A 144,179-nucleotide genomic window follows, 5' to 3' on the forward strand; every position below is an offset into this window, starting at 1 on the left:
CAAACAGATCAGCCATTCATGGAAAAGAAGCATTACTGTGTAGCATATTATTTCATAAAATATGACCTAACACTTTAAAAGTATATTTACCATGTAGTACCAAACTGCTGCCAGTAGGAAATATCTCTCATGCTTTCTGCTTTGTTGAACACGAATAAATATACTGTATATGCTTTTTTTTTTACACTAATTTGTGTTTATTCTTCCAGAAAGTACCATAGCTTCAGTTGAAGATGAGGCTGAGAAAGAATTTTTATTTCAACATGTTGAATTGCTGACGGACCGAACTAACACCTTTTGGATTGGTTTATACAGGAATGTAGCAGGTACAGTAGCCAATGGAAAAAAATGACTTGTACAATTGTAGAAGAAGGGTAGCTGGCACTACAGCGTGGGATAGCTGATGCTGGGGGGACAGGCAGGGTTCAAACACTTTCCTCACTAGGATGCAGCTTGCGTGCTCAGATCCAGGCAAAAGGTCACACATGGATAGATGAGGAGGAGGAAAGGATCGGCCATGCAGATTTCCAAAAAGTGAGGCACAGTATACAATGCACACAATGGGCTTGATTCACTAAACCGTGATAACTCAAATATCACACCTTATCAAAGTTAACACGCCTTATCAGAGTAGCATAGCGAGCGCTACGAACTTATGCCTGCTAATTGGCAATGACACTCAGCCCTGAGCCCCTGTGGGTTCGTAGCGCTCGCTATGCTACTCTGATAAGACGTGTTAACTTTGATAAGGCGTGACATCTTTGATAAGGTGTGATATTTGAGTTATCACGGTTTAGTGAATCAAGCCCAGTAGGTGATCAAATTAAACATACCAGTGCTGCGTAGTGTTGTTATGCGGTGGGTGGTGGGCACTTATTGCCTGACGGCTGTTTCACGCTGAAATGCGCTTCCACAGCGCGAAACGGGGGGTCCTCCATCCCTGCTCCCCTCCCAGCTATTTGCACAAATATTGTAATGTAAAGTATGCAGCAACCGGGGACACTTACCTTCCTCTCTTGCGTTCCACCACTCGCAGCTTGACTTCCTGCAATGCCGCCCTCTATACTTCGCAGGGCGGCATTGCAGGAAATGACGCGGTGAGCGGAGGAAGTAAGGAGAGAAGGTAGGCTTCCCTGCTCCCTGCATATATTATATTTACAACAATTTGCGCAAATAGCTGGAGGGGGAGCGGGACGGGGGACCCAGGTGAGGCAGGGGGGGGGGCGACCCCCTTCCTGCCACCCTCTGTCATCCCCGTCCTGGCTGCTACCCCCACCAGCATGGCGGCCCCCTCCCCACCCACAAGCTGGGACACAGAAAATTGATTAGTTTCTGTGCAAAGCTGCCCGTGTAGAGGGAGATCCGTTTTCCCATTGACATTCACTACCCCTCCATGTATCCTTCGTGTAGAGTCAGTGAAAATCATGCAAATCCGGACCGTCCGTTCAGATTTTCAACATGGATCCCCCTGGGCGCAGACGGATCCGTTTTTAGTTTGAGTGAAAAGGGCTGCTATCTTTAACATTGGTATCCATGGCTCTGTTTTTGATCCGGGCCAAAAAACTGAGCCACGGATACGTTTTTAAAATAAGTGTGAACCCACTCTTGCATAGTCTTGGCATCAAATATGTCAGAAGCGACCTTGACTGAGGTTTATATCAGTGATTTCCTGTGTCTTTCAGGAAGATGGCTGTGGTTTGACGGCACCCCTATGGACTATGTAAACTGGAACGCTGGGGAACCATCTGACAATTCAGAAGAGGAATGTGTGGAGATGTACGCAAACAAAGGGACATGGAACAACGTGTACTGCTCCTCCTACAAAGGATACATCTGTAAAAGACCTAAAAGTAAGTCATTAAGCTAAATATCTATGGGCAGATCATGGCTAGGTGGATCTGGGATCTCTGCCAACAAATGATCATTTCCCGATCCATCTGGCCGAATCTGTAAGCATCATTTATTTGTGCCATTGTCAACAAACTATTGTGTTAATGATTGTTTACATGAAGTGTTTACATGAAGTGGCAAAACTTGCGAAAGTTAATGAGGATCAGAAAGATCCTCCACGATTTAAACCAGCATGGCAGTCGTTCAAAAAAAAAAAGGATTGCCGTGGGAGGCGTTTGTTGTGAAATATAGTTAAAATGTTTAAACAATGTTGCACGATATCGTTTGCCATGAAAAATCATTCTGAAATATCGCGTAGTGGGTGTGGGCCTTTGGCCTTTTGATTGATGGATACAAACTGTGCATTTGGTCTCAAGGAGAATCTATTAATGGGAATACAGCAGAAAAACAAGAAGCCCAAGTCCAAACCAGGAGTAAACAAACATCTTCTTTATTGTTCGGTGTCTTCTTTGGCTGATACAAATTTTAATAATTATTTTAACAAGGTTTAGGCTACTTTCCCACCAAGACGTTGCATTTTAGGGGACGTTATGGTTGCATAACGTGCCCCTAACGCAACACTTGGTGGTGTTGAAGTTGGACGTCAGATTGATCTGCGTTATGCAGCTCTCAAAGCAGTCACTCCAGGTTAGTGATAGGAAGTCCGGATCTTTTTAAGGATTCGGATCATTCGAATCGCATCATTGAAAAGATTTGGATCTTTGAACCGAATCATTTGAATCATTTTACTAGGGAAGCAGACTGGGGGTGAAATGACTAGCAGGACAGGACTTTCCCTACACTGTACATTCTGTATATTCCTGTTTTTTCCAGACAGACATCCACTGTGAACCGAATCTTTCATTGTGATGATCCTAAAGATTCGACTCACAAAAAAGATCCGGATCAAATGAACGATTCGTTCATGATCCGGACAACACTACGAGTCCCACCACGAGTCACCACAGTGCAGTGAATATTAATTAGCCATGTGGCTAGTCACTGAGCATGTGCAAACAATCTAACACAGCTCTATAGGGGTATAACGCACAGCATGCAGCACTTTCATTTCATGTGCAGCTTTATACCCTAACGCAACGTGGGCAACTTCGAACAGCACATTGATTTATCATTGCTGTGAGTTGGGCTGCGTTACTGGCTGCTGTAACGTGGGACTTTAACATCCCACTGTGAAACCAGCCTTAACCAGTGTGTTAATTATTGTTACCTAAGTGAACATAATTCTCTGTTCACCAATATGCTTCTCCATTTACTGGTATGCTTCTTCATTTTTGTGGTCCAGTGGGGAATATCATCATTATTACTGGTGAGGAAAGATAATACATTAACAAAGCTTCAGCTGTCCATCCAGGGCCAGATTTACCATGAGGCACTACAGGCACATGCCTACAGGTGTCTGATGATGGAAAGGCGGCTCACTCCCCTCCCCCATTTCCTCTCTCTCACCTTCCCTGTGCAAAGTCTTGAGAAGAGAGTATATGAGAGGTTACTCATCTAGCTCTTGACATTCCACTTCAGACAGGGCACCGATAGCTACTTAACATTGAGGGTACTTCTGGCCACCTAATACTAAGGCCACCTAATACCTGTTCATACCTATGAGGGAACTTCTGGCCACCTAATACTAAAGAGGCACCTGTTCATATCTATGATAGGCGGAGAAGTGACAGCTGGGCCAGCCAGCACACTTGTGGTGCAGTTAGGCGGGGGTTTGGAGGTTTTTGGAGGGAGAAGTCTAAGGTGCCAGGACCTGTGCCTATAGGCACCTGTGATGTAAATCCAGGCCTGTCTTCATCAGTTTGCGGAGAGTGCCTAACACGCTGTACCAGATCCACCTCATTGGCGAAACCACAGGCTGAGGATACACAGCAGGCAGCAGTAATCCTGTACCTACTCATTTCAGTGTCAGGTAGTTTTAGTGCATACTTTGGGTGATTCTGACTCCACCGATTTTCATACTGAAGCTTGTGGTGTCAACTGATAATTTTAGGCTAATTGGGGGGTTGGGGAGATTATCGAAGGTAAAAATAAGATTATAGACGGTTATAGAAGGTAAAATAGAAATAGTTTTTTTGAATCTGCATTGGGATTAGTTTGGAAAGGAGTGTACATTAGAGGAAATATTGCTGGGACATACAAGGAGTACAGGGTTTTACACTAGGACTAAGGACATTAGCGAATTCTTGCCAAAGTCATTTTTGCATTAAAAATGCTATTTTTAGTTTTGCGAAAATATTATTATACATTACAATTATACAAAAGTATAATTATAGATTGTATTTTGGCAATATGGGAAAAAATTGCAAAAACATTAAAAAAAAAATCTGTTTTTTACTGTGAAAATCCCCCAAAAGTGTGAAATCATTACTTTTTTTTTGTGCAAAAATTTGTGAAACATAATCACAAACTTACTACAAAATTATTTGTGATGGCATTTTTTGCGGTCGAAATTTGAATTTAACTTTGTTTTCACGAAAATTAATGCAAAAAGATTATTGGCATTTTCACTCATCGGTGTTCAGGTATTGGGTGGGAATAGTATCTTATTTTTGTTGTTGTGATCATTGCTGAGATAGCTGTGATGGGAGGGGAGGGAGCAGGCGTTTCATAGATCTTTGCTTCTCAGCACTACTGGATAGTGTAGTGGATAGCACTTTTACCTTACAGCACTGGGGTACTTGGTTCAGATCTGGTCTAGGACACATCCTGCTTGTGACACATGCATCACTAGCCTACAGGCAAGATGTAACAGGCACTCCTAAGTTTCTTCTTTGTGAATAATATGAATGTTAATGATCACACAGTAACAAATTACAAATACATGCAGGATACAGTTAGCTAAATATACTGTACTGAAAAAGCAAACATTTAAAGAGAGTCTCAAGCCTTCTAAAATTCCTATTTTATCTTCAGCAATATCAGCATTGCTAAAACGCTGCATCCATGCGGCAGAATGCTGTATTTAAAGAGACACTGAAGCGAAAAAAAATTATGATATTATGATTTGTATGTGTAGTACAGCTAAGAAATAAAACATTAAGATCAGATACATCAGCCTAATTGTTTCCAGTATAGGAAGTCATGGCGAGGGCTGTTATCTAACTTTTATTATCTCAACTGTAAGTGAACAGTTTTCTTTTTCTCTGCTAGAGGAGAGGTCATTACTTCACAGACTGCTCTGAAAGAATCATTTTGAATGCTGAGTGTTGTGTAATCTGCACATATTAGAGAATGATGCAATGTTAGAAAAACACTATATACCTGAAAATAAAAATATGAGGATATTTTCTTTGCTGCTAATCTTCTAGTAATTATTCATAGTACACAACCAATTCATTATATCATATATTTTTTTTTCACTTCAGTGTCTCTTTAAACAGCCCAAATCCCGGGGCAACAATCCATAACTTTCTAGGTCGTGGATTTTGCTGCCCGGGGAGGCAGAGCTTAGCGCTGTAGCTCTGCCTCCATTAGCGTCAATCTCCGCACGGATCTCCGTCTTTCACCGCCGCTCTCAGTGAAAGAAAACTGAAAGGCGGTGATCAGCGGTGACTGACGCGAGAAGAGGCAGAGCTACTGCACAAAGCTCTGCCTCTATCGGGAAGCGATCCTCGCACTTTGCCCGGGGAGATTTGGGGGGATTAATTACATCGTTTTGACACAGGGATGCAGTGTTTTAGCTATGCTGATATTGCTGAAGATAAATGTTAAATAAAAAGAGGGATTTTAGAAGGCTTCAGACTCTCTTTAATTACTATTGCTTTTAGGCCTACAAGTTCCTATTCTCATTTTATTTTTCCATTTTATATTTACAGTTCCGGTGCCTACAGAGAAGCCAACAAAACCAGGTACAGAGAAACCTGTGCAGTATTGTCTCAATTAATGAATTCACACAATATGGCTGATTTATGATGTTTTTATCTGAAGTTTTGTCGTCTCTCTCATTCCTTGTAATTTGTTTTGTTTGTTACATTTTTTAATTGCGTGTGTTTCCATGCACTTAAAGGACTTACGAGGCCCCCCAAAAAGTTAAGTACCTGCATGAAATTTGAATGCACGGAAGGACGCCATCCGCGCCCTCTGTGCAGTTCCGCCGGGTCCCCGCAGTTCAATCGTCCCTGTCTCCTGTAGTGTGGATCGGGGGGGAGGCCCTAGAGCTGCGCATCCGCACTCGCATCTGTGCAGACTGCGCAGCTGCGGCCAGCTCCGGCAGCCATTTTACAAGAGGCAGGAGAGCCCGACCCGGCCTGTGGGGTCGGGAGAGGCTCGTGGGGGGGGGCTATCTGAACTGCGGGGACCCGGCGGAATTGCACGGAGGGCGCGGATGGCGTCCTCTGTGAATTCAAATTTCCTGCAGGTACTTAACTTTTTTTTTTTTTTATTTGGCCTCGTAAGTCCTTTAACTTTATCTCTTTATTCAAGTCTTTTATATTTAACCTTGCGTCCAATCACCGATGATATTTATCAATGTGTGAAATTTATATTTTCCGCTCACATTCGGATTTTTTTTTTCTCCTACCGGCTGGTGGTATAAAATGGTGTTTAAAAAACAAAAACAAAAGCATCGTGGCCACTTGTATGGCAAACATCCCATCACCAATGCGGTTGGTCAGTAGGGAAAGAGTGGGCAGCCCGTCTCCTATTAATCCAACCATATACAGCGCCTGCCTACATTGGGGAGGTGCCTTGTTCAGAGTGAATTGAAAATCTCGCCCTCCCCCTTCCCCAATCGACAAACACAAGGCATCTATCCCTTGAATTTTAAAGGGACTCCAAGCATTGCCTCTGGATATGCCTTTAAGCATACCCACAACTAATTAATTATATCCTCACACCTACCAGCATGATATTTGTAATTATATCCCCCTGGGTTCCTTGTATATTATTGCATTGTGCTGAATGGAGCTGCCGACTTTGGGGAAAAGTCACCCTGTGTAACACAAGTAACTACGGAAAGATGCATACCGCCGATATTTCGATCGCGAAAATAGCGAAAATTAAAAGGCGTAGAGTGGCAGTTTATATATCGTTGGAAAGAGGAGAAAGAGAGCTTCAAAATGGTATGCATCTTTCCATAGTTACTGCATTGCTCGGAGTCCCTTTAACCATGCCCCCCCCCCCCCTTATTACTGTCTATGAACGACTGCCTCTTTTACGTATCCTGTTTCTGATTCATAAAAACTTATAATGACTTGTCAGGTTATTTTTTCTTCAACTTGCCTCCTATGGCGTACATTCAAAAGTGCCACAAGCTAATTTGGGTGCGGGGTTTACCCAAGAAGAATTTCAGTTTAAAGGGCACAGGAAATTGCAGTAGTAGAATATTGGTAAATTTTCTGATATTCTACTACTCAATTCATATATTAAAATATTGGTAATACTTACCAATATTTTACTATGACCTAACCTCTCCCTACTCTTACACAGAACCCCTGGTGGTGCCTTACATTGCTCCCCCTCCCCCCTGTGGTGCCTAACTTTAACCCTCCCCCCGGTGGTACCTTAACCTAACCCCCCTGGGGTAAATAACCTTCACCCTCCTGGTAGTAGCTAACCTTAACTGTCCCTATAGGATTGGTCCACATCTCTGAAAGTCCCTTCACAATGGGAGTGGAGATCCTTCGGCCTGTAGAAAGGGGAAGAGACCGGGAGCCCAATAGTGCAGTAATGTCTGGTATTAAACGTTGGGGGATTGTGAGTAATTTATACTCACAAAGATGGGTTGCAGTCCTGCAACCACAATATAGGCATGTGAAAAAAAAACGTTCCCGCTCGGTATCCCGGAACCTTTTGGAACAGGGCGGTCGCTCTCATCCTGTCGGCTTTTCCACTGGTATAACGGATATACAGGTGGGAAGTGCTGGCACCCCTTTTGAGGGTGTAGGTAACAACTGTTAAAAAGGTAACCTTAAATAGAAGTCGTGTGGGCACAGGTGCCTTCTAGATCTAAGAGGCGCCCTTGCGCCACACGACTTCTATTTAAGGTTACTTGTTTGTACAGACCTGAGGAAGCAGGCTGAGACCCATTAAACGCGTTGTCTACAATTAACCACTTGATAATAAAGACTCCTTACGTTATATTCGAGTGAGTCTTCTTTGGAGGTAAGACACCTCTTCCTATAATACCGTACAGTAATTGTACTCAGACCCATTAGTAGAGAATCTGGGCACCTCCCCAAACCTTTTTAACAATTCTTAACTGTCCCTGGTGGGGGACTTTCCTTTAAACCCCCCTGGTGGGTGCATACCCTTAACCCATCCCAGTAGGTGCCTAACGTTAACCCTAACCCTAAGCCATTGGTCAACCTCAACTCCATGGCAGTCTAAGCTTAACCCCTCCAACCCCCCCAACCTTAACCCCCATGCTAATTTGTGCACAAGATAAATTCCCCATCGATCGCTTGCTGCTACACTGTTGCCAAGCAGAGAAAGGCAGCAGTGTCCAAGCCAGTATGTATCAGTGGCCGCTGGATGCAGGAAGTGACATCACAGCTCACTTCCTGCATACAGCGGCCACTGATACATACTGGCCTAGACACCACTGCCTGTCTCTGCTTCATTACGGATCGCCACTCATCTGAGTTGTGAGTAACAACTATGGCGACCGCGTAGTGGCATGCGATCAAAGGGGGACTCAAACTTTGGGGAGGGGGAGAGGCAGTGAAGCGGCAGCAGGGCATTAGTGAGCAGTGGGCAGGCACATGATGAACAGGTGACTTTTCCTACCCAGGGCGACCCCTGACAACTAGCGCCCCAGCTTTCCAGGCTCCCTAGGCACTGGCCTATGAGGTCTTTGCACAAATTCGGCCCTGGATTAATTATTGTACAACATAGAGTGAAAATAGTTGTGCGTATCCTGTAAGGCCAGGATTATTCTGGTTTCTTTAGAGTTTTGGATAATTGAGAGTCTACTCTGTGTCTATTACTTCATCCTTTTATACAATGCTTCATAGTCATTTGGGCAGTTCTGTCCTGTTTGAAGAAAAAATGTTATACTGAAGCTCCTCTTTAATATTACTATATTACCATTTATAAAACATTTTTCCCCCTGCTTTCACAGAGGAGTCAAAGGGAGTGAAGGAGAAGTCATCACATGGTGTCACTGGGGGCGTGGTTATACTCGTCATAGTCGTGATTGCTGGAGGCACCATAGCAACCTATTACTTGTACAAGAGGAAACAGAACAAGCCCTCTCCTCCTCCAGAGGAAAGCTTTGACAACACATTGTATTTTAACGGCAGCCGCCAGCCCCCAACACATGATACTAACATTTTGGTGGAAAACATAGAACAAAATGAACGAGCTATTTCATAGTGCCTCGACTGTGCAAATCATTTGTGAAAGACTCTAAATCAGCTCAGAGATTTTCATTCATTATTTAGTGAAAACTCTTGTTCCATCTACAATTCTTTTGCTACAATTAAAGTGTAATTTGACCTTTGGTGCCTTTTTTGGTCTATTTCCTATGTAAAGAACATGGTCGCCTTTAAGAAAAAACATGGAGGAGCATTTGATCTGTATGATGGTGTGAAAGATGTGAAAATGTAACCACACTATTTGATTTTCAACTTTGTAGGATATTTTAGGTTAAACAGCAATTTTTTTGAATCGATTCATCAAATGAAATTTTCTGCCCTGCCCAATTGGGCATTTGCTGAATATTTTTACCAAATGAATTGAGCTCAATCAGTTGAAAGAAAAGTTTGCTTAGTTTTCTCTATACCCTTGATCATTTTATTAAGTAAACATAAACTTCAGGCGATATGATTTGTGTCTTGTGTGTGGCCACCTTAAAGATAGCCCTAAGTGGGCTCATATACAGTACATCAAAAAAATCGAGGCTACCTGATCCAGGGGGCTGGGTGGATCAAGTAGCCTCCATCCCCGCCACTCCGTTGGCCTGCAGCAAATTGTTTTCGCTTTTGTGACCTCTGGGTCACGGCACTGGAAGGAGAGATATCTCTCTCCCAGCGTGCAGGGAGGTGGGGAAGCGGCAGGGGGCGCGGCAGGGGGCGCGGCCAGGGAGAGAGAGATGCCCAATGGCAGCTCTGGAAAGCCTGCAGGAATGCCCCCAATGGGCGTTTTGAGCAGGGAATCCCTCTCCTCCCATTACCCTCCTAGATAGCAACAAATATAGTTGTTCATTTTGGGGCTATACCGCGGTGGAGGAGGGGGCTGCAGAGAGTGGTGGTGGGGGGACACAGAGGCATGGCATGAGGCAGGGAACATGCCTCTGTGTCCCATCTGCCACCCCCTCTCCCCTCTCACACGCCTCCGGTTCTCTTTAAGTCTTTGATTGGCTCATTATGACTACGCTTTTGTAGGCCAGCAAATCAGTGACATCCTCATCTGTCAAACGGTCAAATATATCACAGGCTTGTTCATCTCTACAAATGACCAATTCATATTCGCAAACACTAAAATAAGTAGGTGCCCAGTTGATCTAAAATAATTAAAACCTCAAAAAGGAAAGTACTATATAAACTTATAGTTAAGGAAGTCTTTTTTAACTCTTGCCCATTTTTGTTTTGTTTGTTTCAGTGGTCATTTCTAGAGAAAACATAGTCCCCAGTTAACAAACAAGAAAAGAACTGTAGGTTTGTTCAGGGCCGGTTTAAGCAACAATGGGTCCCCAGGGCAAAATAAACCTGGAGGGCCCCCCCAACATATACCTCGGAACAAAAATCAGCATTAGGGGACCTTTTTTGCAGCTGGTATAGTCAGGGTGTGAAGTCCCAATCGGCCGGAGCTCCACAATCTGGCTACCCCAGCCTGCATGGGAGACAAGGGTTAAAAAGTTTCAGGAGGGGGGACTCCACATAATTTTAAAAAAAAATCCCACACTCTAAACATAAAAAAAAAATGGGAAAATAGTAAAAAATGCCAGGGATCTTCATACAGCCATATTGCGGCTGTATAGCGATCCCTGGCCAAAGCGCTGCGGCTGCGTATAGACCCCCTGGAAACCCCGTCAGGAAATGTATTGCTCTTTCTTTTGATGCATGTAAAATTACACTACCGTTAGGTTTGCTACTAAAAGTGACATTTACCGCAATTAAAAGTATACTTTTTTCCTTCAAAACTTTAAAATCGATTTTCTCAAAAACTATAAGGTCTTTTTGAAAAATTGTTTTTTCCTCTTATTCCTAATGATCTCCTTAACATATCCTGCAAATTTAGGGTTTCTAGCATTTAAGGTGGATTTGCTATTAACCATTAAATTCGGCAGGTTTTTAAATGTGTATTTTTTTTCCTTTGAAATTTTAAAATCGATTTTATCAAAAACTATAAGGCCGATTTGAAAAATTGTTTTTTCCTCTTGTAGCCACTGGGGGCCCCTACAAGCTCTGGGGCCCTGGGGCAGCTGCCTCCTTTGCCTCTATGGTAGCGCCGGCCCTGGGTTTGTTCTTACCTGAATTCATTCTTAAGTCAAAACACTGTGCCATCTCTGTCCCCTGAAACCTCCTCTATGCCCCCCTGTGCCTCCAGTGCCCCCCTCTGTGTCACCTATGTTACCTTGTGCCTTAAGTGCCCCCCTCTGCCCCCTAAAAGTGTCACCTCGGTCCCTCTGTGCCCTCATTGTACTACAGCAAAATGTAATTTTACCGGTTTAAAAAAAAAACCAAAAAACCTTTTCTTTGAATGTTTTTATTTTCCACCAGCAATGGGCTGGGCATTGCTCTTCACACATACCTTTTTCAGGTTGTCCAGCTGTACAGGATTTCCTCCTAGAGGCTGGATCTATGTATATAATGCTTTGGTCATAGAGCCAGCCACTTGGAAGAGCATACATGTCTCCTAATATGCACCTGAAAGAGATCTGGGTGGAGATCATGGTAGATGGTTTTGGAGTAAGTGGGAAGCCACACAGCACTTAAGGTGGTCACAGACATAGATATACCTGTGCTTCCTTTTTTTAATACACTATGGTTGATTGGATGCACAGGTGACTAGTAATATTTCACCAGACAGTAAAATATAATTTTAAGCTATACAAAGACATTACATTTCTGCCACTCATAACGATAGTTTAGGAGCAAGAATTGGGCAGATATACTGCTGGACTTTCTGCCAATTTCTCTGTTCTATTTTATAAAGAGGGATTTGGGAGAATGAGCAGGAGGTGCCTTAAAGAGAAACTCCAACCAAGAATTGAACTTTATCCCAATCAGTAGCTGATACCCCCTTTTACATGAGAAATAGAATGATTTTCACAAACAGACCATCAGGGGGCGCTGTGTGACTAATTTTGTGCTGAAACCCCTCCTACAAGAGGCTCTGAATACCGCGGTACTCCTGGCAAACTGCCACAATGTAACAATGTTCACAGACAGGAAATGGCTGTTTACAGCTGTCTAACAGCTAGAAACAGCTAAATAACCTGCCCACAGTAACAATGTCACCATGTAATAAATGTCAGAATGTGAATCTGGGAGAGGAAAGATTTTACAATGAGCAAACACTGACTAAATCATTTATACATAATTATTGTAAAAATGAAGCACTTTTTTATGACATTATTTTCACTGAAGTTCCTCTTTAAGAGGCCTATACACTGGCCGATTTCAGCCATCGATCGACGGCCGATTCAACCGTTCTGATCGAATCAGCTAGAAATTGATGGAGCAGGAAGCATGATTGATTGGCCGATCTATCGATTTGCTTGATCGGTCCGGATAGAAATTCTAGATTGATCGACTACTGGCAGCAGATTGTTGGCCCATAGAATTTCATTCTGAAATCTATTGGAAATCTGTTCCTGGTGTGTGGCACACATCAGATAGATTCCTGTCAGATTCCACCTGACAGGCATCTGACAGGAATCTATCTGATGGTTGAATCTCTTGTGAATCTATAAGTGTATGGCCACCTTTACTATGGGCACAACAATAGAATTGCCCTCAAAAATTATAGTGGTAAGCAATCATGATGGATCAGTAATGATTACTTCATCAACATTGAAGGTCACCTCTACAAACTCTAGATATTTGCATAGAAATTTTGCATTCCCTTCGCTGGCTACCTATAAAATGGAGGGTCCTATTCAAGATCGGCCTACTGACATTTAAATCACTACATAATCTGGGCCCTGGATACATGAAAGATATGTTACAGCTGCGTAGCAATCCCTGCATTCTCAAATCCACAGGTTCTAATAATCTAGTCATACCCAGAGTCCACCTGGAAACTTTTGGTCCCAGAGCCTTCTGTCATGCTGCTCCTACATTATGGAACTCCTTACCTCAGCAGATTAGGACAGCTCCATCTCTAGACGTGTTTAAATCCAGACTGAAAACCCACCTGTTCAGTTTGGCATTTGAAGAAATTTAATTTTTGTTGTTGTGTGAATAGAATACATTATCCTACTACCAAACTACTGGATCTGAGATGGCCTAAGCGCTTTGAGTCCTATGGGAGAAAAGGGCTATAGAAATTGTATTGTATTGTATAGCGAGCGATACGCACTTATGCCTGCTAATTGGCAATGGCACTCGTCCGCCCCTTGAGCCCCTACAAGTTCGCCGCGCTCGCTATGCTACTCTGATAAGGTGTGTTAACTTTGATAAGGTGTGATAACTTTAATAAGGTGTGATATATTTTCATAAGGTGTGATGATAACTTTGATAAGGTGTGATATATTTTCATAAGGTGTGATCTCTTTTCATAAGGTGTGAAATTTGAGTTATCACGGTTTAGTGAATCAAGCCCCTTGTGTAAGTAATCCTCTGACTCCATGAGGTCCTTATATATGTTTTATAATTTTTTTTTTAAAAAAGGATTAACCAACGCCCTATCAACAGCTCTATGGGTCAGTTTTAGTCTGGACTTAAATGTTACCTGGAAGTGGGATGATGAAAGTCCCTTTAGATACCTGAACTGGCTTCCAGGTAAAGTTCTTAACTTATGTTTTATTTCAATTCACTAATCAGTCACTTCCCTTTCAAAGGGGGCTCAATTCACAAAGAATTACCACATGCGGTAAAGCAAAAAAACATTGATTTTACCAATCATTTTGTTAACTGTCAATTCACACACACTCATAAGAGTCAATTCTAAAAGGATAACACATGAGGTAAAACAAAACAAAAACAAGTGAGATGTTCATTATTTTATCTCCAACCTGGAGCTGTTGATAACAAACAGCCATTTGTGAGGGTACACATTTGGGCACCCAGTGCTCAGTGCCGAGCGCCAAAGCTGGGCACCACCATAGCACTAGCGATATTCTATGTGTGCAAGGGTAATTTGAGGATCCGGTGATCGCCAGACTAAGAATTAGATCTCCCTCCGACTTACTACAATTTGGAGTAGGAATCGTATTTAACGCCACGCTTTAAGAAGGAGAGGGAAGCAAAAACAGAAACAGACAAAAGAGGAAAGTTAATTAAACTATTCAGGCACGTTTGCTTCTGTTTTGAGAAGGAAAATTTCAGCTATTCAGGAGAGTTACCGTAATACAATTTTCCCCCCTAATTTTTACATTTGTTGTAAAACATATTTATTTATTGGCCCATATGCAATTAACTTTTTTTCCTGAGTTGTCTTCTGGGAACTATTTTTCATATTCTCTTAAAAATAATTTTTCACCATTTTCTAAATGGAAAACAGTAACCAAAAGTTGGCGAAAAACTACTATCAAAATGATTTTCTGTTTTATCTTACTTGCTGGTGGTTTAACCCTCCTGGCGGTCTATTAGAATCCGCCAGGGGGCAGCGCAACACTGTTTTTAAAAAAAAAAAATTAAATCATGTAGCGAGCCTGTACAGCGGCATCCCCCCGCCCGCTTCGATCGCATCCGGCGATCTTTGATCAGGAAATCCCCCGTCGCCAGGCTTCCCCTGTCGCCATGGCGACGGGGCGAGATGATGTCACCGACGTCATTGACGTCGTGACATCTAAGGGAGTCCCGATCCACCCCTAAGAGCTGCCTGGCATTGATTGGCCAGGCAGCGCACAGGGTCTGGGGGGGGGGGCGGTGCGGCACGGCGATCGGCGGCTAATCGGCGGGTGGCGGCGGCGTTCGGGCAGTACACGCAGCTAGCAAAGTGCTAGCTTCGTGTCCCAAAAAAAAATTATGCAAATCGGCCCACCAGGGCCTGAGAAATCCTCCTGTGCGGCATAGCCCGAGCTCAGCTCGGGCTTACCGCCAGGAAGGTTAAAGGTAATTTTATGACAAGGTGTAAACATTTTATGTAGGAGAAAACTCAGGAGAAAAAGTTAATTGCAAATGGGCCATTGTGTAGTAATTAAAAATGATTAATAAGATGCTAATGATTTTGAGCTGGTACACATTTTATTCAGCTTGAACTTTACTTGCCAGTCTAAAGGTGGCCACACACCATACAATAATATTATCTAATTTTACAGCAAATAGATAAAAAACAATCAGGGTTTTTTTCACAAAATTGGGAGTGTTTGGATTTTTCTGATCAAATTTTATGAAAACGTAATGGTGTGTGTGGTAGATATCAATTGCTTCATATACAGACCCAAGCAAATTTTTTATGCATTTTCAATCATTTCTTTCATAATTGGGGAAAAATTGAACACGTTTGTGTGTGTGCTACATTGATCAGATTTTTTAAATGTTATAAGCCCAATCTACACGATACGATTCTTTATACGATTCGATTACGATTCTATTTACGATCCGATTAAATCCAACATGTCCGATTGGGATTCGATTCGATTCAATTCAATTTGCCATTTCTGGTCCCTGGGCTCCTCATTTCAGGTTATGCCTTCATCTCATCTTCTGTCCACTGCTGTCACACTGTATATTCCACTCTGACATTGGGTCCCTTTTGGTATTGCTAATGCAGAGCAAGACTGGAGTGCAACAGCTACAAACAGCCAGAGATGGAGGAAGAGGAGGGAAGGTATTAGCTGAAAAGAGGAGCCCGTTGTATTGGAACACAGGAAGGGAAGTTAGATACTTCCTGTCCAGCAAACTCATTGGCTCATCATTATAGGAGGGCACACTATAAGGGGAATCAATGATTTAAATTACAGGAGAGAGACAGAATGTGGTCTGGTGCAGGGTTTCTCGTAAACAACGCCAGTGCGAATCTACGCGTCGTAGTCCGTAACTACGCATCGTAGTTCATAGACGAAGTTTAAAAACATTGAGTACGTATTTCTGCATAGTCGTATTACCGCTATTCGAAGCTTCGCCCGCTACGCGTAGTTGATGTATGTATTGCAAAGTCAACTACGCGTGCGGTAACTGCGTCTATAAGGATCATTGCGCATGCGCAGAAATATTGTTGCCCTTCTATACGTATACAATTCCGCATTGGAAGGCGGAATGTACACATATATTAGTTTACCCATGCGTATATTTAGTGGATTATTGCGGAATTTTTTTTTATTTTTTCGCATAAGGGCATAAGCGTCCGCATACACTATGCTTCGCACTACGCGAAGCTTCCATATTTTAACGCATAGTCTATGAAATGCAAACATAGCGAAGCTTCTGATTTCGAAACCATAGTGTAACGATTGACCATGCAGATTGTGGTCGTGACAAGACCCAGACTGACAGATCCATGACTTCTGCATGGTCAACCCTTAGGTTTAAACAAAACCAGAAGATCACACTGAAATACAAACGTCTGTACAACGGAGTAGAAATGATAAATGTGTTTATTAACAATTATGCAGTGTGTACTAACACAGATCACCAAACACATACAATCTATATACAACCTACACGTGGTGCACCACAACTAACTGAACCTATTAGTCTATCTAAACAGAATATATACAAAACGAAAATGATGCATATCACACACTATATACAGGACAGGAGCATATAACCAAATCAGCATACCAGAGAATAGTCAGACAGGCAGTAATCAAACCAGGCAATCAGAATGAATGAGAAGTACCAAGACAGAAGGCAAGAGAATAGTTGGACAAGCAAGGGTCAATATACCAGGAGTGCAAAATACAGGAGTGATGGCCAGAGTCACAACACTGCAGGGAACCAAACAAAATGATCTAGCAATGTGCTGCTAGGAAGTCCGGCCTTAAAGGGACACTTAAGTCAAACAAAAAAAATGAGTTTTACTCACCTAGGGCTTCCAATAGCCCCCTGCAGCTGTCCGGTGCTCTCGCCGTCTCCCTCCGATCCTCCTGGCCCCGCCAGCAGCCACTTCCTGTTTCGGTGACAGGAGCTGACAGGTTGGGGACGCGAGTGATTCTTCGCGTTCCCAGACACATTTAGCACCTTCTATGCTGCTATATGGTATATGATATATGCTATAGCAGCATAGATGGTGCTATTGTGGCCAGGAACGCGAAGAATCACTCGCGTCCCCAGCCTGTCAGCTCCTGTCACCGAAACAGGAAGTGGCTGTCGGCGGGGTCAGGAGGATCGGAGGGAGATGGCGAGGGCACCGGACAGCTGCAGCGGGCTATTGGAAGCCCCAGGTGAGTAAAACTCATTTTTTTTGTTTGACTTAAGTGTCCCTTTAAGTAGCAGCACATTGATCAGGTGATCTTTCAGGAAGTTCCTATAGTTCCATCTGCTGGTGATCCGGGAAACTGCAAAGTTCTCAGCAACACGGGAGACACCTGCTGGCTGATCGTGGAAGTCCACAGCACAGTTCATCAGAAAAGCCACCAGCAGGATAACACAGACACCGATCATAACACATAGTTTGCGAAGCGTAATTGCATAGAACTACGCGTAGTTCCAGCGTAGCGAAGTTGGCTGACTACGACCATCCCTGGTCTGGTGGTCCCAATATAATTACAGGCAAGGTTTAAGCAGAAATATGGGGAGTAATAACAGGGCGCTCTACAGATACAGAAGAATCATAAAACAATGTCCCTTAATACATAAACATTCCCAAAGTCCATATAAAATTCCTCCCAGAGTCCTTGGGTGTAAGGAACTTTTCCCACTCTTCCTGTGGTAAATGGTTACGCTATACGCTCACCAGATATTTGGGCTGCCCTTCTCAGGATCAGCAAACAGCGCCCCTGGCCCAGCCAGTATGCAGGATCTTTTCAATGTGGTCTTTTCTCGAGTACTCCAAGCATAGAAAACAGAAAGGCACTGCAATAGTGAGATACTGTATGACTGGGGCATAAATAACTTCACCAGTGCTCCCAGTGAGAATTTGAGAAGGTCCATAGTAAAATCTATTTGATTCCCTTCTAATGCCAAACCATTACTCAATGCTTCCTGTACTGCCTGCATCCCCTTATTATGGGGAATGACGGTGTACAAAGACGAAACATCGGCTGTAATAAGCCAATCCTCATCCTCAACATCCACATTCCCCACGATCTGTAAGACATGTTTTGTATCCCTCAGTAGCGCTGGAAGTTTCTTTACCTCATCCTGTAAGAACCAGTCAATATACGCACCTACACGCTGGGTTAGGGAATCTACTCCACTAACAATAGGACGTCCAGGGGGGTTTTGTATATCTTTATGAATTTTGGGGTTAAAATATATCACTGGTGTTCTAGGCGTGGTGGAAAGGAGGTACTTAAACTCATGGGTGTTAATAATGATACCTTCCCTCTCATCAACCAACAGTATATTTTTCAAGGTATTCCTGTATGCACAAATAGGGTTGCCCCTCAATTTCTCATACGTGTGTTCATCTCCCAGCAATCTCTTCATCTCAGCCTGATATTGTCCCCTATTCATCACACAGATAAGGAATCATACACACTTTGGAATTTGTACACTGTCCCTGCTCCCTAGGGTTCGTAAAAAACATCTGTCTCACACTGCAGCAAAGATCTGATGACTTAATGTGCAATGTTACAAACACAGGAGTCACATGTTGAAAAAAAGTTGTAGACTGGCCCTAATTCAGCAATCCCTCAGAAGAGATTCCTAGATTCTAATCACACACAGGCTAGTGACCTTAAGGTGTCTGATTACTGACACCGTGGAGTGGGTAAGATTGATGTCTGACTGTCGCTGCCTCATTGAGAGCTTGTTGTCTCATACTGAGTCCAAGACATTCTGAATGTTTGAATGTGTGAAAGTGGAATACTATATCTTATGTTCAGCATGTCATTGTTGTTCCTCCATATAGCATGTGCTCTCATGTAGTAAAATAATACGGCTGTGTGTGTATATATGTACTGGGGGTGGAGTTGCGACGAGGGACTTGTTGGCTGCAAGGGGCTGGAGGAAGCTCCGGGTTTAACATAGATTGCCTGACGTTTCCTTTATGTCTAATAAGTGTTTTTATCTACATGAGCAAAACACATTAGTCCTCAGTTTTCCTGTGCAGGAAGCGAGGGGGCCCGGGTGGGGAGGCCCATCCAAAGTTTTGCAGTGGGACCCAGTGATGTCCAGTTACGTCCCTGCACAAGGGTCATACAATGAGTGTGGCCCACATAACTTTCACGTGACGCCCATAACAAGTGTAGCCACAAAAAAAAAAAAAAAAACACCGGATCTGAAATATAGTCCACTGTGCCGGAGGATGGGAAGGTTAGTAGTTGGTACCGCCAACAGCTCTGGGCCCTCCTGCAGTCTCAGGGGCTGCTCCCCTCTAGTTACGCCCCTGTAGTGAACATATAAGCCGTGATCCTGCAAGTTGAATCCCAATGCTAGCAATTCTTTTCTAACTAACTCAGCACGCCTAAAAGCTTTGGGCGCGCTAACTACGGTGCTAAGCACTTAGTACGACCAAAGATTTTATCAATCGTGCACAAAGTTTAGCGATGCGTGGTTCACGTGAATCGTCGCACCAGGTGCGATCAAAACGTTGCACCGGGTGCGGCTAAAACGGCGCACCCGTTTGTCCCACCGTGCGACGTTTCGCGCGCATCGCTTAAAAACTAAGTTAGCACCCTTTTGTGTCTCAAGCCCCACGTGTTTCTGACAATGTTGTCAGATCTGACAAGATTAGCTGCATGCTTGTTTCTGGCGTTATTCGGACACTACTGCAGCCAAATAGATCAGCAGGGCTGCCAGGCAACTCGTATTGTTTAAAAGATCTATTTTAATTTTTTTAAAAATGTACTTTATTTATTTAAGTTTGTTTGAGGGAAGTACAAAAAAAAACTTTAAGGCATCCCAAAGTTCAGGGAAATATTTTATATAAAGTTTTATTAAATTATATATATTTTTTTCCATTCTAAGAAGGGAAAACATATATCTTGAGAAATTTTAATTTCAAGAGCTCCCCCTCCCCAAAAAGAAAGGATTGCTGCATTTCATGTGCCCTGATCTGGAGTCAGGCTAATTCATGCTGCAAACTGTGCACAGACCCCTGTTGTCTAGAAGCAGCTTGTCACTGCAAATCAGCTTAGTGAACCAATTAATAAATTCCTTCAAAACACATTGCAGCCATTCTACTTAGCAGGTTGCTTTTTTGTTTGTATTAACCTTTATAGATTTTTAATCTATAAGTCTGTGCTATAGACGGAGCTGTATATGTTTACGTTGGTGATAAAGGAACAGAGCAGTTATGTGGAGCTGGAAGAAGCATCCTTTTTGGATAGCTGTTTTTTTCTCGGCCTTTGAGGTAATCCTCATGAAAGAGCATGCTGCTGAATCCCGCCATGAGCTCGCCAACCAGACCTCCATCCATAAAGGACTGCTTCAAACTCTTCATACTTTCCTGCCTGGGAATGAAACTGAACTCCGCAGAAACAGCTCAAAGGAGATTTTAACTTTGTTGTTGGAAAAGGTGGAGTGCCCCAGCTTTATAAATGACAGACAGCAAACTTGTAATCGGGTCAGTATTGATTTCTTTGAGTGTTGCTATATTTATTATATCTCAATTCTCAACTTATTTATTTATTTATGTTTTGTTTTGACATCTTGCTTTATATTAGAATTGGATATTTCTTTTTGCTGGTCAATTAATATTTTTATATATTTTTTTTAATTGAATTTTAAAAGTTACAAGGATTTATGCAGTTTGTTTTTTAAGTTATTTGTTTAAAAGAGAGGCAGAGAGGAAATAGTACAGCTATGCTTTTATTTATTTATTTTTATATGCTTTTTTAACATCTTTCTTTATATTAGAAATAGAAATTTCTTTTTGCTAGTCAATTAATATTTTTAGATATTTTTTAATTGAATTTTAAACGTTACAGGGATTTATACGGTTTGCTTTGTTAAAAGCAGCATGCTTGCTACATTGTGATTTTCTACATTCCATTAGTCTAGATGTATGTCTGTTATTCTTTTATGTGTTCTAAATTCATAATAAAAAAAAATCTGTTTCTATCCTATTTTTTAATGTACAGAATGCTGGAAGGAGTGAGGATTATGTTAAAAAGTGTTACCTTTGACAAGAAATGAGTTGGAAGAAGTGTGTTTGGCATAGAAGATTGGTATTCCAACGAGGTTCCCCTGGCTGCACCAAAACTAATTGTGCTGGCGTACGTGCTTTGAATGTTTTAACAGTGGGAAAGCATACTGTTGGACTTGCCTTTTAGAAGTGGGCAAGCAGCATGCTGAAAGCGGGTTACATTAACAAGTTTAAGCCCTGTAAAAATATAATGGCACATTAGGTTGTAATGGCACAAAAAGTAAATAACTATTTTAGAATTATGTAAACAACAGAACACTTTACTTATTGGGCTATGAAAACCAAATAAAACAAAGACAACTTTTTAAATAAATATAAATTATGCTGAGCTTATTTTCTTATTTATTTTTTTATTACATTTTCAATGCAACAATACAAAAGACAGCTTATGCAAAACACAATGGAATGTATACAACATACAAAAAGGCAAAATGTCCAAAAAGGACATAAATGCCCTACGTTAAAAGGTACCAAACAATTATTTAGTATTTATCACTCTGTACAACATCTCCCACATTATATATCTAGACCTATACTGGGGGCACCTACAGTATACTGTGCTACCTATACTGGGAGCACCTACACATGGCTAACCTATACTGGGGCACCTATAGCTGGCTACCTATACTGGGGCACCTATAGCTGGCTACCTATACTGGGGCACCTATAGCTGGCTACCTATACTGGGGCACCTATAGCTGGCTACCTATACTGGGGCACCTATAGCTGGCTACCTATACTGGGGCTAGTATTACAGAGGGTTCCTAAAAACACTAAAGCACTGCTAGCACTGCCTAATTATTAGAAGACGAGAAATGCTTCCTGAAGAAGGTATTTTGGTTCCCCCTGTTAAGGTTTCATATTTGTCATCATACAGTGACTAACACTACAAATTTGTTTCTTAAAATTTTTTTTTGCACATGGACCAACAGATACAGTATAGATTTTTGTTAAAGTTTAGTGACGGACCACTACTTGTGACGCCCACTTACTGGTTATGGAATAATGTGAAAGTGTTTATGAACTTGTTCTGGTAACAAGTTCTGGTCCTCCCTTGTGACAATACTCTGTATCCCTGTGATGGATAAATTAGGTTAGCTACTGTAAAGGGGGACATTTGGCAGCATATCGTCATGCCAGCATAGGGTGAGCTGTGGAGGATGAAGTGCGATTGACGTATGACTGAGTGAGTAGATGTCACAGCTGGCTGTGCTACTCACTCTATGTGCAATCTGAGCTGATTTATTGATTTTATGGTGTATTGTAAATAGTTAATGCATGTTTGATTTTATGTTCAACGTTTTGCAGTAACCCTGGTTAGAATAAAGTTGCACATTTCAAATTTTGATTTAGAATTGACAGGGATTGATTGAGAGGAGGCACCCAACTATTTTTGTATTTGGTTTTCAATGGCTGTGCCTGGAACACAAAATTCTGGCAAGGCTATCAGGTCCTAGGAGCTTCCAAGAGCTACACAAACAACTTGGCTATGTGAACTAAATGAACAGTTTTGGGCGTACGTTAAAAAGGGGCGCTGGGAAAAAAGGGCGCCGGGTTTTTAACGATAAGCATGGATAACGTTTAAAAATGTATTGTACTGTATTTCGTTTAAAATTAATGTTTTTAAAGTTATAAATCATTAAATAATGTGCATTAAATCGGCAATTGTAAAAACATTAATCTTTCGTTTAAATAGTGAAACGTATAATAACGTTTAAAAAAAAAATTACTAAGTAACCCTCCCTGTACCTACCCCTAACCCCTAGACCCCCCTGTTGATGCCTAAACCTAAGACCCCCCCCTGTTGGTGCCTAAGTAACCCTCCCTGTACCTACCCCTAACCCCTAGACCCCCCTGTTGGTGCCTAAACCTAAGACCCCCCTGTTAGTGCCTAAACCTAAGACCCCCCTGTTGGTGCCTAAACCTAAGACCCCCCTGTTGGTGCCTAAACCTAAGACCCCCTGTTGGTGCCTAAACCTAAGACCCCCCTGTTGGTGCCTAAACCTAAGACCCCCCTTTTAGTGCCTAAACCTAAGACCCCCTGTTGGTGCCTAAACCTAAGACCCCCCTGTTGGTGCCTAAACCTAAGACCCCCCTGTTGGTGCCTAAACCTAAGACCCCCCTGTTGGTTTTTTCGTTTAAAAATAATGTAAAAAAAAAAAAAAAAAAAGTACTGTTTTTCGTTTAAAAATAATGTTTGGAAAAAAATATTGTACTGTTTTTCGTTTAAAAATAATATTTAAAAATGTATAAATCATTAAATAATGTGTAATCATGAGAAACAGTAATAAAACATTAAGTCTCCGGGCGCCGCTTTTAAAACGTTAGTTTTCTCCGGCGCCCTTTTTTCCTATCGGGCGCCCATTAAACGATATTTATTATAGGAGTGAATGGCGGCGCCCGATTTGTCCACTAGCCTCAGGCGCCCGAATTTACTGTTACCCAGTTTTGGATTGTGAGCTGCCCTTTTAACTTTCATTATTTATTGTAATTAGTGTCTTCAGACAGAAACTCTTCTCTCCATGGTCAGAAAGGAACCTGGAGATAAGCTAGATGAGGACACAATGCAGAAGGTATCAGTGATTCTCCTCTACTACATCCTGAATAAAGAAGACTTCTGCACCTCACGGGCCGGTGTCATCAACATGGACTACCTGTTCTACCGCAACAACATACTAAACCTGCACAAAGAGGACGATTGCCATTATCTGTCTGCTATGGAACTAGAAGAAATCCTGGTAGCCACAAAGCGGCATTTCCAGATACCTAACGGGCAAGGGGTGAGATTGTTTACTTGCTTTGTGAAATTAAAAAAGATTATTATAAATGGGGTAAATGGCGTAAGGCAATGGCTTAAAGGGGTTCTGTGGTTCTTTTAAGAAACAAAAACTGACTCTTACCTGGGGCTTCTACCGGCCCCTGCAGCTGTCCTGTCCCCCACCGTCTTTTACGATCCCCCGTTCCTGCCGCCAGTTACCATCCAATTATTTGTCTATCTAGAAAAATGCAACTGTGCACTTCCTAGCTCCCACTCGTGTCTCCGGGAACTTTCTGCGCGGGCGCAGTATGAGGAAACTTTGTACTGCGCCTGCACAGGAGGCTCCCGGAGACGCGATTGGATGCGCATGGCTGCGGCCGCGCAGGTGCAGTTGCATTTGTCTAGTTAGACGAATAGATGGATGGTAACTGGTGGCAGGGAATGGAGGACGGCGCAGGACAGGACAGCTGCAGGTGGGGCTGTAGAAGCCCCAGGTAAGTGTTCGTTTTTGTTTTTTAAAAGAACTACAGAACCCCTTTAAAGTGGACCTATCATTAACTTATGCAACAAAAAATTGCAGGGTTCAATATTCCACACTTATTAGACTTTGCATACGTTTAGCGTTTTTCATGATCACCGCACATCAAAAGTATTTCAATGGCATCATGTTTTTCATGCGTTAATATGCGATTTGGGATTTTTCTACATTTTAAAAGACAAATTGTAAAATGTAATATAGATAAATATAAATGTACATTACTCCCTGAGAAAAATGCAAAAGAAATACCTCTGTTCCTGTGTCACTGTCACTTACAGTTGGTAGTGAAAATATGACAGATCTGCCAGGTTATGATTCTGATTCTGAGGTTTTGGGCTAGCCCATCTCCTGGGGGATTCTGACTTGTTTCTTTACTTACAAGAGCACTTGCTGAACTGCATTTTCTCAGTCCAACTGCCATAATTGTGTGAAAGTGAGTAGGGGGAGGGCTATTCTATGGCGGACCTCCCTACAGCACTTTTATTTAACCTGATGAAGCAGCTTTTCACCTTGAAACACATTGTCCGATCAGCATAATTAATTTTGGGTTTTGGAAAGTTATCGATTCCATGAAATTGACTTCTTGAAGGCAACGATACTTTACCATATGTTCTATCGCATTATACATTTACCCCTACTATCCTTGGATGCCTCCCACCCCCTAAACTACCCTTAGTTGTTCCAAGGTCAGCACTGGCAGCTAGCAGAGTAGGCTTGAGATAAGAGGCCGAAGTCAGGAGAAGTGGCTAGCAGAGAACAGGCCAGGGTCAGGACTGGCGTCTAGTGGGACTCTAGACATGAAACGTTTCGTAGGTCTCCTGCCAATATAAAAAACGAAATGTTTATTAATTTCTTTGGATGTAATTACACTTTTGCTTTAATTTCTTTTTACTACAGTTATATAAACCTGTTGATTTTTAAAACTACATGAAGAAGTGGTATAGAATTAGACACAGTATTGGACCACCTCAAAAAGCTCCTTCATACTTTTTATTATTGTGGATTTTTTTTTTATCCTAGTGTACAGATGTGGACTCTCTGGAAAAAGAGTTTGGAGTTTTGCACAGCATTGATGAGCTGACGCTCCCGAGATTGGCTGAAGTGATTTTGGTGTCCTCTATTCAACACATTTGCATCAGAAGACACTCACTGCCCAGTCCAGATATTTTTACAGAGACCATCTTCAAGTCTTTGAATAGAAGCAATGAGCTGTTTGCACCAGGTATCTATTGTTATGGCAGATCAGAAATCTCTAACCAAAAAATAGAATATGAGTACTGTAACACTTTTGAATTGAACCAAGTAATTTATTGAAGGAGTATGTACTCCCTTCGTTAGGTGCAGAATCTAAGGCTCGGTTTACATTGGCATTTTCAGCCAAACGGATCCGGTTTCCGCTTCACCGGATCTGTATGTCTTGGTCCACACTGGCAAACAGATCCTTGAAAACGGATCTGATCACCAGTCCATCTTATCCGTTTTCACTCAGTTTGCCACTCCCGCAGGGGAGGTAGGGTGCAGCAGCTGGGCGGTTGAAAGAGGGTGCCACCGCCGGGCAGGCGATGGAGGGTTAAAAACTCACCCAACCATCTTTTTCATTGCAGCCGGGCGGTAGAGAGAGCTTCTTCCAGGCTTCCGTCTTCTTCCGCATCATGTGACTACTCGCGTCATGTGACTAGTCACATGATACGTGTAGACACATGACGCGAAGAAGACAGAAGCCTGGAAAAAACCCTCTCTACCGCCTAGCTGCAATGAAGAAGACTCCTGGGTAAGTCTTAACCCTCCCTCACCCACTTGAATGGCTGCGGCACCCACCTACTTGCACAGGAATGGCCTGGTTCGCATCCCCACAACCCCCCCCAGACACCCACCCGAGTGGATTTTGCCCTCCGAATGGTCTGTTTATTCACTATTTCATCTTCCTTTTCTTGTCCGCTGGGCTCAGCAGTCCGGAAAAATTGGTGCTGCAGCAAAGTTGTGGTCTGTCCAGCGGAACGCACGCAACGGATCCGTACGAACGGACGCAGTTGAACAGTTCCATAGGTTAACAGTGGATCCGTTCACATTAGTTTCGTTTGTACAGTATCCATTCTGATTCCGGTCCGCTTTTTAACGGTGAACTGAGCCTTAGTGTCTCCATTGAGCTTTATGTTTCTAGACCTGATAAAGGGAAGACATTGCTATATTTTTTTCCTCAGCTCTTATGGAATTTCCTTTGGTTATCACATTAGTTATTTCTTGTAGAAACTGAATGGTGATTACATCATCATATGTTTCAATGTTTAATAGGGTGTAGATTCAGGTAGAAAGGCAGCAGACCCCAGTCAAGATTATCTGTATTAGGTGATTTTTTTTTTAATTAGTTAGTCAGTTTTCAACTGTTTGACAAAAGAGGAGTTTTACCATTAGGACCTGCCAAACAATTCACATTCAATTAATTTTAGACAGCTTATTAGTCGGAGGTGTGATCCGGAGTGGCTTGTAAATTTTCTCCAATCAAGTAAATGGTCCTATCAACCACAGTTTTTGTTTTCAATCATTTTTATTAAGGTTTTAAATTTTAACAGAGCATGTAAAACAGTGACATTTTCGTAACAAATAGTATGTACATAAGTGAATAGACACTCATGTGTAAGAGAGGAAAGCTGTTGACAAGGCATTAAGATAAAGTTATAAGTTTACAATAACAGTTATTAAAACAGAGTAAAGCAGCCAAGAAACATGAAAACATTAATTGCAGTGGAAACAAACGTTACATGTTAGTGATCTCATAAGGAATAACCAACATTTGTCCCCTCATCCAGGTAGTGAAGGTATGGTAATAAGCATTTTGTGTGCGGTGCTTGGGGAGTCAGGAGCCACCCATTCATAAAACCTGAAAGGCCGGGTGGGGTCCGACTTCCCAAGACTAGAGATTTGTAAGCTCAGTTGGCCTAGTCACCTGTGTGACTAGGAACTATCTATTTAGTACATGTGTTTGGGGGGGGGGGGTATATTGTGGGAGGGTCGTAGCTTTACTTGGCTGTTTATAGAAAAAAAACACAGTTTTAATGTGCATCAAGCAGTACAACTACCAGTGTTTTTTTTTTTTTTTTTTTTAGGGGGGGGGGGGGGGGTCCGATTTCAATACAGATCTCAGCAAGATTGACTGCTGTAGTGGGGTTTATTGACCACCTTTTTAACAAACCACTATTTTGATTATCAAAATTAACTGTTTGTTTAACCTTTCCCAAAACTGACCTAAATGAGGTATACAGTAGCTATCTTAAGGATCCGTTGTGGATCTTGAGTAAGTTTGTACCTTAATGTGTGATTCCAGCCAAATATATATTGCAGGAAAGGTATGTCCCTCCTTTGGGGAGACTTCACTTGGTGGAAAGAGACATCACAGTAACAGAGGGAGGCCCTTATTCTTCTTCTTATTATCCTTTTCTCCTAGAGATCCTTTTTCATCTTTGGTTTAAAATAACTTTTCAGCACTTTGCTATTAAGAACATACCAACAATTAGGTGGAGAAATACTGTCAAAATTATTCTGGGTAATTTCTTGTTTGCTTAAAGCGCGTCTGAACAGTGATGAGCAAAAATGCCAATTTTCTTTTCGCATGAATTTTCACGAAATTTTAAATTTGATTTTCGAACAAAAATGTAGAATTTTTGTTTTTATTTGGCCTTAGATTTCCTTTAAGTGGACAATCCTTTCACCACTCCTGCATAGTAATTTCTACATTTCAGAACTAAAGTAGTATTACTCCGCTGGGGTAATAAAGTGTCTTCTTAAACAAAAACAAGCATTCAGTTGATGGTACCTTACTTTTCATTGGATATTACCTGGATAACTGAAACCTATCACAGTAAAAAAAACAACAAGATTTAGATTTGTATTTTCATCTCAGATGTACTCGGTTTAGCTAACAAGGATAGTGGCATAAGTCTGGGAACCGTACAGTACCTACACTCTAAAAATGTGTTCATACGAGTTAAGGGCTCATTTCCACTTGTGCGGCGTGCGTCTCGCAGACGCACACCGCACTGAGCGGGTGGGCGGGATCGCAGGCGAATCCCATGAGCCGTGCCATGCACGGCTATGGGATTCGCAGCCTCCGCTGCGAATTCTGCGGGGTATTCCGGGCGAATCGCTCCCGCGAGCGATTCCGCAGCGGCCCCGTCATCCCCTATGGCAGAGTTTCCCCGTGCGAATCATGTGCGGGGAAACTCTGCAGAATCGGCAGCGAAATCGCCGCAGTGGAAACGGGCCCTAACTCTTGTCTGATTGTTTTGTTTTTTCCTTTGGATTCACAAGGCTTACTCACCTAACTTATTTCTCACCACAAGTATAAGGAGAGCTTCTGTAATTCATGAGATCAAATATTTAAGTAGAGATAAGTAGAGATACGTTTTGGAAATCAACCCAAAGGTGAGAAAAGTTTTGTGCATCAAGGTCAGCTTGTCTGAACTAAAAGATGAATAATGAAATAAAAGTGTCTGGAATCTGGATCTTCGTTAAAACTAACTCTGAAATGATGACTATTACTGCATCTTAGAAATTGACAAGCTTATTGGGAGGCTGAAAGGAGTGATGACGTGTCTCCAGAGGGCAGAAGACAACCATAAAAGGAGACCAAGAAGTCTTGTAATTCCCGGGACAAATCATGAGCCATTACCTGTTCCATCAGTGGAAAGGAACGAGGAACCGAGGAGTGGCCACCATGATAGACCTGAGTCGCAAGGCCATGCTGCTGGATGGGACCAGGTGAGATTTGCTATGTACAGCTGTAGTACCGAAAAGAAGGATATAGGTATTGAGAGGGCCAAAACTAGACCCTTTGTCAGGGCTCTGCTGTTCTCCGTTACTCTAAGCAGGAATGAGCAAATGAATTTTGGTAGTCTGGATTCTGCAGGTTTTATCTAGATTTTGAAAACTGAGAAACAGTACATTTTTTTTCCAGTTTCCAATTAAAGTCTATGATAGCAACTGTCTAAGTTCATTGCAAATGTCCTAAATATGTTATTGTTGTTCAGTCAGAGAATAACCTGTACTGAGAAAAAAGCAGTATGTTGCAGGATCAGTGCAGCTGTCAGAGCAGTTACCCAGATAAGATCCCTGCACTGTCTGCTCTCCAAACAGTGTTATGACCTGCTGTCCTAAGTTCAAAGGAAAATCTGTCTAGCAAGGAAGTGAGCAGAGTGTTGCTCAGCTTCCTGTCAGTGCAATCCCAGGAAAAGGTTTTAATGATTTACGGCACTGTTGTGTGTTTTTATTATTATTTTTAATAAGCAAGGGGAAAATGTTGACTGTAGTGTATATTTAAACTGATATTACACAGTTTTCTTTTCTCAAACATCTCAGAGCCATACTACAGGGTGGTGCACAAAAAACTGGCCTGGCTGCCTGCCATCAGCATAAGTATTTAGGCAGATGTGCAAATGCAGACGACACACAAGGGGACCATCCAGCGTCTGCCTGTAAACTCACGTTTCTTGCAGGCAGCCAGGCCAGTTTTCGTGCACCACCCTTCATCAATATTTGTACAGCATTTAAGTGTTACTTGCTGTTTCCTAACTCTTAATGTATGGGTCATGGATTGGTTTGCAGGGCCAGCTTTGCTTTTCATCCTATGAACTTGTGAAGATCGTCCTTCAAAACAGCCAATCTCCAATATCACGAGAGCACTTCAAGCTAATTAGCCCAGCAATTATTCATCATCTGCTGTCCTGCTCCTGCCCAGAGGAAGACCATACAAGCACACAGCTCCCTCCCCCGACAACTCTCGAAAGTAAGCTTAATTTGCAAACCAAGCGCTACATAGTCAATTCAACACACAGAGTTCATCTTATTCTCTAACTTTCCTATGGCAGGACCATTCATACTACAGTGGCTTTAAAGGGAACCCGAGGTAGGAGGCATATGGAGGCTGCTACATTTATTTCCTTGTAAGCTATGCCTGGCAGCCCTCTTGATAAGCTATGCCTGGCAGCCCTCTTGATCTTCTTGATTTGTGTATACAGACCGCCAGTGAAGTATAAAATATATTACGAACCGCTTAAAAATGTCGGGTACTGGTGGACTTACCTCCCCACAGATGACACAACAGTAACACATTGTAAAAGATATAAAATGTTTATTTCTCACTCCAATAAAATCTGCAACGTGTTTCGCGAGTCCAACACAGGCTTCCTCAGGCAAGGTACAAAAAGGAGCAACCTAGAGAGTGTTGGGATGTGTTATAGCGCCTCTTCTTGTATAATTAGTGAGTCAAAACCCTGGAACAAGCATATGGCTAATCCAATAAAATCTAAGTCAACTGAGGGCTCAAACCCACTAGAAGCCTTTTCTAAGCGCTAGTGATTTGAAAAAGCTCTTGGTAATGCAATGCTAGGGGGGATTTTCTATAAAATCACATCACTCAAGTGGTATCACACCCATAACATTTCATTAGCAAGAGCTTTTCAAATCACAAAGCGCTCACAGTGGCGTAGCAATAGGGGGTGCAGAGGTAGGGACCGCATTGGGGCCCTTGGGCTAGAGGGACCCACTCTCAACTACAGTATTAGCTCTTTAATGGTTCTGTGCTGGTAATAATCACTTCTATAGATGATTTGAATAGCAGTGATCATTAACAAACTGTTCCCCATCCCTTTCTTGCACCTCTGACACTGTGGTTGTCCTTGATCAATCAATTGATTGTATCAATTGTTATCTATAGCATGCTTGGGGAGCCCCAATGCTAAACTTGCACCGGGGCCCACAGCTTCTTTGCTACGCAACTGAGCACTCAGAAAAGGTTCCAGGCCTTAGAGTACCTGATCTGCTGCATGCTTATTCAGGGTCTATGGCTAAAAGTTTTAAAGAGACACCGGATCATGAGGACTGACAGGCAACTGGTATTGTTTAAAAGGAAATAAATATGGCAGCCTCCATATCCCTCTTTCACTTCAAGTTCCCTTTAAAGCAAACGTCTGGTGCATAAAATGAATTAAAAAAAAAAAAAAGCTGTAGTGTTTTCAAAATAAAAAGGGTTGATCATAGGGCCTTGAAAAATTGCTATACTGTGGTTACGACTTTTAAAGCTGAAAGCCGCACCAAGTCATAAACACAGGATTTTGACTGTAGTAGAGCTGGAAGTGCTGCATTAGGTATCAGTGTTAGAGGAGATGTGGTGTTTTGACTGCTCTGGTGCTTTTTTCCCACATGAGAAAGTGCAAACGCACTTTCACAAATTCAATTGATTCTCCATGGACTTTCGTTAGATGTGTGGCTCATGCATTTTGGCAAATTCACAATTTGCATGCAAATTTGAGTAAGTGTAAGCCCTCCCGTAAAGTCTAGTGTTATGGGTATCGGTTAGCATTAGGCATCGGTATTAGTTTGTGTTTGGGGACAGGGTAAGTTGACATTATTAAGCTAAAATTGAACGGAATACAGATACTACTAATAGTGAACAACGTGACCACAATTGGGTTGATAGGTATATGGTTATTAGTCATACGACAAACCTATCAATCTCCCATTGTTTTTATTATAGACCCCACACCAAGAATGGGTTCTTGGTGTGGGGTCTATAATAAAAACAATGGGAGATTGATAGGTTTGTCGTATGACTAATAACCATATACCTATCAACCCAATTGTGGTCACGTTGTTCACTATTAGTAGTATCTGTATTTCGTTCAATTCTAGCTAAATGAATTAAAAGTTATATTTTATGCTTAATTGCCCTCCTACAAGGTATCAACTGTGAATTATTATAAATCAGGTGTGTTGTTTAAGTTGACATTAACCAGTTCGCATTTCGGGGGTTTTGCCTTTTAAGATTCCTGACTATTTTGGCAAATCAGCTGTGTAGCAATGAGACAGATACATATAGCTGGGGGCACTATATGACAAGATGCTATAAGGAGGGAAATATTACTGGAGGCATTACAACATGGATTGTATAATGGAAGCATAATATAACTAATTAAAAATATAAAGTTTACAAAAAATACAACAGTTTGTCTGTAAGCGCTCTTGTTTTTGTGACTTCTAGGGTATGGCTACAGCACCATTGCCGTTTTGCTCTTGACAGTTGGATCCATGTTTGGCGCTACCCTGATCATCTTCAGTTCTTGTGAAGAAAGCTACAAACTCATCCTACAGTTGTTTGTGGGCCTGGCAGTTGGAACCCTATCCGGAGATGCCCTGCTGCACCTCATTCCTCTGGTAAAGCTAGGGGGTTTGATTTATGGCAAATTTCTTTTCCTTTTTTCCTGGAAACACAGCCACACAGCCATATGTATTTATTCATATCAGCTTTGAAAAATAGCCTGTTGTGGGTGGGGTGAGTGGGCAGAACAATGCCCTTGGCCAATGCTCAGCTGAGTCAATCCACCAAGCTGATCGGTGGACAAGGGGGGGGGGGCATTGGGGCCTCTGTACTAGATTCTCGCTTGAGGTGGTCAATGTTGGCCACTTCGTCCAAGTTTCATCTACCCTTAAAGTGTACCAGAGATGTAGAACAATAAAGGTCCACACATGCGCATAAGACCACAACTGACGGGACTGAACCAGTTACCGGGGATGATTGCGAATGAACGGCAGACTGCGGGAGGATGGTGAGGGATTCAGATGTGCCTGCTTATGGGGCTGGAGAAAGCGCCGGTTAAGTATCAAATCTGTATTGTTCTACCTCTCAAGTTTCCATTAAGAAACTTTGAAGATTGAAAACACTACTTAGAGGACTTTTTTTTTTTCTGTTTCGGTGGTGTTAGTCTCCTATGCAATAGGGATCCACACTCCCATAATCACCAGAGCTGCTCCTCTCTTTCTGCATCATACAACTAACTAGAGATGCACTTAGAAGCTTTTTAGACACATTAACAGCTAATAAAGATTTTGGGCTCAGTTCACTAAAGTGTGATAACACAGTTATCACGTGATAAAGCTTTTCAAAAACCATTTTGTGCGCGAGTGTTGCGCGTGAAAAGTTTAGCGATCGGGTGATAATTTTTATCATGAGTACGGCTTTGCGCTTCATGCGATAAGTATGTTTATCACGTGATAAAAGCATGGTCGGGCGTGCGTGCGGCATGGAACGCGGTAGTACACTACAACATTTTATTGAGTGTTCACAACTGCAGATTGTGCTGTATGTAGAGCATTGGAATGCAGCTTAACCATTTCAGCCCGCTGGGATTTTTCACCTTATGCATCAGAGCAATTTTCACCTCCCATTCATTCGCTAATAACTTTATCACTACTTAACACAATTTATTGATCTAGATCTTGTTTTTCCACCACTAATTAGGCTTTCTTTGGGCAGTACATTTTGCTATGAATTATTTTTTTATAAATGCATTTTGACAGGATTAATAAGAAAAAAATGGAAAAAATTCATTATTTCTCAGTTTTCGTCCATTATAGCTTTAAAATAATCCACGCTACCATAATTAAAATCTATGTATTTTATTTGCCCGTTTGTCTAGGTTATGACACCATTTAAATTTTGTCCCTATCAATGTATGGCGCCAATATTTTTGGGGGAAATAAAGGTGCATTTTTTCCGTTTTGCATCCATCACTATTTACAAGCTTATAATTTAAAAAATGTGCGTCGTATAACCCCTTCACATGCATATTTAAAGAGTTCAGACCCTTAGGTAACTATGTTTTTTTTTTAATTGTAATTTTTTTTTTCCATAAAATTTTTTATTTGGGTAATATTTTGGTGTGGGAAATAAACAGTTAATTTTTATGTTATGTGTAAATGTGTATATTTTAATGTATATAGGTAGAAAAAAAACAACGTTTTGTAAGAAATAATACCTTTTAATGGCTAACTAATAGAGTTAAATGATGCAAGCTCTCTGGGATCTAGTCCCCTTCTTCAGGGATATTTCCAGATGTAAGCTGAAGTAAAACACTGATGCAGATAAATGGTAAACACGAAGATGACAGTTGTGTTGGTTACTGTTTATCCGTTAGGTGTCAGGTGATCAGCAGGCTGGAGCCAGTGAGTTAGTGCAACCATACATGAAATCCAGCAGGTTTCTGAAGATCATGAAGCCAAATCAATCATGTTACATAAGGTGTCATGAATCCTGTTCCACAATTTAAACCTTCTGTTAATGTCTTGAACATTTTCATAAATTTGTACTCAGAAACTTTTCTTGATTGATCATTTTTGAAGTTACCCTTAAGAACAAGTACTTTTAGATCTTGCATGCTGTGTCCTGGTTCACAGAAGTGTTGACCCACTGGTGTGTCCATTTTACCCTCATTAATTTTAAAGCGGTGATGGTTCATTCTTGTGCGCAGTTTTTGTCCTGTTTCTCCTATATACATTCCTCTTGAGGGGCATTTCATGCAGCGTATCATGTATACAACATTGGATGACTCGCAGGAAAATTGGTCTTGTATTTGATGATATTTCTGTGAGTTTGGTATTTGTATTTGGCTTGTGCTCAAGATATAAGGGCAGGTCTCACACCTTGTGTTATTGCAGGGTAATGTGCCTGGAGTATGTGGTGTAGATAATGCACTTCTGATAATCATTTGTCTCAAATTGGGAGGTTGTCTGAAAGCAAGTAGTGGTAAATCAGGAAAAACATCCTTCAGGCGTTTGTCTTTATGGAGTATTGGTTGTAGGGCTTTTGATATCTTCCTCAGTGTCTTTAATTTTGGGTTGTAGGTTACCACAATTGGGATTCTGTTGTATTCAGTCTTTGGGGTGTACTTCAACAGTTCCTCTCTTGATTTTAAAGTTGCTCTGTGTATTTGATCATCAACGATTTGTGGATGATATCCCTGATCTATGAATATTTTACGTAGTGACATAAGTTGTCTGTCTCTGTCCTCTGAATTAGAACATATTCGGTTATACCTCAGAGCCTGGCTGTAAACAATAGATTTTTTGGTGTGTTCCGGGTGGAAACTCTTCCATTTTAGGTAAATATGCCGGTCAGTTGGTTTACGGTATATGGATGTTTGTAAAATTCTATCTTGTATATAAATTGTGGTATCCAGGAAACTGACATGGGAGGTTGAAAAGCTGAGCGTTAACTTGATGTTCTTGTGGTACTCTGAGAAGTTTTTGTGGAATCTGATTAATTCTTCCTGTGATGCTGTCCAGATTAATAGGATATCGTCTATAAATCTGAAGTAAGCCCATGGTTTAATTTCACAAGTTGAAAGGAAGTTTTCCTCCAATCTGGCCATAAACAAATTTGCATATTGGGGCGACATCCTACTTCCCATAGCACTGCCCATTGTCTGTAGATACATATCATTCCCAAATGAAAAATAGTTGTGAGTTAGTATATACCTGATAAGTTGTAGTGTGGGCTCTGTTGGTAGATCATTTAGCTGAAGGAAATGTTGGCAAGCTGCAATACCGTCCTCGTGTGGAATGTTGGTATAAAGGGATTCAACATCCATTGTAGCCAGGATAGCACCCTCTGAGACAGAGACAGACAACTTATGTCACTACGTAAAATATTCATAGATCAGGGATATCATCCACAAATCGTTGATGATCAAATACACAGAGCAACTTTAAAATCAAGAGAGGAACTGTTGAAGTACACCCAAAAGACTGAATACAACAGAATCCCAATTGTGGTAACCTACAACCCAAAATTAAAGACACTGAGGAAGATATCAAAAGCCCTACAACCAATACTCCATAAAGACAAACGCCTGAAGGATGTTTTTCCTGATTTACCACTGCTTGCTTTCAGACAACCTCCCAATTTGAGACAAATGATTATCAGAAGTGCATTATCTACACCAGATACTTCAGGCACATTACCCTGCAATAACACAAGGTGTGAGACCTGCCCTTATATCTTGAGCACAAGCCAAATACAAATACCAAACTCACAGAAATATCATCAAGTACAAGACCAATTTTCCTGCGAGTCATCCAATGTTGTATACATGATACGCTGCATGAAATGCCCCTCAAGAGGAATGTATATAGGAGAAACAGGACAAAAACTGCGCACAAGAATGAACCATCACCACTTTAAAATTAATGAGGGTAAAATGGACACACCAGTGGGTCAACACTTCTGTGAACCAGGACACAGCATGCAAGATCTAAAAGTACTTGTTCTTAAGGGTAACTTCAAAAATGATCAATCAAGAAAAGTTTCTGAGTACAAATTTATGAAAATGTTCAAGACATTAACAGAAGGTTTAAATTGTGGAACAGGATTCATGACACCTTATGTAACATGATTGATTTGGCTTCATGATCTTCAGAAACCTGCTGGATTTCATGTATGGTTGCACTAACTCACTGGCTCCAGCCTGCTGATCACCTGACACCTAACGGATAAACAGTAACCAACACAACTGTCATCTTCGTGTTTACCATTTATCTGCATCAGTGTTTTACTTCAGCTTACATCTGGAAATATGCCTGAAGAAGGGGACTAGATCCCAGAAAGCTTGCATCATTTAACTCTATTAGTTAGCCATTAAAAGGTATTATTTCTTACAAAACGTTGTTTTTTTTCTACCTATATAATTTGTTTGGCTAACACGGTACAGAAACTTTTTTGCTACTATATTTTAATGTAAAATATATGTAGATGTAGTTTTACTATTTGGCCACAAGGTGGCCACCTTGAGTTTATTGTTTTCTCCTTGTGCTTTTCAATCACCGGAAGCACAAGGAGGACGGGGAAACTTTTTTTTGCAGAAAGACTGAAGCCTCTAGTAAGAGAGCTTTGGTTTTTCTGCTGGGGACACGGATCGGTGATCGGGAATCATTTTCCCATTCACTGATCCCAGGGCTACCGGGGACTGCACGGGGGCGTGATAAATGGTTAAAGCACACCAAAGCACCACCAGCTTTTAAAGGCAAAAAACAGCTGATAAATGTTAAGGAGCAATCATTATTATTAACACATGCATCATTGCATTTAGCGCGCGCAAAGTTCTACGCTGATCGTGCGCAAAGTTTTTTCATCACATGATATCCTGCCTTTGTGCGCAAAGTCATTAGTTATCGCGCACAAACCTTTACGCACCTGAAATCGCATGTAAAAGCAATTATCACAGCCGTGATAAGCGTTATCACGCTTCAGTGAATGGAGCCCTTTATAAAGATTGACATTACAGCTGGTTTACCTACTCAATGGGCAGTACGATGAAAGCTTGTTGTAATTGTTTCCTTCAATAAAACTGACCAGTTATTTTATAGGTTCTAGGTATCCATGACATTTCCCACGATCACCACGGAAACGATGGAGAACTCTATCTGGAGGAGAGGCAGTACTTGTGGAAGATAATGGGGATGATTGCAGGAATTCACGGATTCTTCCTCATTAATAAACTCTGCTTCCTCTTTGTTTCATCTACCAGGCAGGTAAGCTGGTTTTTTTATTTTAAATGTCAGTTATTAGTTTTTTAAAGTGGACCTGAACTCAGAACTTCCTCTCTGCTCTAAAAGATAAGCAACATCATAATAACATTTAAAGAAAAACATTTCTTTGTTACAGCTGATAGAAATCCTGCAATACATCTACAGTGTGCCTTCTTTCTGCTGTCATGGATGCAGATATAGGGTTAACTTCATGTGAATACAAATTATCTGCTCTGCCATGGCAGAGGAGATTCCTGACCTGACACAGCTGAGGGATTAAATTACAGTTATGATTATTTGTCACCGATGACGAGGGGGAATTAGACAAGCTAAACTGTCTGAATACATACAAGGTTCATTTCTCGCTGTCTTCCTTCTGTCCTGTGCAAGAGTTCAGGTCCACTTTAACGGATAACATAGTCCATAGACCAATGCATTATATTGCAGACTAATGTACGGTATCCATTCAGTATCTATTCATAAAACGGCTATAAAATGATGTAGAGTAGAGACGGTCAATAGAAGAGACTAATAATTCTGGCTTGTGTGCAGATGTAATGCTTATTGGACACGGCTTGGAAATGGGCCAATCAGACACATTTCCTGTCAACTTTCAAAACAAAGAGTCCTCTGTGATTGTTACAAGGATGTTAATGATATATACTGTGCTAAGTTAAAATTACATTTTTCACTGTACCCCCAGGCCCCAAGCAGAGTAAAAAGAAAAGAAAGTGGTGGGAGACCACCACTGCGCACCCGCAACATATCTGTCAAGAGCTTGTGGGATATGTTATAATTGTGAACGCGCTCTCCGCTGTGTATGAGGGTGGTCATACTGCACCTGCACAGTATGACTGGACATGAAGAAGAACGCAGTCACAATTTAAAAGAGGGTCCCAGACAATGTCAGTGGTCTCCAGGAGGACCCAGGAAGCCTCTGAAGGAGGCTTACAAAAGTGTACAACCTCAATTGGGTCATATTACAATATTAGACCATAAGGAGGATTGCTAAAGGGTTAGTGTACAATTCTTGGGGTATTGGCAGTATTGGGAGAAGTAAAGTCAGGTGTGTGTGTGTTTGTGTGTGTGTGTGTGTGTGTTTGTGTGTTTGTGTGTGTGTGTGGTGTGTGGTGTGTGGTGTGTGGTGTGTGGTGTGTGGTGTGTGGTGTGTGGTGTGTGTGTGTGTGTGTGTGTGTGTGTGTGTGTGTGTGTGTGTGTTTGTGTGTGTTTGTGTGTGTTTGTGTGTGTGTGTGTAGTGTGTGTTTGTGTGTGTGTGTGTTTGTGTGTGTGTGTGTGTGTGTTTGTATGTGTGGTGTGTGTGTGTGTGTGTGTGGTGTGTGTGTGTGTGTGTGTGTGTGTGTGTTTGTGTTTGTGTGTGTGTGTGTTTGTGTGTTTGTGTGTGTTTGTGTGTGTTTGTTTGTGTTTGTGTTTGTGTGTGTTTGTTTGTTTGTTTGTTTGTGTGTGTGTGTGTTTGTTTGTGTGTGTGTGTGTGTATGTATGTGTTTGTGTGTGTTTGTGTGTGTGTTTTCCAACTGTAAGAATATTTTTAAAAACCAATTAATGTCTTAGATATGGACTTTCCGTAAGCCAAGAAACAGTGCAGAACTGTCATTACAGACAGTAAGGACTTTCAGTTTAGGCATCTCAACGACCTAATACATAACGGCCACTAGATGGCACCCAAACCTTCTGTATAGCCAGCACAAGCATGGAGCAGAGCTAATGTTTCCTCATTGGGTATTTAAAGTGTGGTTTGCCTTCTTAAAACAAGGTATTTGTGATAATTCAGCTTTAACTAGTGAGCAACTGTGATTATCCACAATGCACCACTGCTGAATATGCAAATCATCTCTTTATGCCCCTGAAGACAGGTTAACTACAGTGACCAGATTTTTGTAGGCTCAACCTGGGAAAAATATGGGGGGGGGGGGGGGCGCGTGCCAAAAAATGTAGTGTCTGCAGCACACACGAAAAAATGGGCGTGGCCATGACATTCTATGGGCGGAGCTAACGTAATGATGCAACAGCGAGGCATAAGAAAGCAGTGTTTACGCCGTGATGTGGTCAAACGTGGATTCACATCATGGGTGTGCAGAAACTGTGTGATGCTATTTAATAGCATCACAGTAAATGTAGTGTCTGCAGCACGAGCAAAAAATGGGCGTGGCCATGACATTCTATGGGCGGAGCTAACGTAATGATGCAACAGCGAGGCATAAGAAAGCAGTGTTTGCGCCGTGATGTGGTCAAACGTGGATTCACATCATGGGTGTGCAGAAACTGTGTGATGCTATTTAATAGCATCACAGTAAATGTAGTGTCTGCAGCACGCGCGAAAAATGGGCGTGGCCATGACATTCTATGGGCGGAGCTAACGTAATGATGCAACAGCGAGGCATAAGAAAGCAGTGTTTGCGCCGTGATGTGGTCAAACGTGGATTCACATCATGGGTGTGCAGAAACTGTGTGATGCTATTTAATAGTATGCCATAACCCCAAAGCAGCAAACACAGCCAACTATGACCATTAAATAATAAATGTAGCAACAGTTACCCCAGACACCACAAAATAAACGCAATGGGCAACATGTCAGCACAAAATAAACGCATTGCGGGCAACATTTCAACACAAAATAAACGCATTGCGGGCAACATGTCAGCATAAAATAAACGCAATGGGGGCAAACATGTCAGTACAAAATAAACGCACTGCGGGCAAACATGTCAGTACAAAATAAACGCACTGCGGGCAAACATGTCAGTACAAAATAAACGCACTGCGGGCAAACATGTCAGTACAAGATAAATGCACTGCGGGCATACATGTCAGTACAAGATAAACGCACTGCGGGCAAACATGTCAGTACAAAATAAACGCACTGCGGGCAAACATGTCAGTACAAGATAAACACACTGCGGGCAAACATGTCAGTACAAGATAAACGCACTGCGGGCAAACATGTCAGTACAAGATAAACGCAATGGGGGCAAACATGTCCGTACAAAATAAACGCAATGGGGCAAACATGTCAGTACAAAATAAACGCACTGCGGGCATACATGTCAGTACAAGATAAACGCACTGCGGGCAAACATGTCAGTACAAAATACACGCAATGCGGCCAAACATGTCAGTACAAGATAAACGCACTGCGGGCAAACATGTCAGTACAAAATGAACACAATTTGGGCAAACACTTCACCTGCAAGAAAAAGCATTTACTCACCTGGCAGAAGACGTCCCCTCACGCAGCCGGCCTCTGGTGCCTCTGGTGTGTGCAGCTCCCCCTGGCCTGGACGATCTTCAATCTCCCGCTCAGCCTCTCACAGGCAGAGCAGGGCTACGGCAAGATGGCGTCCGGAGGCGGAGCCCTGTACTGGAGACACAAATGGTCTCCAGTACAGGGCTCCGCCTCCGGACGCCATCTTCCCGTAGCCCTGCTCTGCCTGCCGGAGGAATATGCAGGCTGCTGGAGCGGGGCTGCGGGGAATGAACTAGCGCAGCGTCTATTAGACGCTGCGGCTAGTTCATTGTACGGTGGCCAGAGTCACTGCTAAAAGCGGGACGTTTCCCGGGACCTCATGCAGCCTGGGACAGCGCCCCCTGAAGGCGGGACGTGTCCCGGGTAAAGCGGGACGTATGGTCACCGTAGGTTAACACCCAGAACCGCTGGTGTATGGCAAGCCTATAGCTTATACATTTTACAGACCCACCATGCAGACAGCCTGTTTCAGACTTTTGGTCCTCATCAGTGCATGGCAATGATTGACATGACTCTATAGCATAGGGTTTGGACCTGTCCAACAAAGTACCCAAGCCACTTGGGGCGACCTGGAACCACTAGGAAAGTATTGGGGACTAAAAAAAACTTGCTTTTTAGTACGAGGGCTTTTCAGCCTCTTTTAGTCCCCTATACTTCTCTAGTAGTTCTGGGTCTCCCCGAGCTGCTTGGGTATTCTGGGTATTTAAAGTGACAGTTTTTGTAGACAATACAACTCGTTTCAGGACATCAAAGGACAACTGACCTGAGAGGGATATAGAGGATGCCATACATGCATATTTCCTTATAAACAATGCACATTGCCTGGCTGTTCTGCTGATCATCATGATGCCAGAGAATTGGTATTGTTTAAAAGAAATACATATGGCTATGGGCACTGGACGAAGCTCCAGGGAAGTAAAATAGAATTTATTTCCCCATCTCAGGTACACATTATTGGGAAGGGAACACATAGTTAATCCGATCAATGAAATCGATTCAAAACTGATCAATTCCATTGATGGGATTGGAGTAGGTACATGTTCGTTACTCCCATTAGTGGACCTAATCGATTGTTTCCGAATGATCACATTTGTCAGATTGACCAGTCAATCCTTTAGGAAATTGAAGCATTAGAGACCACTAGGAATAGCAATGCTTAGGAGAAGCTCATGGAGAAGCATGTGATCAGTTTGATCAGCTGATAGATTTGTAAAGCTCTGATTTGCTGATCATGATCATGTGTTAAACCAGGAAGTTATCACAGCAAAGCAGAACATTACAAATCTATCAGCTAATCAGACTGATCACATGCTTCTCCATGAGTTCTCCTAGGCATTGCTATCCCTAGTGACCACCTATAAGCATTGATCAGTTTTACCACCACACCAATTAAATCAGTCCTTGGACCAACCTAACATAAAGGACCACTACTGTGAAAATCGCAAAATGTTTAAATACATGTAAAGACAAAAATAAGAAGTGTGTTTATTCCAGAATAAAATGAGCTGCAAATTACTTTTCTGCTATGTTGCTGTCATTTACAGTAGGTAATAAAAATCTGACAGAACTGAAAGGTTTCGGACTAGCCCATATCCTCACGGGTGTTTCTCAAGGTTTTCTTTATTTTCAAAAGCACATAGTGAACGGCAGTTGCTCCATCCAACTGCCAAAATAGTGTGCAGCGAGTAGGGAGGCCGGCCAGCATCTTTGTAGAAATACTTTTCAGAGAGTGTATTTTATAAAGAATAAAGTCCATGCTAAGAATTCCCCATGAAGACATGGACTAGTCCAAAACCTGTCAGAGCTCCATCCAGCAGTCAAAGAAGTGTGCAGTGGGCACTGGGCAGGGAGGCTGAGAAGCAGTTTAAAAAGTTGCGGTAAAAAATGGGCGCAGTTGTTATTTATCGATATATGCGGGCACAATTGTTATTTATCGATATACGTGAGCACAATTGTTATTTATTGTAATATAGAAAGCCATTATGCTATTTAGCAGGTGGCTGCAATTGAATTGAAATTTATCGTATTTTTGTCAGCAGGCAACAGGGGGTGTTAAGGTTAGGCACCACTAGGGGGGTCTTAGGGTTAGGCACTACCAGGGGAGTCTTAGGGTTAGGCAGCCACCACCAGGGGGGACTTTTAGGGTTAGGCACCACCAGGGTGGTTTTAGGGTTAGGCACTACCAAGGGGGTCTTAGGGTTAGGCACCACCAGGGGGGTCTTAGGGTTAGGCACCACCAGGTGAGGGTTCTATGTGAGAGTAGGGAGAAGTTAGGTTATAGTTAGGTTCAGCATTATCTGTAAATTTACCAATAATTTAATACCGCAATTAAATCGTTATTTAATTTAATTTGACTCCATGCACTGCCCTAACCACGCGTATCTTCCTTGATCGTGCATGTGCACTTCACGAAACTTGCAGCTAAACATTCGCAGAGCGCTCCCAACCACAGGAGCATGATTGAGGAAGTTCTCAGCCAGGCCCCCGCATGCGCAGTAGCCCTTGACTGGTCCAGAGCCTTTGGAGGGTCACAGCAATACACTGGAAAGGCCTGGGAGGAAACAGAGGCACTTAAAAGACTTCTAGGGTCTGGAAGAAACCCCAGGCAAGTAAAATTAAAGCGGGCCTGAACGCAGAACTTCCTCGCTACTCTAAAAGATAAGCAACATCATAATGGCATTTAAAGAAAAACATTTCTATGTTACAGCTGATACAATTTCTGCAATGAATCTGCAGTTGGACTACTTCCTCCTTTTATGGAAGCAGGCATAGGGTTAACAGTCTGTGTTTACAAATTAGCATGGCAGAGGAGATTCCTGAGCTGGCACAGCTGAAGGGATCAAATTGCACTTGTGATTAGTCACAGATGACGGGGAATTAGGCCCAGTGCACACCGAGCGGTTTTTGGAGCGATCCGCCGGCCGCATCCGCCTACAAAAACGCTTGTCTAATGTCTTGCAATGGGATGGTGCACACCGGCGGTTTGCGGTTTTTGCCAAGTCGCAAATGCGCCTCCTGCTGCCCGTTTGCGGATTTCGGAAGCATTTCGTCCTCAATGTAAAGTATAGGAAAAACGCAAACCGCTCTGAAAAACGCTACTTCAGAGCGGTTTGCCAGGCATTTTTGTTACAGTAGCTGTTCAGTAACAGCTTTTACTGTAACAATATGTGTAATCTGCTACACAAAAACGCACCCAAAACCGCTAGGTATGTTTAGAAAACCTCTCTAGAATCGCTCTGAAATCAGCTCCCAAAACCACTAGCGTATTGCGGATCTGCTAGCGGTTTTGGTGTGCACTGGGCCTTAGATAGGCTCAACTCTTTAAATACCTGCAGGGTGTATTTTTTTTATGTTTTCCTTCTGTCCTGTAAAAAAGTTTACTTTAACTAGGACTAAGCAAAAACTTTAGATTCCACTCTGCTGAAATTCTAAGCTTCCCCGTACAATCCATTGAAGTCCGTAGAAGAGAGGAATATTGTCCCTGTAGACCACATTTAAATAAAAACATTTATTTGTTACAGCTGATACAAATTCTGCAATAAATCAGCAGTGGTCCTACATCCTGATTTCATGGACGCAGACACAGGGTTAATATCCTGTGTTTACAAATTAGCTGCTCTGCCGAGGAAGCCAGTTGACACAGCTGAGAGATCAAATTACAGTTGTGATTAGTCACATATGAGGGGGGATTAGACAGGCTGATGCTACATACACACTTGCGATAAAAGTCTTTGGAAAAGGCAAGATCACAGACCAATTTTATCCCATTCCATGTAGTATGAGAGCCATACTCTACACAGTCTATTTTATGGAACTGCACTCCCCATCACATAAACATCTTTGCAAGATGCTGTACACAAAGACATGCTGTACACATTCAAAAGATCAGTTCCTGCAAAAGGTCCATTCCTGCAAAATGCAATCATAGTCTATGAGATCTGCAGATCCTCATACACACCTTGTTTAACAGACATTCATCTGCATATCTGACAATTATCTGCAGATCTGAAGATCCCTCCTGGTGGATCTGATCTGCAGATGAATGTCAGTTAAACAAGGTGTGTATGAGGATCTGCAGATATCATAGACTATGATTGCAGTTTGCAGGAACGGATCTTTTGCAGGAACGGATCTTTTGCAGATACTGATCTTTTGAATGTGTACAGCATCTGTGTGTGCAGCATCTTGCAAAGATTTCTGTCTGATGGGAAGTTCAGCTCCATAGAATAGACTGTGTAGGTATGGCTCTCATACTACATGGAATGGGGTAAAATTGGTCTGTGATCTTGCCTTTTCCAAAGACTTTTATCTCAAGTGTGTATGTAGCCTAAACCTTCTAAATACATACATGGTGCGTTTCTCCATGTTTTCCTTATGTGCTGTGCAAGAGTTCAGGTCCACTTTAACTTGTTGTCCCCCCCACTCAAGGTTCACTTTAACCCACCTGGCGGCCTATTAAAAACCGCCAGGGGGCAGCACAGCAGTTTTTTTTTTTTTAAATCATGTAGCGAGCCTAGGGCTCGCTACATGATAGCCGCTGTGCAGCGGCATCCCCCCACTCTCTTCGATCGCCTCCGCCGTTCAAGCCCATTCGGAAATCCCTTTCTGAACGGGATTTCTATTAGGGCTTCCCCCGTCGCCATGGCGATGGACGGGATGACGTCATCGACGTCGTGACGTCAAAGGGAGTCCCGATCCACCCCTCAGCGCTGCCTGGCACTGATTGGCCAGGCAGCGCATGGGGTCTGGGGGGGGGGGCTTCAGGTAGCAGCGAATCGGTGGGTAGCGGCGGCGATTGGTGTGCACACGCAGCTAGCAAAGTGCTAGCTGCGTGTAGCAAAAAAAAAAATTATGCAAATTGGCCCAGCAGGGCCTGAGAAATCCTCCTGCGTGGGGTTACCGCCAGGAAGGTTAACTAGAAAAATTGCCCGTGTATCAGTTGTAAATATTAGATTCATTTTTTTTTTTTTTTTTAGGAAGTAGAGTTGCCCTTTAATGTAGAGAGCGTGACTTTGTTTTCACTCCGTTGTTTACCTGTGCTGGGTTTACATGTATTTTCAGCTACGTATGTTACAGTAATACACTTGAGCTCATTTAAGGATTACCTCGGCATAAGTTTTCCGGTTCCCTTTGTTCTCTTCCCAGGGCAGCAATCTCTTAACAAGCCGATGTAAGTCTGTTCTTAGCTGTATTCTGTATTAACAAACTCGCTATGTGGTCTTCTAATGCTTCCAAACTAGACATGATTGAGAGCAGAATTCCACAATGCTTTGTTCTCCACTTCCTGGAACACAGAACGCAATAAACAAATGTGAATTAGCCTAATGCAGAGTTGCCTTTTGGATTCTAATAAATATTCTCCTACTGCGAGCGAGAACGATTTCCATCCACAGAAAGGAAGAAATACATTTCAGCTGAACTCAACAGAGAGGACCTTAAAGCCAACCTGAAGTATTTGGTTCTTGAGATACCACCCATGCACAACAGGAGAGAGAAATTGACAGTCAGGGGTGGTCCAGTCAACTGCCCATTTGAATCTAGCATTGGGGCTACGAGAGATCTTATCGTACACCTCACGTCATTAGTAACAATAAAAACCCATAAAACTGTTACGTAAGAAACACATTTGTTAGCATACGAAGAAAACTAGAGGATTAACTTTGACCCAGCATGAGAAGAATCATGAAGACTGCAATCAGGCATTAAAATAAACAGCTCTTTCAGGGGTTCTTCCAGTCTGACAAAGAGCTAAACTGTAGAAAGATCTGAAAATAAAAAATCTATACGCTTTCATAAAAGTCTAGTGAATGTAACAGACGCACACTCATACTGTGTACACAAATATAAACGCGTCCTCACCCTCTATCAGAGATACAAACAGGAAGTACTCTGCCTCTCTCATATATTCAGTCAGTACTTCAGCCCATCAATTTAAAATAACCCATCCACAATTTCCACCCTCCTTTTGTTTAACATTGGTTGTTCCCTCCTCCACCACGATCTCCTCTCCAATAAAAAAACTGCATCCACCCATCACTTGCAGCCCCTAGTGGCTAAGTACCCACCCCATACTTTTCTCTGATGTTCATTCTACCCTAGATAGTAGTTTGTGCAGGGCTCCTCCTCCTTCTCCTCTCAAACAGAGATGAGCATAATGAGGAACTTTAGTGAAAATAATGTAATTAAAAAATTACTTTATTTTTACGATAAATATTTATAAATGATTTAATCAATGATTGACCATTGTGAAATGTTTCCTCTCACTGATTTATAGTCTGAAATATATCATGTGGCAACATTTTTCGGCTGGTGGGTGATCTCTGTGGAGGAATTGCTGCTTTTTTTGGCAGTTGGAAACAGCTGTTATGTCCCAGATGGGGAGGAGCTTCCTGCATGTAAAGCGGGGCTTCCTTCATGCAGTGGGTGGAGCTTATTGCGACCAGGGCAGGGCTTATTTTTGCATCCAGATGGGCCTTTTAATGGTATTTTAAGGGGGGTGCTAGGGCACCCAGAGCCCCCACTCCTCTGCAAGTGCCTGCTGCCAGTTGTATTGACCACCGATGCATCGAAGCGTTGGGAGCCGCCGTACACAGAGAAAGTTCTCAGCCACCTGAGGAGGCCCCATCCAGTCACCTTGGCCGAGAACTGTCTAGCGTGTGCATGAGTCTGTCAGTGTCTCATACTTAGTATCTCCACTGGAGTTTGCCGCCTGGTCTGTAAACACATTCTCCCAGAATGAGCAGAGCACTCCAACCAGATGCATTTATTCACGTTCGTGATTTGGCAAAACATTCAACCTGAGTGATTGTTTGAAGCATTTCCCAAGTACGCATAGAAACCAGTATCAAATCACTGGGGAAAAATATAAACTTCTCCATTCTACGGACAAATGAAGAATTTCTTGGTTGTCAGAGTCATCCTAAAAAAAGTTGCCAAGAAGAACAATTGCAGCGCTCATCTACACGGAGGCATGGTTCCAGTGACACCCTGGCATCAAAACACTGATGACATGATACTCTATTTCCAGGATACGGGGGAAACTTGTAGACAAATTTTTACAACTATTAAAAAACACTAGATATTCAGGCTTGTCCATAAACCGGTAAAATCTGTGGTCTGCGCCCTGCATTCCAAAGACCTGAGTGAACTTATGTTTCTGGGCAAATTACAGATAGTTAACTCTTTAAATTGTCTTGGAAGGCATATGACTGGTTTATGTAGAGACGTCACTCTATCAAAGGAAATACAGGTTATTTATTACTGCCAGGGAAACACAAATTCCATATATGGCAACAACTACCCTTGGATGTCATACGTAGAATTAATCTAATCAAAATGATTATACATCCATAATGTATTTATGTCTTTGAACAGTCGGCGATTGTAATGCTTAAACGTTTATTTATGTCACTCAATAGTTAAAGGTAAGTATTATATGGAATAAAGCCAGGGACTCTTGGAAAATTAAATGAAAATTAAAGGACCACTGTCGCGAAAACCATAAAAATTTAAAATACATGTAAACACATACAAATAAGAAGTACATTTCATTCAGAGTAAAATGAGCCACAAGTTACTTTTCTCCTATGTTGCTGTCACTTAGAGTAAGTAGTAGAAATCTGACATTACCGACAGGTTTTAGGCTAGTCCATCTCTCCATAGGAAATTCTAAGCATGGCCTTTTTTCTTTATAGAGACACTCCTTGAAAAATATTTATACAAAAATGCTGGTCAGCCTCCCTGCTCACCGTACACTTTTTTGGCAGTTGGACAGAAAAAAACAGTTTTGAAAATAAAGAAAACCTTGAGAACCCCCCCCCCCCCCCCCCCCCCCGTGAGAAGATGGGCTACTGCAAAACTTGTCGGTTCTGTCAGATTTCAACTACTTACTGTAAGTGACAGCAATGTAAGAGAAAAACAATTTATGGCTCATTTTACTCTGAAAGAAACATACGTCTTTATCTGTAAGCGTATACATTTATTTAAAATTTTAAGATTTTCGCGTCAGTGGTCCTTTAAGAGATATGTAGGCCTTGTATTACCTTATTACTACCTTTATTTCCTGACAGTAAGGCTGAGATATTTGTTATCTTGGGTGACTGCAACTGGATAAGCCATCTTGGCTCATTAAAGGGAACCTGAGGTGAGAGGGATATGGAGGCTGCCATATTTTTTTCCTTTAAAAGCGGATCCAAGATGAAAAACTAACTATAGCAAGTAACTTGTCTATATATCTTATCTAAAATTTAGATGGTTTACATAGTAAATCTAGCTGCAAACAGCTTCAACAGTATATGAATGTTTCTTCCTGTGATACAATGAGAGCAGCTATATCTTGCTTGTCATTACACACAGGCAAGCTGCTCTGCATCTCCACCCCTAAGCCTGTGAAAACTAAACTCCCCTTCCCTCCCCTCTCAGAATGCCTAGGCACTGGAGGAGCTGGGGGATGGATACATTCATTTACATGGGTAATAAATAAAATTAAAAAACAGCATTTGGGGGGAAGAATGCCCAATAAACTATATGTAAGGGGCAGAAAAATTAAGGCAGCAAAAGTTTGTCTCGGATCCACTTTAACCAATACCAGTTGCCTGTCTATCCTGCTGATCCTCTGCCTCTAATACTTTTAGCCATAGACCCTGAACAGGCATGCAGCAGAACAGGTACTCTGACTCAGCAGGATTTACTGGATTAGACATATGCTTGTTCCAGGGTTTTGACTCAGACACTACTTATGCCAGAAGACCACACAGAGCCTTACCACTACTTTGGTAAGTATCTATCAATTAACATGTTGTTCCTCGCAGGGTTTCTTTAAGTTTTGCCTACCATGGGCTGCTGGCGCTGAGTTTCAAGAAAGTACTGTACAATAATAATCCTCAACATAGATTTCTCTGGCAAAATATTGATCACTGTGTGCTCTATATAGACACGCAAATGTTTTACATGGTAATGTCGGCGTTGCAATAAAATGGCACAGAGATTTGATGTTATCCACACGACATGGTGTAATACCAGCATAGAAAGATGTTTTGGACTAATGCTCTCTCCATCCATGCAACTCTTTATGGCAGTATGTCTGCTCTAACTCAATATGAGGAACTGTGCACAGTATAAACAACACACTTGGCCCGCCCAGCCTCACAAATACCTGAAATTGTATCAGGAGGAAGAATTTGTGCTCTTGATGAGCAGCTTCTGTTTAAAGGGTCAGTCAACACCAACTGATAATGCAAGGGGTGTCTACAGGCCAAGACACGATTCCTAGTGCTCCTGAGTCAGGTGGCCCAAAGCATGAAATTTAGGCGCCTGCGAAGGTTTGGGCACCCCATAAGCTCTGATGCAAATATCAGCTATAATGCACCCAAAGCAGAAACTTGGGCATGCAATAATTATCATTTCGAACATTATTTTATAGTTTTTTTTACTTTTTTAAATTGTTTTAACAATTAGAACATTATAGTTCTTTGATATTTTTAATGTTTAGTAAATATAAATTATTCATTTTTGAACGTTATAATTTTGAAATGTATTATTTTTAATATTATAAGGTTAGGAAGGGGGGTTTTAGGTTTAGGCATCAGAGTGGGTGGTTTTAGGGTTAGGCATCAGGAAGGGGGGGTTTTAGGGTTAAGCGTCAGGAAAGGGGGAGGTTTAGGGTTAAGTGTCAGGAAGGGGGGGGGTTTAGGGTTAGGTGTCATGAAGGGGGTTTTAGGGTTAGGCGTCAGGAAGGGTGGCTTTAGGGTTAGGCGTCAGGAAGGGGGGTTTTAGGGTAAGGCATTAGAGTTTGGGGTTTACGGTTAGGCGTCAGAAAGGGGGGCTTAAGTGTCAGGAAGGGGGGGGGTTTAGCGTTAGGCATCAGGAAGGGTGGGGTTTAGGGTTAAACGTCAGGAAGGGAGGGTTCTGTGTGAGAGTAGGGTCAGGTTAAGTTGTAGTAAAATATTGTTTATACTGATATTTTACTATAATTTACACTATTTACACTTTAAAACAAAGAATATATGTAGATATTAACAATAATTTTAATAACAAAAATGGACGCCCATTTCACCTTGTGCCCCTATTTCATGCATGCAGGTGGTCAAAGTATTTTCCTGTTAGAAAATAGACAGGAATAAATGAATGATCTACCAAGGAGAGTGAGCCTCCTAGTGGTAACATAGATTACTACACAGATTTCCACTTTAGAATTTCGCAGGATTAAGGCTGGTTACATACCACACGCGGTACTGATGAAGGGACAATAACTCATCTAAAACCAATACGTTGGTTTTAGGTGACCGTTTTAACTGTAACCACTGTCTCTGTTTATAATCTGGCCTTACCGCAAGCTTGGCATTATTAAAGTACTCCAAGTTATGCAGCTTGAAGATGGATCCGTCGGTTTCCACGTTTTAAATTGATTGGTCCATTTTTATCCCATATTTTTGCATCCAGATTTTACAAAATCCTGCAAGAACCCTGATATATTTGCATTTTATTGATCATCCCAACTTTTTAGTACACCTGATCTGAGAGGGATTTGGTCGCTGACATATTTATTTGCTTTTAAACAATACCAGCTGTCTGGTTGTCCTGTTGATCCTTTTTGGCATCAGTAGTATCTGAATCACACACCTGAAACAAGCATGCAGCTAATCCAGTTAGACTTCAGTCAAAATGCTTGATCGGGGTCTATGGCTTAGAGTGATAGAGGCAGAGGTTCAGTAGGACAGCCAGGCAATGTGTATTGTTTAAAAGAAAATAAATGTCACCCTTCATATCCCTCTCAGTTCAGGTGTGCTTTAAAAGGAAATGTCCATAACTGCTAGCCTGATCAATAATGCAATATAGAGTTTGATGGCATTCATGTCTGACATAACCCTAGTCAGAATCCTTTTATTAATGACCAGGAGACATAGCTCCTCCTTAAAGTGGATCTGAGATGAAAAACTAACTATAACAAGTAACTTGTCTATATATCTTATCTAAAGTTTAGATAGATAGTTTACACAGCATATCGAGCTTCTAACAGCTTCAAAAGTTTATGATTATTTATTCCTGTGATACAAAGAGGGCAGCCATGTTCTGTTTGTCACATTGTCACACACTGAGGGCTGTAGATGCTATCAGCTTGCCTAAATTCAGTACCCTCTCCTCCTCCCTCCTCCACTCTGCCTCTGAAATCAATGGCTAGTAACCTCCTCCTCCTCTTGCCCAGACTGAGCTCCCATAAGCCCTTGCTACAGTGCCAAGGCACTGTGAAAAGCTGTGGGGGAGGCTTGTTTAGTTTATAGGGAATTGGAGTATTAAAACAAAACAAGTATTTGGCTTGAGGAATGCCCTATAAACTATATGAAAGGAACACAATTATGCAATGAGTAAAAGTTTATCTCGGATCCACTTTAGCACAGCAGGTTTTTATGAGGAATCTTTGACATACACAAGCAAACCTGAGTTGTCAAGACATAAGACCAGGACACTGCAGCAAAATTCTACATAAAGGGAATGGCTTCACCTAGTAGAGTAGCAAAAGATTGCTTTTTCTCCAATTTTGTAGAACTATGGACCAGTTATTGAGCTAGAGACTATTTAAAGGCTTTAAAGCAAGATTGAGGACCCGTCTCCACTGCTGTCAAAAGCCCAGCAGGTCTGGCTTGAGCCCTGAGAAAGTGAACTTAATGTACCTCTGACCTCTCTGTAAAGTATTACATGTTTAATGGTTTATTTATTTTCTGCACCGACATAAATTACAGTGCCTTCCTCCCCCCTTAGTGCCCCCCCCCCTTCTCATCCCCCACTCTTCTCAGCCAAAATCTTCAACTTGAGCAGAACGTTGAGAATGGGTGGGGAGGCAGTGTCAGTATTTCCTCCTCTCTGTCCCTGTGCTGTGGAGCTGCGCTGTGTGCAGTCTTGAGGTAATTTAGCTCAGAATGATAGTGTATTAATACAGCTATAAGTGCACTATCGTTCTGAGCTAAAATACCACAAGACCTCACACAGCATGCTGTGCAGATAGGAACTAATAGTGGCGAGTGGAGGGGGTGTTACTGAGGATGGGCAGAGAGGAGGAAGCACTGACACTTTCTCCCTGCCCATCCTTGAGCTCTGCATTATGGATGAGCAGAGCGGGGGACAGGGGGGGGGGGGGTGCTGGAGGGGGGAGGATAGTGCTGTGACTTATGTCATAACACAGCACATAAACAAAGCATTAAAAACATTTCAAAGTAACCTGGTTACTTTTTGGAGAACAAGAACACCGATATTGTGTAGATGACCTCAAAAAGATCCCACCTACTGATAAAAAATGAATTCAGAAGTTTTATTTTTTTCCTGTAGGAGGCCTTTGAGATCTTGTATCTTCACTACACAAAAACCTGTTGATTTCTGTTTTTCCAGCACATAACTATTTAAAAGTTGAAATGGAAGGGGGCTGTTAAATGCCTAACTGCAACATATACACAAATGAAACTCAAAAAATTTGAATATCGTGCAATAGTACATTTATTTCAGTAATTCAACTTAAAGGGACTCAGAGCTGAATGAAACAAAAAGCTTTATACATACCTGGGGCTTCCTCCAGCCCCATCTGCTCGGATCTCTCCCAGGCCGACGTCCTCCGCTGCCCGCAGCTTCAGGAACCAGGTTCCGTCACTTACATCAGTCTACGCAGGAGAAGTGCGCCCTCTAGCGGCTGCTGGAGAATACGCAAACAGCGCACTTCTCCTGCCTAGACTGACGTAAGTGACCCGGTTCCTGAAGCTGCGGGGAGTGGACGGCGGCGTGGGAGCAATTTGAGTGGGTGGGGCTGGAGGAAGCCCCAGGTATGTATAAAACTTTTTGTTTCATTCAGTTCTGGTACACTTTAAAAGGTGAAACTAATATATGGAATAGGAACCCTTTACCAGTGTTTTGGATGAATTAGCTAATGAGAATCTAACACTTTGAGCCTAGAATATTGAACATTTTCACAATATTCTAATGGTCTGAGATTTTGAGTTTCTTTTCAATAATCAAAATTATAACAAGGCTTGAACTATCTTGTGTTGCATGTAATGAGTCTATTTCACTTATTGCTTTCATTTTACTGAAATAGGGCTCGTTTCCACTATTGCGGTGCGGAATCGCCTGGATTCCACCGCTGATGAAATCGCATGCGGATGCGATTCCGCATGCGTTTTTTTGCCACGAATTTGCATGCGAATTCGCATAGGTGAGGGTATATGCGATTTTAACCATGTCACTGCCTGTGTGAATTTACATTGGTACCTATGCGAATTCGCATGCGAATTCGCGGCAAAAAAACGCATGTGGAAAACGCATGCGATTTCCCTATTAAACACATTGTGTGCAATTCGCTTACATTCCACACGCAGGCGAATTCTGCAGGGTGTTCCGTGCAGATTTTCTCCGCACAATAAAACGCTCCCGCAGACGCATAAGTGGAAACAGGCCCATTCATTTATATTGTCTATGCGAATCCGCATACGTAAGACGCATGCGGATTCGCGATAGTGGAAAAGGGGCCATAGGCCCAGTGCACACCAAAACCGCTAGCAGATCCACAAAACGCTAGCGGTTTTGGGTGCGGAGTGCAGATATTTGGGGCAGTGCACACCGAGCGGATTTGCATGCGATCCGCCGGCCGCAAACCGCCGGTGTGCACCAGCCCATTCAATTACATTAGCCAAGCGGATGCTCAGGCAGGTGCGGCCGGTGAATCCGCTTGGTGTGCACTGGGCCATAAATGGACTTTTTGTACAATATTCTTATAATATATAATACACATATATTCTGTACACTCTACTAACTTGTTGATGTATAATAATCTTGTGCAGGGCTTGTCACTGGTCAATGGTCACCTGACACATTCCCATGATCTCCCTCTGGAATCTCATTTGAATGACCAATCAAGAAAAGCAAAGTCTACTTCTACTATTCAGCTGGTAAGTAGTTTCTTTACAATATTCTTTAGCTATTTTCCCTCCAATTATCATATAGTGCAGGTGAAAGATACACAGAACAGTTTTGCAATTACAGTAGTTAAGAAACTGTTTATTTTGAAAACTCCAGGCATTTGAGGTAGAGACAGCAACAATATAATGTAAACAACACTATGATATTGTGGACACCGCATTGGCCATTGAGCTTGAGAATAGCAAAACACCACATAGCACCTGTTTGACCTAATACCAACATGCCCAATGTGGCTAAATATTTTCTTAGTGTACTTTGGGGAATATGTGACGGTCTAGTTTTTCCTCTCAGGGTTTAGAAAGGTTTTTTTTTTATTATTTTTTTATTAAAGGGGAACTTCAGCCTAAACAAACATACTGTCATTAAGTTACATTAGTTATGTTAATTAGAATAGATAGGTAATATAATTTTTTACCCACCCTGTTTTAAAAGAACAGACAAATGTTTGTGATTCATGGGGGCTGTCATCTTTGTCATGGGGCAGCCATCTTTTTGGTTGAAAGGAGGTGACAAGGAGCAGGAGACACAGTGCCAACTGTCCTGTGTCCTGATAACTCTGAGCTGCACACGCTAGGCTTCGAATGTCAAATTCAAAATGTAAGAAAAAAATTTTTTAGTCCAGAGGTTCACTTTAAGGAGGGGATGGATTTTCACATGGCATTATTGTCGTAGTAGGCCAAGACCCAGCGGATATAAAATGGAAACTGTAACCAAGAATTGAACTTTATCCCAATCAGTAGCTGATACCCCCTTTCCCATGAGAAATCTATTCCTTTTCACAAACGGATCATCAGGGGGGTCTGTATGGCTGATATTGTGGTGAAACCCCTCCCACAGGAAACTGCGAAGACCATGGTCCTCACAGTTTCCTGTCTGTGAACCTTGTTGCATTGTGGGAAATAGCTGTTTACAGCTGTTTCCAAATGCCAAAAAGCAAGCAGCAGCTACTTCCAGTGACATCACCTGCCAGAAGTAAAAATGTTGCCATGTGATAAATGTCAGAATGTAAATCAGGGAGAGGAAAGATTTTACAATGGGCAAACACTGACTAAATCATTTATACACAATTATTGTAAAAATGAAGCACTTTTTTATTACGTTATTTTCACTGGAGTTCCTCTTTAATTAAGTTTAAAGACCCGGACCAACGGGCCTTTTCTGGCTTGGATGGGATGTAATGTGATCAGATGTGTTCTGGCTCAGATTTTGTCTCTTTATTTTTTATAGGGCTTGCCATAGCATGAAACCTTTTTGTTTCATCCCATCTTTAATTTCTTTCTTTCTTTCTATTTTATTATATTTTTTTTATCCTTTTTTTTATAAAATTATAAATACCGTATGTTTATACATTTCCCCATGTTTTAACAACACATACCTACTTCATTTTTGAATTGTACTGATTCTCCCATAATGCTGGTCTGTTGGATTCCACCCTGACCTGTGCAGCCTCTGGCATAGTGGGATGTGAATAAGAGGGGGAGGTGCTTATCTCAAAAACTTGTGATGAGAGACATTGTATCACAGCTATGATTAAGGACCACATAAGTCTGTATGCAGCAATGGTCACTATATCATTTGAGATAAGAAAGAGGGACATTTAAGCCACGCCCCTGCCACACCCCTAATCATGCCCCAGACACACCCCTAGTCACACATACCATAACCCCCTAGTCACACATACCATAACCCCCCTAGTCACTCACCATAACCCCCTAGTCACACATACCATAACCGCCTAGTCACCCTCACCATAACGATTTCAAAAGAAAATATGTTTAAAAATTCAAACCACACTGGTCCATTCTATCCTTTATCTATTCTATTTATTTATTTATTTAATCTATCATTTTCCTTTATATTAACATTGAGAATAATAAATATATCAATTTAAAGGATGGGAATAAAGTTTACAGTCAATTAAAGACATTTTTCAGTAGAAATACATATATTTACATAGGTCTGTACATGAGTCCTGAAAGAGGGACAAATGAGGAAGAAAGAGAGACTCTTTCTCAAAGAGGGACTGTCCCTCCAAAAGAGGGACAGCTGGGAGCTATGCTTATATGGATATATCCATAAATACAGCTTAGCTCATTTAAGGCATTGTTCAGATCTCTTCTATGCTTTGGTGTTTTTGGTGCTAAAGCATACTCTCTGCTCTGAATTATTTCCCCATATAATCTGCATTACGTATATAAAGATATGTATGGTATAGTTAGTTTGCACCCTCTCCAGCAGAAAAGTAACCTAGACAGCTACTTAGCTTGCCTATGCCTTAAAACTGCCCTTTCCATTTAACACAATTTCTGTGAACGTTTACAGAGAAGTCCTGAAGACTGTGAGCCTACAGAGGGCGCTGCAGCTGATATTGTGCCTGTCAGCCTGAGAGTGAGAGAGAAACGTAAGTACTCATTTATACCCATAGGAAGAGTAACTGATGTGTGCAAATACCCAATAGTAAATGTTGTTATGTTTTTTCTAGATAAAGGAATTACCTTATTAGCCATCATGATTTTAGTGGGAGACAGTTTACACAACTTTGCAGATGGGATGGTGATTGGATCGGCGTTTTCCTCCTCAACTGAAACTGGGGTAGCGACAACAATCGCCATCCTGTGTCATGAGATCCCCCACGAAATGGGTATGTATGACAACAAAACAATCCGTAACAATGTAATAAACTTAACAGTGCTTTGCTGGGTATCAGTTGAAAAGGGTGCCAGCCATCTGTGGTAAAAGGGCGCCACCATAGACTTCAATGTTATGTGCCGCAATTTGTGGCTATCAGCAGTAGAAAAGGGCGCCCTTCATTTTTTATACAAGCTATACAGATAGCTTTTAACAAATTGCAGGAAAAGTGAGTCTTTTTATTGTATCGTATGGGGCCACGGTTAGGCCCCTTTCACACTTAATCAGTTGCACTTAATTAACTACTTTGGCCCCCTGGACGTACTAGCTACGCCCAGGAGGCCATGTGCGCGTCCGCGCGTTCCCGCGGCCGATGGCACGCGTGCTCCCGGCCGTGAATCGTTAGCCCACGAATCAGTGAATTGGGCTATGGTGCCCGATCACTGATTCCTCTCCCCTGCAGAAAAAGCGACAGTTTCTTTCAGAAGCTCCGCTTTTTCTGGCTGTTGCGTCCCCCATGCGTCCCTCTAAGCGTATGTTACGCTTAGAGTGATGTCATGTAAACAAACTCATGGCCGCCATCTTGTGGCCAAAAAGTAAAACTACAACTAAAAGTAAAAAAAATTAAACTCAACACACATTTACATTATAAAAGTACTGTTTACATCCCACCCTCCCAAAAAATACCCAAATAAAATGTTTAATATATAAAAAAAACAAAAACATTACAATAATTATAAAACAAAAACATGTAAATATTTACCTAAGGGTCTAAACTTTTTAAATATTAATGTAAAGATGAAATATTTCAAATTTTTTTTATTCTAAACTTGTAAATAGTGATAGATGCAAAACGGAAAAAATGCACCTTTATTTCCAAATAAAATATTGTCGCCATACATTGTTATAGGGACATAATTTTAACGGTGTAATAACGGGGACATATGGGCAAACACAATACGTGAGTTTTAATTATGGAGGCATGTATTATTTTAAAACTATAATTGCTGAAGACTGAGAAATAATTAATTTTTTCTGTTTTTTTCTTATTCTTCCTGTTAAAATGCATTTACAGTAAAGTGGCTCTTAGCAAAATGTACCACCCAAAGAAAGCCTAATTTGTGGCGGAAAAAACAAGATATAGATGAGTTCATTGTGATAAGTAGTGATAAAGTTATAGGCTAATGAATGGGAGGTGAACATTGCTCGGATGCATAAAGTGAAAATGACCGAAGGCTGAAGTGGCTAAAACTGAAAGAAAACTTGTTTACAAAGATATGTCCATGTGTTCCTATGTCTCAGTTCCAACTATACGTGTTTTAACGGAAATCTTTTTCACAATGCACTGCTATGAAATAAACGTGTACCAACGTGTACTAACGCACACTACGCGTACCAATGCATTAAGTGTAAAAGGGCCCTTACTCGAGCATCATTGATGATCCGTCCTGTCGGATCCTTATCCTCCTTAGCGTTATTCCCGACACTGTGTCGGGCATACTGCTTACTGGCCCCAGGAGTCCCCCAGTATAAATTTAACAGATCGCACGCTTGTAAAACCATTAGCTAGCACTAGGCTAGCTAGTACATGTGGCCGGCATCCCCCGATTGCTGATGAATCTGATCCCCCCGATCCCAGGCTAATACATTACCCAGCCTGGATCCAGAGATCAGCGCAGCCTCCCCGCACATCTATGGGGAGGATCGGGTCTGCGCATGACGTCATGATGTCGGTGACGTGACGTTATGTACGATCCTCCCCATAGAGAAGAGAGGAGCTGTTCGGGGAGGCTGCACTGATTGCTGGATCCAGGCTGGGTAATGTAATAGCGGGGAATTGGGGGGGGGGGGGGGGGATCAGCAGCAATCAGGGGGATGCCGGCCACATGTACTAGCTAGCCTAGTGCTATCTAAAGGTTTTACAAGCGTGCGATCTGTTAAATTCATACTGGGGGACTCTGAGGCTGCAAAACCTCCTGAGTAGCATAACGCTCAGATGATTAATGATCACAGATGTATCTGGTGCCATTTTATAACAGAAATCACCTGTCTTGGCTTTAGCTTGCACTTTTATAACCAAAATCACTTTCCCCGACTATATCCAGCAGTCTTATTTTTCTCGGATATAACCGGTGCCCTTTTATAACCAAAGAGTACTTTTCTTAGCTTTATACAACTACGTTTTATAACCGAAAATTACGTTTCTCGGCTACAACTTGCACCCCTCCAGGTGCCCTTTCCAAATGCGGTTTGCTGGATCGCTTATTTTCTCAATTTGTTTTATTCAAGGCTCCAAAAGTGCATTGCTGGCATAGCCATATTCCTGGAATATGTATATCTTTACATTGATGCTACCCTAGACTTGTTATATGTTTTGCTGAAATTCTAAACTTTCCCACAAAATTCACTGAAGTCTGTAGAGGGAAAGAGCATTGTCACTGCAAACTGCCATGGAAGGCGAAGCTCCTAGGATCATTTATAGTGCACTCTGAAGGCCTTCCTGTGATGTGCAATTCAGAAGCTGACATTAAAGGGAACCTGTACTGAGTAAACATATTTAAAATAAACACATGAGGTAACTTCAAATGAACATTACATAGTTACCTTTCCATTAGTTCCACTCAGAAGCTCACCATTTTCTTCTGACAATAATCCTTTCCAGTTCTGACAATATTTTGTCAGATCTGAAATATATCAGTTGCTGTCAGTAAAATATCAGTTGCTGTCAGTTATAGATGAGAGGATAACTGATGTACCAAGTAATGTCCATGTTTCCCTATGGCTCAAGTGGGCAATGTTACAGTTTAACTGTGTGCTGATCAGAAAGCTGTTATGGGGTAATGGCCATTTTCAAAATGGAGGACGGAAAATTCCCTTGATCACAGTGAACAAACAGGACGCGGGACAGGAGAAAGACGCTGAGGAGTGGACTACATGGAAGGTAAGTATGACTTGTGTATGCTTATTTTGACTTTTAATTTTCAGTTCAGGTTTTCTTTAAGAATGCAGCTCACAACTGCAGTATTATTATATTTTCATTTTTTTAAATCACTAGTGTTAAAGGGAATCTGAAGTGAAAATAAGCTTACGATATGTGATTTGCTTGTGTAGTACAGCTAAGAAATTAAACATTAGCAGCAGAGATAGGAGTCTAACATTGTTTCTAGTACAGGAAGAGTTAAGAAACTCCAGTTATCTATGCAAAAGAGCTTATCTGAGCTCCACAACTTTCAAAGTGGCAGAGAGCTCTGTCTTCTGAAGCTTATTATCTCAAGTGTCTGGCACTGTATTTAGTTTTTTCTGCAGAGGAAAGTTCAAAAGTTCACAAGCCTGCTCTGTGAAATCATTTAGAATGCTGACTAATGTGTAAACTGCAAATATTAGAGAATGATGCCGTGTTAAAAAACAAAAACAAAAAACATACGACATGAAAATAAAAATGAGACTATTTTCTTTGCTACTAATGTTCTAGTAATTATCCGTACTACACAACCAATTCATTTTATCAATTTTATTTTTCGCTTTAGTGTCTCTTTAAGCTCAAATTTGGTATAATCATAATTTTGCATCTAGTGAGGATCGTAATCTGCTAATTACGGCCATATGTAATTACGATTTGGACATTCAAATCGTTTCATATAGTCAATTTGTAATTTCATGCAATTTTTGCGCAATTTTCAAGTTTTGTAAATGTACCGGTAATTTTGTTTGTAAAGGTAATCGGTAACCATAATTTCACATAATTTTTGCACAATTTCTTGCCAGCTTTAGCCATAAATAGCAAAGCTATTAAGTTAAAGGACATCCGAGGTGAAAATAAACTGATGAGATATACAATTGTATCTTTCCTCCTCCTAAAAATTACTTTTTTAAATATTCTGCAGTTTAATTTTATATTTAAATCAAGTTTTTAAGTTGTTACTGTTTTATTTTCTCTGCTCAATGAAACATTCATTGAAGTATGCCAGAGCTAAAATGTATGAAGTATTGATTATTTTTATCTCTTTCCTGCTCTCAGAAGCCATTTACTGCCAGGAAAGTGTTTTACGGTTGCAATTCCTTATCAGTGAGAGTAACGTTATAGTCCGTCCCAGTCCCGACCCAGACAGAAACTGTCACTTGCATACCTGGTGTTTCAACTCAAAGCAGAGAAAGAAAAAAAAGAACATAGCATAGTCATTTATGTACTTCGCAATGTACATACACATGTCTATCTCATCATGTCACATGTCACCTCTGTTGTCCTTAAACCATTTAAGCCCACGGGTTGTTTTCACCTTATGAACGAGAGGAATTTTCAAGTTTCAGCGCTTCTCCCTTTCATTCCACAATAACTTTATCGCTACTTATCACAACAAAATGATCTATACCTTGTTTTTTTTCCACCACCAATTAGGCTTTCCTTGGGTGGTACAGTATGCTAAGAATTATTTTATTCTAAATGCATTCTAATGGGAATAATAAGAAACAAAATGGAGAAAAAAAATTATTATTTTTCAGTATTCGACCATTATACTGTAGTTTTAGAATAAAATGTTCTACTGTTGATAAAAGCTACACATTTTACTTGCCCATTTGTCCCGGTAATTGCAACATTTCAATTATATTGCTAGTACAATGTCTGGTAACAATATTTTAAATAGAAATAAAGGTGCATTTTTTAAAAAATCCATCACTATTTACAAGCCCATAATTTAATAGTAATATACCCTCTTGACATACATATTAAAAAAAATGTCACCCCCCTAATGTATGTTGGCGTAATTTTTCTATTTGGCCACAAGATGACCTCGCGCATTTTTTTCCTATTAGCGTACAATACGTTTGCTGAATAGGAAGTAATGCATGGCTGTGTTACTTCGGAAGTGACACAGGCATCTCATTAATGCCGGCAATCACGGAGGCCTAGAGGGGAGATGAATGAATGGGAACAATGTTTCCATTCATTAATCTAAGGATCGGCAGTGGGAACGAGCGAGCGGAGGGCAGAGCAGTGGCACCATTTGAGAATGATCCCTGTTTAACAAAAACAGAGCTCATTCTCTAAAGACAAGTACGGATTGGCTCAGGGGACTTTTGTCTCCTGCCACCAACCCCCCCTGTCACCGGGACCATCGCAAATATGGGCTTTTGCACGCACGATTGCACGCACAGCCCAGCAGACTGCACGGACGTGAGTCTTGTGTCCCTGCGGCTGTAGCCGCAGCAGCGGCAGACAAGAGACTCACGCCCATGTTGCAATAATAGTTAACCAGAATGGAGTGGAAAAAAGGAAAAAAAAGATTTTTTTTTTTTAAAAAAGGAATTGTAGTCTTTGAGAAAATCAATGTTAAATATGCAAAGGTAAAATGGTTTTTGAATTCTGAAAAATGACAATTTAAAAAACATTTTTCCTTTGCATATTTAAAATAGATTTTCTCAAAACCTACATGGCCTTTTTTTAAAAATTCTATTTCCCACTATTCTCCTTAACATACATAGTATTTTTGGTGATGATAGCATGTATAGATGCTTTGCTATTAACCGCTAAAGTCGGCACAAAATTATCCAAAAATTACATGAAATTGGGAATTATGGTTCCTGAAGAAAAGTAATTACAAATTTTCCAGAAATTTCATATTACGATTTCACATTGAAATGACGAATTACATTGTGAAATTGTGATTATGCAGAATTTCTTCTCATTGCTATTTGTATCAAAATTCGCAATTACTATGCAAATCATAATGCTTAATTTTTGGCAAATGTATAATTATTAATTTTTGCACAACCGCAATTATGTTTTGTGATTATGTGTAATTTTTTTTAATTACAAAATTTGATTCTTTGGGAACAATTTTGGGGGGATTTTTTTTTCAAAAAGACTTTGGCCTTGTTTACCTCAAAGGCCCACCTTTAGGCTGCTCACACACTAAGATGTTACAGGCGCACGTTAGTGCAGCCTGTAACGCTCCCCAACGCACAGCAATGTAACACAAGTGGGCTGTTCACACAGCCCACGTTGCGTTACATGTAACGCTGCACGTTCTTAAAAAAGTGCAGCATGCTACGGCGTTAGAGCGGCTTAAAGAGACACTGAAGCGAAAAAAAAAATATGATATAATGAATTGGTTGTGTACTATGAATAATTACTAGAAGATTAGCAGCAAAGAAAATATTCTCATATTTTTATTTTCAGGTATATAGTGTTTTTTCTAACATTGCATCATTCTCTAATATGTGCAGATTACACAACATTCAGCATTCAAAATGATTATTTCAGAGAAGTCTGTGAACTAATGACCTCTCCTCTGGCAGAGAAAAAGAAAACAGTTGAGATAATAAAAGTCAGATAACAGCCCTCTCCACGACTTTGAAAGTCGTAGAGCTTAATGGCTTTTTTGCATAGATATAACAACTGGAGTTTCTTAACTCTTCCTGTACTAAAAACAATTAGACTAATGTGTCTGATCTTAATGTTTTATTTCTTAGCTGTACTACACATACAAATCATAATATCATAATTTTTTTTTTCGCTTCAGTGTCTCTTTAACCCCCCTGGCGGTATGAAAAATTCTGCCAGGGGGCAGCGCAGCAGTTTTTTTTATTTTTATTTTTTTTAAATCATGTAGCGAGCCCAGGGCTCGCTACATGATAGCCGCTGCTCAGCGGCATCCCCCTGCCATCTTCGATCGCCTTTGGCGATCTCCGATCAGCAAATCCCGTTCGAAGAACGGGATTTCCTGGAGGGCTTCCCCCGTCACCATGGCGACGGGGCGGGATGACGTCAGCGACGTCAGCGACGTCGGGAGGTCATTGGGAGTCCTGATCCACCCCTCGGCGCTGCCTGGCACTGATTGGCCAGGCAGCGCACGGGGTCTGGGGGGGGGCCGCGCGCCGCAACGAATAGCGGCGATCGGGCGCGGGGCGGCGGCGATCAGTGTGCTGGCGCAGCTAGCAAAGTGCTAGCTGCGTCCAGCAAAAAAAAATAATTATGTAAATCGGCCCAGCAGGGCCTGAGCGGCACCCTCTGGCGGCTTACCCCGTGTCACACACGGGGTTACCGCTAAGGAGGTTAAGCCGCGTTAGACTGTCTGCACATGTTGGGGAGGAGCGGAGAGCGGCCAGGCACATGGCTAATTAATATTCACTGCACGTTGTGACGTGCAGTGTTTACTTCCTGGAGCGGCCGCTCTGTGCGGTGATTGGCCAGCGGGATCACGTGATGCCGCATGCGCACAAGAGTACGCATCACGGACGCCAGAGTGAGCTGCACAACGCGGCTCACTCTGACGTCCACAACGAAGAGCACCAGGCGTCGTGTTGGGTGCACGTTATGCGACCTTAACGTGGCACCTAACGCAACGTCTTAGTGTGCAAGTAGCCTTAGGGATAAAGTTATATGGTGGCTGTCATCTTTGTTTTGGACTGAATTGTGGTGGAACTGAAACGACCTAATTTTTCTTTGGAAAAATACATTATATGTATTTCACCTCACACAGGTGATTTTGCAGTACTGCTGAACACAGGACTGACCGCAAAGATTGCCTTCCTAATGAACTTCATCAGCGCTCTGACAGCCTTTGCCGGACTATACATTGGCCTCTCGGTGTCCACCAACCCCGATGTCCAGATCTGGATATTTGCCGTCACTGCAGGAATGTTCCTTTATCTCTCTCTAGTAGAAATGGTAAGTGAGAGCGCTTCCCCTAAACCCCGGCAGCCCCAGCTAAATGGAAAAAGTTATGACTAATGTAGAATATGTCATTAATAGAAAAAAAACCTAAAAGATGGACAGATTTTGCAACTGCATGCCAGTTCTGTAGCAGATCTGTAGACAGTGGCTAAGCAATAGGGGGTGCAGAGGTAGCGACCGCACCCTCAACCACAGTATTAGCTCTTTATTTGTCCTGTGCTAATACTATTTATTTCTATAGATGCTTTGAATAGTAGTTATCATTAACACACAGTTTTCCATCCCCTTCTTGCACCTCTGATACTGTGGTTGTCCTTGGTGTGGTTTTGGTGTGCCGTATCAATTGTTATGTATAGACTATAGCCGTGATGGCTAACCTTGGCACTCCAGCTGTGACAAAACTACAAATCCCATCATGCCTCTGCCTCCCCGAGTTATGCTTAGAGCTGTCAGAGTATTGCAATGCCTCATGTGACTTGTAGTTCCACCACAGCTGGAGTGCCAAGGTTAGCCATCTCTGGACTATAGAGTGCTTGTAGGGGCCCCAATGTAAAACTTGCACTGGGGCCCACAGCTTCTTAGCTACGCCACTGTCTGTAAAGGTGCACGCTCATTCAAGGGTACTTGAAATGACGTGTGTGGGCCTATTTATACTTACCTCGGGCTTCCTCCAGCCCCATGAGGTGCTTGGAGTCCCTTGCCATCCTCTCTGGCCGCTCGTTTCTGTCTGAAATCCTTGCAATAATCTGGAGAGTCACAGCTACTGGTGCGCTTCTGCGCATGCATGGCCCATGCCACACGCGCGCCCCCACCGTGCTGCAGTGCTCAGCTTGGTGAAGGCTCCCAGCTGCGAGAGTGTAATGGGGGTGCACGCATGGTCAGCCTGATTACCGGGATGATTTCATAGAGAACAGAGCAGCAGAAAGGACAGCAAGGGACTCCAAGCACCTCATGGGACTGGAGGACACCATTTTAGGTTCTTTGTTTTCCCAATCCCCAAAGGGCAACAATTCTCCCATGTGTGTACTTAGCTTCAGGCCTCTTTTCCAAGGACTGTTGATAGGCAGTGAAATGCCTCTCAAACTCTTGAAACTACTCACTGCTGCCTGATAACTGTTCACTGCTGCCTGGTGACTGCTTGCTGAGCAGATAGTTCAACAGTCCGTGAAAAAGAGGCCTTAGTGCCATGGCACTAGTTGCAGCCAAGGAGGTGGAGAATGGCAGATTCCATATGAAGCTTGTCCCAGGGGTGCAGGCTCTACTAGAGCACATGTGTCAAACTCTGTCCCGCGGGCCAAATTTTTCCCGCAGCGCCCGAAAACTTGGCCCGCAATTGCTTTCCTAATTAACATTGATTTTGACCCGTGGCCATGCTCCCGGCTCCGCCCCCTCCCACTGTAAGTTTGCACTGCCCTCCCTCCTTTACTCCCTTGATCCACCTAACAGAGGGGACTCTTACTCCCTGGCCGCCACTTCATCACCTCCTGGAGTCGGCAGCCCGTCCAGCATGGAAGTCCGCTCCCCTGATCCTCTTCGCATGCCCGGCGCCATGGCATGCAGCAGTGACGTGAACATAGCAGAGCGGCTGCCCGGTAACATCGCATATACAGGAAGTACGCGCCTACTAGGTCGGAGCCACTCTGCTGTCTTCACATCACTGCTGCAAGCCATGGTGCCGGGCATGCAAAGAGGATCAGGGGAGCGGATTTCCATGCAGGACGGGCCGCCGACTCCAGAAGGTAATGGAGCGACGGCCAGGGAGAAAGGGGCTGCAGGCTGGCTAACTACTGGAGGCACCTACCTAGCTAATCTATACTGGAGGCACCTACCTAGCTAATCTATACTAGAGGCACCTACCTAGCTAATCTATATTGGGGACTCCTACCTAGCTAACCTATATTGGGTGCACCTATGCCTGACTAACCAATACTGGGGGCACCTACCTTGCTAACCTATACTGGGGGCACCTACCTAGCTAACCTATACTGGGGCCCTTACCTAGCTAACCTATACTGGGTGCACCTATGCCTGTCTACCTATACTGGGGCACCTACCTGGCTAACCTATACATTGGGCACCTATGCCTGGCTAACCTATACTGGAGGCACCAGTGCTTGGCTATGTATACTAAAGACACCTATTCTTGGCTACCTATACTGGGAGCACCTATACCTGGCTTTCTATACAGGGTCAGATATACCTGGCTACCTACCTATACTGAGGGTAGTTTTTTTTTTTTTTGTCCCACCGCAGCTATAGCATGCAGCACAAATTGTCAGTGTTGTGCAATCAATCCAAATAGGGGAGGGGGGTGTAAATATGACTGTTGGCCCTCGACCTGGTCGAACTTTTTCATTTCGGCCCTCCATCTATTTGAGTTTGACACCCCTGTTTATTTTTATTTATTTATTTTTTGTATTTATAAAGCGCCAACATATTACGCAGCGCTGTACTAGAGATAAGCAGAATGCAGCAGTGTAGCCACAGGGGGTGCACAGTACATTGTGATGCAAATACTTGCAGTTTGCATGTAATCAAAATCAGGAAGTTAATTTAGTAGTTTAAGTTACAAACTGCATACAATGTTCATTATGTTATTTGCATCTCATGGACCATCCTTAACCTGCTGGGCGGTCTGGACGAGCTCAGCTCGTCCAGTACCGCCGGAGCCTGCCGCTCAGGCCCTGCTGGGCCGATTTGGCTCAAATAAAGTGCAGCACACGCAGCCGGCACTTTGCCAGCCGCGTGTGCTGCCTGATCGCCGCCGCTCTGCGGCGATTCGCCGCGAGCAGCGGCGAAAGAGGGTCCCCCCAGCCGCCTGAGCCCAGCGTAGCCGGAACAAAAAGTTCCGGCCAGCGCTAAGGGCTGGATCGGAGGCGGCTGACGTCAGGACGTCGGCTGACGTCGATGACGTCACTCCGCTCGTCGCTATGGCGACGATATAAGCAAAACAAGGAAGGCCGCTCATTGCGGCCTTCCTTGTTTATTCTGGGCGCCGGAGGCGATCGGAAGAACGCCTCCGGAGCGCCCTCTAGTGGGCTTTCATGCAGCCAACTTTCAGTTGGCTGCATGAAATATTTTTTTTTTTATTCAAAAAAAACCCTCCCGCAGCCTGCCTGGCGATCTTAATAGAACGCCAGGCAGGTTAAGGCTCATACACACATCAGACTATAGTCTTTGGAAAATGAAAGATCACAGACCAATCTTACCACCCTTCATGTAGTATGAGAGCCATAACTTCACAGTCTATTCTATGGAGCTGAACTCCACATCAGAAAAAAATCCTTGCAAGATGCTGCACACACAGATGCTGTACAGACACAAAAGATCAGTATCTGTAAAAGATCTGTTCCTGCCAAAAATCCATTCCTGCAAATTGCAATGATAGTCTATGAGATCTGAAGATCATCATACACACATGATTTAACTGACATTCATCTGCAGATCAAGCAATCATCCTCAGATCTGAAAATCCATCCTGGTGGATCTGATCTGCAGATGAATGTCAGTTAAATCATGTGTGTATGATGATCTGCAGATCTCATAGACTATCATTGCAATTTGCAGGAATGGATTTTTGGCAGGAACAGATCTTTTGCAGATACTGATCTTTTGTGTCTGTACAGCATCTGTGTGTGCAGCATCTTGCAAAGATTTTTTTCTGATGTGGAGTTCAGCTCCATAGAATAGACTGTGTAGAGTATGGCTCTCATACTACATGAAGGGTGGTAAGATTGGTCTGTGATCTTTCATTTTCCAAAGACTATAGTCTGATGTGTGTATGAGCCTTTATTTCAGGTACACTGAAAAGAAGCCATCAGAGACCTTCTTAGGGCTGGTGCACACTAGAGCGGTTTTAAAACGCTTGCAGGGGGAAAACCGCTTCGCTAATGAAAGTGAATGGGCTGGGGCACACCAGAGCGGGTTGTTTTTTCCACAAACGCAAACTTGGCATTTCTGCCTCAATGTTAAAGTATAGGAAAGTGGAAAACCGCTCTGTAAAACGCTAGATCAGATCGGTTTTCCAGGTGTTTTTGTTACAGAAGCTGTTCGGTAACATCTTTACTGTAACAATATTTGTAATCTGCTACACAAAAACACTCCAGAAAACGCTAGGCATGTTTAGAAAACATGCCTTGAATCACTCTGAAATCTGCTTCAAAAACCTCTAGTGTTTTGCAGATCTGCTAGAGGTTGTTGGTGTGCACTGGCCCTTAAATATATTTCATGATTACACAAACTGGTTGCAAACATTCATAAAGCCATATCTTCTCTGCAAAATTGATTTTGCATAGAAACGCAGATTATGTCTAATGCCCGGCTCATAGCAGGATTATATTGTAGAAAAAAACCCTTGTATACAATTTGTATGGTATTTAAGCAAATTGTAATGATATTCCGCTTTTGCTGATAAAGAAGTAATCCCCTCAGTTCAGATCTGTACATTAAAGCGGAATATAACCCTGCATTTCAACTTTGCTCTAAAACATTATTTACAGTATATTATATGCAACCAGCATTTTTTTTTTTTACTAGACCAGCATTGGAAGGGTTACACAGGGCTTAAGGGCCCGTTTCCACTATAGCGTTGCGGAATCGCCGGCGCATCACCGCAGGCAAATCGCATGCGGGTGCGATTCCGCATACGTTTTTTGCCGCGATTTCGCATGCGATTTCGCATAGGTAAGGCTGTATGCGAAATTAACCATGTCACTGCCTGTGTAAATTAACATTAATACCTATGCGAAATCGCGGCAAAAAACGCATGGGGAAAACGCATGCGATTTCCCTATTAATGCGATTCGCCTGCATTCCACACGCAGGCGAATTCTGAGGGCCCTACCCTGCAGATTTTTCCTGCACAGAAAAACGTGCGGGGAAACGCACAAGTGGAAACAGTCCCATCCACTTGTACTGACTGTGCGAATCCGCATGCGGGCAACGCATGCGGATTCGCGATAGTGGAAACGGGCCCTTAAAGTTCCTGGAGATTTCTGCAGACGCATCCGAAGCTGAAATAGATACTGTACATTTTGTTTACATAAATGTATCTAAAGGTGCGTACACACATGCGACTATAGTCATTTGTAACGATCGTTCCCCGATCTTTACCAACGACGATCGTTACAAAAAAGGAACCACCGACTATTAAGGCAAACGACGAACGAGCCAAATCGCTACAAAAGAAAGTTCTGTCTCGGCGGATTTTAACCAACGACGATCGTTTGCTAAAGTAGTACATCGTTGGAAACGGTCGTTCGTACTAGGCTTGACATGCGCATTTCACTATTTCTCCGTGAAACTTCTCATTTTTATGCGCAGGCGCAATAGTTGCTTTACGTGATGTAACGTTCGTTCTAACGATCAGATCGTTACACACCTTTTAAAACTAACTTTACTTAGGTCGTTCTTTCATCAATTAAAAGTTCGTTCGTCGTTCTCAACGAACGATCGTTGTCGCATGTGTGTACGTAGCATTAGTGTTGAATGTGACTCACTCTCTGACTGAGAAGGAGCTTGGAGGACAGCCAAAGAGTGTGTAACATTTATCAATAGATACATTCAACTAAATAGAATGTATCTATCTGAACTTCTGCATATCTCTCCACGGAACTTTAATCCTCTGTGTTTAATCCTTCCAATGCTGGTCTAGTAAAAAAAAATGCTTTTTGCATATAATATGCTGTAAATAATATTTTAGAGCAAAGTTGAAATGCAGGGTTATATTCCGCTTTAAGGAATATCTGCAAACACTGCTTTTGATTTCTTACATCGACGTTGAAAAACAAACATCATTTGTACGCCCAGCTACTACATACTTATCCATGCGAATTCTGCATGCGATTTCCCGTGTTTGTCCGCTTGTCTGATTCTGAGTTTCGCTTTGCTATTAACCGCTAAAGTCGGCAGGTTTTTAATCACAAATTAAGACTCGTGACTCATGACTACATGTAGTTATTCGACTCAAAACCGCAATCGAGTCAGATATCCGATTCTATTGAATTTGACTCTGCTCACTTACGAATTGTAAGTGGGCAGAGTCAAATTCATGATCACTTGAATACGTGATTGGTGTTATCCAATCACCCCTGATGAGAACCCCAAAATCAAAATCTCCGACCATTTAGGCCCCATTCCCACTAGAGCGTTTTGCCGCGATTTCGGCAAACTGCTCAAACGCTAGCGCTTTTTAAGAGTGCTAGCGTAATGAAACCCTATGGGCCCGTTCTTACTTGGCTGATTTGCGCTAATCGCCGCAAATCGCCCAAAAACGTGAAACGTAAACGTGTAGCCTGCACCATTTTCAGCCTATTTCCCAGTGATCGCGTTTCAGTGCTATAGAAGCGCTAAACGCGATTGCGGCAAAATCGCTGTACTGTTCAGTGATTTTTCCGCATGAAATCACGGAAAAATCATTCCAGCAAAACGCCGGAAAAAAAAATCGCCGGCGTTTTGCGTTTCTAAGTGTGAATGGGGCCTAAAGGCCTCTTTTCAATGGACTGTTGAACGGCGTGCTCAGCAAGCAGTTACCAACTTACCAGGCAGCAGTGAGCAGATACCAGGCAGCAACAAGCAGTTACCAGACAGCAGTGAGCAGTTGTAAGAGTTTGAGAGGCATTTCAGTGCTTATGAACTACCCGTGGAAAAGAGGCCTAAGGCGTCTTTTCCAAGGACTGTTGCATGGGCGTAACAATAGGGGCTGATGCCCATGCGCCCGTGGGACCCGCTCAGGGCCGTTTTACGGGGCTGGAGGAGTTACAGCATGAGGGGAAAGCTATGGCCACACTCGGCAGGGAGGGTGGATGGTCCCCCCCCCCTCCCTCACCTCGGGCTCTCCCCTCTGCGCTCCCCTCCAACTTTAATAACCATATGTGTGCAGCGGCGGGCAGCGGCAGCTACATACCTTCCATGCGCTCCAGCGTGGACGCTTCTCTCTCTAGCCTCTGATGCAACTTCCTCTATAAACAGGAAGTCGCGTCAGACACTAGACAGAGAAGCATCCGAGCTGGAGCGCACGGAAGGTATGTAGCTGCCGCTGCCCGCCGCTGCACACATATGGTTATTGAAGCTGGAGGGGAGCGCAGAGGGGAGAGCCCGAGGTGAGGGGGGGGGGACCGTCCCCCCCCTCCCCGCCGAGTGTGGCCATAGCTTTCCCCTCGTGCTGCAACCCATCCAGCCCCCCAAAACGGCCCTGAGCATGTCCGGGGGAAGGGGGGTAGGGGGCCCGCTTAAAATTTCTTCCGGGGGTCCCGATGGGTCTTAGTTACGCCCCTGGACTGTTATTTTCAGTTTTACAGCTTTTTTTTTTTTTTTATAACATTGCAATATTCTCTAATATTTGCAATTTACACCCTACTCAGCATTCTAAATGTTTTTACAGAACAGGCAACTTTTGACCTGTCCTGAACTGTTCTCTGCAAAAGAAAAAAACAATACAGTTGAGATAAAAACCATCGGAAGTCAGAGTCGTAGAGCTCAATGGCTCTTTGCATAGATAACAACTGGAGTTTCTTAACTCTTCCTGTACTGGAAACAAATATTAGACTTATGTCTCTGCTCCTAATGCTTTATTTCTTAGCTGTACTACACAACCAATTCATTATATCATATTTTTTTTCACTTCAGTGTCTCTTTAAATTTGCATAATTCTGCATGAGTGATTTGCATCTTGCTTATCATCCCCAATGACAAATGTTATGATACTTTTAAGCAAGTACATGCAGCTTGAGGACCAATCAAATGAATTTTTAAGGCCTCTTTTCCACGAACTGTTTACAGGCAGTGAAATGCCTCTCAAACTCTCACAACTGCTTGCTGCTGCCTGGTAACTGCTTGCTGCTGCCTGGTAACTGCTTGCTGCTGCCTGGCAACTGCTTGCTGAGCACACAGCTCAACAGTTCGTGGAAAAGAGGCCTAAGGTACATAATGTGCAATAAAGGGGCACTACAGCGAAAAACTGTAACATTTAAAATATGTGCAAACATATACAAATAAGAAGTACATTTTTTCCCAGAGTAAAATGATCCAAGGAGTTCTGGGTCACCATGAGCTTGCTGGTTAGTCTGTACCTCTCGGTTTACAAGCCCTACTCCATAGAGCCAAATTAATCCATGCCATGCACTGATGAGGATCAAACAATCCGAAACAGTCTGTATGCATGTTGGATTATTATGGCTCTGTACAATTTAACAAGCTGACACATCATTGCATTCCAGCGGTTCTGGAGGTGTGTTTAGCTTCTAAGGGTACAATGGTTAATTTGCATATATTCAGCAGTGGTGCTCTGGGAGACATCTCGAGCTCACTCCAACCTGAATTATCGCAAATTCTTTCTGTTTTAGGAAAGCAAATTTTTGTTTTTCTTAACATCTTAGTAAGGGGGCTTTTAGGACCATTGTAGCTCCTCACACACTCCAATGAGTTCTGGGTCACCATGAGCTTGCTGGTTAGTCTGTACCTCTCGGTTTACAAGCCCTACTCCATAGAGCCAAATTAATCCATGCCATGCACTGATGAGGATCAAACAATCCGAAACAGTCTGTATGCATGTTGGATTATTATGGCTCTGTACAATTTAACAAGCTGACACATCATTGCATTCCAGCGGTTCTGGAGGTGTGTTTAGCTTCTAAGGGTACAATGGTTAATTTGCATATATTCAGCAGTGGTGCTCTGGGAGACATCTCGAGCTCACTCCAACCTGAATTATCGCAAATTCTTTCTGTTTTAGGAAAGCAAATTTTTTTTTTCTTAAAATGATCCATAAATTACTTCTTAATTCTCCTATGTTGCTGTCACAGTAGGTAGTAGAAATCTGACAGAAGTGACAGTAGCCAACTTCGCTACGCTGGAACTACGCGTCGTTCTACGCAAACTATGGTTTTCGAAATCAGAAGCTTCGCTACATTTACATTGCGTAGACTATGCGTTAAAATACAGAAGCTTTCGCGTAGTGCGAAGCGTAGTGAATGCGGACGCTTATGCGGAAAAATTTCAGCAATAATCCGCGAAATATGCGCATGGGTGAACTAATGTATGCGTCCATTCCACCTTCCAATGCAGAATTGTATACGTGTAGAAGGGCAATAATATTTCTGTGCATGCGCAATGATCCACATAGACGCAATTACCGCACGAGTAGTTGACTTCGCAATACATACGTCAACTACGCGTAGCAGGCGAAGCTTCGAATAGCGGTACTACGACTACGCGGAAATACGTACGCGATGTTTTTAAACTTCGTCTATGAAGATGCATAGTTGCGGACTACGACGCGTAGATTCGCACTGGCGTAGTTTACGAGCAATCCTGATTTCCGACATGTCCGATCTCTGAAGTGAATGGAAAAAGATAAGAAAAATGAGCAAAAGACAAGACAATTGAGCAAAAAATGGAGCGGCAAAATCGATAAGGGGGGAGAATCTAGCGGAAAAAACGAACGGTGTATGCCTACCATAAGGCCGGATCCACACTATGCTTTTCTGAGCGCTTTGTGATTGATTAGTAGAGATGGCTAGAGCTACAGATTTTGGGTTCGCAAACTTCTGCAAAAGTTTGTGAACTGCAATAGACTTCAATGGGCAGGCAAACTTGAAAAACTACAAATACTGTTTCTGGCCACAAAAATTATGGAAAAGATGTTTCAAGGGGTCTAACGCCTGGAGGGGGGCATGGCGGAGTGGGATACACGCCAAAAGTCCCGGGGAAAATTACGGATTTGACGCAGAGCAGGGTTATAATCCCTAAAGGGCAGAAATCACATTGCAATGCTAAACTGGAGGCATCAAGTGCTTGAAAACATTTTGCATGTGTAGACATGGATCAGGGAGTGTAAGGGCCCGTTTCCACTCTCGCGGAAACGGCTGCGAATCCGCAGAGTTTCCCCGCAGGCAAATCGCGCGGGGAAACTCTGCCATAGGGGATAACGGCGCCGCCGGCCGAATCGCTTGCAGTAGCGATTCGGCCGGAAACCCCCACAGAATTCGCGGCGGAGGCTGCGATTCCCATAGCCGTGCATGGCACGGCTGATGGGAATCGCCTGCGATCCCGCCCACCCGCTCAGTGCCGGCGTGCGTCTACGAGACGCACGCCGCACTAGTGGAAACGAGCCCTTAGTAGTGTACTGCTTCACACTGACAGACTAAACTCACTGTGTAACGCACCGCAAACAGCTGTTTGTGTAGTGATGGCCGTGCTGGACTGGTGCGCACCATGGCAAGAGTGCAGGTGATGGCGGTTTTCAAGCCCATATGGTCGCCGGGCTGACGTAGCTCAATGACAGAACAACAGTGACTGTCCAGCTGATCGAATTTGGTCTGTCCACAATGAAGCAACGACCTTATTATCTTGGGTGTGCCCCCCAACACACTCATATAGGTCATTGTTTCATTGTGATACGCAAGCCCCTTCACCATGGCAAGGTAACAATCACGAAGGGGAATGGGCACATGTGCATGCCTTTTGTTTTGTTGTTGCAGCTGCAGTGCAGCCAGAAAAATTAGGCAGGCATGTACACGCACCAGAAAAATTATTATTCTTTTTGTTAGCGGCCACTGCTAGCAGCGCCCTTAAACATTCAGGAATCCGCCTGGAGTCCTGGACCCAGTTGGTGGTGGCGGAGAAGGCAAGCGGCCTGCAGGCAGAGATGCTGTGTGGGGACCGACTTAGTCTTCTATTTTTACTGCGATTTTAATGAATGTGAATAGGAGAAGTTTTTCAAAAGCGCTCAGAAAACGCTAATCAATCAAAAAGCGTTCAGAAACGTGCTTATAGGCCTGGTGCACACCAAAAACCGCTAGCAGATCCGCAAAATACTAGCAGATTTTGAAACGCTTTTTCTTCTTTTTCTGTAGCGTTTCAGCTAGCGTTTTGCGGTTTTGTGTAGCGGTTTTGGTGTAGTACATGTCATATATTGTTACAGTGAAGCTGTTACTGAACAGCTTCTGTAACAAAAACGCCGGCAAAACCACTCTGAACAGGCGTTTTTCAGAGCGGTTTGCGTTTTTCCTATACTTAACATTGAGGCAGAAACGCATCCGCAATCCAAAAAATGCCTCACCCCGGGAGTATGCGTTTCAGCAAAACGCCTCCCGCTCTGGTGTGCACCAGCCCATTGAAATACATTACCCAAGCGTATCCGCAGCCGCAAGCGGATCGCAAAATGCAGCCGAACCACTCTGGTGGTGTTTGTTTTTTTGCTCGATTCTCAGCTTGATCAATTTCGCTGCTCGATTCTCCGCTTAAATTCTCTTATTTACTGCTCGTTTTTCTTATCTTTTTCCATTCACTTCTATCAGGATTCGAGCAGCAAAACCAACGAACGGGAGATCGGACATGTCGGAAATTATCTATCTAACCATCTAATCACCTCAAAAACGTGTATTCCAAGCATTATACTTTGTATAACAACGCAAGTCCAGCGATTGCGCTTCCATAAAACTATTTACACTAGTGGAAAAAGAGCACATGGATTTACATGTTAGTCGCGGTGCCATTGCTAACCACAGAACGCAAGCGATCCGAAAATGAGATTGCAAAACAGTGAGTGGAAAAGGGCCCTTATGAAAAGAAGGGAGAGGGAGGAACGGTGGAGGTGGCTATTTATATTTATATAATTATTTGGAAAGGTGAAATACTATATTTGCAAAGAGTGCTTTTGCTGGAGGGATACATCAATGTTACTGTATCAACAGGGCCGGATTTGTACTTTTCACCGCCCAAGGCCAACTATACCGTCTGTTTGGTTGTTATCTCTGTGTGCCCCAATGAGAATTCTACTTACTTTCCCTCATTGGATGTCAGTTGTCACAGATGACTATTTTAGTAATATGCGTATAGATTATAAATTATGTTTTCCTTAAGAACTTTTATGTTATGTTTGTTATCTCATTAATGATGGAACCATTGTGTCACCATGAGAGCTAGGCTGAAGTGTACCTGCAGGATAGAGCTTACAGGTCTTGCAGGGACGACACAAGTACAGGACAGAGAGTTTGAAGGTTAAATCTGTTCTTGTAGATATGGATGGCTGCATAGAATAGCTTTACTGCCCCTCACTGAGCCGCCCCTAAATTTCTGGTGCCCTAGGCCATGGCCTATGTGGCCTTGCCAGAAATCCAGCCCTGTGTATCAATACTGCGATTCATATCTGTCTCTTTTTGTTTTTCAGCTGCCTGAAATGACTCATATCCAGGCCCAGCGTCCATGGCTGATGTTCTTCCTGCAGAATCTCGGCCTGCTGCTCGGATGGCTTTGTCTGCTGCTGTTAGCAATTTATGAACATAAAATTAAACTATAATGTGATCTGCCTTAGCCAAGGACCTGCTGTTATTTTTATTATGAACCAATTTTTTTTTCCTTCTAGATTCAGTTATATTTTTAGCTGTCCTTTTTTGTTTTCAGATCCCAGAATACGTTATAGGGAAAGGAGGAAGCCCTTCCTATTGAGTTCATGTACAGTTTTTTTTTTTTAGAAGTTAGCCTGCGAACGAACTGCTGTGTATGGATATTGTTTTATGTTTCTGTACATTGCAGAGGTATAACTTGGAATTTTTGGCATATTGGCTCGACAACCTCAAATGCTAAAAAACAGGCCATACCCCATTTTATTATGGTATGGAATTGGTTCCTTTGGGACCCCGACCCTTCTACGTGATGTATTTTCCCCCAAAAAATGGCATTTCTTGAAAAATAATAAAATCAATTAAAAATAATATAAATGTAATAATTTGATTGACTTCTTAATATCGGTGCTTAAAGTGTACCTGAGACAGCCATCAGGGATGTATTTATACTTACCTGGGGCTTCCTCCAGCTCCATGAGGTTCTTGGGCACCCTCGCGGTTCACTTGTTATCCCTCCCGGTAAGCTGGCCAGTCGTGCGCTTCTGCGCATGAGCGGTCCTGCCACATTTGTGTTCCAGCCACGCACATGTACTTAGTAACATTCTGAGAATGCTCCTGACTGTGGGAGCATGACACAGGGTGTGCGCACGGCCAAGCCACGCATGCGCAGAAGAGCACGCCACGGCAAGATTACCCAGGGGGGATAGCAAGTGAACCGAGCGGCTGGAAAGGACAGCAAGAGAGCCCAAGAACCTCATGGGGCTGGAGGAAGCCCAAGGTAAGTATAAATACACCCCTTGAGGACCATCTCAGGTTCTATTTAAAGTGCTGGTATATACATACTGAAGTGTGTTTAAAATTGTGTAAAACTAGGCCCCAAGTAATGCCACAATCTGTGACTGTGTGTGTCATTGAGACATTTATTCTAATAAAGTCTGCTTGTTTTGGATTTATTTTTTTTTAAAAAAAAAATAGTCTTGTGTGAAAGCTGCATGACCTGAGTAGAAACCTCTTAAAGGACCCACTTAAACCTTTTGGGCAGGAATGGGCGCAAATTCGGCTTTGGGCGAGTCCGGATAGGTCTATCCGGATCTCACCGAGTAATGCTGCACGGTGCGGGCGGGGGGGGGGGGGGGGGGAGTCAAGCTTACCTGTCTGATGTCTTCTTTGGTCGTCCTTAACTATCTGGACTCACCCAAAGCCGAATTTGCGCCCATGCCTGCTTTTGGGTTTAAACAGCCACAGCTGTCATTTATTTATTGTATTTATAAAGCGCCAATATATTACGCAGCGCAGTGTTATTGACAAAACACATATTTGTTCAAAACATAACATACAAACTTTTATAAACTGAAATATATACAGAGTGGTAACAAAAAACAGTTAGAACAAAATCATCATACAATACAAGTCGCTGACAAAGGCCGCCCAGGGCCGAACCAAGGCAGAGGCGAGAGAAGCTCCATCCTCAGTATAGGAGGGGTCCCGCAACTCACTCAGCTATCATTTACTTATTGTGCTTGAAGTAGAGAGAAATAAGAATACGGGATACATGGCAGTGACTGCAAGCCAGATAACTAAAGATTAAGGTGCTGGAGGGGGGGGGGGGGGGGGGCTCTGGGGTGCCTCTTAGTCAAATTGCAATCAGTGTGTGACAGCTGGGGTTGGAGGGATGGAGGGGCGCACTTTGGTGTCTCAGCCTTGGGTGCTGGAGGACCTTTTCCCAGCTCTGAGGCCGCCCATTTTTTATAAGCCACAGCAAACCACCGTACCAGCCACCAGCCGGCAGCATCAACTTAAATGAGCTCAGCAGGGAAAAACTTTGTAGACTTGGTAACTTAACCCTTTAACTGCCAAGCACATAGTAGGTATGTTTTGGCAGGCAAATGCTTTAAAGAGGAACTCCAGTGAAAATAATGTAATAAAAAAAGTGCTTCATTTTTACAATAATTATCTATAAATGATTTAGTCAGTGTTTGCCCATTGTAAAATATTTTAAATCCCTGGTTTATATTCTGACATTTATCACATGGTGACATTTTTACTGCTGGCAAGTGATGTAGCTGCTGCTTGCTGTTTTGGCAGTTGGAAACAGCTGTAAACAGCTATTTCCCACAATGCAACAAGGTTCACAGACAGGAAACTGCCAAGAGAACGTACTCAGAATTTCTTTGTGGGAGGGGTTTCACCACAATATCAGCCATACAGCGCCCCCTGATGGTCTGTTTGTGAAAAGGAATAGAGTTCTCATGTAAAAGGGGGTATCAGCTACTGATTGGGATAAAGTTCAATTCTTGGTCGGAGTTTCTCTTTAACTGCCAACAATGTACCTAGTATGTTATTTGGCAGTTTGTCCCCCAGGAAGCAGCAGGGAGGGGTTCTGACATCATTCCTCCCTCCACATGGGCCCCCCTCCTCTGCATCCCTGCAGTGCTGGAGTAGCATTCGGAGTGTAATTACTCACCTGATCGCTGGCTTTATGCTGTGTCCCCGCCAGCAGCCGCCTCCTCTCTGCTTCCTGTATGATGCGTGATTACTACGGGTCATACAGAGATTGGAAGAGGAGAGAGGAGCCTGCTGCCGGAGGGGAAATCACATGAAGCTATCAATCGGGTGAGTAATTACACATCGCACCACTGTGCTCCAGCTCTGCCGGGGGGGCCACAGGAGGGGGCCTATGTGGAGAGGGGGAATATGATGTTGCCCCCCCTCCCCGCAGTGGCACCTATATCTGGCTACCTATACTGGCTGCACCTATACCTGCTACCTATACTGGGGCACCTATACCTGGCTACCTATACTGGCTGCACCTATATCTAGCTACCTGTACTGGTGGCACCTATATCTGGCTACCTATACTAGCTGCACCTATACCTGCTACCTATACTGGGGCACCTATACCTGCTACCTATACTGGGGCACCTATACCTGCTACCTATACTGGGGCACCTATACCTGGCTACCTATACTGGCTGCACCTATACCTGGCTACCTATACTGGCTGCACCTATACCTGGCTACATGTATTGGCAGCACCTATACCTGGCTACCTATACTAGCAGCACCTATACCTGGCTACCTGTACTGGTAGAACCTATTCTAGGACAGAAAAGTGGGATACAATATATATCTGGCATCGTTGGATTCACCAGAGTCAGGGCTTTTACAAACACTAACATTTTTGTCAGTAAATGTAATTCTTCTTTGGAAAAAAAAAAAAAAAACAGAAAATATTTTATTTATTATTTCACCTTTTTTAAAAGGAAATAAATGTGGCAGCCTCCATATTCTTTTCATTTCAGTTGCAATTTAAAGTATGGGTTACTGGAGGTGCCTGGAGTTCTCTGAAATTATATTAGTTAATCAGGCCTCAAAAGTTTCTTTGTCTTAAAAAAAAAAAAAAAAAATCTAGGATGGTGTGCATGTAATAAAACACGAAAAAAATCTCGCTTCCGATTCCTGCATCGGACTAAAATTACAGAACTCTTTAACTCTGCTAAAGTTTCCGCATTTTTCCCAGTGCTGGTTTGCTGACTCACTTGTCACATGATGCCCGGTGGAGATGCCTTAGTACATCAGGCTCTGATTCTTTACATCAAAGAGTAACGAACAAAAGTAATTTTAGCAAGGCTGCATACGTGGCGACCTTTCAGGGATATTTTACCACATATTTTTTAAGAAGGCAAACATCTGTTCACCAGAAAAATGCTGTTATTTCCGTAGACAGAAGGGCTGCTTACACATTATCAGATTCATAACAGTGGCGGACTAAGTAGAAACTTGAATATGATCTCCAATCATATAAGGTTGTCCTCTCTGACTCTCCCGACCTCTCACCGAGACCCTCTTTTTTGCAATCACCCCCCCCCCCCCTCGCGTGGGAGCGCGACTGCAAGATCAAATCTAACAAGCAAAACGCTCAAGTGTGAATGATATCCTGATCAATCTCGGTATTCTCTTTGCCTCTGTAAGGGCTTGTCCACACTAACAGCGTTTTCACTTTTTTTTTTTTAAGAACTGGCAATTTTCAAAAATTGCTATAAAAATGCTTCTGCAATGATGCTCTGAGTGTTCTCACATGAGCGGTGATCTTTCTTTCCAATCGCAAACACGGCTCCAGCACCATTTCCTGAGTGTTTGCGCTTCAATACAAAGTATAGGGAAATTGCAAAAAGAGCTTGAAAAAGTGCTTTGAGAAGCCATTTGCCCAACGCTTTCAGGAATAAATACATTGTATTTATTCAGTTCTAAGTCAAAGAGTTCACTTCCTGAGTATCGTTAGGAAGAAAAAAGAAAAATCGCTGGACAAAAGCATTTAGAAAAGCGCTTATAAGAGCACTTAAAGCGCAAATCGTTCTGAAAGCAAAGGGAAAATTGCTTTCAAAAGCGCGCCGCTCACAAAAGCGCTTAGCACTTGCGATTGCACTAGCGATTTATAATGTGAACTAGGTCTGAGACAGGCATTGTTGGTTTTCTATGCATCTGCTTCCTTTGTTACTCTTTATGAAAGCTGGCAAAATTATCCAAAAGAGTTACAGAAAAAACAGACAGAGAACGTTACTAAATTAGGTGGCAGCTACGCATGTTTATTGCAGTTACTGTGAGATGGAGCAGCACAGCTTAATAACACAAATACTGTTAGATGGTACAGCGTAATAGTCCACACTGGTAGTGCTCCTAAGTAATTAGAACGTTTTGTACCTGACAAAAAAACTGATGTATTCAGTGATACAGATGCAGGCTGGGCTGTTACAATGTTCCTGAGCTGTGTGCTTGTCAGTCTCACATAGATATTGTACTGCACTCGCTTTTTAAAGTCTTAGTTTTGCCTTCAATTTTCTAATGCTTGTGCCATAAGTTTTTAAGAATTAGCAATGCGCAATCTCGCTAATATTATAAATGGGTTTGGATGTTTGTTAGGGCCCATTCACACTTGAGCGTTTTGCCGGCAAAACGCTCAAACGCTAGCACTTCTTAAAGAGCTAGTGTAATTAAACCCTATTGTTACTGTGCAGGGGCGGAGCGTACATGTGCCTGTGCAGTCCAGCAGCCTTTGCACACATAGGGGAGCGCAGCCACAAGCAATATTCAACATTGAATTGGGCTCCCAGGCAGGTATCTAACTTTTTTTTTTTAAGCGAGTTCTAAACACTTACTGCGTACCCAGTTTCCCAGAATGCCTCCTAGTCCTAACTACCATCTTCTTACATGTGAAACAGTGAGAGGGAGAAGTTTCCAGCATTTCCAGACATCACCTTAGAATTTCTAAATTCAACCTTTGCTTACACTAGAAACGATTAAAGAGATGACAGATGTTCACAGCTATTACAAAAGTAATGTGATCTCTTACAGCTGTGTCAGATCAGGAATCTCAGCAGCCTCAGCAGAGCAGCTACTTTGTAAACCCAGGATGTTAAGGCCCGGTTCACATTTGCGGTTTTTACCAAAAACGGACCAGATGTCCAGATCCGTTCCGTCCGGATCCGGTCCGGATGCATCACGTTGCAATCTGGATCCGGTCAGTTTGCATCCGGATTTTCATCCGTTACGGATCCGGTTGCTATACGGATCCGTTTTGTAAAGAGATAAGACTATATAAATTCTTGGGGTCTGGGAGGTCTGCAGAAACCCTGGAGTCATTGTTGGAGACAGCCTGACGTGTGGAGAGCATCCTTGGATAGAGAGACTGCAGTTTGGACCATGGATCCAGTGTATTTTTAGTCATTTTACCTGGGAATTGTCTCCTTTTTAATTTTTACCTACTACTATGTGGGAAGGAAGCGTGCTCCTCGCAGGAGATGGTGGGTGCACCCTCTACTCATGAGAAGGCAAAGGAAGGGAGAGTTCCAGACCCTCTACAAGGACCTTAGACGACACCCAGAGAAGTTCTACAGCTATACCCGGATGTCCATACCCCTGTCAGTATCCAAACCTAAACACTCCACCCCCACCATCTCTCACCCCCACAACACCTCACCCCTGTATACCTAGCTAAACACACCACCCCCACCCTCCACAAAACACCCAGACCCCTCTAAACACACCTCCCCCATCCCCCAATGCTGGGCCCATGTGTCACCATCCAAAATGGCCGCTATCACCATAGAAAACGCTACGGAAGTGGGGTAGATAGGCCGGATTTTATAGCCAGTGTGTTGTGTCATTTCAGTTTCTCATTGGTTTCTGCTGTGCGGATGGTGTAGTCAGGATCCGGTCCGGGTGCGGCGGCCGGATGAAACGTACGGCAAAAATAGCGCAGGTTGAAAAATCCATACCGTGGCCCAGAGTTCGGATCCGGTCAGTGAGGAACGGACGAGTGTGTACGGATCCATAGAGTTACATTGGTTCGCCGAACGTCCATTCCGTTTGTACAGTATACGGTCCGGATCCAGTCTGGAAAATCCTGACGGCGAACGCCAATGTGAACCACGCCTAAGCCTATGTCTGCTTCCATGAAAGCAGGAAGACATGCTGCAGATTAATTACAGGATTTGTATCGGCTGTTTTTCTTTAAAGGTTATTATGCTTTTGCTTAATTACGCTTATGCTTAGAGCAGAGAGGAAGTTCTGAGAACAGGTCCACTTTAACCATTAAACTATCCAGCCACTGCCTGTCCAGGCAGCTATGGTGCACATGTAAAAAAGTAAAATCAATTAGCAATACTGCAGGGACAGATAGACCCTTTACCGAGGAGGAAAGCCGAAACCCCTAATGCTACTTTCCCACCAGGACGTTGCGTTTTAGGGGACGTTATGGTCGCATAACGTGCCCCTAACGCAACGCCTGGGGGTGTTGGATGTGGACGTCAGACTGAGCTGCGTTGTGCAGCTCAGTCTGGCGTGATGCGTACTCTTAGACACATGCAGCATCACGTGGTCCCGCCAGCCAATCGCCCCACAGAGCGGCCGCTCCAGGAAGTAAACACTGCACACGTCACAAAGTGCAGTGAATATTAAATTAGCCATGTGCCTGACCGTTCTCCCCTCTTCCCCAACATTACTGAGCATGTGCAAGCAGTCTAACGCGCCTTAGCCGCGTATAAAGTACTGCATGCAGCACTTTCTCTTGACGTCCTGCGCAGGGGCGTCTCACCCACCAGGCAAGTATAGGCGGTTGCCTGGGGCGCCATGAGGTGGTGAGGCGCCATGAGGTGGTGAGGCGCATTCCCCCGCCGCTGCTACCGTGACCATGTTTTTTTTTTTTTTATATTATATTACCTCCCGACTCAGTCCCCGGTGCTCGGCACGCTACCATGTGCTCAGCAGTGCCTCCACCTCCACTTCTCCCCAGCCAATAGAGCAATCAATACTGCTCTTCTCTGCCAGGCTCCTTCTTTAAAGCCGTGCCCCTTCTTCTCAGTAGCCACACAGGTTAAGTGTTTACCTCGTGTGGCCCAGCCTTTAACTCCGCCCCACGCCAGTCAAACCAGGAGCCAGCGGCCAGCCAGCTTATGCCCCCGACAGTCTGACCCCCCACCTGTGTCACTGGCTGCACACAGACACTGGAGCGAGACAGCCAGGGGACAGATGCAGTCACAGAGAGAAGAATGTGATGTGTCCGTGTTGGAGCCCCGCCCCCGCACAAGACAGCAACACAGCCCGGGAGAAGGGAAGTTTCTGCTCCAGAGTAGTGATGGGAATTCCGGCTCTTTTCAGAGAATCGCTCTTCTGAATCGGCTCCCATTAAAGAGCCGGCTCTTACGGCTCTGAATCGGCTCTTCATTAAATATCACTAAACACCACTCAGAATCGGAGTAAAAGCCCCGCCCCTGTCTCCATGACAATTCCAGACTGCTTCTCTGACTGGGGCAATCCCTCCTGCTACTGCTCTGCTCCGCCCCATACACTCCTACAAGCTGCAAGAGGACTACATCTCTCAACATGCCTCAGCCCCCTTTATTGCAGAGCAAAGCAGAGCTCTGTGGGGCGGCTGAGGCATCGGCTCTTTCAAAACTGAGAACCGGCTCTTGTCGTCCGCAGCAAAGAGCCGGCTCGTTCGCGAACGACCCATCACTATTCCAGAGATGATAAGCTGCATGCACAGGCAGAATAGAAGGTATGCAGGCAGGCTGCTAAGAACACTTCCTGTCCTGTGTGCAGACTCCCAGTACTGTTATAACTGCTAGAATGTGCCCTGCTCTTTTGATACTAGAGTTTTCTTTGAAAGCTGGTTAGGCTGTAGGCTGGTAAAGCTGTAAACCTGTGCTTTAGTGCTGTGCTGTCTCTCCCTCTCCCCTCTCTGTTCCTCTGCCCCCTCTTCCATCTTATGCTGTCTCTACCCCTCTCTGTTCCTCTGCACTCTCTTCCATCTTATGCTGTCTCTCCCTCTCCCCTCTGTTTCTCTGCACCCTCTTCCATCTTAAGCTGTCTATCCCTTCCCCTCTCTGTTCCTCTACCCCCTCTTACATCTTATGCTGCCTCTCCTTCTCTTCTCTTTCCCTCTGCTCAGATTACGTGTATTTTCTGGTGAAACGCTTCAACATTACGATTATTTTCTGACAACGCTGCCCCATTACGATTATTTTCTGGTGAAACGCTGCTGCCCTATGATTCATTTCTGGTGAAATGCTGCTGCAATAAGTGTATTTTCTGGTGAAACGCTGCCACATTACGATTATTTTCTGGTGAATTACCATTCTGAATTACGATAATTACTATTATTTTCTGATGAAACACTGCCGCATTATGATTATTTTCTGGTGAAACGATGCTGCATTATGATTATTTTCCTGGGGGGGGGGGAGGGGCGCCACAGGTTTTCTCGCCTGGAGTGACAAAATGACTAGAGGCACCCCTGGTCCTGCGTTACTATGTAACGCAACGTGGGCACTGTGAACAGCCCATTGATTTTTCATTACTGTTCGGTGGGGTGCGTTACAGGCTGCACTAACGTGCGCCTGTAACGTCTCACTGTGAAAGCAGCCTAAAAGAATCACACTCAAAACACTCCACGAGATGCAAAACAAAAAGAGTCGGGCTTGAGATAAATATTGTTGAAAATAGAAAAAGGTAACAGGGTCAGGGCCCATTCACACGTGCTGATCGCAAAACTCTACAACTTTTGCTAGAGTTTTGCTATGGCGATTTTGCGCTATTAACACGAAAAAAAAAATCACCATTCACACTTGCCGATTTTTTCACGATCGCGTTTAGCGCTTCTATAGCACTGAAATGCGATTGCCGGGAAATCGCCTGAAAATGGTGCAGGTGACGCGTTTGGAGCGATTTGTGGTGATTAGCGCAAATCGCCCAAGTAAGAACAGGCCCATAGGGTTTCATTACACTAGCGCTTTCAAAAGTGCTAGCGTTTTGCCGAAAGCACCGGCAAAACGTTCAAGTGTGAATGGGCCCTTACAAGAAATGTATGATGCGATTTTTGTAGTTTTTGTAGTTATGATGAGGATTCAGAATGTGATGACAGTCACATGACTACATTTAAGTAAATATTGATTTTGTTTCAGTAATAAATGGATTGTTTTTGGAAAAATAAGTCTTCCCCTGAAAATGACACCCAAAACATCTTTTGGAGCAAAAATACATTTAAAGGGAACCTAAACTGAGTGGGATATGGAGGTTCCCTTTTAAACAATACCAGTTGCTTGGCAGCCCTCCTGATCTCTTTGGCTGCAGTAGTGGCTGAATCACACACCTGAAACAAGCATGCAGCTAATCCGGTCTGACTTCAGTCAGAGCACCTGATCTGCATGCTTGTTCGGGGGCTGTAGCTAAAAGTATTAGAGACACAGGATCAGCAGGAGAGTCAGGCAACTGGTATTATTTTAAAAGGAAACATCTCCATATCCTTCTCAGTTTAGGTTCCCTTTAAGACCAGGGCCTATTAACCTGTTCCCCTGAATTTTCTCCTAGGTGATAGTTTACACCTTCACAATAAAATGCTTTTTAATTAACCAGCAAGAAAAAAAATACTCTAAATAATGTTGACAGTACTTTTTCACCTGCTTTTTGGTACTCTTTCAGTTGCCGAGTGCTGAAAAATGCATTTTAAACAGAAGAGGAAACATTATCTCCTAGGAGAAAGCTTAGGAGAAAAGATGAATTGAATAAGGGCCCCTGCAGAGGAGTAGTTAGGGTTTTCAGCACCCGGGGGACAAAGTTTTTGCGCCCCCCCCCACCCAAAAAATTGGAGTGACCTTGCAGGAGAGCAGCAGTGTTTCATATCACTTGCACAGCAGAAGGGAGGAGGTGGCACTGCTGTCCTGACTGAGAAGGAATGGAGCGGCTGAGGATGAGCAGTTTGTTTGTCACAGACTCACAGCAGGGGCGTAGCAATAGGGGGTTGAGAGGTTGTGACAGCATCGGGGCCCTTGGGCTAGAGGGGCCCTCCCTCAACTACAGTATTAGCTCTCTATTGGTCCTGTGCTCATAATAATCACTTCTATAGATACTGTGAATAGTGGTAATTATTAACAAATTGTTCCCCATCCCCTTCTTGCACCTCTGACACTGTAGTTGCCACTTGCCATTGGCAGGTTTTGGTGCGCCGTATCAATTATTATGTATAGAGTGCTTGGGGGGGCAATGTAAAACTTGCATCGGGGCCCACAGCTCCTTAGCTACGCCACTGACAGCCATCCAGTATGCTATTGTGTTGAGCTGCAGCATGTCATGTGAGAAGATTAAATTAAGCAGAGTAAATTGTTGGGCGCTGTGGGGTCATTCCAAATCAGGAGGGAAGGCGCATCCTCATAAGTTTGCCTCAGGCAGCAAAGTCTAGAACCAGCCCTGCTCCTTGGTAACAGAGGAGAGATGAGGAAATTGCTGGAACATCGGAGCTGGTGAGTCTTCTGGTGCTATTAACATATACACACTTCTCTGCAGAGGGAGGGAGAGAGAAGCGGTGTCACTTCAGCTGGCCAGCAAGCTGCCTCTCAAATATGTGGGGGTGCTGAGCGCCCTCACAGTGCTGCGCCCAGGGACGTGTGTCCTCCCTTGCACACCCATAGCTACTCCTCTGGGCTCTTGTATTATTTTCAGGGAAAACAGTGTAGTATATGTACAGCAGCACAAAATAAAAAAGTCTGTGATAATGTGTTAAATACTTAAAAATAAATAATAAAAACAGTAATGAATAGTATAAATAAAATAGCCAAAGAGAGAAAGCTTTTTTTTTTTTTTTAGATCTTAACATAAGTGGCATTGCGCTTGTCCTCGTGTACCGGGGAGCAGATGTGCTGCAGCTTGCCAGAAGTCACCCTGTACATGTTAGTAATACAAAAGATATATGGCCGTATCTCAAGCTGTATCTAGGACACTGTAGTCCTCTTGGCACAAGCAAACTCCTGTGCTTTGATCTCAGGTTTTCTCGCTGGCTCAGAGTCTTTTCGTTCCAGCAAATATTTATCTGCCAGGCTCCTCTGGGTTATGGGTTTAAAAATAAATATCTCTGATAAGTAAAACATATATTACATATTTCTAAGCCAAATATGATCAATTCAAAGGACTGTAAAAGCCACCATGAAACTTCTGCAAACCATTGTGAGTCTATAATATCGCATAAATAAAGGGAAATCTGCAGTTAGTAACAAAAGCTAAATACAGGTGACTCCAAAAATGTGAATATTGTGCAAAAGTCCATTTATTTCCATTATGTATGAAATAGACTCATTGGTCTTGATTCACTAGGACAAATAACATGCCTTATACGAGTTAACACGCCTTATCAGAGTAGCATAGCGAGCGCTACGAAATTATGCCTGCTAATTGGCAATGACGAGATCTCCACTCATCCTGCCCTGAGCCCCTGCGGGTTCATAGCGCTTGCTATGCTACTCTGATAAGGAGTGTTAACTTTGATAAGGCATGCTAACTCAGATAAGGCATGCTATTTGTCTTAGTGAGTCAAGCCCATTACATGCAAAGTGAGATATTTCAGGCCTTTATCTCAGTTATTATCAGGCCTGTAGGAATATCCACCCACGAATCAGCTCCAATGCCCCAATCTACCTCCACACGCTTCACCCTATGCGGCGCGTCCCCGCTTGAATGGGAGGTGAGGAGACAACACCTACCCGACTTCGGGTTACATCCAGGCCTTTAGTGTGCAAGGTATTGAAGCTGAATGCAGGGTGAGCGAATAAACTTCCAGATCAAACAGGGTTTTAGTTAGCAAAGTCCAGGGTCATACACGGGTGATCAGATATATTGCAGTACAGGAGGGTTAGGCAAAGTGAGGGCAACAACATATCCGAGGTCAAACCAGGCAGCAAACCGATAACCCAGGCAAGAGGTCAGTTCAGGCAGCAGGCAAGGAAGGTCCAATAACAGGTAGAGGTCAAAATCCAATACAACAAGACAGCGCAGTACCAAGCAACCAGCAAGCCAGAGCTTATCACAGGCAACATGCAAGTGTCACAGCAAGGTTTAACTACTTGCAGCATCCAATCAGTGGATGGCCACATGCACACAACAGCCAATCACACGCAGACATTTATCTTGTTTAAGTATCAGCTGAGAAAGAGATCAGCTGACATGGGTGGCAATACATGTCAGCTGAGTAACCAGTACTAACCAGAAAAACATCCTGACTGTATATCAGCTATAGCATAGTGGTTAAGAGCATTGCCTCGGACACGAGATGCCAGGGTTCAATCCCAGCCATGGTCAGCATCCATATATTATTATTTATTACATAATTAAGTGCCTAAGTATCAGCTGACTCTACCTCTGTCACCGTCTCAGACCATACTGCGGCCGAGAGGAGCGATCCCTTACACTTATATTACAAATGTGAAAGTTTTAATGTTTTTTACTCAATCACACAACAATGGCTGAACGGATTTGAATGAAATTTGCCACACACATAATACACTACCTGGAATAACATATAGGATACTTCTCATCCCCATAACCAAACAGTGGATGGAGACAAACACAAAGCTTACTGGGAAAATGTAAACTGCAGCAATTCTTCAACTGTTAACGGTAGGGTTCTCAAACTTTGCACAGTTGGTCACTGGATGGCTGGGATTAATATTCAGAAAAGTGGGTGGAGCTTACAAAAGCCAATCAAAATTCACCTATTGATTTTCAAGGGGAATATTTAATTGCTGCCATTCTTGCACTGTTAATGGCAAAAGCCTCCAACCTGCTACAGCTGGTCATGGGTTGACTGACGGGGGTTCAAATTCAAAAAAGGGTATGGAGCCACAGCCAATCAGATTTGTTTAATTTCAATGCAAATTATTGATGCCAAAGACCGCAAAACTCACAAATTAGGTAATTGAGTAATTGTGTGTTAAGGTTAGAAAAGTGGGCGCAAACAACATCAGCCAAATACATACGCAGGCAACGCCGCGTCATCAGCTAGTTTCTTATCATTTTGATGATTATGGCTTACAGTTTATGAAAACCCCAAAATCAAAATCTCAGACCATTAGACTATAGTGAAAATGTTCAATAATAGGCTCAAAGTATCAGGCTCTAATCAGCTAATTAATCCAAAACACCTGCAAAAGGTTCCTATTTCATATATCAATTTCACCTTTTAAATTGAATTACTGAAATAAATGAACTTTTGCACGATATTCTAATTTTTAGGGTTTCACCTGGACAATGGAATTGATTCACCAAACGGTGCTTCGCGCGAAATTTCGCGTGATAAAGATTATTGGGTTTGCACTTTAACGTGAATTTTTCACGTGTTCGCACAAACATTAACGCGCAAAAAATTGGTGTTGACGCGCGAAACCAAATTTTTAGCTGTGCTAACAGTTAGCGCCGTTTTGTGAATCAAGCCCAATATATTACATATTGGTTGTTTAATTCTTCTAAATTATAAAGTGTGTGGTTAGCTGTACACTTGAATTTAAAAAAAAAAATTCCTTTTAGTAGGGGGTAATTATTTTTTCATCACTGTTTTTTTCTGAACTATTGCTTCACGTGTTTAAAGGGACCCTGAACTGTGCTTAAAATCAAAATCGGGACTTACCTTGGGCTTCCCCCAGACTCCCATAGCCCACGAGGTCCATCTTCCTGGCCTCTTCCATGGTCTCGCTGTCTGTTCTGGTAATCTGGCTATTTCCAAGCAAGTCCCGAAGTGTGCCCTCCGCGTCATCACTCCAGCCGCAGTCAGCCTCCTGTGCATGCGCAGTACAGTGTTTAGAGAACCGTGCATGCCCAGGAGGCTGACGACGCCAGGCATGATGACCCGGAGGGCGCGCTTTGGTAGTGCACACAGGTGACTAGCTTAGAAGTCGTCGGATTACCGGACCTGACAGCGGGACACCAGAAGGCGCTAGGAAGATGCTGGGGGACCTCGCGGGCTACGGGGGGCTGGAGGAAGCCCCAGTGAAGTCCCGATTTTTATTTTAGCACAGCTCAGGTTCCCTTTATCCTGCCTGTTATGAGTTGTATTGAGTAGACACAGTATTTATTCATGTATATTTTAATTTAAAGTTGAAACAAGAAGTTTGAATCAGGATGATATCATTTATTGGCTAACTTAAAGATAAATAAAAAGTAAGCTTACGGGTAATATGCCTTCTTCGGACTGTTGCAAAGAAACAAACCAGGAATGTTTTGTAGGGGTGTTTTTTTTTTTTGCATATATTTGTTCAGGGCACCAGTCATTTTGGAGCAGGGTGAGCTGAATGGCGGCTAACCCTGCTGATGCGCAAATTCCGGTCAGTGCTAATCACTATTGCCCCTCCGAATTGCAATCGCCGGATCCCCGAATTACCTGTTTGCAGGATGCTGACCACATCGACCAGGAAGTAAAGAATGCGGAAAATTACTGGAGAATGGAGGTTGATGCCAGGGCAAAAGAGGTGCGGTAAGCATCTGTACAAATCCTCAGAGCTGGGAGCTTCTGAACATATTTGACAAGTGCTGGTCCAATAGGTTCACGTGGCTATGCTCCTATACAGGTAGAAGAAGGGGTCACTGTGCAAGTCCAAATATGGCCTCCACAGTAGCAAGGAGAGGTTAGTGCAAGTATTTTTCCTCCATTCAAAAGCGACTCCGCGCTACGGCACGGGCCAGGCTGTCAGTGCACTTGCACAGTGTGGCCGCAAAGAATGAGAAGGTTCTACCAACCAACATTGGACTCAAGAAGAGTCTTAGAAGCCTCTGAAGGATCCCAAGGCTTCCTTCTACAAAGGTAAGGCTTCCTCCAGATGGAAAACTAAATTGCCCACTTGCCAAGCAATTTGGCGGTCCATCTGCCACCCACAAGGACCATGCAGGAGCAATTCAAATGCAGCCAAATGGCAGTGGTTGTAGTACCATGCGTGTCACCCCTTGACATGCGGTGGTGTTTCCCGGCAGAGAGCCACAACATGTCGCATCTGAGCAGTGACTAAACATGATTCAAAAAGACACCCATCTAGCTAATAATCAAATGCAAGCTAATTTGTCCAAAATAAGTAAATAGTTTATGTAAGGACTTATCCCTAGCTAAAATCAATTAAAAAATGCAGCAGACAATTCAATATTACAATAGTCCCAATGAATTAAAATATATAAATAACATTTGCTTAGTGGCCAAATGAATAGTCAAAACCATACATGTAAACAATTCAAAGGAGCGCAATACTTATTTGTCTGGTTCCTTAGTGAGCTGCATGATGGAAATGGACATATTTGAATTCAGGAGATGTCATGTATTGGATGTAGTGGATGTTTTGGAAGAACCAACTATAGCAAGTAATGACTTAGAAACCACTTTTAGCCAACTGGAAACATTACTAGTTAAGGAAAATAGTATGAAATGGGATGTTTTAATGCTTGAACAGTATAAAACAGAACGAATTATTCCCCCAACCCTTAGGTGGAACTTACAACTCCATGAGGACATTAGAAAAGAGGGTGAAGACACGGAGTGGCTCACCTTCTTAGAGAATTGTGCCTTAGGCGCTATGGAGATCATTCTAAACAGAAGATCTGCCAAATTAAAGGATGTGAGCCATAACATTGATATTATAAAGGATCAGCTAATACCATTTAAATCTATGGATGAGTACACTGGCTTTTCCAAAAGCTGCAAAAATGCGGTTATACAGAATGAAATGGTGGTGAAAAACAAAAAACAAAAGAAATATGTAAGGGATAAGTTTGATTGTCGAAATAAAAATATGTATAAATGGCAAAAGAAAAAATCACAACCTATACCACCGGGTAAACCGGCTCCTCCATCACAACCTTACAAACCACCACCTTCTAAGCCATATCAGGGAACCCCTAAGGGGGGCTATCCCAAATATTATAAGCATTACAAACCCATACAGACACACAACCGTTTTGAACCCCTGGAACCTAGAACACCAGTGGGTTTTCAGGAGCCAAGGCCCCACCGCCCTCCGTGGAGGACGGCATATGGGGATCCTCACAAAGCGAAATCCCAATATCGATCGGAAGGATTGAATTGGAACAACAAACCGAGACCCGCCCCTCAATGGATGGAGGAGGAACAAAGGGAACGGGTTTGGGAAAAGAAAAGATACAGAGAACAAAAGGAAAGCGAGGAGGAAAGAGATCACACACCAGGAACCAAAAGATTGAGAGAATAGTTAATGACCAACACTCAGGAGTATTTGAAGTTGGGGCTACTTGTCTATCAGAGACCAACAAACAAATACTGGATAAAGGTTTGAAATTTATCCCTGATGTTGGTCTAAACAAATTCAGTACATACATAGACATACATAAGTTTGTGAGAAAATTGAACATTAAGAAAAGTTTTATTCAAAATACAGCCCCTGTAAAAAACAATTCAGAAACGCCCTTTTTACACACAGGTTTGAAGAAACCATCGGTGTACAATCCAAATTTGTCTAACAATAAGTTCATTGATGTTTTCAAAAAATCAATGTGTGAAAAATTACAAGAGATTAAACCCACAATTAACCACCCCTGTGCATCTAATTTTACAGCCAAACAAACTAAAGCTCTCAAAACTATGCAGAAGGAGGAAACCTGGACTGTGAAACCTGCAGATAAAGGGGGGGGGGGGGGGGGGGGGGGTTATTGTAGTGTGGGAAACCGATCTATATCTGAACGAGATAAGGAAGCAACTAGAGGATGCTGACACCTACTCTAGGTTAAAACGTGACCCCACAGAAGGTTTTAGAAACAATTTAGAGTTTTTACTGAAAGAAGGTCTGCAAGCTGGAATTTTAGACCAACAGGAGTTTGACTACTTAAACATTAAATATCCAAGAAAACCGGTTATTTATGTTTTACCGAAAGTTCACAAGGATCCACTAGCCCCACCCGGTAGGCCTATAGTGTCAGGAATTAATTCAGTGACTTACCGGGTGGGGGAATACATTGAAACCTTCTTACAACCATTAGTACAAACAACCCCCTCCTACTTAAAGGATACGTTGGATGTCATACTAAAACTACAAGAATTGAATGCATGTACACTAGATTGGACCGACATGTTTTTATGTACAGCAGACGTGAAATCACTGTATACCTGTATCCCAATCAACAGGGCTGCTGAGAGCATTGCCTTATATTTGGGAGAAGTAGATACTTTACCTTTGGAACAGGTACAGTTCATCTGTAGGCTTTTGGACTTTTCCATGTCTTGCAATTATTTTTGGTTTGAGGGATCCTTTTTCTTGCAGAAAAGGGGAGTGGCTATGGGGGCCAAGCATGCACCCAGCATAGCTAACTTATATATGTCAGACTGGGAACGTACTATTTTGGAGACTTTTAAGGCTGGCCCCCTAGTGTTTTGGAAACGGTTCATAGATGACTGTTTATTTATCTGGAAAGGGGACGAGCTCTCCTTAACCTCATTTATTACGTCCATTAACAACAACGAATGGAACCTGGAATTTGCCGTCACCTACAGTAAAACAGATGTAAATTTCCTGGATTTGAACATTTTTATTGAAAATGGGGAACTAAAGACAAAATGTTATTTTAAGGAGAGTGACAGAAACTCCTATATCGATTCCACTAGTTGCCACCATACCCCCTGGTTACATAACATCCCTAGAGGCCAATTCTGTAGGGTGCGCAGAAATTGCACAAAAGACTCAGACTATTGGGCACAATCAGAGATTTTGCAACATCGATTTATCGAGAAAGGTTATAGCAAAGATCTGATCCAAAATGAGAGACTAAGGGTGTTGAAGGAAGGTAGAGATATTAGAGTAAAGAAAAAAATCCCTTCCACCACTCCATCTACTGCAAATTCGGAGTTCTCTTTTGTAACCACATATTCTCGAGATCATAGGAAAATGAAGAAAATGCTTACTGATAATTGGGGTATCTTGAAGGAGGACCCTATCATAGGCCCTGTACTACCAGAGAAACCAAAGATAATTCATAGAAGACCACAGAATTTGGGGGATAAAATTGTAAAAAATTGCATTAAGGGAACAAGACCACCTATGTTCCCTCAGCTGAAAGGCTTCATTCCTTGCAGAAAGTTAAATAAATGCAAAATTTGTGAATATGGAGGTTGCAAGATGACCACCTTTACCTCGACTCACAGTGGAAAGAGATTTGTGATCGATCAGTTTATTACATGCAATTCAATTAACGTTGTTTATGTACTGGAGTGCCCCTGCGGCCTGCAATATGTGGGCCGCACAGGCAGACGTGTGAAGAAAAGATGTTCAGAACACATTTATAATATAGGGCACCCTGATAAAAAATCACACAGTGTCCCTGAACATTTTTCAAAATTCCATGGCAGGGACCCCACCGGCATCCGCTGCTATGGAATCGATATGATAAAACCACACTGGAGAGGGGGCAGTGTAATAAAAACCCTATCACAGCCTGAGACCCGTTGGATATTCCAATTACAAACCCTGACACCCAACGGTCTTAATGCTAACATTGACTTGAATTGTTTTATAAGAGATGAATAAATAGGAAATTCCTGGAATGTATATTGGCTCGCTATTTAGTTAGATCATTTTAAACATGGAGAAATTTAATGTGTGTTTTATGAGTTCACTATTTATATTTCAACGTACCTACGTTTTTAACGTTTTTGATGTATTTTATGTCACTCCCTAATGAATGTGAAGGGAGGAGTTGTGCTCATAAAAGTAACCTCCTAACCATGTAGCCACACCCCCTGACGAAGGCGCGAGCCGAAACTCGAGTCGGGTAGTGGAGGCTACTTTGCAATAATGCTCATTAAACAAGAAATCTTCTAGTAAGTAATTCCCCCCATGTGTGGCTGGCTCTGTTCGCAGTGTGCACTATTGTCGCTTATTTGTTACAGTTATGAGCGCTGCACTACTCCGTCAGGAGTTACTGCTAACCAGCTTGACACGCAGGAAGCGGTAGCCGGAAGTTCGGGCGGCCACGTGACCGGGGAGGCTTTCCAGTCAGTCCAGAGAGCAGAGCTCGTACGGCGAATGGCACTGTTGTTGTAATAGCAGCTGGTGTCTGGATGTCGGGATTACAGCAAGCATATTACTACGTCTGAGCTTATCAGGTGAATCCTATGGTTGGAAACTACGGACACAGGCACTGCTACATTACTTATCCCTGAATTACCGCTCACAGCTGGGTGGTTTATCTTTATGCGCTGAGGTACTTTGTTGTTTTTTACAAAACCATACATGTGCTTACCGAGTGGGTCACCAAGAACAATTACCCTTAGGTCTGACTGCTGCCTGTGTCTCATGTGTTCCGCAGTTCTAACTGTTTCCTCTGAGTCTGAGCGGTGCAGGAAAGCAACTGACAGGTGGCAAATTCACTGCCTGTCAGCTGCCCATCTGAAAGAGGGCTTAGTCACCACAGCTTCAAGGTTTGCAGGCGAGATAGTACCTTTCAGTTAGCAAGCTCAAATTCATAAGCAGATTTTCAGAAAAAAAACTTTTAATGGGAAAAATATTTCGAAAATATAATGCAAACAATACAAAATAAATAATAGTGAAATAACAAGAAAAAAGAAAACATGGGTTGTATCCTCGGGGGACTAGTGAAATATGAATAGTTCATGTGGCCGCGGTCCAGCTGCACTCGGGGGAGATCCACGCTGGGACATTCTCAGAGGATCCCAGGGACAAGTATGAACAATAAGCGAAAGCCTCGCTGGTGGAAGGTTCTTTCTGCCCTCTGCCTGCTTCCAAATCAAACAGTCCAAGTCTGCATGGAAGAATACATTATATCTCAGGATACATACTCGCCTTACCCTTCTAGCCATTTTCTCCACTTGGTAGCTTAAAAGGAAAACGCCAAGTAAACTACACAATACTGTAAAAAATAAATCATATAAAAAAAAAATTACATAAACATGCCTGCATTTTCCCCTGCATAAGGCTAGGTTCACACTGACTCTTAAAGTGTACCTGAGATGGTACACTGGCTCTTATTTATACATACCTGGGGCTTCCTCCAGCCCCATGTGGCTTCTCTCGCCATCCTCTTTGGCCCCTCTGTCCTGACACTACAACTCCGGGTAATCTGGTCAGTCGCCACCTCTCGTGAGATTCTGCGCATGCGCGGCCACGCACCCGGTGCTGCACTCCTGTCCCATGGACAATAATGCGCAGACACATAAGACTCCTGGGGATGGATGCGCAACAAGGGGTGCGCTCACAGCCACGCAGCACATGCGCAGAATCCCGTGACTGCCTGGCAGGCAGAATGGAAGAGTATGGCAGAATGGAGGGGACGAAGAGGACGGCGAGTGAGGACACGGTGCTCACGGGGCTTAAGGAAGCCCCAGGTAAATATAGATAGGGGCAAGTAGTGAACTATCTCAGGTTCACTTTAGGCCTGGAACCCACTACAAATTGCTATCGCAATCGCTAGCGTTTTAAATGAACGTTTTGTAAGGGATTTCTGTGGAAATAGGCCCTAAACTCTCAAAAAAATCGCTCTCGTGGGTTCCAGCTCTCAAAGTGAACCCGAGGTGAGCTTGGTATGGAGGCTGCCTTATTTATTCCCTTTTAAGCAATACCATTTGCATGGCTGTCCTGCTGATCCTCTGCCTCTCATACTTTCAGCCATAGCCCCTGAACAAGCATGCAGCAGATTAGATGTTTCTGACAAAACTGTCAGAACAGACAAGATTAGCTTCATGTTTGTTTCTGGTGTAATTCAGACACTACTGCGGCCAAACGCATCACCAGGGCTGCCAGGCAACTGGTATTGTTAAAAAGGGAAGTAAATATGGCAGACTTCATATACCTCTCACCTCGGGTTCCCTTTATGGAGGAACTGCAATGACAACAACATCATGAATAAAATTGCTCAGTTTTTGCAATATTTATTTAAGGCTCATTCATACTAGAGCGATTAGCGGCCATTTACCACTAATTCCTGAAGCACTGGCGCTTTTTAAAGCACTAGCACAATTGTAACTACCGGTATATGGCAGTGATCACAATGCGTTTTTACGGTAGATTTTCCATCTGATCGATTTTCAGATTCTTTTTTCCGTTTGATTTCCCGCTCAATTCTCCTATCTTTTCTTATCTATTTCCATTCACTTCTGTGAGAGATCGATCAGAAAAACAATTGTAAATAAGATCGGACATCTCGGAAATTACCTATCGAACCATCTATCTGCCGAAAAAACGTATGGTGTATTTCCAGCATTATAGATTATTTAGGCAGTGTTTGCCCATTGTAAAATCTTTTCTCTCCCTGATTTACATTCTGAAATTAATCACAGGTGGTGACATCTTTTAGTTCTGCCAGGTGATCTCTACGGAATGTTTGTTACTGAGAGTTCTATGCACAGAGGGAGATATTGCTTAATTGGCAGTTGGAAAAAGCCGTTATTTCCCACAATGCAACGAGGTTCACAGGAAGCAAACTGTCTGTACTACGCATAAAATTCATTATCTCATACGTTTATTTTCACTTCTGGTTTGCTTTAGAGAAAACTGCTACATATTGTTCACATTACATGTTCACTTCCCCTTTAAAGGTTTGCTTTTAGAACTGAATTGTGCCATTGTCATACTCCATGACAACGAACATGGCAGTGCGTTGCCGTGAAATATTCTTTCCCTGGTGATTCATAGCAGAATCAGACCGCAAGCAGGCCAGGTACAAACAACCAATAATTCAAGGGATCTGGTTTAGAAGGCCACCCCTCCAGTGCAACATTCCAGCTTTGTAGTTGGAAACTATAGAAAGATTTGTGTTTAGATCAAGGTTCTGCTTTTAACTATATCTCTTTAATCACCGCCAATCCGTATTATGCATTGTGAGATTCTTCTGCGCCCACTATTAGGCCACATTACTGTTCTATTAAAGGCTCGGCGACAGAGATTTATATCTCAAGCTGCAACTGAGATCCTTATCACAAATTAAAGAGAAACTGTAACCAAGAATTGAACTTCATTCCAATCAGCAGCTGATACCCCCTTTCCCATGAAAAATCTTTACCTTTTCTCAAATAGATCATCGGGGGGCTCGGAATGGCTGATATTGTGGTGAAACCCCTCCCACAGTGTGATGTCAGGACCTAGGCCCTGACAGTGTCTTGTCTGTGAGCCTTGTTGCATTTGGGAAATAACAGCTGTTTCCAACTGCCAAGCAACCAGTATCTCCGTCTATGCATATGTACTGTATATCTATAATAAAAAAAAAAAAAAGGTTCCATTGTTAGGGGGTGTGGTTATAACTAATGGCAGCTGGTGCTGTCTAGTTTTTTTCTTGTCTGCTAGCAGTAAAGATGATGATGTGCAGGCTGATTGTGGATCAAACAACATGAACAAATGACATGGGGAATATCAATCATTTCTTGATCTCTCTTCTATTTTTTTCTACTTCTCACTTTGCAATGTAGTGATTTATTTTTCCTCCTTTTTTTGTTAAAGTTCCTCTTTAAAGGGAACCTGAGCTCAGAACTTCCTCTCTGCTCTAAAAGATACGCATCAGGACAGTAACCTCACTTACCAAGAAAGGTTAGATAAACTGGGTTTATTTAGTCTGGAAGACGCCTTAGAGGAGATCTAATTAAGTTCAATCACAAGAAAATGTATGCGTGCTCTACGCCAAGCTTAACCCTTTCAAGTCTAGCTGTGCAAATCTGGCTAAAATGGCTTATCATGAGACATGCTCACGCAGAAATGCATCTGCTTTCGCATGCCAAACTTTGCAGGGTCAAAAACCAATACCGCGAAGCGGTTGCCCTGCGGGAATTAGTTCATGCTATACAGCACTATCCAGGAGCGCCTCGGGGAGGCTTCCCATTGCCCCCATACAACCGGGGGGGCTGTGGGGCCCCAGGCTCTCTCACTGCCTAGGGACCACAGCAACACCCCGGAGGTGGAGGCTGGGTAGCGCAGACGACCCCCCCAAGCGTGGCCGGCGCCGGGGGGGGGCCATCCGCACCCATCTCCCAAAAATTTAAAAACAGGCACTTACCTGAACGTCCATTGCGTTCTGCTGCTGCGCATCGACTCGGGGCACTGCATGGGAAAGGAGTGACGCATGGGTCACCCCGAGCTGTGGGGCTCAGGGCTGGCTCACACACATCACTCCAGAAGGGGGGGGAGGACAGGCACAGACAGCCCACTTATAGAGCAAACCATCCACCACCTGCCTCCAAAGGACAGAATGCAAATATGTTCAATCACAAGAAAATGTATGCGTGCTCTACGCCAAGCTTAACCCTTTCAAGTCTAGCTGTGCAAATCTGGCTAAAATGGCTTATCATGAGACATGCTCACGCAGAAATGCATCTGCTTTCGCATGCCAAACTTTGCAGGGTCAAAAACCAATACCGCGAAGCGGTTGCCCTGCGGGAATTAGTTCATGCTATACAGCACTATCCAGGAGCGCCTCGGGGAGGCTTCCCATTGCCCCCATACAACCGGGGGGGCTGTGGGGCCCCAGGCTCTCTCACTGCCTAGGGACCACAGCAACACCCCGGAGGTGGAGGCTGGGTAGCGCAGACGACCCCCCCAAGCGTGGCCGGCGCCGGGGGGGGCCATCCGCACCCATCTCCCAAAAATTTAAAAACAGGCACTTACCTGAACGTCCATTGCGTTCTGCTGCTGCGCATCGACTCGGGGCACTGCATGGGAAAGGAGTGACGCATGGGTCACCCCGAGCTGTGGGGCTCAGGGCTGGCTCACACACATCACTCCAGAAGGGGGGGGAGGACAGGCACAGACAGCCCACTAAGGCCTAGAACCCACTGCAAACCGCAAACGCTAAACGCAACCGCTAGCGTTTTGCCTGAGCGGTTTGCAAGCTGATTCATGCGAGTTTTCGGTCGCGTTTTGCAACAGTGTATTTTTTTCCTCAGCGGTTGTGTAGCGTTTTGCGTTTCGCGTTTTTATCCTGATTGGTCCTGTGAATAATTTTTAATTTTGTTACAGTGTGCTGAACCGCAAAACGCTAGCAGAACCGCTCAGTTTAGGTTTTGCTGAGCGTTTCTGCTAGCGTTTCAATACTTTGCATTGAAGCGCTAACGCTCCCAAAATGCTGCATGTCCTGCGTTTGCGTTTCTGAGAAACGCAAACGCTCCTGTGGAAGTTGCCCCATCCATTAACATTAGCCCAGCGTTTTGGCAAACTGCTAGCGTATCGCAGTGCTGCCAAAACGCTGCCAAAAGCGCTCCTGTGGGTTCCAGCCCTTATAGAGCAAACCATCCACCACCTGCCTCCAAAGGACAGAATGCAAATATGTTCAATCACAAGAAAATGTATGCGTGCTCTACGCCAAGCTATAGCATGAACTAATTCCCGCAGGGCGATTGTTTTGCGGTTTTTGGGTTTGACCCTGCATATTTAGGCATGCGAAAGCAAATGCTTATTTGCATGAGCAATGTCTCGTGATTAGCCAATAGGCCAAATTTGCAAAGCCAGATTTGTCAGGTTCACTTGGTTGATGCACACATGTTCTTTCTCTGATTGTAGTTAGGAGATCTAATTAACATGTATAAATACATCAGAGGGCAATATAATAGCTTGGCGGATGAGCTTTTTGTCCCTAAACTTTCACAAAGGACTAGAGGACATGATCTGCGCATGGAAGAAAAATGTTTTAGCCATTTATTTAGGAAAGGGTTCTCTACAGTAAGAGTGATTAAGATGTGGAATGCATTGCCACAGGAAGTAGTTATGGCAAATTCTATATCTGCATTTAATGGGGGCATAGATGCTTTCCTTGCGTTGAAAGACATCCATGGCTACAATTACTAGGTAATGCACAGTGGTGTTGATCCAGGGATTTTATTTGATTGCCATCTGGGGTCAGAAAGGATTTTTTTCCCTATGGGGGCTAATTGGACCATGCCTTGTAAGGGTTTGTCACCTTTCTCTGGATCAACAGGGATATGTGAGGGAGCAGGCTGGTGTACTTTCTTTTCTGGTTGAACTTGATGGACGTATGTCTTTTTTCAACCCAAATAACTATGTAACTATGTAACCTTTAAAGGAATACTGTAGGGGGTCGGGGGAAAATGAGCGGAACTTACCCGGGGCCTTTAATGGTCCCCCGCAGACATCCTGTGTTGGCGCAGCCACTCACCGATGCTCCGGCCCCGTCTCCTGTTCACTTCTGGAATTTCTGACTTTAAAGGATACCCGAACTGACATTTGACGTGATGAGATAGACATGTGTATGTACAGTGCCTAGCACACAAATAACTATGCTGTGTTCTTTTCTTCTTTCTCTGCCTGAAATAGTTAAATATCGGGTATGAAAGTGGCTGACTCAGTCCTGACTCAGACAGGAAGTGACTACAGTGTGACCCTCACTTATAAGAGATTCCCCTTTTTTACCTCTTTCTTGCTCTCAGAAGTCATTTTCTGCTAGGAAAGTGTTTTATAGTTGGAATTTCTTATCAGTGAGGGTCACACTGTAGTCACTTCCTGTCTGAGTCAGGACTTAGTCAGCCACTTACATACCTGATATTTAACTCTTTCAGACAGAGAAAGAAAAAAAGGAACATAGCATAGTTATTTGTGTGCTAGGCACTGTACATACCCATGTCTATCTCTTCATGTCACAGGTCACCTCGGGTATCCTTTAAAGTCAGAAAACCACTGCGCCTGCACGCCCGTGTCCTCGCTCCCGCTGATGTCACCAGGAGTGTACTGCGCAGACACAGACCATACTGGGCCTGCGCTGTGCGCTCTTGATGACATCAGCGGGATCGAGGACACGGCAATGCAGGCGCAGTGGTTTTCAGACTTTAAAGTCTGAAATTCCAGAAGTGAACCGGAGGCGGGGCCGGAGCATCGGTGAGTGGCTGTGCCAACACAGGATGTCTGCGGGGGACCGTTAATAGCCCCGGGTAAGTTCAACTCATTTTGCCCTGACCCCCCTACAGTATCCCTTTAAAGAAAAGCATTTCTTTGTTTCAGCTGATAAAATCCTACAATAATTCTGCAGTGTTTCTACGTCCTGCTTTCATAGAAGCAGACATATTGTTAACATCCTGTGCTTACAACTTATGATCAGACACAGATGAGGGGGAATTAAACAGGTGCACTTTAAAGTGAACCTCCAGACTAAAAATCTACTCAGCAGCACTGAAAAAGCTTGGTGTTTCTTTAACAATTTCACAGCATCAGAACTTTGTTTCTCTTATACAAGCCTCATTTTTAGCTGCACAGAAGAAAACTGCCCGGGCATTTCTCCCCTGATGCTGTGCAAAGCATGATGGGATTTCTGATGTTGTTTTTCTCCTTCTGCTATTTTTTTTTTTTACTATTTGAGATTCGAAGCCTAGCGCACAGCTGGGAAGGGTGATCAGGACACAGGACAGTTGGAACTGTGTCTCATGCTCCCTAGCTGTCACCTCCTTTCAACCAAAAAGATGGCTGCCCCCATGAAAAAGATGGCTGCCCCCATGAAATCACAAACCTTTGCCTGTTCTTTTAAAACAGGGTGGGTAAGAGATTATATTACCTATCTATTTTAATTAACATAACTATAGTAATTTAATGACAGTATGTTTGTTTAGGCTGAAGTTCCCCTTTAACTTCGACAAGCGCAATCTTAGGTGGACTGGCAGGGCTGTAATGAAATGCATTTTTGCTCGCGTTCATTTACATAACAATTCTTGCGATAGAATCTTCCTCACCATGGAAGAAGAATGAAAAATCACAAGAGGGTTAACAGACAGGACAGCTTTAACAAAGGCTTTGTGCAATGCAGTAATTACAGGCTGGCGTTCAGATAACAAGAGACAAACATTGTCGTCACATGCTGCAGAAGTGTTTGGCGCTCTTGCCTTGCAGCGGTGAGGTCCTGGGTTTATTTCTCACCAGGGGATTCAACTACGTGGTGATTACATCTTCTGCTAGCGATCGCGCAGCTCCCACTAACAGCTGAGACAAACAAAAAACATTAAAGAGGACCTGTAGTGAAAATAACATAATAATACAATTGGTTATTTTTTTTTTACAATATTCAGAGTATAGATGATTTAGTCAGCGTTTGCACATTGTAAAATCTTTCCTCACTCTGATTTACATTTTGAGATTTATAACAGGTGGCAACATCTTTAGTCCTGCCAGGTGATCTGTACAGAATGTTGCTCGCAGTTGGAAAAAGACGATATTTCCCACAATACAATGAGATTCACAGACAGCAAACTGTCATGACCATGGTCATGACATCACACTGTGGGAGGGGTTTCACCAGCAGCTAGAAGTTTTGAGGCTTCGTATTGTGCCACGAGTTGTGCACATTATCTGTATATTACGCCGAGACACTAGAGGTAGCCATACTGGTCGATTTGCCATCAGATTCGACCAACTGACAGATCCCTATCTGATCGAATCTGATCAGAGAGGGATCGTATGGCTACCTTTACTGCAAACAGATTGTGAACCGATTTCAGCCTGAAACCGTTCACAATCTGTTGTGGTGGTGGTGGTGCTGCCGCCGCTCCCCCCATCCGCATGCCGCATACATTACCTGCTCCGCCGGCGCGACTCCAGTCCCCAGGTCACCGCTGCTCCGTCTCAGCTCTGGTCTCCGGCCCCGGCATGCTTTACTTCTTCCTGCCCGGCAGGAAGTTTACACAGTAGAGCGCCCTCTACTGTTTAAACTTCCTGCCGGGCAGGAGGAACTGAAGCATGCCGGAGACCAGCGCGGACACGGAGCAGCGGTGACCGGGCGTAGACGTGCCGGCGGAGCAGGTAATGTATGCGGCTCTATTGCGTTGGTCGTCGGGTACTCGAACGCTGCTAGCGACGCGCTCCCTACCCGCGGGCGATCGACGCTAATTTTCCGCACGGAGCGATCGACGGGATCGGACGAAAAGGATCGAAATTCGGCGTGTAGCGCGAACGATTGGCAGCAGATTCGATCCCAGTGATCGAATCTGCTGTCGAAACGGCGGCAAATCGGGCCAGTGTATGGCCAGCTTTAGATACTCTAGGTACAAACCCCATTCAGGCCTGCATGAGGTTACCTACAAAGCATCCGCTGCTGGTGATACATGAAGGCAAGGAAGTCAATGCCCAGAGAATGTCTTACAAGCGTTGGGGTAATATTTTTTTTTCCTTTTTTGTATTTGCAGTCACAGCTGGGTCACTGAGTTGGGGACACCATTGGTGTGCTGGTGTTGTTAGTAGAATATTGTCCAATATTGTACAAGGACAAGTCAACCAGTTACTACTCAACACAGCAAAGATTGTTGAATTGATAGTGGACTTCAAAAGGTGCCCCCCTCACTCAACCTAGTATCTATCGAGGACACTGACATCTTCAGGGTGTCAAGTGTTCAGTTCCCAGGTGCTACCATCATCAACAATTTGAAGTTGGGAAGAGAACACCTCCAAGGTCCAGAAGAAGACTCAGCAAAGGTTGTTCTTCCTGAGGCAACTCAGGAAGTTTGGGATGACGCTGTCCAGTCCTACTACTGAACCCTGAGCAGGGCTAGCTCTAGACTTTTTGCAGCCTGAGGCAAACTTGTGAGAGAACCGCTTCATGAGAGAACTGTCCCTGAACGCGAACCACCACCCCTTCAAAATCCCCTAGCCCTGCATTGTTGTCTATATTCCGTTTGTAATATTTTCCTGTACTTCTAATTATGTCTTAATGCCTGTTATCTGTGCTACAGTATTCCATACCGTGTGTACCACAAATAATTCCGGGGGTAACGTGTCGTACTTGGCAAAAAAAAACGAATGCTGATTCCGATTCTGATCTATAAGAAGAGCGACCAGTAGTCATATGCAAGGGGTTCATGAGATGAGGTTGATCATAACAAGGGGTATTTTGTATTCTTTTCTAAAGAGTTACAATGTATTATAATGTTGGCAAACACTTCTGTAGAAGAAGACTTTCACAATGCAGGCTTTCAGAGTCAAGTGCTTTTTCTGTGCTCTGTTTTGTACATCACGATGCAGATTTAGCCATGGAAACGCACTGCTTTCAGAAGCTTTCCAAGGCCATCGCAGAAAAGGTTAAGTATATCACCAAAGAGATATTGCCTTGTATTTGTGCGCACTGAAAGCTGCATACAGACTATTTCTGGAATTATGATTGTGATTCCTGCCTCAGGGTGGACTGCATGTCAAATTTGTGAGCTTCATCTGCTTATGAAAGTGAACCTGAACCGAGTAAAATGTTTTAAAATAAACACATGAGGTACCTGCATATGAATATTACATACTTACCTCATTGTTACTCAGTTCCTCTCAGAAGCTCACCATTACGTATGTCCCATGCTTAACCGTTCTCTTTCTTGTTTTTCATCAACGACCCTGTATGCGCCAAAACCAATTCCGGGTACAATCCACCGTTGTACTTGGCGAAATAAATTCTGATTTATTTCACACACTAGATAAAATTCAGGAGGGGCGGCCAATAACAACCGCCTAAGCCGAGAATCTAGCGTGAGTACAGTGGCCCCTTTTGTGATGGTCATGTCTAGGAGAATTCATGATCTAGCACATGATCATGACTAGCAAATCGAAGACTAACATGTCTATTAACTGTCCAAACTTATCACATGCTTCTGCATGAGTTATCCTAGACATAAGGAGGGAAGAGACGCCCAATGGGTAATAAAACTGTCAACAACTGAAATAGAAAAGATGTGGTGGCTTACCTCAAATGACAACAAATGTGTATAATAGATTACAAGCTTTCAATAAGCACTTGGCAACGCGTTTCATGGGTACTTGCCCACTTCCTCAGGCCGAAAACAGTGCCAAAAAGAATGACAGGCCGCACACAAGGCACCTTGTGTTCGGGCTGTGGAGTTAGGTTTGCTCATCTCCACCTGCCTTCAATGCCTGTTTGCAACCCTCTTTTGTGAGTATCACTATGTATTACATCATCCTACTCACTGCTTTTGCTTACTACACCATTGGGACTCCCAGGGGCGTAGCAATAGGAGGTGCAGAAGTTGCGACCGCATCGGGGGCCCTTGGGCCCCGAGGGGCCCTCCTTCGGCTGCAGTATTAGCTCTCTATTGGTTCTGCGCTCATAAAAATCACTTCTATAGATACTTTGAATAATGGTAATCATTAACAAACTGTTCCCCATCCCTTTCTTACACCGCTATAATTGCCATTTGCAGGTTTTGGTGCGCTGTATCAATTGTTATGTATAGAGTGCTTAGGGGACCCCAATGTGAAACTTGCATCGGGGCCCACAGCTTCTTAGCTACGGCACTGGGGACTCCCATTGTCTCTGTGTTCTTTTTTTCGCTCCAGGGTGTTCTTTAATCACCCTACACATCCTTATCCTAGACCAGGGGTCTCAAACTCGCGGCCCGCGGGCCATTTGCGGCCCTCGATACAATATTTTGTGGCCCTCGCCGGCAAAAGCTTCCTTATAATTCGCTTCAGTGCTCCCAAGTAATCTGCCGCATCCCTGCCGCTAAACGAGGGCTGCAGAGCCCCCAAATCGCCCGGGGGGCAATCCGCCGGCATTTCCTGGAAGGGGCAGAGCTTTCGGCTTTAGCTCTGCCCCTCCTGACGTCAATCGCGGCGCATCGCCGCCTCTGCCCGCCCCTTCTCACTCTTCCTTCTCAGAGAGGGGCGGGGAGAGGCGGCGATGCGCTGAAGCTGAAAGCTCTGCCCCTTCCAGGAAATGCCGGTGGATTGCCCCCCGGGCGATTTGGGGGCTCTGCAGCCCTCGTTTTGCGGTGGGGACACGGCGGATTACTTGTAATGGGAGCACTGAAGCGAACTATAAGGTAAAATAGGCAAAATAGTTCGCTTCAGTGTGAATTTGATTTTGAAATAAAAATCAAAGCAGGCCCAGCGGCCCAGCCTCATCCTGACTTTGCCTCCTGCGGCTCCCCAGGTAAATTGAGTTTGAGACCCCTGTCCTAGACATTACTATCACCATTCCTGTAGCCACCCCCCTCCCCCCGGGCAGCCCCCCATCCCAGCGCCTCAGCTAACGGTCAGCCCAGAAAGAAAGAAATGACTCTATATTTGACTGAATTAAGAAACCATACTATAGTACACTTTACGTGCTTGAGCATGACCATTTCTGATATGCTAAACTTCTGATATAGCAAATTACTTTTCCTGGTCCCTCGGTGTTTACTATTAAGGGATTCTACTGTACATTAGAGTTGGCCCGAACAGTTCACCAGCGAACAGTTTTGCAGCAAACAAGGGCTGTTCACGTTTTAACGTGAATTTGTTTTTTAAGTTTGCGTTTGCATTTTTTACATTGACTTTCATGGCAGGTGAGTGGCCGCCGACTTTAGCGGTTAATAGCAAAGTCCCCTTATGTGCTAGAAACGTCAAAATCAAAAAGACTTTATAGTTTTTTGAAAAAATTGATTTTAAAGTTACAATAGGAAAAAAAGAATACATATAAATGCGGTAAATGACAGATAATGTAGCAAACCTAACGGCAGTGTAAATTTACATATATCAAGAAAGAGTAATTATTTCATGACAGGGTTTCCAGGGGCCAGGGGGTCCATACGCAGCGCGTACAGACCCCCTGGAAACCCCTCGGAAGTGGCAACACTTTGGCCAGGGATTGCTATATAGCTGAAATATGACTGCCCAATTCACGTTACCAAACGCAGATGGCCGTGCGATTGGAATGCAACACGTTTTAGAGAAAAAACGTGTGTAGCATGTAGTGGATGATTGGTGTCAGGACACCTTCTGGGGAAAAGGCACAGGAAACAAAAAACACGGGAGCCCAATAGTGTAATATGTTTAGTCAAAATTGTCAATGTAGAAGATAAGAATCCTCTAGAGCCTCCCTTAGCTTGCTATTTCAATTGGCCTGGCACTGCTATTGGCCTGAGGAAGCGGGCTCAGACCCGTGAAACGCGTTGCCTGTGCTACCAATAAAATCTTTTGTCCCTACAAAGATTTGTCGTCCTTGAGGTAAGCAACCTCAAACCTTTCTCGGTTTTAAACTGCTTTTAAACGCTTTTATATACCACCAGGGCGCCTCTTTAAACCATTTAGTGTGCAGCATGTGTTCGCGGACCGCACTGGTACACAACGCATGCAATGTGAACATCAGAGAGTGCAGTCTATGCACTTCTGATGTCATGCGTGTTTGCAACCCATACCCATTGCCATCTGTATTTTGGCAAAACGCGTGCGGGATGCAAACACGTAATGTGAACGAGGCCTAAGGGTCCCTGGCAAATTTACCTATTTTTTTAAACATTTTTTTTTTGTTCAGAGTGTGGGAATTAAAAAAAAAAAAAAATGATGTGGCGTCCCCCCTCCCGAGCCTCTTTAACCCTTTGTCCCCCATGCAGGCTGGGATAGCCAGAATGCGGAGCCCCACCCGAAAATTTGATGTTCAGGCCATAACTACTGTACAAATATCTGCTTTGAATGGGGTAACAAAGCAGCAGAGCATGTACAATGTCAAAAGAACAGGCATGGGGATAACAGGAGTTCAGCAGCACATGCCGGGCCAATTAACAATTTTGAAAACTCTTGAGGGAGCAAAGAGTTCTTATAAAAATAAGATCTTCAGGTGTGGCATAATTAATGAGGCTCACCTTTGGGTGGAAGAATACAAGTTCACAAAGGTGCAGGTTCCTCATACAACCCACTACTGGTGAAATGGTGAATATCAAGTTGCACCAAAGTCAGCAAAGTGCGACCAGAGGTTCATTATGATTCAAGCACATACTGCCACCAGTAGGCGAAACAGGGCACTGCAAAAATCCTTACACAGACACATTTGTGTATCCTGAAGAATAAGGCATCCCTAAAATACTCTTAGTTATTTACAATTCTTCCCTGTGCAATGGCCCTCAGATCTGGCCCTCAAAACCATTAAATTTGGTCCTCAAGTGGTTTTCCCACTTTGCATTATGTTTGGCCCACTTTAGACTAACAGAGAAGCTATATTAGAGGTGAAGCTCTAGATCAGCAGGGAAGCCAAAAGGGGGAGTTATGAGGAAAGCACTAAACACTAGGAAACTGTATAGGGGAGGGTGGAGACCTCTAGACACCAGGGAACTGTATAAGGGAGGGTGGGGACCTTTAGACCAGGGTTGCTCGTAAACTATGCCAGCGCGAATCTATGCATCGTAGTACGCAACTACGCGTCGTAGTTCGCAGGCGAAGTTGAAGAATTACACTAACGCATTTCCGAGTAGTCGTAGTCCCGCTATGCGTAGCTTCGCCCGCTACGCGTAGTTGACGTATGTATTGCGAAGTCAACTACGCGTGCGGTAACTGCATTGATATGGGTCATTGCGCATGCGCAGAAATTTTATTGCCTTTTGTACGCATACAATTTCGCATTGGATGTTGGAATGTATGCTTAAATTAGTTTGTGTATGCGCATAGTTAGCAGATTATTGCGGAAATTTTTCCGCATAAGGGCATAAGCGGTCGCATCAACTACGCTACGCAATACGTGAAGCTTGCGTATTTTAATGCGTAGTCTACGGTATGCTTACGTAGCGAAGTGGCTGATTTCAGTGCCGTAGATTGCGAAGCGTATTTGCGTAAAAATACGCGTAATTCCAGCGTAGCGAAGTTGGCTGCCTACGACCATCCCTGCTCTAGACACCAGGGAACTGTATAAGGGAGGGGGGGGGGCCTCTAGATACCAGGGAACTGTATAGGGGAGGGTGGGGACCTCTAGACACCACTGAACTGTATAGAGGAGGTTGGGGACCTCCAGACACCAGAGAACTGTATAAGGGAGGGTGGGGACCTCTAGACACCAGGGAACTGTATAAGTAAGGGGGGGCTCTAGACACCAGGGAACTGTATAGGAGAGGGTGGGGACCTCTAGACATCAGGGAACTGTATAAGGGAGGGTGGGGGCCTCTAGACACCACTGAACTGTATAGAGGAGGGTGGGGACCTCTAGACATCAGGGAACTGTATAAGGGAGGGTGGGGGCCTCTAGACACCAGGGAACTGTATAGGGGAGGGTGGGGGCCTCTAGATAGCAGGGAAGTGTATAGGGGTTGAACATTAGACACCAGGAAACTTTATAAGAGAGGAAGGTGACAACTAGACATTGAGGTTGGCCCGTGACTTGGTCCCAGTGTACAATTTTGGCCCACTTTGTATTTGAGTTTGACACCCCTGCTCTAGAGAGAGATAGGGATTAAGGATGTGTCACAGACGAGGCAGCTGCGGCGAACAGCACCGCCGCCGCAGCTGCCTCCATGCCGCCATCCGTCCTCCTGGCATCTAGGATGCCGAGGACGGAACGTTCATTTACTCAAGAGGTCGCCGTCTCGCGCGGGCGCGCGCACAGACGGGACCTTTATGTTGGGAGGAAGCCCGTCAGCTGACCTGCTGGTCAGCTGACGTCAGAGGAGTCCCACGGCGCCCAGGATTGGCTGATTCTGAGGGGCGTGCCAGTGGCGTCTCCTCTGCTTCTTAAGCCTCCGGGCTTCATTCAGAGGTTGTCTGTTGTCGTGAATACCTCGTGTGTCAGCGCTCAGACCTTAGACTAGATCCCAGGTGTTGAAACCACGGACTTCACACCAAGACTAGGATATTGTTTATATTGTACTCATTTCCTGTGTATGACTCTTGGCTAAACTCTGACTCCGATCTCGCTTTCTGATTCTGTACTTCTGCCTTTCTGCCTTAAAGTTGCTGAACCTCAGCCTGATTACCGACTCCTCTCCTGCCTCACGATTCTGTATCGATACTTACCTCTCTGTTGCTGAACCTCTGCCTGATTACCGATTACTCTCCTGCCTCACGATTCTGTACCGATACTTACCTCTCTGTTGCCGAACCTTGCCTGTCAGACCATCCTACTCACCAGTGGGCCCTCACCACTGGTGAGGTGCTAGCTTCACCAGCTCCTCTGGTGAAGTTATTCTTTAGTGCAGTACTGTGTGCGTTTTCTGCTCCTAGGCTGCAGTACAGTCTGAATCACCTGCTTCTCAGGCGATCATTAGTGCAGTACTGTTTGTATCTCCTGCTCCTAGGCTACAGTACAGTCTGAGTCACCCGCTCCTCGGGTGATCACTCTGCTGCAGTACACTCTGAATCACCCGCTCCTCGGGAGATTCTGTCTCTTCAGTACTGTATCTCCAGCTTGCTGGAGCTTGTACCCTATTACACGGTCAGTGTACCGATAGTACCTCACCAGCCCCTCTGGTGAGGTCTCATAAAACTATTAAAGTTACGGTTGCACCAAACACTACACACTCAGCTCTTTGTGTTGCTATACTGGTATTATTGGTGATTCTGCAGATCACACATAATCAAGTATAGCGTCTGCATTATTGGTGATTCTGCAGATCACCAAATAATCAGACATCTGAGTTGCGACACCCAACTGTTACAGGATGTTTACAAATTGACATCCTGATTTTTGCTGGTATCTAGGTAAAGTCATCAAACACACAACCAGAGAAATTATAGGATGTCTCATATACCAAACATTGTACTGTTGCCATAGTTTCAAGGAAATTTTAAATAATTAGAAGTTTTGGTTTATAAGCTAGTATTACAAGTTAACAATAATAAAAATAAAAATAATACAGTACAACAATTATCCACCGAAATAATAATGTAATTAAAAAAAAAATCATTAAATTAAAAATACTGTAGACAGGCCGTTACAATTACATCACAGAGGCATTTGGATTTTTACTTATTAAGTTCACAGTAATAATAATAATAATAATAATGAATAATAATAATGAAGTACAATTCCACACTGAAATGATAACGTCATTTTTAAAAACATTAAATTAAAAATAGACAGTTCATAATGGTGACATCACAGAGGCACTGGGATGCCTGAAATGTTACTTCTTAAAGGAGCCATCAGGGAAACTTAATGAAATAAGTACTACTTACCAGGGGCTTCCTCCAGCCCCAAGCTCCCAGCATGTCCCTCGCCGCAGCTCTGCAGTCAGCTGTTCGCCGCAGCTCCGTCTCTGTCTCCGGCGATGACGTCAGGGCGACCTCCAGGTCGGCCTGTACTGCGCCTGCGCGAGCGGCGCTGTCAATCACCAGTTGTTTTGCAGGACTTTGAGATAGCCGAGACTAACAGGCAAATAAAATGTGTGGGTTTTATTTATAATAGCATTGCTTATTTTAAAGGAATACTTAAAGAGGAACTCCAGTGAAAATAATGTAATAAAAAAAATGCTTCATTTTTACCATAATTATGTATAAATGATTTAGTCAGTGTTTGCTCATTGTAAAATCTTTCCTCTCCCAGATTCACATTCTGAAATGTATTACATGGTGACATTGTTACTGTGGGCATGTTATGTAGCTGTTTCTAGCTGTTATGGCTGTTAGACAGCTCTAAACAGCCATTTCCTGTCTGTGAACATTGTTACATTGTGGCAGTTTGCCAGGAGTACCGCGGTATTCAGAGCCTCTAGTGGGAGTGGTTTCAGCACAAAATCAGTCACACAGCGCCCCCTGATGGTCTGTTTGTGAAAATCATTCTATTTCTCATGTAAAAGGGGGTATCAGCTACTGATTGGGATAAAGTTCAATTCTTGGTTGGAGTTTCTCTTTAAGTCACGTAAAAAAAATGACTTTTACTCACCTGGGGCTCCCCTCAGCCCCCTGCAGCTGAACGGTGCCCCCGCCGTGTCCCTCCGATGCGCCTGGTCTCGCCGCCGGCCACTTCCGGTTGGGCCGTCACCGACCGATAGGCTGTGAACGCGGCTGATTATCCACGTCCCCGGACGCAATAGCATTATAGAGGGCGCTATTGGTCCGGGGACGCGGTTAATCAGCCGCGTTCACAGCCTGTTGGCCGGTGACGGCCAAACCGGAAGTGGTCGCCGGCGGGGAAGGGAGGATCGGAGAGACACGGCGAGGGCACCGTTCAGTTGCAGGGGGCTGAGGGGAGCCCCAGGTGAGTAAAAGTCATTTTTTTTACGTGACTTAAGTATTCCTTTAAAACTATACGGTATGGAATTGGAGAAATTGTGTATTTTTTCCCCTATAAAATGCATTGAAAATAAAGTAATTACTGAAAACAAGTATCACTCAAAAAAAAGCCTTATTTGTGGTGAAAAAAACAAGGTATAGATCATTTTGTTGTGATAAGTAGTAATATAATTATTGGCAAATGAATGGAAGAAGCACTGTACTGTGAAAATTGCTGTGGTCCATAAGGAGAAAAACCCCTTAGTGGTGAACTAGTTAAATTACAAACTAGTTAAATTTCAACATGCATCGTGTCGCTTTGATATGTGTCATGTAAATTTGTCGACATCAACAGACAACACGTTTTTCTGCTGAAAGTTACGGGACACGCAAGCAGAAAGATTGGCATAGAGGGTGAATTGCACAGATCGTTCCAAAACGTTCCTGGTCTAAAACCTTCTCCTGCAGCTGGATAAACACGGGGCACATTTTCTGAAAACCTCTCCTAACAACATCAATCACGGAGCAGAACTGCAAGTCCCTCATGTCGCTCTGTTTATTTAAAAACACGCACCAGTGTGGCAATGTACCGCAGTGTTCCGCTTCACATAATTTATGTCATGAGCAGGGCCTCTGGTGCAAGGAGAGCAGCCAAACACTCCAGTCTTTGTATGTTTCTGTCTGATGTAAAAAACTCCTGCGTTTGATGAGACCCAATTGGGCCATGAGGTGCGCCTCAGCAACCTCTGTCATAGATGACTGGATGTCCTCAAGCCTACTTCATCCACATCATGAAACCATGTATGATGTATCTTGGACATGCTTACTCCTAGGACTAAGGACAACTCTCTATTCAGCAGGAATGATACTTTTATGTACATCACTGACAGAAACTACTTACAATAAGAGGCGTAACCATAGGGGAGCAACCCTGGCAACTGCATGAGGATCCAGGGCTATAGAGGGGCCCACGTTCCTATCTTTCTTCCTTTCAGAAAAAATGTTGTTGTGGCCACACTTATCATGGGTGGAGGGAGCCATGGTGGCCACACTTGTCATGGGGGAAGGAGTCATGGTGAACACACTTGTCATGGGTGGAGGGGGTCATGGTGGCCACACTTGTCATGGGTGGAAGGGGTCATGGTGGCCACACTTGTCATAGGTGGAGGGGGTCATGGTGGCCACACTTGTCATAGGTGGAGGGGGTCATGGTGGCCACACTTGTCATAGGTGGAGGGGGTCATGGTGGCCACACTTGTCATAGGTGGAGGGGGTCATGGTGGCCACACTTGTCATGGGTGGAAGGGGTCATGGTGGCCACACTTGTCATAGGTGGAGGGGGTCATGGTGGCCACACTTGTCATAGGTGGAGGGGGTCATGGTGGCCACACTTGTCATGGGTGGAGGGGGTCATGGTGGCCACACTTGTCATGGGTGGAAGGGGTCATGGTGGCCACACTTGTCATGGGTGGAAGGAGTCATGGTGGCCACACTTGTCATGGGGGAAGGAGTCATGGTGAACACACTTGTCATGGGTGGAGGGGGTCATGGTGGCCACACTTGTCATGGGTGGAAGGGGTCATGGTGGCCACACTTGTCATGGGTGGAGGGGGTCATGGTGGCCACACTTGTCATAGGTGGAGGGGGTCATGGTGGCCACACTTGTCATGGTGGAAGGAGTCATAGTGGCCAAACTTTTCATGGGGGACAGGAGTCATGGAGACCACACTTGTCATGGGTGGAGGGGGTCATGGTGGCCACATAATATATGACCCAAGACAGATAGGTTCCCTGACTGAGGGAGTCACCAAAGGTGAAAAGGTAAGAGAATGTGTAGGGGAAGGAGGCAGGGAGGCATCATCACTTTGGTGTGGGAGAGCAGAATCATCCACAAGGTAACCTAGGCAACAACCTGTTGCTTAATGGGTATCAAGGAAGGGGCCAATTTGCCACTTTCTCTGACCACCATCCTTCCAATTCAACTTACCAAAAAGGAGGAAGCAAAGATTAGTACCTTGTCTTGGACCCCACTTCATCTTAATCCTTTTCTGGGGGAGGGGGGCTTCAAGATTTGTAGTTATGTCTCTGCTTACAAATGCAGATGCAGAGAATTCTCCAGAGGCTTCCGCCATCCTCGTCCCCCGGCTATTCCAGCGCTGTTCCCTCTGCAAACCCTTCAACAAGGGATTCTTGACAACTCGCGCATATGACCCAATTGGACTTGGGTGGAAAAGGCCGACTCCGATTGGGTCTGTGCTACTGCGCATGCACAGTGCGGCCGTGCTTCAGGGGGTCCCTGCTTGGTGGAGGAGGATGGAGATGCCTCAACAATCCAGATCTGTCTGCACAGCTGGCAACGCTCCTACCAAGGGAAATTTTTTCCAGTGCATAAGGGCCCATTCACACCAGCAATCACAAAATGCTAGCGATTAGCACTAGCGTTTTGCAGTGGCGATTTTGTTTCACGTTAATTGCTTATTTTTCACTATAATTTTTTTTGAAAATTTTGAGTGATCGCGATTTGCGTTTCTTTAACATTGCGCTTACCATGAATCGCCGGTGATCATGGCAGTAAGATCACTGCCATATAATTATAATTACACGAGCCTTTAGCCAGCGATTCGCGAAAAAGGTAAACAGCCCCTAGTTGCCCCAGGGTAAATGGGCCCTTAGGCACCTCTTCTGCAGTTGCTGACAGCGATATGAGATATGCGAGCAGATGCTGATGCCTAACTCTAAGGACGCCCCACCGATGCTTAAAGGAACACTATCACGTAAAAAGTAGGAAGTTAAAATTTGACAGGTTTTGGCCAGTCCATCTCCTCATGGGGGATTCTCAGGGTTTTCTTTGTTTTCAACAGCATTTCTTGAAAAGCAGTATAACTGCCAAAATAGTAAGATACCAGCCAGCCTCCCTACTCACTTGCCCACCATTTTGTCGGTTAGACTTTGCAACTGCTGTTCAGGAAATGCTATTGAAAACAAAGAAAACCCTGAGAATCCCCCATGAGGAAATGGACTGGCCCAAAACTGGTTCTGTCACATTTTAACTGCCTACTTTGGTCCTTTAAAGAGAGCCCGAGGTGGGCTCATATAATAAAAAAACCTAGACTACCTGATCAGATAGCCGCCACCCCTGCCGCTCCGTTGCCCTGCACTGCCTCCCTTCCACTTTCGTGACCTCTGGGGTCACGGCACTGGAAAGTGAGAGATCTCTCTCACACAGCAGCATGCAGGGAGGCGGGGGAGCAGCAGGAGTCATGGCCAGGGAGAGGGCCTCTCCTCTATTTACCCTCCAAGACAGTGACAAATATTGTGGCAGGGGGAGGGGGCAGAGAGAAGCGGTGGAGGGACACAGAGGCATGTCATGAGGCAGAAAACATGCCTCTGTGTTCCATCTGCCCCGCCCCCCCGCCTCGGGTTCGCTGATAATTTGACCGCCAGGTGTCCCCTTTTGGGCGCCTCTGGTGGCCAAATGACACTACTCATGGCTCTTAACATAGGTGCATATGGTGGTGCCCAAATCACCCACGAAGTGGTGGATTCACCTCCTTAAAACAGACACGAAAGACTGTCTGAATAGTAGCAATCACATTTATTAAACAGTACCCCAAAAAAGTGCAACGCGTTTCGCAGGCCCAGCCCGCTTCATCAGGCAATAAACGAGGGGACAAAACAGAATTTCAGCAATAGCAGGTGTAGCGCCATACAGCTACATGCATACAGGTAGATCCCGGTCAACAAATGAGATGTTTTATTTCATTTTTTTTTTTTATTGATTTTCTCAAAAATTACAAGGTCTTTTTAAAAAAATGTTTTTATTTGTTCCCTTAAACAATTTTCACATTTTCAGTTAGTTTGTATCGGTGGGTCATTTGCCAGTCGGGGACTACCTATAGTAAATTATGCAAAGATGTCGGCTCTCCTACAGTAAAGAATAATAATTTATTTCATGCAATGTGATTATCCAGTTTTTCAGAATGTTCAAGTGTCCCTTTGTCAAGGTAAATACAATAATGTGTGGAATATGATCCGGTCCAAAATGAGCACTTGCCAACAGGTGACCCCACCTTGCTATGATTCTATAGTTTTGCTCCTGAAAGTATGCTGCAATGGTGGATGTCTGACAAAATCTTGTCAGAACTGGAAGGAATCGCTGTTAGAAGAAAATGGCGAGCTTCTAAGAGGAAGTGACGGTGAGGTAAGTATGTAATATTCATTTGTAGTACATCATGTGTTTGTTCTAAATAATTTTACTTGGTTCAGGTTCACTTTAACGACCCCCAATGCCCGAACATGCCATCATGATCTTCACACCCATAAAAAGTGTAGCGACAAAAATACCTGATCTGAAGGATGGTCTCCTGTATCACAGGAAAGGAAAGTTATTGGTTGGAGCCCCTCCACAACTCTGACCCCCTAATGATCTCAGGGGCAGCTCCTCTCTAGTTACGCCCCTATGTATGGGCCAGTGCACACCAAAAAGCATTAGCATAATCTCAAACGCCCAGCGCTTTTTGAAGTGATTTTTCTAGGCGATTCTCGGCATGTGCCTAGCGATTTTCTAACCATGCCTAGCGATTTTTGGAGCGTTTTGGTGTAGGGTTTGTTATTTTTTTGTTACAGTAGAACTGTAACTGAACAGCTTCTGTAACAAAAACACTTGTAAAATCGCTCTGATCTGGCACTTTTCAGAGCAATTTTTCACTTTCTTATCCTTAACAGTGAGGCTGAATCTTTTCAGAAATCAGCAAAAATGCTGTAGAACACGCGTTTGTGTGCTCCATCCCATTCAAATACATTAGCCAAACGCTTTTCAAAGTGCAAGCGTTTTAAAAAGCGCTCTTAGTGTGCACCAGCCCTATGAGACAAGCAGAGATGGGATTTCGAGGAGAAAGCCACTCGAATTTGAACTTGTAATGAAGGTTGATTAAGGCAGGTGTGAGCATGGGAGACAAGGGGTTACTTACCCAGAAGTCCGTCGGGCTCCTATGCATATTACTCCGCTCGCACGCGACCTATGGGATGCACTTCCTCCTTCAAGCTGGAAGGAGGAAGCGTGGTAGTGGGTCGTGGAAAGCGGCCCCTAGGTCGTGTGCGAGTGATACGCATAGGAGCCCGACGGACTTCTGGGTAAGTAACCCCTCGTCTCCCATGCTCACACCTGCCTTAATCAACCTTCATTACAATTTCGAATTCAAGTGGCTTTCTACTCCAAAGCCCATCTCTGGAAACAAGCATGCAGCATGTCAGATCTGACATTGCCAGAAACATCTGATCTGTTGCATGCTTGTTCAGGGTCTTTGGCTAAGGGCTCCTTCACATTAGACAACACATGCAGTTGCCGTTTCCTGCACGCGTTGAATAGGCCGCGGCGTGTCATAGTCTATGGACTTTCATTTTACCTTGGTTAGCACAAAGTCTCGACTTTCCGTTGAAACGCTGAAAAAGGGCTTTAGTGTGAAAGAGCCCTAAAGGTATTAGAGGCAGAGGATCAGCAGGGCTGCAGGGCAACTGGTATTGCTAAAAAGCAAATAAATATGGCAGCCTCCATATACCTCTCACTTTAATCTTGCAACTTTGATTTCTACTATCATGACCTAATGCAGCTCTACAAAGGTGCAGTTTCCCAGCAGTTATTGTGACAGTCATCAGCCCCCCTTCCTGCCAGTGCCCAGCAGAGATGGTCACAGTGGGTACACAGGGGCTGGCAGAGTTTGGCAGCACTGTCCCCTCACTCCTGTGACAGCTGAGTGCTGTGCTTGCCCCGCCCCCGTCCAATTACCCACGCCCCCCATTCCTCTTCCCCAGCCAGAGCTGCGGCTGCTCGGAGTCACAGCGAGTGGAGGCAGAGCGGGGATCGCGCAGGGAAGGCAGCAGCAGCCGGGCGAGGACCATGCTACCATATCAGGCAATGTAACCAGGCGGGGGACACGCTGCCGCTGTACTCTCTATTCCTTCCATTCACTCTGCGGCTCGCCGAGACTTTCTATTTCCAATGGTCCAAAACAACATGTCCAAGACTCCCTCAACCTCGCAGGAGATCCACATGGATGTTCTGGAGAACCCCACCATCCAGGTACCACTCACCGCCGGGCTGCCGCCGCCCTCCCGAGACTTGCTCGGGGTTCTTGTCCAATAGCATGATTATAAGTGTGTGTGTGTGTATATATATATATATATATATATATATATATATATATATATATATATATATATATATATATATATATATATATATATATATATATATATATATTATACACCCCCAACTTCTGACTCATGCCACTTACTGGTAGAGATTACTGATCTCCAGGGATATCATTTCTCTGATTTTCTTTTTAAAGGAAAAGTGAGGTGAGTAATGAAATCTAGCTTTGCTTACCTGGGGCTTCTTCCGGCCCCTAGAAGTCCTTTGGGTCCCTCGCTGCAGCTCTGGTCCTCCTCGGTGTCCCGCTGGGTGCCTCTCAGGATCGCCGATCCTTGACTGGTTGGCGTCTTCGGCACATGCGAGCACACGATCGTGCCCAAGTCATTGGGAGCATACTGCGCCTGCTCAGTACCACTGTGCAGGTGCAGGACACTCCGGGTGACATGGGCACATTCTCACATGGGGCGGGCGCACAACAGTGTGCAGAAGACGCTGACCCATAGGTGTTGGCGATCCTTAGAGGCAGCCATCGGGACACCGAGGAGGACCAGAGCCGTGGTGAGGGATCAAAATGACTTCTAGGAGCTGGGAGAAGCCCCAGGTAAGCTAGATTTAATTTCTCGCCTCGCTTATCCTTAAAGGCAAGATTATCGTATGCTACTGTTTGTTCCACCTGTTGGTCAGAAGGGTTATTATCTGCTATGAGCATTTTTTTTTCTATTCCTATCATCTACCGAAAAACAGTTATACTGCATTTAATGGATCTACGTATTGGGCGGTTAGTCTTGTAAAGGTGCCTACTAATGATGCAGTCTTGATTGTACAATCTTACCAAATCTATGTATGGGAAAGTCCCCATTATTCGGAATTTGGGCAACCGGAAGTCTCAACTAACCAGCATGCCTGAGAGGATAACAGGGACTATGATTTTGGGGTTTTGGAAAGCAAAAACATACTCACCAAGTGTCTAGCGCCGGTTTCTAACCTTCCTGTAGCTCCCAGCAGCTTTCTGACGTCCGTGTATAGCTCCTGGTGTGTCACGTGACCGGCCGCAGGTCAGGTGACATGCAGGGAGCCATGCACGGAGGAGCTCGGAAAGCCGCTACGAGGTACAGGAAGTTTAGAAGATGGCGCTGAACACTCGGTGAGTACTTTTTTTGAGGGGGGGGGGGGGGGAGTTGGCGCATTTTTGCAACCAGCTAGTACATGTATCTGGCACCAGGCGTTCCCCGCCGGTGCCGGATACTGAGGACCTTGCTGTAGTAGAGGGGTAAACTGGGTGACTGTACTTTTAATGGCTGCTGTATTGCCAATCCACAGAATGCACGTTGCATCGCATTACAGCGCATGGGCCAACAGCCTCGATCTAATTTAACCTGGCGGGAAAATGCCTGCGTCGCGTGCTACGATATTTGCCGCCGTCTTGCAATGCAATACACTGAACCGCATACTGGAGCGTGAACGGTAACATGAAAGTCTTTGGACTTGATTTTCTCAAAAACTATAAGATCTATTTGACTTCAGTGTTCTCCCCAGGCTCTTTTAGCTGGGTGCTCCACCCGGCTAGTTTTGGTGAGCACCCGCTTGTCATCGGCCCACCTCCTCCTATGTTGTAAGCAGAGTTGTGCACAGAGGCACCGGCCCTGCATTCTCTCATCATGCCCCACCCGGCAACTTTTTAATGCCACCCGGTTACTATTTCATGCCACCCAGCTGGAAAAAATTCTGGGGAGAACACTGGACTTATTCCCATTTTTGTGCCGTTCGTAACGGGGGTTGTTAGTAAGTCGGCGTTCGTAAGTTGGGGACTACCTGTACTAAATAATAATAGTAATGATTTGAATTGCTTCCGGCTGGTTGGTTTTGATCTACTTGATGCAGCATAAAGCTACGCAGCTGCTGATTCATTCATTACCAGGTTGACAAAAAAATCTGACCACTATTTCCAATCGTGCGTGGAAGCGATAAACTGTGTAATGGCTGGTACATACCATGCAGTTTTTACTTCGGACCCGATTTGAGCGAGTGATCAGATCGATATTCAGAGCTGGCATTGATCAGATATGCAAGTTTGCTGGCATACACACGAATGTGATTTAAAAAAAAAAATTTTGATCAGATTTCTGATCCTTTTTCCGATTGTAAATCAATCGGAAATGAATCAAGAGGACATACACTAGGAACGATGTCTATTATTCTCATCGATCATTTCCAGCATGTCCGGTCTGTTTCAGATTGAGAAAGAAATACATTTTGAGCTTGGGATTGGTTGATTGGCAATCCGTAGGCTGTATATTTATTTGCCTTTTTCTCCATCAGAAATGGAATCTGAAATAAAAATTGCATGGTGTGCATTAAAGAGAACCTGTGGGGGATACTTACCTCGCTCCCCTTCGTTCAGACTAGGCAGAAATAGCCGAACCCGATCGTATCTGCTCTACTGCACAGACGCAAAGGACTCGCTCCTGTGCAATAAAGCGGATCCAATTGGGTTCAACTATTTCCGCCTTAACGCGAACAGAGAGCCGCTGGATCGCGGTAGGTAAATATTTACCTTGCCACGGTTCGGGGGGCTGCAGTGCTGGATTGTCAGCACAGCGGAAAACAGGGGAAGCATTATTAGGATCCAGAGGCTTCCACCTTCCGAGGTAAGTATACCCCAGAGGGTTTTGTTTAAAAAATTACAGTTTCTCTTTAAAGTGTACCTGAGATGGGGCAGGAGAGAAAAATGTATACATACCTGGGGCTTCCTCCAGCCCCCTCGGGGCAGATCTCTCTCTCGCTGTCCTCCACCACTTCCTGGATTTTCTGCAATCGGCCCTGGTAAGTTGTCCAGTCAGGGGAGGCGCAGTCTGCCCGCCTGCACTCCCCTGTCGCGCTCCCCTAGCTGGGAGCGTTCTGCGAATGTGCAGTAGTGCTGCAAAGGCGCAAAATGCTCCCTGCAACGGGAGCTAATAGGGGCGCGCACGAGGCCATGCCGTGCATGTTCAATTTGCCCCAGAGCGGTGGACTTACCGGAGCCGATTGCGTACGAACATGGAGTCAGAAGAGGACGGTGTGGTAGCAATCAGGTCGGAGGGGCCTGGAGGAAGCCCCAGGTACGTATACATTTTCTCTCCTGCCATGTGAACCAGTTGAACAGACACATTTGAGGAAAACTATTTTATCTCCAGAGAAGATTGACCTTTGTTTAGTTACCGCAAGACTTCCAGCTGCCTCCCAAATTGGCTTTATCCTGTGTGTGAATGGCTGGGGGTGACATGAAGGCAGATTATTTGGAAGCAAGTAAAGATGGAAATCTCCTGTCCACCTTGAAAAGCATTGTGGGATGCCTGGGCTCTTTATACTACTATATAAACATTCTTGTTTTGCCCACATTCACTTGAGTCCAAGGGCGTAGGTAGAAATGACTGGGCCCCATAGCAACATTTTTTGTATGCCCCCCCCCCCCCCCCCAACGACCTTCCAATCCAACGCACCTCTCAGTCCTCCCACCCAAACATTCCTCCAGAACCCTCCACCCCAACATTCCCACACCCCTCCAAGTCACCAGAAAATAATTGCAATGTGGGGAGCATTCACCAGAAAATAATTGCAATGTGGGGAGCATTCACCAGAAAATAATTGCAATGTGGGGAGCATTCACCAGAAAATAATCGCTATGTGCGCAGCATTCACCAGAAAATAATCGCTATGTGCGTAGCATTCACCAGAAAATAATCGCTATGTGGAGAGCAGTCACCAGAAAATAATCGCTATGTGCGCAGCAGTCACTAGAAAATAATCGCTATGTGCGCAGCAATAACCAGAAAATAATCGCTATGTGCGCAGCATTCACCAGAAAATAATCGCTATGTGCGCAGCATTCACCAGAAAATAATCACTATGTGGGGAGCAGTCACCAGAAAATAATCGCTATGTGCGCAGCAGTCACCAGAAAAGAATCGCTATGTGGGGAGCAGTCACCAGAAAATAATCGCTATGTGCGCAGCATTCACCAGAAAATAATCGCTATGTGCGCAGCATACACCAGAAAATAATCGCTATGTGGGGAGCAGTCACCAGAAAATAATCGCTATGTGCGCAGCATTCACCAGAAAATAATCGCTATGTGCGCAGCATTCACCAGAAAATAATCGCTATGTGGGGAGCAGTCACCAGAAAATATTCGCTATGTGAGCAGCATTCACCAGAAAATAATCACTATGTGGGGAGCAGTCACCAGAAAATAATCGCTATGTGCGCAGCATTCACCAGAAAATAATCGCTATGTGCGCAGCATTCACCAGAAAATAATCGCTATGTGCGTAGCATTCACCAGAAAATAATCGCCATGTAAGGAGCATTCACCAGAAAAGAATCGCTATGTGCGCAGCATTCACCAAAAATAATCGCTATGTGGGGAGCATTCACTAGAAAATAATCGCTATGTGGGGAGCATTCACCAGAAAATAATCGCTATGTGGGGAGCATTCACCAGAAAATAATCGCTATGTGGGGAGCATTCACCAGAAAAGAATCGCTATGTGGGGAGCAGTCACCACAAAATAAACGCTATGTGGGGAGCATTCACCAGAAAATAAACGCTATGTGGGGAGCATTCACCAGAAAATAATCGCTATGTGGGGAGCAGTCACCAGAAAATTGCTATGTGGGGAGCAGTCACCACAAAATAATCGCTATGTGGGGAGCAGTCACCACAAAATAATCGCTATGTGGGGAGCATTCACCACAAAATAAACGCTATGTGGGGAGCATTCACCAGAAAATAATCGCTATGTGGGGAGCATTCACCAGAAAATAATCGCTATGTGGGGAGCAGTCACCAGAAAATTGCTATGTGGGGAGCAGTCACCACAAAATAATCGCTATGTGGGGAGCAGTCACCACAAAATAATCGCTATGTGGGGAGCATTCACCACAAAATAATCGCTATGTGGGGAGCAGTCACCAGAAAATAATCGCTATGTGGGTAGCAGTCACCTGAAAATAATCGCTATGTGGGGAGCAGTCACCAGAAAATAATCGCTATGTGGGGAGCATTCACCAGAAAATAATCGCTATGTGGGGAGCATTCACCAGAAAATAATCGCTATGTGGGGAGCATTCACCAGAAAATAATCGCTATGTGGGGAGCAGTTAGGGATGCTCAAATTCGGCTTCGGGAGATATCCGGATTTTTGCTATCCGGATATCTCCCAGTAATGCTGTGCGGGCTGGGCAGGGGGTCAAGCTTACCTCTCTGACGTCTTCTTCGGTCGTCCCTCAGCGCCTCCCACGATGCGCTCCAAGCGGCGGTCACCTGATTACAAACACTTCCTCCTTTCCGGGTTGAAGGAGGAAGTGTTTGTAATCACGTGACGCGCATGGAGCGCATCGTGGGAGGCGCCGAGGGACGACCGAAGAAGACGTCAGAGAGGTAAGCTTGACCCCCCCCCCCCCCCCCCGCCCAGCCCGCACAGCATTACTGGGAGATATCCGGATAGCAAAAATCCGGATATCTCCCGAAGCCGAATTTGAGCATCCCTAGGAGCAGTCACCAGAAAATAATCGCTATGTGGGGAGCAGTCACCAGAAAATAATCGCTATGTGGGGAGCATTCACCCGCGCTGACAGGCTCCATTCCCCCCCCCCCCCTTACAGCAGCCAGCACCAAGCACATGTAGCATCATGGCCGCCGGCCAGGGCCATGTAATAGCGGTGGTTGGCAGCAGCCAGCAAGTCCCCTGGCCCCCATCCCCCCCCCCCCACACTCACCTCCATCCACAGCAGCCAGCAGCACCAGGCACAGCAATAATATATACTTACAATTAGGGCTGTGGAGTCGGAGTCGTGGAGTCGGAGTCGAGGCAATTTTGGGTGCCTGGAGTCGGAGTCGGGAAAAAATGCACCGACTCCTAATGAATTTATAACTGTAATTAAAATAGAAAATATGATAAAATGTTCTATTTTTCAGATAATAGTCATTAAAAATAATGTATATATACAGTAATAGCTGTGCTTAGTCCACAAAAATGAAATGAACCAATCAAAATTAGTTACTTGTGCTGCTTCAATAAAGCAGTTCCTGTATTTTTAAGGCCAGATATACATATCTGATTGTGACTGTATATATGATGTGTACACAGGAATCTCATATATATATATATATATATATATATATATATATATATATATATACACACTAAATAACATCTATGCTGTAAGAATAAAGCCTGATGTGTAGCCGTATCACTAATAGAGATGGTCAATGAGATGGAAATAATTCTGCATTGCTGCTGATTTATGCAAATGTATGCACTCTCTTTGCTCATGAAATCAAATAATTTGATACGTTGTTAAAATTTGGTTTGGTGACTGCAAATTAAAGGGTACCTGAGACGGATGAAAAGTAAAGTTTTATACATACCTGGGGCTTCCTCCAGCCCCCTTCAGGCCAATCAGTCCCTTGCTGTTCTCCACCACCTGGATCTTCTGCTATGAGTCCTGGTAATTCAGCCAGTCAGCGCAGTCCAGCCACGTGCCGTTTCCACAGCCAGGAACATTCTGCACCTGCGCAATAGGTGTAGTATGCTCCTGGCGGCGGAGTGTGTGCATGCGCACTACGCCCGACTGGCTCAAATACCTGGACTCATAGCAGAAGATCCAGGTGGCGGAGGAGGACAACGAGGGACTGATTATCCTGAAGGCGGCTGGCGGAAGCCCCAGTTATGTATAAAACTTTAATTTCATCTGTCTCAGGTTTACTTTGTCACACAGTAGTACTATACTCTACATATGCACTCCCCACAGAGCTGCAGGGAATCCACTGAGAATGCTGTGCACATTGAACACAGAGGTGTTGTCTGTCACCCATAAACCTTGTTCAGATTGTACATGAATAATGTGTAATAGAGGAAGAATCGCCTCATTCCCCTGCAGAGTACCTGCACATCATTCTTACATGTACCCACACTTACATTGCCTAGGGCCTGATAGATGTTCTTTGTTCCAGTTTGTACCTTTTACAAGTACTCTTACCAAGGTCTAGTTTTAGTCTAAAGGGAATAAATATAGTAGTCTACATATCCTTCTCACTTCAGTTGTCTTGTAAAATTCCTAAGCAGTGGCAGTTAAGAGACGAATTTCACGTTACATACTTTTAATCAACAAAATTGTAATATGCAAATTAGAGGAGTCGGAGTCGGTGTCGGTGGAATCCTAAACTGAGGAGTCGGAGTCGGTTTATTTTTGGACCAACTCCAAAGCCCTGCTTACAATGCTGCAGGCTGCTTGCGTGGGGTCGGGTGACGGATCGGGACGCTCCGCTTTCCTCGTCGGTGATGCACGGGTCGGGTGGCCTCCGGCTCCAGGGCAGCCCTTCTGCGGGCTCCAGTCCAGACAGTCGCAGCCAGGCTCGCAGGCTGCAGCACACTGTCAGAGCTGAGGATAGGCAGAAGGTCCACTCCCTCCGTCGCGTCACTCCTCCCAGTCCTCCTTCTTCCTCCCTGGCTGGCCGGAAGCCGGAACTATAGAGTAACTGTTGGGCCCCGGCCGCCAGGGAGTATCAATGCGCCATGTAGTCCCCCTCCTCACACCAGCCACCTTATCAGACGAGGGGGGCTGGAGGGGCCCGCTCTTCTACAATTATCGGGGGGGGGGGGGGGGGTTCGGGGCCCGGAACCGGCATGGTAATGTATAATTTGAAGAAAAAAAGTCCTCTGAGGTACGGGCCCCCTGTGGCATAGGGCTGCTGCGGGCCCCATAGCAAACGCTATGGTTGCTATACTGATTGCTACGCCCCTGCTTGAGTCCCAGTGCTCTGCTATTAAAGGATCACTCCAGTTAAAAAAGTAAGCTGTTAAAATCTGAGAGAACCAACAAGTTTTGGACTACTAGTCTATTTGCTCATGGGGGATTCTCATGTTTTTCTTTGTTTTCAAAAGCAAGTTCCTGAATGACAGTTTATCTGCCAAAATCGTAAGATACCAGCCAGCCTCCCCACTCACTTGCACTATTTTGTCAGTTAAACTTAGCAACTGCAGTTGAAGGGAATGTGAAGTGAAAATAAACTTAGTACAGAAAAGAAATAGGACATTAGTGGCACAGATACGAGTCTCATATTGTTTCCAGTACAGGAAAAGTTAACCTTCAGTTTTTATATATGCAAAAGAGCTCTTGGGTCAGCTACAGTGCTGTTTTCTGAAGCACTTATCTCAACCCGTCTCTCACTGTTTCTTCTTTCTTTCTATAATTGACCAGGAGACATAGCTCCTTAAAGGGAACCAGAGACGACCTATATTGAAAAAAAGGAAAAGCTTTTATACATACCTGGGGCTTCCTCCAGCCCCATAAGCCTGGATCGCTCCCACGCCGCCATCTTCCGATTCCTCTATCGCCGGTACCGGATCCCGTCACTTCCGGCGGACGCGGCCAATTTTCCACATGAACAGGGGCTCCCTCCATATCCTTACGCATGCGCCTGCGTAGTATGGAGGCGCATGCGTAAGTATATGGAGGGAGCCCCTGTGATGCGGAAAATTGGCCGCGTCCGTCGGCAGTGACGCACTACGCTTACATCGACTGGCCCGACTGGCCGAAAGTACAGGACCCGGTACCGGTGGATAGAGGAAGCGGAGGACGGCGGCGTGGGATCGATCCAGGCTTATGGTATGTATAACATTTTTTTTCTTCAACAGCACTGGTTCTCTTTAAAGTTTTACTGCCAGGAAGTTCACGGGCCCATTAGTTCTGCTCTGTTTCTTCATTTAAAATACAGAGTGTAATTTGCAAACTTCAAATATTAGAGAGTGATGCAATGATATATACAGTGGAGGAAATAATTATTTGACCCCTCACTGATTTTGTAAGTTTGTCCAATAACAAAGAAATGAAAAGTCTCAGAACAGTATCATTTCAATGGTAGGCTTATTTTAACAGTGGCAGATAGCACATTAAAAGGAAAATCGAAACAATAACCTTAAATAAAAGATAGCAACTGATTTGCATTTCATTGAGGGAAATAAGTTTTTGAACCCCTACCAACCATTGAGAGTTCTGGCTCCCACAGAGTGGTTAGACACTTCTACTCAATTAGTCACCCTCATTAAGGACACCTGTCTTAACTAGTCACCTGTATAAAAGACACCTGTCCACAGTATCAATCAATCAAGCAGACTCCAAACTCTCCAACATGGGAAAGACCAAAGAGCTGTCCATGGATGTCAGAGACAAAATTGTAGACCTGCACAAGGCTGGAATGGGCTACAAAACCATTAGCAAGAAGCTGGGAGAGAAGGTGACAACTGTTGGTGCGATTGTTCGAAAATGGAAGGAGCACAAAATGACCATCAATCGACCTCGCTCTGGGGCTCCACGCAAGATCTCACCTCTTTGCTCATGAAATCAATAATCGCTATGTGCGCAGCATTCACCAGAAAATAATCGCGTCATTGGTCCTGAGAAAGGTGAAAAAGCATCCTAGAACTACACGGGAGGAGTTAGTGAATGACCTCAAATTAGCAGGGACCACAGTCACCAAGAAAACCATTGGCAACACATTACACCGCAATGGATTAAAATCCTGCAGGGCTCTCAAGGTCCCCCTGCTCAAGAAGGCATATGTGCAGGCCCGTCTGAAGTTTGCCAATGAACACCTGAATGATTCTGTGAGTGACTGGGAGAAGGTGCTGTGGTCTGATGAGACCAAAATAGAGCTCTTTGGCATTAACTCAACTCGCTGTGTTTGGAGGAAGAAAAATGCTGCCTATGACCCCCAAAACACCGTCCCCACCTTCAAGCATGGGGGTGGAAACATTTTGCTTTTGGGGTGTTTTTCTGCTAAGGGCACAGGACAACTTAATCGCATTAACGGGAAAATGGACGGAGCCATGTATCGTGAAATCCTGAACGACAACCTCCTTCCCTCTGCCAGGAAACTGAAAATGGGTCATGGATGGGTGTTCCAGCACGACAATAACCCAAAACATACAGCAAAGGCAACAAAGGAGTGGCTCAAGAAGAAGCACATCAAGGTCATGGAGTGACCTAGTCAGTCTCCGGACCTTAATCCAATAGAAAACCTATGGAGGGAGCTCAAGCTCCGAGTTGCACAGAGACAGCCTCGAAACCTTAGGGATTTAGAGATGATCTGAAAAAAGGGATGGACCAACATTCCTCCCAAAATGTGTGCAAACTTGGTCATCAATTACAAGAAACGTTTGACCTCTGTGCTTGCAAACAAGGGTTTTTCCACTAAGTATTAAGTCTTTTATTGTTAGAGGGTTCAAAAACTTATTTCACTCAATGAAAGGCAAATCGGTTGCTATCTTTTATTTAAGGTTATTTTTTCGATTTTCCTTTTGATGTGCTATCTGCCACTGTTAAAATAAACCTACCATTGAAATGATACTGTTCTGAGACTTTTCATTTATTTGTCATTGGACAAACTTACAAAATCAGTGAGGGGTCAAATAATTATTTCCTCCACTGTACATAATATGATGTAGAAAACATTACATTGAACCTAGGTAGTGTAAACTATTACCTGTTAACATGTACAGCCCTTTTGTCTCCCATTTAAAGGAATCATAGTACTCTGGAAGCAAGTAATGCTACCCAGAGTACTACTTACCCGAGGCTTCCTACAGCCCCTGGCAGCCGATATGTCCCTCACCGAAGCTCCGCTCTCAGCTCCCGGTCCCCAACGGTGCAGAGGCTGACTTCGCCAGGTCGTCATCTACTGCGTGAGCGCCGATGTCAATCACCTCCACGTGGACCGCAGTGTACTGCATAGGCACAGTACGTTCCGGACCACGTGGAGGTGACTGACAGTGGCGCTCACGCAAGAGCAGTAGAGGACACCTGAAGAGGTGCCGGAGAGTGAGCTGTGGCGAGGGACATAGCGGCTGCTAGGGTCTGGTGGAAGCCCCGGGTAAGTAGTACTCTGGGTAGCATTACATGCTTGATGACTAATAACCAAAGAAGATATTATGTTCCCAACACAGCATGTGCAGATAGAAAAAAACCTTTTTGCGCCAGACAGTGAAGCATGCCCAGGGGACAACTTGTCATCCAATTGGACAGCAGTGTCACGTGATGCAGAATTGGACTGGAAACCAGTAAATGACTGCACGCTGGCTTCCCTGTGGATGGGTGGTACCAGCACTGCTATTCTATATGTGAGCTACCGATATTTTAAGATGCAGTGGATATTTTAAGATGAGTGGAGGGCCGGTGAAAAAGCCTCAGGGGGCCACATTCGGCCCGCGGGCCTTAGTTTGAGGACCACTGGTGTAGAATATGGGGCAGCTATGACTAAGGAGCTATATCCGCTCCGATACGCGTGAGCTTTAGTTGTACTGTTTGTCTGGCTATACAAATAAAGGTTGGACATTGTAAAGGATACCCGAAGTGACATGTGACATGATGAGATAGACGTGTGTGTAGAATGCCTAGCACACAAATAACTATGCTGTGTTCCTTTTTTTCTTTCTCTGCCTGAAAGAGTTAAATATCAGGTATGTAAGTGGCTGACTCAGTCCTGACTCAGACAGGAAGTGACTACAGTGTGACCCTCACTGATAAGAAATTCCACCTTTTTAATCTTTTTCTTGCTCTCAGAAGCCATTTTCTTCTAGGAAAGTGTTTTATAGTTGGAATTTCTTAAATTGCCCATGTACTGCTTCTCTAAGCGGATCGGAAACAAGCCGCTCAGATGTGAACTTTCTCATAGAGAATCATGGCACAAGCGCTTTCAGGGCAATTTTGAAAATCGCCAGCGCTTAAAAAAATCTCAAAAACGCCCCTAGTGTGAACGGGCCCTGACTATTCTATGGACTTGCTCACAGTAATGGATCACGTTATTCTTTGCATTAAAGTCTATGTCCGGTCTCAATCACAGTTCACACACATTGTAACACAAGCGTTATGCAACTGACCACTGTGAATTCAGCCTTAACACAGTGTGAACTGCAATGGAGGGATCTATCCGATGGTCGATCTGGTGACAGATCGACAGGTGTATGGGCACCTTTAACCCTCTTTAACCACGAAGCAGGGACCACAAAGTATGATACAGCATAATGAATTGTATGTATGGCATGGATAACTCATAGAACATTAGTAGCAAATAAAATAATATATATATATATATATATACAGTGGTGTGAAAAACTATTTGCCCCCTTCCTGATTTCTTATTCTTTTGCATGTTTGTCACACTTAAATGTTTCTGCTCATCAAAAACCGTTAACTATTAGTCAAAGATAACATAATTGAACACAAAATGCAGTTTTAAATTATGTTTTTTATTATTTAGTGAGAAAAAAACCTCCAAATCTACATGGCCCTGTGTGAAAAAATGATTGCCCCCCTTGTTAAAAAATAACTTATATGTGGTTTATCACACCTGAGTTCAATTTCTGTAGTCACCCCCAGGCCTGATTACTGTCACACCTGTTTCATTCAAGAAATCACTTAAATAGGAGCTATCTGACACAGTGAAGTAGACCAAAAGCACCTCAAAAGCTAGACATCATGCCAAGATCCAAAGAAATTCAGGAACAAATGTAAACAAAAGTAATTGAGATCTATCAGTCTGGTAATGGTTATAAAGCCATTTCTAAAGCTTTGGGACTCCAGCGAACCACAGTGAGAGCCATTATCCACAAATGGCAAAAACATGGAACAGTGATGAACCTTCCCAGGAGTGGCCGGCTGACCAAAATTACCCCAAGAGCGCAGAGAAAACTCATCCGAGAGGCCACAAAAGACCCCAGGACAACATCTAAAGAACCGCAGGCCTCACTTGCCTCAATTAAGGTCAGTGTTCACGACTCCAACATAAGAAAGAGACTGGGCAAAAACGGCCTGCATGGCAGATATCCAAGGCGCAAACCACTTTGAAGCAAAAAGAACATTAAGGCTCGTCTCAATTTTGCTAAAAAACATGTCAATGATTGCCAAGACTTTTGGGAAACTACCTTGTGGACCGACGAGACAAAAGTTGAACTTTTTGGAAGGTGCGTGTCCCGTTACATCTGGCGTAGAAGTAACACAGCATTTCAGCAAAAGAACATCATACCAACAGTAAAATATGGTGGTGGTAGTGTGATGGTCTGGGGTTGTTTTGCTGCTTCAGGACCTGGAAGGCTTGCTGTGATAGATGGAACCATGAATTCTACTGTCTACCAAAAAATCCTGAAGGAGAATGTCCGGCCATCTGTTCATCAACTCAAGCTGAAGCGATCTTGGGTGCTGCAGCAGGACAATGACCCAAAACACACCAGCAAATCCACCTCTGAATGGCTGAAGAAAAACAAAATGAAGACTTTGGAGTGACCTAGTCAAAGTCCTGACCTGAATCCTATTGAGATGTTGTGGCATGACCTTAAAAAGGCGGTTCATGCTAGAAAACCCTCAAATAAAGCTGAATTACAACAATTCTGCAAAGATGAGCGGGCCAAAATTACTCCAGAGCGCTGTAAAAGCCTCGTTGCAAGTTATCGCAAACGCTTGATTGCAGTTATTGCTGCTAAGGGTGTCCCAACCAGTTATTAGGTTCAGGGGGCAATTTCTTTTTCACACAGGGCCATGTAGGTTTTGAGGTTTTTTTCTCACTAAATAATAAAAACCATCATTTAAAACTGCATTTTGTGTTCAATTAGGTTATCTTTGACTAATAGGTAACGGTTTTTGATGAGCAGAAACATTTAAGTGTGACAAACATGCAAAAGAATAAGAAATCAGGAAGGGGCAAATAGTTTTTCACACCACTGTATAGTGGAGGAAATAATTATTTGACCCCTCACTGATTTTGTAAGTTTGTCCAATGACAAAGAAATGCAAAGTCTCAGAACAGTATCATTTCAATGGTAGGTTTATTTTAACAGTGGCAGATAGCACATCAAAAGGAAAATTGAAAAAATAACCTTAAATAAAAGATAGAAACTGATTTGCATTTAATTGAGTAAAATAAGTTTTTGAACCCACTAACAATAAAAGACTTAATACTTAGTGGAAAAACCCTTGTTTGCAAGCACAGAGGTCAAACGTTTCTTGTAATTGATGACCAAGTTTGCACACATTTTAGGAGGAATGTTGGTCCACTCCTCTTTGCAGATCATCTCTAACTCCCTAAGGTTTCGAGGCTTTCTCTGTGCAACTCTGAGCTTGAGCTCCCTCCATAGGTTTTCTTTTGGATTAAGGTCCGGAGACTGACTAGGCCACTCCATGACCTTAATGTGCTTCTTCTTGAGCCACTCCTTTGTTGCCTTTGCTGTATGTTTTGGGTCATTGTCGTGCTGGAACACCCATCCACGACCCATTTTCAGTTTCCTGGCAGAGGGAAGGAGGTTGTCGTTCAGGATTTCACGATACATGGCTCCATCCATTTTCCCGTTAATGCGATTAAGTTGTCCTGTGCCCTTAGCAGAAAAACACCCCCAAAGCAAAATGTTTCCACCCTCATGCTTGACGGTGGGGACGGTGTTTTGGGGGTCATAGGCAGCATTTTTCTTCCTCCAAACACAGCGAGTTGAGTTAATGCCAAAGAGCTCTATTTTGGTCTCATCAGACCACAGCACCTTCTCCCAGTCACTCACAGAATCATTCAGGTGTTCATTGGCAAACTTCAGACGGGCCTGCACATATGCCTTCTTGAGCAGGGGGACCTTGAGAGCCCTGCAGGATTTTAATCCATTGCGGTGTAATGTGTTGCCAATGGTTTTCTTGGTGACTGTGGTCCCTGCTAATTTGAGGTCATTCACTAACTCCTCCCGTGTAGTTCTAGGATGCTTTTTCACCTTTCTCAGGACCAATGACGCGATTATTTTCTGGTGAATGCTGCGCACATAGCGATTATTGATTTCATGAGCAAAGAGGTGAGATCTTGCGTGGAGCCCCAGAGCGAGGTCGATTGATGGTCATTTTGTGCTCCTTCCATTTTCGAACAATCGCACCAACAGTTGTCACCTTCTCTCCCAGCTTCTTGCTAATGGTTTTGTAGCCCATTCCAGCCTTGTGCAGGTCTACAATTTTGTCTCTGACATCCATGGACAGCTCTTTGGTCTTTCCCATGTTGGAGAGTTTGGAGTCTGCTTGATTGATTGATTGATACTGTGGACAGGTGTCTTTTATACAGGTGACTAGTTAAGACAGGTGTCCTTAATGAGGGTGACTAATTGAGTAGAAGTGTCTAACCACTCTGTGGGAGCCAGAACTCTCAATGGTTGGTAGGGGTTCAAAAACTTATTTCACTCAATGAAATGCAAATCAGTTGCTATCTTTTATTTAAGGTTATTGTTTCGATTTTCCTTTTAATGTGCTATCTGCCACTGTTAAAATAAGCCTACCATTGAAATGATACTGTTCTGAGACTTTTCATTTCTTTGTTATTGGACAAACTTACAAAATCAGTGAGGGGTCAAATAATTATTTCCTCCACTGTATACAGTACTTCGGCCCCCCATTAGTTTGAAGTATGTTGACCCGGCCCTTGACCCAAAAAGTTTGGGGACCCCTGTTCTACACCATTGACTTTTCCACCACGGCTGATCGACAGATATAAAAAAACAATGAAACATTTGATCACATTTCTTGATCTAAAAAATCTAAACATTACGGTATTCCATACAATCAATTGTTTTTATAGAAAAATCGGTAAAATCAAACATTTTATTGTGGCCACCTTTAAGCAGGTCAGCCAATCCATCATCATACTTTCATAGTAAAGTGAACTGAGCACCATTTTTAGCACCCAGGGCATCTCAATAGCACATGAAAAATGCATGTTAACAACGTGGCTCGTTATTAAAAACTTCAATTTCCCTTTTTTTACATTTAAAAGTTTAGCGGAGGGTTTTATTAGCCTATTTCCATGGAAATGTCGGGCAGCTAAGGACTAATGTAATTGTTGTATTTATTGCACACATTAGCAGAGACTAAACAATACCTTTCATCAACTGAGATGGGGTGGATAATTAGGAAAACTGCTTTAGGGCTGGAACCCACAGGAGCGCTTTTGGCAGCGTTTTGGCAGCACTGCGATACGCTAGCAGTTTGCCAAAACGCTGGGCTAATGTTAATGGATGGGGCAACTTCCACAGGAGCGTTTGCGTTTCTCAGAAACGCAAACGCAGGACATGCAGCATTTTGGGAGCGTTAGCGCTTCAATGTAAAGTATTGAACCGCTAGCGGAAACGCTCAGCAAAACCTAAACTGAGCGGTTTTGCTAGCGTTTTGCGGTTCAGCACACTGTAACAAAATGAAAAATAATTCACAGGACCAATCAGGATAAAAACGCAAAACGCTAGGCACCCGCTGGGGAAAAAAATACAATGTTGCAAAACACGACCAAAAACGCGCATGAATCCGCTTGCAAACCGCTCAAGACAAAACGCTAGCGGTTGCGTTTTGCGTTTGCGGTTTTCAGTGGGTTCCAGGCCTTAAACAGTTTACAGAAATCACAGATGCTATCTTCACACCTTCCCTCTGGCTAAATAATGGGCAGCTGCAAGAGGAGGGCAGCTCCTATAGCTATTAGAAACAAGCAGAAATTGCAGGGTAAAAAGGGTACTTAGTTCCCTTTAAACACCTGAAGTGAGAGGGCTATGGAGACTGACATGCTTATTTCCTTTTATTCAATGCAGAGTGCCTGGCTGCCCTGCTGATCCTCTGCCTCTAATACTTTTAGCCATAGACGCTGAACAAGCATGCAGATCAGATGTTTCTGACTGATCGTTGACTGCATTAGATGCATGCATGTTTCGGGTGTGTGATTCAGACACGACTGCAGTCAAAGAGATCAGCAGGACTACCAGGCAATTTGTATTGTTTAAAGGAGAACTTCAGCCTAAACAAACATACTGTCATTAATGGAATACTATCGATACCCAAGTGTTCTAAAATGACAGTGTGCAAATAATGTCTAAGTAGCTGTGTAAATATTTTCCTACTTTTCATGTTAAATATCAGAGGCAAAAGCTGTAATTTATTAAGGGTAGGATTTATCTATATTGGGACAAATCAATTGCAGAAGGGGTGTCTAATTCAATGCACAGCCAGAGTTGCATATCAGACTACAGAAAGCAAATATCAAACATATCAAACTCTGAAAGCAAAAACAGTATGAAAAGCTTTGACAATTAGTTACATTTCCTCTGCTCTCTTCAGACACTTCAGTCAGAAACACAGGGCACAGGAGCTGCAGCTGTTGGGAGCTCTCTTCTCTGTCACACACAGAGCTACACATAGAGTTAACTGATCAAGTGTGAGGGGAATTTCCCCTCTCCTCATGGCTCAGTCAGCGGTCAGTTTTGGGTCAGTAAAGTTTGAATGTATATTGATAACAGTAAACAAAGAAGTTGCTACTAAAATGTATACACCAGTACTTAGCAGCTGTGATGATTTGCTCAGCTGCCTGTGCAGGCAGGCAGCTTTTTGACCATTGTTTAGATTTGCATGCTGCAGGACTCTGGAAAGAAGAGCTTCTGTCAGTTTTGCAGCTTGTGCTTGCTGAGGAATTTGCATACGTTGTCATGCAAATTGCCTGGCCACATTCATTGGAGGCGTGTACTATAAGTACTATGTGTGTCCCACAATGCTTTGCTGTTCATAAGGATTTAGTCCTGTGTAACACTCCTGTCGGGAGTGTCAGCCATGCTCTTTGTTTGAAGATCAGCTTAGAGTAATTCCTGAATCTGCGCTAGGCAGATTTCCCTAGTGCAGTTAGGATTGTTTATCTGTTTTGTTTGTCTGTTGCGATTGTCCTGTCCCAGCGGTGGTCGATAGGAAGTCGTTCTGATCTCTGTTCTTGGAGCATAGCTGGTGCAGCGGTTGCTACCAGCTATCTCTTCTGTTCTGCCTCTCTGGATCGCGCTAGCCACTTTTCGCTAGCGCTGTGGATCCTTCTGTTCTGTCTCCTGGGATCGCGCTAGCCACTTTTCGCTAGTGCCGTGGATCCTTCTGTTCTGCTACTCTGTACCTGGATCGCGCTAGCCACTTTTCGCTAGCGCTGCGGATCCTTCTGTTCTGTCTCCTGGGATCGCGCTAGCCACTTTTCGCTAGTGCTGTGGATCCTTCTGTTCTGCTACTCTGTACCTGGATCGCACTAGCCACTTTTCGCTAGTGCTGTGGATCCTATCTCTCGCTTGTCCCTGTTTTCGTGTGTCTGTCTTGTCTGCTACGACCGCTTGCTGGAGGCTCGGTGAGGTAACCGTTAAGCAAGCGTTCGCGTCTGTTTCATGTTTGTCTGTCGATGGTTAGTTAGGCGTGCTTGTCTCTATTGTGCTTATCACGTAGAGACCGCGCATAACCGCGTGCACTGTTGCGAATGAGTGCGGTGTTCGCGGTTAGCTAGCGTTTGTTATTTTCCGCATCTTCTCATTGTATTATTTGCTGTGCCTTTGCTACCCTCGTATTCTATTCTGATCTGCCTTGTGTCACGTCTGGCGATCGCACCTCTCGCGATCGCGTTCCTGTTTCATATCTGCTGTTGTGTGTGCACTGTCGCGGGGTGGCGACTAGGTTGGCGCACACACATACAACCTGTCCCTTTGCTCGTTCTCATTCGCAATCGCCTCTCTTGCGATTGCGTTCTGCGCTTCGTACAAATTCCTGTCTGGCATTTGTGGAGGTACAGAGGATTGGTTCCTCTGCACTCCCCAGCGCCATCTGCCGACAGGAATTTTCCCTCTACGGGTGCGTAGCACCTTTTGCTGGGTGCCTGCAAATATACGCTTGTGGAGGATTTCCGCCGTGTCAGCGCACGCGTTGTGCGCTGATCACGGAGAAAGTTCCACAATCGTTACAGCAGCACTTCCCAAGCAATTCCTGTGTCAATTGAAAAAAATATGTGAATCGATAGTATTCCTTTAAGTTACATTAGTTATGGTAATTAAAATAGATAGGTAATATAATCTCTTACCCACCCTGTTTTAAAAGAACTGGCAAATGTTTGTGATTTCATGGGGGAAGCCATCTTTTTGATGGGGGCAGCCATCTTTTTGGTTGAAAGGAGGGGACAGGGAGCATGAGACACAGTTCCAACTTTGTCCTGATCACCACTCCCAGCTGCGCTAGGCTTAAAACCTCAAATTCAAAATAAAAAAAAAATTAAAAAATGTAAAAATCCCATCATGCTTTGCACAGCATCAGGGGAAAAATGCCCGGGCAGTTTTCTTCTGTGCACTTGTGCAGCTAAAAATGAGGCTTGGGTAATAAAAACAAAGTTCTAATGCTGTAAAACTGTTAAAGAAACACCAAACCTTTTCAGTGCTGCTGAGTAGATTTTTAGTCTGGAGGTTCACTTTAAAAGGAAATTAATATGGCAGACTCCATATCACTTCAGGCTCCCTTTTAAACTTGAAACCTGTTTGGTGAATAACTGCTTCCCTGTTGCTCCTACTATTTTTGGACCTATCTTGATAGATCACCCCTTTGTGTTTTGTGCTTTGTTCTATAAAATAAAGCACATCAGTGTTTGATTATATGGCTCTGGTGATGTGCAAGTGGCAGGCCGCTGTTATGTCATGGAGTGTGACAGCACAATGCTATATACGCTAATGTTGTCAGATGTAGGGGCTGGATTTAGAGAGCATTTTACAAACCAAACTGATGATGCTGCTTAGAGTTGATTGCATGAGGAAAATATTACTATTATATATACATTACTCGATTTTTCATTGTGCAATTAAGCAATCGAATTAATTAAAGACAGTGTGAAGCCCAAAAAATAACTGTTTTTACTGGACATTTATGTTAAGCAATAAGATCCTAGATGAAATACCGCATTCCCGCAGCAGAACAAGGTCTTAAAGAGACTGAAGCGTTATTAAAAATTGCTTTTTACCGTATATTCAACATGGGCATGTTTGCCCCTGCTAAAACGCCGCTATCCTGTGGCAGAAAGAGCAAAATCCACAACCAACTTGGTCGTAGATTTTGCTGCTCATGGAGGCAGGGCTAACGGCTGTAGCTCTGCCTCCATGCGCGTCTATCAGCCGGTGGATCTCTGCCTCTCCCCGCCCCTCTCAGTGAAGGAAGACTGAGAGGGGCGGGGGAGAGGCGGTGTTTAGCGCTGATAGACGTGCTGAGAGGCAGGGCTGCGGCCATTAGCCCTGCCTCAACAGGAAGCGCTCCCTGAGCACTACAGAGGGGATTTGGGGGGTAAAGACCCCTCATTCTGCCACAGGATAGCAGCGTTTTAGCAGGGGCAAACATGCCCATGTAGAATATAGGGTAAAAAGTGATTTTTAATAACGCTTCAGATTCTCTTTAATCCCGGGGGCAAAGTTCGGGGATCCTTCCTGGTAGAGGCAGAGCTGAAGTAGATACGCTGCAAATTTATTGCAGGATTTGTATCAGCTGTAACAAAGAAATGTTTTTCTTTAAAGGTTAATATGCTGTTGCATATCTTTTAGAGCACAGAGGAAGTCCTTAGTTCAGATCTGCTTTAAATAGGCAAAAATTAAATGTAATTCCGTTAGATGACTGATCTTTAGATCAGATGCCGAACATTGAAGTATTTCTCCCAGTATTAAAAAAAAATGAGTGTAATTGATGGTTGGGGTAACCAGAACATCAAAAAATACCATCAAAATCTATGTACTTTAGGGGAGCTCATCCCCCTGAAACCATTAAACCCCTTTGTAACAGCTCACCCTAACACCTAAAGTCTAACACTAACCTTCTCCCAGAGTAAACCCCTTCCAGATGCCTAACATCATCCCCAACCATTAACCTTTTCTTATAGCCTAACCCTAACCTCCCTCCTAAATACATCCTTTCTTAACACCTAACGCTAACGCTCCATCTGACATAAAACCTTTACTTATGCGTAACCTTACATAGACTCTTTCCTGACGTCCAACCCTAACCTCCCCCTCCCTAATCTTATCTCAGTCAGGCTGGTTCTATTCTGGTACATTGCTGATGAGGAGGAAGCGTGTCATCACCCCTCCCACATTCCTGCTCCTCACTGATTGGCTGAGGGCAGTTCAGTGCTGCTGAAATACGATCTATACCTGAGCTCTCATGTTTACAAAGCAAGCTAATTATGACAGTGCAGATTCTAGGAGAAAAAAAAAAAGTAAGGCAGGAAATGATATCAGGATTGACTTCAGTCAGAGGGAATCAAAATGGCAAATACCAGGAACAGAATTCTCATTCTTTGCTATATAAAATTCACTGAAATCAAAATGTGGACAGTACAATACATCTGTTATGTGAGTAGAACAAGTAGTTATCGACTTATATACTGTATGTTGTTTTGTTTTTCCTGGCATAGAGTGGCTGACTCTGCTGCTTTAAGATATTTTGTATATTTTTTTTCTCTGAATGAAAGCAGCTCTGATTGGCTATCCAGTCATTTCTGTGGTGTGATGTGGATTTGGCTCTTGCGCTTTCTCCTTCAGTACAAGTAACGTTGTGCATCATGCTTGCGAAAACAGAGGTGCTCACAAAAGTTTAGCTAAACAGAAATGCAACTTTTTGCTGAGTTTTGTGGTGGGAACCTGTCTTCGGCCCAGTGCACACCAAAACCGCTAGCAGATCCGCAATACGCTAGCGGTTTTGGGAGCTGATTTCAGAGCGATTCTAGGTATGTTTAGAGAGCTTTTCTAAACATACCTAGCGGTTTTGGGTGCGTTTTTGTGTAGCAGATTACACATATTGTTACAGTAAAAGCTGTTACTGAACAGCTACTGTAACAAAAATGCCTGGCAAACCGCTCTGAAGTAGCGTTTTTCAGAGCGGTTTGCGTTTTTCCTATACTTTACATTGAGGACGAAATGCTTCCGAAATCCGCAAACGCGCAGCAGGAGGCGCGTTTGCGGCTTGGCAAAAACCTCAAACCGCCGGTGTGCACCATCCCATTGCAATACATTAGACAAGCGTTTTTATAGGCGGATGCGGCCGGCGGATCGCTCCAAAAACCGCTCGGTGTGCACTGGGCCTAACTCTCGGTAATATTCAGTGAGCTGCAGAGCTGCCGCTGTATTTTGCTGCCATACAAATCTACGTAGTTCTATGTAATGCTCAGGCAGAAATTTATAGCTAATGATATAACTAATAAGTAGTGTTTGTTGCCAACCACTGTGATGCTGGCACAAGCTGTTTATGGATTATAGGCACTGGCAGTTCATCAGATCATTGTAGTTACTAAGCAACTCTCAACCTCTATTACAATAAACCGATCCCGTCACATCACGTGAACAAACATACAAACACGCAAGCAGTATATATATGGTTTTCACCCTGCCCCCGCTTTATTGCAAGCTAAATAAAAAGTTTCGTAAAGAGTTGAACTTTAAAAGACAATTGTAGTGAGAGTGATATGGAGGTTGCCATATTTGTTTCCTTTTAAACTGTAAGGCCTTGTTCACATTATATCCGTTTTTGTAAGATTTTAAGCGCGGGCGATTTTCAAAACCGCCCTGAAAGCGCTTGTGCAATGATTCTCTATGAGAGAGTTCATATCAGAGCGGTTAGTTTGCGATCCACTTTGAAAAGCGCTGCTTGAGACATTTTTGAGGCGATTTGCCTCAATAGAATATATAGGAAAAATGTAAAACACTCACAAAATCGCTTTGGCAAGTGATTGAGTGAGCGTTTTTTTTGAAAAAAAAAATACATTGTGTTGATTGTTTCCGGATTTTTTTCCAGATAAAAAGACGAAAGCGCTCTGCAAAAGCACTTACAAAAAAGCCCACAAAAATGAGCGAACGCGCAGAAAATTGACGGAAAACACTTAAAAAAAAGGTGGCAAAAAAAGCCCACCGGATGGACACGCGAGCCGATTGCAATGTGAACAAGGCCTAACAGTTGCCTGGCAGCCCGGCTGCAGTAGTGTCTGAATAACACCAGAAACAAGCATACAGCTAATTTTGTCACATCTGACAATAATGTCAGAAACACCTGATCTGCTGCATGCTTGTTCAGGGTCTATGGCTAAATGTATTAGAGGCAGAGGATCAGCAGGATAGCCATTCAAACAGTATTGCTTAACCCTCTTGGCGGTCTATTAAAAACCACCAGGGGGCAGCGCAGCCGTTTTTTTTTTTTTTTAATCATGTAGCGAGTCTAGGGCTTGCTACATGATAGCCGCTGTGCAG

The 144,179-nt window shown here is 43.7% G+C and overlaps 3 protein-coding genes across 6 annotated transcripts in view; all 3 read left to right on the top strand.

Moving 5' to 3' along the window:
* LOC137518157 (macrophage mannose receptor 1-like) overlaps nucleotides 1–9,352 on the top strand; it is a 171,139-nt gene extending 161,787 nt beyond the window's left edge. For all 3 annotated transcript variants that reach the window (XM_068235569.1, XM_068235571.1, XM_068235570.1), the window contains 4 exons: nucleotides 210–326; nucleotides 1,683–1,850; nucleotides 5,727–5,759; nucleotides 8,972–9,352. In XM_068235569.1, the coding sequence (XP_068091670.1) occupies nucleotides 210–326; nucleotides 1,683–1,850; nucleotides 5,727–5,759; nucleotides 8,972–9,225 (572 nt within the window). In that variant the 3' untranslated portion in view covers nucleotides 9,226–9,352. The remainder of the gene's footprint in view (nucleotides 1–209; nucleotides 327–1,682; nucleotides 1,851–5,726; nucleotides 5,760–8,971) is intronic.
* A 10,834-nt stretch (nucleotides 9,353–20,186) lies between these two features.
* On the top strand, nucleotides 20,187–78,682 carry SLC39A12 (solute carrier family 39 member 12). Its single transcript, XM_068235574.1, has 12 exons — nucleotides 20,187–20,634; nucleotides 23,712–23,996; nucleotides 25,533–25,734; nucleotides 29,059–29,267; nucleotides 30,111–30,291; nucleotides 32,545–32,717; nucleotides 37,704–37,868; nucleotides 54,948–55,055; nucleotides 57,409–57,487; nucleotides 57,569–57,727; nucleotides 65,196–65,383; nucleotides 77,559–78,682. The coding sequence occupies exons 1-12, from the start codon at nucleotides 20,365–20,367 to the stop codon at nucleotides 77,685–77,687; spliced, it is 2,148 nt and encodes a 715-aa protein (XP_068091675.1). The 5' UTR covers nucleotides 20,187–20,364; the 3' UTR covers nucleotides 77,688–78,682.
* Nucleotides 78,683–120,794: 42,112 nt separating this feature from the next.
* The window catches only part of CACNB2 (calcium voltage-gated channel auxiliary subunit beta 2), a 352,606-nt gene continuing 329,221 nt past the window's right edge, over nucleotides 120,795–144,179 (top strand). For both annotated transcript variants that reach the window (XM_068235575.1, XM_068235577.1), the window contains exon 1: nucleotides 120,795–121,017. In XM_068235575.1, the coding sequence (XP_068091676.1) occupies nucleotides 120,937–121,017 (81 nt within the window). In that variant the 5' untranslated portion in view covers nucleotides 120,795–120,936. The remainder of the gene's footprint in view (nucleotides 121,018–144,179) is intronic.

This window comes from Hyperolius riggenbachi, chromosome 5 (genome assembly GCF_040937935.1).
Source record: "Hyperolius riggenbachi isolate aHypRig1 chromosome 5, aHypRig1.pri, whole genome shotgun sequence".
Classification (NCBI taxonomy): Eukaryota; Metazoa; Chordata; class Amphibia; order Anura; family Hyperoliidae; genus Hyperolius; species Hyperolius riggenbachi.

Excerpts from the sequence above, each read along its gene's own strand:
- SLC39A12 (XM_068235574.1), top strand. The coding sequence starts at position 20,365 with ATGTGGAGCTGGAAGAAGCATCCTTTTTGGATAGCTGTTTTTTTCTCG. Across the intron at positions 32,718-37,703 it reads TGCTGCACCTCATTCCTCTG|GTTCTAGGTATCCATGACAT; the intron begins GTAAAGCTAGGG and ends GTTATTTTATAG. Across the intron at positions 37,869-54,947 it reads TTGTTTCATCTACCAGGCAG|GGCTTGTCACTGGTCAATGG; the intron begins GTAAGCTGGTTT and ends AATCTTGTGCAG.